The sequence below is a fragment of the Tinamus guttatus genome, unplaced genomic scaffold (genome assembly GCF_059628265.1).
Source record: "Tinamus guttatus ecotype Peru unplaced genomic scaffold, ASM5962826v1 Tinamus_guttatus_pri_ptg000336l, whole genome shotgun sequence".
Classification (NCBI taxonomy): Eukaryota; Metazoa; Chordata; class Aves; order Tinamiformes; family Tinamidae; genus Tinamus; species Tinamus guttatus.
Genome location: NW_028288870.1, coordinates 629,712 through 773,890, shown reverse-complemented (window position 1 = coordinate 773,890; position 144,179 = coordinate 629,712). Strand labels below are relative to the sequence as shown.

The 144,179-nt window shown below is 42.5% G+C and overlaps 3 protein-coding genes across 3 annotated transcripts in view; 1 reads left to right on the top strand and 2 right to left on the bottom strand.

Moving 5' to 3' along the window:
- Nucleotides 1–16,422: 16,422 nt before the first annotated feature.
- SMIM28 (small integral membrane protein 28) lies at nt 16,423–21,267 on the bottom strand. Its single transcript, XM_088529674.1, has 2 exons — nt 21,157–21,267; nt 16,423–16,848 (listed from the first exon to the last, which is right to left on the bottom strand). Exons 1-2 carry the CDS (start codon nt 21,265–21,267, stop codon nt 16,423–16,425), a joined length of 537 nt encoding a protein of 178 aa, XP_088385800.1.
- Nucleotides 21,268–39,858: 18,591 nt separating this feature from the next.
- ARFGEF3 (ARFGEF family member 3) lies at nt 39,859–109,488 on the bottom strand. Its single transcript, XM_088529676.1, has 35 exons — nt 109,383–109,488; nt 106,180–106,379; nt 103,410–103,541; nt 89,463–89,531; nt 87,317–87,448; nt 86,282–86,404; nt 84,698–84,740; nt 83,613–83,691; nt 79,605–79,709; nt 77,481–77,805; nt 76,030–76,142; nt 74,513–75,423; nt 70,757–70,840; nt 69,425–69,591; nt 68,013–68,178; nt 65,738–65,845; nt 65,261–65,476; nt 64,895–65,005; nt 63,391–63,541; nt 62,467–62,781; nt 60,880–61,013; nt 59,239–59,384; nt 58,496–58,675; nt 57,778–57,922; nt 56,489–56,611; nt 54,413–54,516; nt 53,060–53,204; nt 51,775–51,903; nt 51,050–51,226; nt 50,448–50,562; nt 49,758–49,860; nt 48,963–49,094; nt 47,128–47,258; nt 42,551–43,784; nt 39,859–41,691 (listed from the first exon to the last, which is right to left on the bottom strand). The coding sequence occupies exons 1-35, from the start codon at nt 109,486–109,488 to the stop codon at nt 41,500–41,502; spliced, it is 6,846 nt and encodes a 2,281-aa protein (XP_088385802.1). The 3' UTR covers nt 39,859–41,499.
- A 32,537-nt stretch (nt 109,489–142,025) lies between these two features.
- The window catches only part of LOC104571139 (p53 apoptosis effector related to PMP-22), a 9,048-nt gene continuing 6,894 nt past the window's right edge, over nt 142,026–144,179 (top strand). The window contains exon 1 of the mRNA XM_010218250.2: nt 142,026–142,249. Within this exon, the coding sequence (XP_010216552.1) occupies nt 142,039–142,249 (211 nt within the window). The 5' untranslated portion in view covers nt 142,026–142,038. The remainder of the gene's footprint in view (nt 142,250–144,179) is intronic.

Genomic DNA, 144,179 nt, shown 5'->3' with positions numbered 1-144,179 from the left:
AAGCATAAATTTTCATCTAAGTTTTTTAGTTTCAGAGTTCAGCTCTGCTTTATTATTTTTTGAACTCAATGTAAAAGAAGGGAGAATATTGTATTTATATTAAATTGCTGTATTACTACTGGAGACGTTTGCTGCATAACTTGAGGGTATTTAATAGCACCATTTTGTATAAACAATCTGTGTTATTTTCCTTTAAATACATTCTGAGTAAGAAACTTGGATATATATATATTCAGCTTTTAGTCTACAAACTAATGGACCAAAGTCAGTATCAAGACTCTGGCAGCTTTTACAGAGAAATAAGACACAGATTTCTCCCTAAGCTTTTGAAAGCCTCTTTAGTGAGAGGAGATCTGCATAGTTCCCAGATTTCTCACTATGTAAGCAAGGGCTTGTATTGGTATCATTAATTTATTTCATGGTTGTTAGTATTTTCTTCTTTGAAAGGAGTATGGTTGCTTTTTCACATCATGGTTATTTTACAACTCATAAAACACAGCTATTAGAAGACTTCAATATTTAGTAAGCTTTAGTAATAAAATTCAAAAAAAATAAAAATGCATATAAACATCTTGTGTGATGAAGTACAAGGACATTGTCTAGATTTTCAGAAAAAAAAAAAGATATCTGATTTCATGTAAAACTTAGAAATGAATTTCATAGAGCCTTAGGGCATAGAAACAGGGAGGAAACTGAAACACTGAAAGTTCTGCAGGAACTTAAGGAAAAATGTATTAGCAGGGAGGGTGACAGAGCACTGGAACAGGCTGCCCAGACAGGTTGTGGAGTCTCCTTCTCTGGAGATCTTCAAAACCCGCTTGGATGCAGTCCTGTGCCACGTGCTCTAGGTGACCCTGCATGTGCAGGGGGTTGGACTAGATGATCTCTAGAGGTCCCTTCCAACCTTAAGCATTCTATGACTGTATGACCCAGAGAAGATGCCTAATACATTAGCTGCTCCAACTAGGATCCTTCAGCACTCCTGTTGGTTGACTAACCTCTTAAAATGTCCAGAGATGGCAATGCCAGTGCCTCGCTTCTCTGACTCACTAGGATTTTTTTTCCGACTTTTGTTGCAGTTTATGTTTACCAGCCTTTGTCCAGATTGCTGTAGGCATGAAGGGTGTTTATTTCATTCTGTATATATACCTTTTATATATTCAGAAACCAAATATGTCTTTTCTAAGTCATCTTGTCTTAATTCCATTGCCTTTCTTTTAGGTAGTGTGCTCTAAAAGCTCACAATTCAGATCAGTGCATTGATTTTTTTTTTCCTGCTGAATACTTACTGAAGTGAAAGTGCTGTGTTGCTGGACATGGGTTCATTTCTGACCGTTAGTTCTTTGGCTGCATGTGAAAATTGTTGGCCTTGGGGACTACTAATAAAAACATTATTGCCAGCACATTACAACATACTATATCATTGCAGGCTCAGGCGATCAGACAATGTAGGTTAATTGCACTATGGTGGCATAAGAAATGTTGACTTTTTTGTTATTGTTGTTGTTAGCTGACCTTCTCTTTGCAGTGAAGCAGCAGGCCAAGGTGATTTTAGACTAAAATCCACCAAGGAAAAATAAAATGCAAGACTAGCACGTTGCAATTGGGTGATGGACACCAATTCTTAATGAATACAGAGTAGCCTATCAGAAAAAAAAAAGGCAAAAAAGAATAAATATAAATACAGAGGTTATTCTTGTTCATTTGAATTTGAACAAATATCTTTTGTAAATTGTATGCAGTCATGCAAACAAACAAATTATCCATGGCTCTCTTTGAGAGTTATCCTATAAATATCACAGGAGAGACAACTGTTCATAGAATGCTTAAGGTTGGAAGGGACCTCTAGTGAACTACCCTGCACACGCAGGGTCACCAAGAGCACGTGGGAAAAGGACTGCGTCCAAGTGAGTTTTGGAGGTCTCCAGAGAAGGAGACTCCATAACCCCTCTTGGCAACATGTTCCAGCACTGTGTCACCCTCACTGTTATTTTTTTTTTCCTTGAGTTACTGTGGAACTTTTGATGCTTCCCTCTAGTTCTATCAGTGGCCACCACTGAAAAGAGGCCAGCACCATCCTCCTCGCTGCCTCCCTTGAGGTACTTATAGACACTGATCAGATCCCCTCTCAGCCTTCTCTTCTTCATGCTGAACAGGCCCAGCTCCCTCAGCCTCTCCTCACAGGGCAGATGTTCCAGGCCCCTGATCATCCTTGTGGCCCTGCGCTGGACTTTCTCCAGCAGCTCCACATCCCTCTTGTACTGTGGAGCCCAGAACTGGACACAATACTCCAGATGTGGCCTTCCCAGGGCTGAGTAGAGGGGCAGGGTCATCTCCCTCGACCTGCTGGAGACACTCTTAACGCACCCCAGGATCCCATTGGCCTTCTTGGCCACGAGGGCACACTGCTGCCTCATGGTCAACTTGTCATCCACCATGACACCCAGGTCCCTCTCTGCAGAGGTGCTCTCCGGAAAGTCAGTCCCCAGCCTGTACTGGTGTCTGGGGTTATTCCTACCCAGGCGCAGAACCTTGCACTTGGCCTTGTTGAATTTCATAAGATTTCTCACTGCCCAGTTATCCAGTCTGTCCAGGTCCCTTTGGATGGCAGCGCAGCCCTCTGGGGTATCAGATGCTCCTCTCAGTTTAGTATCATCAGCAAACTTGCTGAGGGAGCACTCCATCCCTTCATCTAGGTCATTGATGAATAAATTGAACAGGACTGGACTGAGGACAGACCCCTGGGGGACACCGCTAACCACAGGCCTCCAACTAGACTCTGCGCCACTGATCACCACCCTTCTTTGTATTTGTGAAGAGAATAGCAGTTCTTGACTAGTTCAAGAAATAAATCAACGAAAAGAGTGCTCCTTTTAGCCCTTGCTTCTGCAGGCTGATTCTGGCACGGTATGTTCCTGCTGCAAGGTGGCCTGAAATGGTCTCGACTCTCACCTGGGAGCCTGAGACTCTCACTGCAAGCGCAGCCCACAGCAGCAAAGGGCCTACACAAAAGCCTGCTGTGGGTGACACAGCATGAACTGGCAGCGGCGTCCGCCCCACCAGCTACCCTCCCACAGTGCCCCGTGCAGAAATCCCCAAGGAGACTCCTCGTGTAGGACATCATCTTGAGGTGACTGTACATAGTGGTTCTGTACATAGGCTTACTCCTGCCTGCTGCGAGCAGGACCACCATGCCCGAGCCGCATAGAGGTGCCGCCGCACCACACTGACAGCACAAGCGCCCATTTTGTGCTTCCCCCAGTGCTTTAGCTGCCTCAGCTGAGGCCGCTGGAGGCTTCTGCTCCCCTTACATAAAGCCAAAGACAAACCAAAGACAAAGGTAAAGCCTTGGTGGATTCATGTTAACTGATTTGAATATTCTTGCTTCTCTTGAGGATCATTCCCTCTTATCATGCAGATGAAGCCAGAAGTGGCCAACGGAGTTTTCTCTAGCTCCTCTCCACTGTCCTGTTTCTGGCCTAAGCCCCTCCGCCTTGACTGCTGTCCTTTCCCATTTGTCCTGTTTGTTGAATTCCCCTTCAAAGTGGGGAGTTGAAGCCATGTCACATTCCTTCACTTGGGAAGGCTAACAGATTTGGAAATGTTCCAGAGACGATAAGTAGCTAAAAGTAATATCAAACTGCTTTTCAGCAATGGCTGTTCAGAAAGAGAAAGCATTTTGGCGACTTCCTTGGTTCTAGTTTTACCCACCACCAAAAGGAAGAAAAAAAACAAAACAAAAAACAAGCAAACAAAACGAAAAATCATACCCTGGGCTTACAGTTCTTTGGCTACTCCTTGTTTCTGGCATGTTGCATATTCACTATATGTTTTTGTCTGAAAAAAGTCTCATTTACAATGTAATTCAAGAGTGCCTTTCCAGAGATCCAAATGCTGTCAGCACGATCACCAGGCAGGAGGTCCTCAGAGCCAGCCCTGTCCTTCCAGAGCTGCTGGGAAGGCAGCATGAGCACCAGCAGCTTCCCCAAAGTGCTTACACGGTTCCTGCCCTCCATGTACAGAAAAAGGCCCTGGAGAAAGGCCACACCATCCGGCCTTCTCTTTTGCAAACCATGGGGAAACGCTAAGACCAACCCAAAGCCGGGTGTCTGGAGGCACATGGCATTTGCAAGAGGCAGCTCTCGCAAAGCTGACAGCTCTCTTCCCACAGCAAAATGAAAGGCAGTTCTCCAGCCAAACTGTGCAGGCAAAGAGATGCCATGAGGACAAGGCACTACCTGTGGAGGAGCAGCAAAGGCTGCATTTCAGGTGGCCTGATGACGTACAGCCTGCCAGGCGGACAAGAGCAGTGCTAGAAGGCCACGCTCCTATGAAGAGGCTACGAAATGCTGTCTGATCACTTAGAAGCACTCTGGGTTCCAGTTTTCAAGAGCTAAGCCATCTCCTCATTTGTAAAGGAAAAACGGCATCAATAGAAAAGCAAGAACTTGGCAACATCCTCCTAACTCTGTAATAAGGTCTGGAAGGACCATGGGCTTGTGCATGGAGGAAGCGGGACTGCATTGCTTAGCACTTGAGCCCCTATATAAGGATCTGTGCAGCCTGAAAGCAGCAGCCAGGATACCTTTCTTTCACTCCCATGGAGCTTCACTGCAAAAAGCAGTTTTTGACGCGGCACTTGGACTGCTCCTGGTCTCTCTCGCAAACACTCGGCACAACATGCTTCATCCCTACACATATGCGCCTCTACGGGCACAGCAGCTCCCTTGGGGTGGGCTGACATCTCTGTGCAGCAGCTGAGGGGACTGAGCAGCAGGGCAGCCGCAGTCGCTGTTGGGAGAGCCTGCAGGCTGCATTTGGGGAAGAAATGAGTGGAGACGCAGCCCCGGAGAACAGCAGCTCCCGGTGGGTGTGCAGAGAAGTTCCCACGTGGTGCTGCTGCCCCAGCGGTGGCTTCCTAGGAGAGGGGCACTGCGGCCTCAGCGGAGGGTGTTTCCTGGCTGCAGCTCTTGCCAGGACCCCAAGGGCCAGAGCAGGAGAGGAGCTGGCCTGAGAAGAGCAGTGCCTGGGAGAAGGAGCATGCGGGCAGGCTGCAACCAGACAGCTCGTGCCCTCGGGCGGCGAGCAGGGTCCCCTGCTCCCAAGGAAGCCGCGGGAGAGGGTCTTCTTGTGAAAACCTGCTGTATGTTTTCTTTTTATTTACATGGCAGAAGTGCTTTTCTTGCAGACACTTGGGACGCAAGTCAGGCTCTCCAGTGCTCAGGAGTAGCCCTGGCTTAGAGCAAACACACTGCAAGGGACCAACTTCCTCCAGCTTTGGGAAGCTCTCCAGAGCAACACATGGAAGAGCCCCTGGATTGGATCCTGGCCCCACCAGCCGCCCTGCCACAGCTCCCCATGGGAATCTAGAAATGCAGGGCAGCCGAAGGGGCTCCACTTTCTGCCCACAGCCCCTAGACTGTGGCCCCCGGAGCTGCTCCCAGCCCAGCCAACACATCACCATGTGTCCTGGCGGCTCCCGATGTGACCCCAGCCACGGGCGCCCGTCCCTCAGTTCAGTGCTGTGCCAGCGTGGGGAGACACAGGCTCCTGGCTTCTTGGCACTTCTTGGCCCCGAACACTGGTGGTTTCACCAGTTTTCTCGAGCCTGCCCGAGTCATAATGTGGCAGGAGGGCTGCCTGCAGCCCCGCTCCTGACCTGCCATGGGCCACGTGGCACGAGAGCTGTTGGGCCCCACCGCCGTGGAGCCACTGCAGGTCACGCAGGAGCCCCCAGCTCCAGCTCAGCGACCGTGTGTGGGTGATGCGGCACCGGTGGGCAAAGCCCGGCCACCTCTTCCTCTTCCCGCAGGCCATCGCTGTGTTCAGCCTCAAGTAGGAGCAGCAGGCCCGGCTGTACCAGCACCTCTGCCTCCCGCCCAGGGCCCTGGGGCGCACAGCCCAAGCAGGCATCGCTACTTGGCAGCGCGCTCTGACTTCTGGGGCTCCCAGGGACACAGGTGGCTCCTTTCCCCTGCTCAGGCTAACAGGGACACCCCCAGGCTCTGGCCCCCACCACCGCTCTATCCTGGGGGCTGCTCTGGCAGCCCCAGCACAGCCACCTCCAAGGCAGCCCCTGCTCTTGCTCCCGGCAGGTGCCGTGCAGCCTTCTGGCTCCAGCACCTGGTGCTGCTGAGCCAGCTCCGGGTGCTGTGCGGGGAGGATGAGGCACCCAGTGAGCTCCGCGGGAGGAGGTCGAGAAGGAGGGAGGAGCACGAGGAGTGGGACGAGGACGTGTCCTTCAGCCTCTCCCGGCCCAACACCCTTGTCCTCGTATGGCCTGGCGGCGTGACCTCGGTCACCTTCTGGTGAGTGCTGGGGCCATCCCGTGCGAACAAGGCAGAGCCTTTGCGGAAGGGAGGGAAGGAGCGAGGCAGCCTCCTCTCCAGGACGAAGGGCAGAGCTCGGCCACAGGCTCTTACCACCAGTCCCGGTGAGCCCAGGGTGCCTCGCATGCCCTCCTTGCTCTGCGAGCAAGCCCGGGTCTTTGCAGCCAAGCGCAGGCACTTGCTCGCGGGGAGAGGGCTGTGCAGGAAGGGGCCCCGTGGCAGGAGGAGGCAGCACCGGGCAGCCTCTGCCCCCTGCACGGGCCCGGGTCTCTGCTCAGCACAGGGACCCGGCTGGGGGGCGCAGAGCAGGGGGCTTTGGGGCATGGCAGCCCTTGGGAGCGGTGCCCGCACGCCAGCTGTGCGTGGGGCTGCATGTGTCCCAAGGGGGAGCGGCGGCAGGGCCTGAGGCTGCTTCTCCTGTGCTCTGCAGGTCACGGGAGGTGAAGGAGCGCTGGCTGCAGGCCATGCTCAGGTGAGCCCTGCCAGGGGACGCAGCTGCCTGTGGGCAGCACCAGGGCTGGGGGTGCTGGGGGGCTCCCGCTGGAGCTGCCCCCAGAAATGGGGCCATGGGCTGGGAGAAAGGGACAGCCAGCACGGAGCCAAGTCCCTGCGCAGAGCCCAGGGCCTGGGAATGGGCTCCAAGGAGCTGGGCTGTTGGCAGGGAAGGAGCGGGGAGAGCTGGGATTCACAGAGCTCTCCTTTGTGCCCACTGTGCCCAGCCGAGGAGATGAGGGGTCCAGGGTGACGCGCCTGCCCTCCCTGCACTGCCTCATGGAGGCCATCCGCTCCTCACGTGCTGTAAGTGCGGCCAGGCTTTGTGGCCAGCCCAGAGAGCCCCCTCCCTGCAGAGAGCCCCGGCAGCAGCTGCTCACGCTGCCTCTCTGCTCTCTTGCCCAGGGGCTGCCTATAGAGACCATGCAGACCCTGGTCTTGGCGGACATAAGCGGAGGTTCCTTCCACGCTGACCCTAGTCGCCTCCTGGTGTCAGGGAGTGAGGGAAGGAAGGAGTGAGGGAGGGAGGTGTTGTCACAGGCTTGGGGTGGCTCTGCGGGGTGCAGAGGTTTGGAGTCGTTCTTGGAGGAAAACGGCCACCTGATGAACCAGCCATACGATATGTTGGAGTGGTGCAGAACAAAAGGTTATGTGGAACCTGTGACCTAAGGAAAGATCGACGGAGCCTGACGACAACCAATCACAAGAAAGGCTCTAGATCAGATGAGATGGGAGTGCACGTGCGCGGGAAAAGAACTAGTATATAAGGGATGGCTTTGTTTCAATAAACTGTTTTTTTCGGGTTGATTCACGTTGGATTGTTCAGAGTCCACGGGTTTTTCTCCCCTCAGATGGCAATCCTGACGTGATACATGGCATGGAGCTTCAAACTGAAGAGGTGCGTGGGGAACCCCGAAGGAGAGGCCCAGCTGGAGGACAGCTCAGCGGGACTGAGACCAGGACGGGTCGGGGATGGCCCGGGGACAAAGAAGAAGGAACGTTGCAATGGGACACCCTGTGAGGTGAGCAGCTGGGGCAGGAGATGGGTCAAGGAATCACAAAAGAAGAAGATGCAATTGTTAAACTTCTCCTGCATATACTCTCTAAGAGAGGGATTAAGTACGATGAGCTTATGCTCCGGAACTTAAAAATTTGGTGTCGAGAAAATGGATTCCCGCTGAACTAGAAAATGCTTTTGAAGTTGAAGCATGGGAAAAGGTCGGAGAAAAACTGTGGGACAGAGTAAGCAGTGGTAGTAAAGAAGCAGAAAACTTAGATACCGCTTGGAGGTTGGTGCTATCAACCTTGCAAAGTTTAAAAGCAGAAAGATCTGCGGCTGCTGGGGTGTTTGCTGCCCTGAGACCTTCGTCAGGGTCAGCAGCATATGCGGCTCATATTAACAGTATTCGAACAACCTCCTGTCCCATCCCCTGTATCACCATTAGCACCCCCAATGGAGGAGCAGCTAGGGATGGGGGAGGGGAAGATGGAGGTTGGTGAGCCCTGGCCATTGTCTCTGCCTTCGGGAGAAGAAGCTCCTGGAAGAACTGTAGGAGCCAAAAGTGCAAAGGATCAACTGCCACATCAGCAGCCTGATAGCAGCAGGACAACGGTTTATCCACCCCTTGCACCGTGGGGACGTGCAGAGTGGGCGGTGGGAGGAGAACAAAAGACGGGGTCGAGGAGACGATGGGGGGAGTGGAGGAGGCGGATTTGAAGGATATGATGCAAAGAAACACTGGAAAGGAATTATTCGAAATGCAACAGTAGAAGGGGAATTCCTTCCTAATGCTTATCTGGTAGTTTTGGGGGGGGGTCAAAATCAGCCAAATCAGTGGGTGCCCCTGTCATGGGATCTGATTAAGGAAGCTCATAAGTCGGTACAACAATATGGTTTACATGGGCCTTTTACACAAGCTATACTTAATAACATATTTATGGGGCATTTGCTAACACCTCATGATATCAGACGGTTGGCTTCTGTTCTGCCGGGTCCTATGCAGCAAGTGCTATGGCGCACTCAGTGGCAGGATGCAGCTGCAGCTGCCGCTCTCTCTAATTTGGAAAGAGACGAAGGAGACCCGCTGCGCCTAGTCTCAACAGACATGCTCACTGGGGGAGGTCAGTGGGCTGATGCACAACGCCAAGCTCAATTAAATGTAGAGGTTTTGCGCTTATCGGCGACTGTGGTGTGAGAGGCGCTCAGGACCCTTCCTGAAGATGGTAAGCCGACACCACTGTATACTTCGGTCAAGCAGGGGGCCATGGAATCCTATATGCAGTTTTTAGATCGCCTTTGTGATGTGTTAGAACGAACCCCATTAATGGATGAGGTGCGGGAAGCCCTGCTAATGTCTTTGGCAATAGAAAATGCTAATCTGGCTTGCAAATGAGTTTTACAGGCCCTGCCCAAAGACGCTAGTGTCGTACAAATGATGGATGCATGTGTGCAAATAGGATCGGCTGAGGAACCTGCTGGCTATCTAACCTCCACTTTTGCAGCTGGGGTCAAGCTGTTGGTCCAACAAGGAAAGGATGATCACATTCCACAATGCTTCAAATGTGGGAAGCTGGGATATATCAAGGTACAATGCCGAGCTGGTCAAGGGAGTAAGGGGAAGAGCGCGGGTAAGCAGAATAGTAAAGAGGGTTTTTTTCTGGGATGTGTGATCGTTGCGGTAAATTTGGGCACCAAGCCGCAGATTGCTGATCACAGTTCCACAAAAATGGGACCCCTTTGGGAAATGGAGGGATGAGCGTGATGGGACTGCGCGCCATGACACAAGCACGGTCCCAGGCTGCCTGGATGATGTCGCTGCCGCCACCACAGGCAGTGCTGGAGTGGATGTCACTACAGCAATAGAAACAACTCTGACTGACACACAGGTACCATGTGTCCCAACTAACACGAAAGGTCCCGTAGGGCATGGTTTAAGCGCTTTGCTACTGGGGCCGTCATCTGCCACCCGTAAAGATCTTTTTGTGTTACCCGGTGTAATTGATGCAGACTTTACAGGGATCGTTTCCTTGATGGTCTGGATTCCAAACCCTCCTGTTGTTGTGCCTGCAGGAGCCGAAATTGGGCAGCTTGTACCATTCAGAGCTGCTGTAGCCTTTGTGAAAAGTGTTGCTGGAAGGGGCAAGCAGATTTGGTTCCACTGGTGCAGCAGAAGTATTTTTGACCATGGAAATTGGGAAAAAAACCCATGGAACAGGTAACACTAAAAGAATCTGGAGGGCTGCAGTCTCACGAGGTAAACACGTTGATCGACACCGGTGCAGACGTTACTATTATCAGTCAAGGGGTATGGCCAGACACATGGCCGCTAGAGGCCAATGGGGGCTGGAGGTACCAAATCTACTAGGTTAAGCAGGCACTTGATTCACTGTGCTGTAAAAGATGGAAGTATTTGTACCATTCGTCCATATGTGATGATTGCACCTATTTCTTTATTAGGACGCGATGCATTAAGCCAGTTGGGAGCGCGGCTAGTTACTGGTAGTGAGGTTTTTTGAATGCGGCCATTGGTGATGGGCGACCAATCCTGAGGCTGTCATTGAAAACAGAAGATCCTGTTTGGGTTGATCAAAGGCCGCTGTCAGCAGAAAAGATCGCCCATCTCGAAACTCTCGTACAGGAGCAGCTGGAAAAAGGCCACATCGAACCATCGGTCCCTGGAATACCCCACTGTTTACCATTCCAAAAACATCGCCTGAGTGGCGGTTGTTACATGACCTCAGGAAAATTAACGAAGTCATGGCCGACATGGGTCTGTCATGGTTAGACAATTTCTTAGGTGGATGGGAACTTGGGCATGGTTACAATCGTTAATTAGAGGTGCGGGGATGGTGTTGTTGATTTTGTATTGTATTCTGTTAATTGTGTCTTGCTTGTTGAATGTGTGTTTAAAATGATCGAAAAAGCCTTAAGGAAGGTTTGGCTGGTTCAAGAACAAAAAGGGGGAATTGTGGAGTCATTCTTGGAGGAAAATGGCCGCCTGATGAACCAGCCATACGAGACGTGGCACAGAACAAAAGGTTGGAACCTGCGACCTAAGGGAAGATCGACGGAGCCTGACGACAACCAATCAGAAGAAAGGTTCTAGCCAATCAGATGAGGTGGGAGTGTGTGTGCGGGAAAGGAACTGGTATATAAGGGATGGCTTTGTTTCAATAAAACCGCTTTTTCAGGTTGATTCACATTGGATCGTTCTGAGCCCATGGTTTTTCTCTCCTCACAGAGGGGCCCCGTGGGCACTGTGCACAGGAGCCATCACGCTGGCTGCGGCTGCAGCAGAGGCCTTGGCAGGAGCAGCGCTGTGGGGCACAGAGGCGCTGGCCCATGCCAGGGGCCTCCTCCAGGAGCCGCTGTCTGAGCAGCTCTGCCCTTTCCCTGGAGCCGCTCGCGCACGGGGGCCCTGCTGCTGCTGAGGGCACCTCTGCAAGCTGCGCATGTTTCTTGCAGCCCGGGGCCAAGCAGTACCGTGTCTGGGTCCCAGACAACCTTGATGGGGAACTTGGCTCCTTGACAGATGAGTTTGCAAAGGACTGTGTGTGCAGCTGCCCTGTGTCCTAGGAGGTGCTTGGGAGCTGTGCTCTCCATGTCCTTTGTACCCTAGCCTAGTGGCCATTTGCCATGAGGTGAGCCAGCTAAAAGCTCCTGGTGTAGACCCTGCCTTCTAAAGGCTGCTGAGGGAAATGTACTCCAGGAGTTGTTGCCCCAAAAGCGCCACAGATGCCAGTGAGCGCTTGGGAGCCAGCCTTATCATGGGTGAAAGGTGGGGCCTGCTTTCAGTTGCCTTGGAGCTTTGGTGTTTTTTTCCTTCAGAGAAGTCACTTTCCTGCCCATTCCTTGTTTCTGGAGCTCCCTAGAGAAGCATCGGGCTTCAAAATGTGCACTTGAAGTCAAACAGCATGCAACCTGTAGCTTTTCCTTTGCAGAGCTGCCCTCAGTAGAGCTCAGCAAGGCAGTTGAGAAGCAAGGGAAGAGGCAGGAGAGGGAACCTCTGGTGAGATCACCTGCTCTCCTCAGAGAGGGGAGCAGCTGGGGGGGATGCGGCCACGCAAGCAGGACCAGGAGAGGTGAGGGGCAATGTACGGTCCGCAGGAGGAGCCCGAAGCTGCCCCGCTCATCGGGCAGCCCTTGGCTGTGCTTGTGCTTCCTGCCAGGGCTGGCCAGGGCCCCCCAGCTGCACAGCTCAGCACTGCTTGGAGCACAAGTGCTTTGCTGCTCCTCCTGTCCCACTGAACCATTTAGAGGGATCGTGACCAAGGGCCATTTGTCTCTCTTTCCATGTCCACCACGCTCAGCAGCTTGACGTTGTTGCAGAGGTCAAGCAATTGCTCAAGCTGCTGGTAGGTAAGATTCTGGAGTAGTCATTCTTGGAGCTGGAGGAGAAGCTGGTGTACCAGTGGGAACAGCAGTGTGTCTGCACAGGCTGGTACAGCAAGGAGCTCGCTGAGCGCCTGCAGGAGCAGGAGAGGTGCTCCCAAGAACAGAAGGTGGGAACGACTAAGAGATGCAGGAGCCTGGGTGATGCTGGTGGTGGGAGAAGAGTATTGGCAGCAGGGAAAGGCACCCGTGGAAGAAGGGGACTTTGCCCCAGAGGCTCCTGTCAGCTTGGGCTGCCCAACCTCAGCTCACCCCTTGCTCCCCCATGGGCTTCTCTGCGAGAATAAGAAGGCTCTGTGCCACGAGCTGGGCATGGTGAGAGGCAGAGAAGGGCCTAGGTTGCCTGCTCACCACATTGCAGCTTTACACAACTCCAGTGCAAAGAAAGGTCGCTGAAAGGAAGGTGTTTCACTCTAGTCCTGTGGGTTTTGCTCCCACAGAGCTGGAATTCAGGCTGGCTTTCCAACACTTGTACCCAGGAAGGGCTCTAGCTGAAGGAGAGGCCCTAAATGCTGGCAGCTCCCTATCCCCGTTCCCTTCCATCTCTGCTGCCTGGGGCTCACGCTGGGATCATTCTTCAGGTTCTGCAGAAAAGGAGCAAGAGGTGAGGGCCCAACTGTCCGATAGGCAGCGTTGTCTTGGCAGGAACGTTGCGCACACCAGTGCGGCAGGAATGGGGCAGGAGCCCACAGAAAAGTACAGCTGAGCAGCATCAGGCTGATGCCACCTTCTCAGTCTTGAGCAGCCCCCGTGAGCACAGGGACGTGCATGACCCGGCAGAGACTGGTTAGTACTGGGGGTGTTTTGAACTGTGTGACCTGACGAATAGGGCAGGAAAAAGATCCAGGTAAAAGTCACCTTCCAGGGTCTAACGTTATCAGTGAGCACAAAGAGCAAGGACTGGGGACAATGTGGGTAAGTGGGAATGCTTTGGTCAGAGGCGAGGAGGCCTTTGGGCAGATCGGAGGCCAGGCCTGCTTTCAGTGAAGAGCAGGAGTTGGTGTGAGCCACAGCTGCTCAGGATGTTCTCCTCTGCATCCCTGCTGCTGTGTGCCTCCCTGAAGCCTGCCCTTGGATGGCAGCAAAGGGAAAGCAGCTCCCACCATCCTGACCTTCCTGGCTACTAAAAGTTCCCTGTTTCTCCTTGTCTTTCTCTTCTCCCATTCCTGCAGATATGGAGGCAGCATTCCTGCCCTGGCAGACAGTGGAAGTGCAGGAGGCCTGGGGAGGACAGTGCTGGTCTGCACTGTAACCATCTGAGAGCAGCTCCCTGCTCCTGGTGGTCATCCCAATAAAACAGTCACTCTCTTTGTCTACCCGTTCCATTGTTTCCTTCCTGCAGCACCTCCTGTGCCTTGTGCTGGGCAGCTGCTGCGCTCCTTCCTGCGGCTTCCCCTGGTGCCCAAGCCCCTGTGCTGGCATTGAGCAGGAGCTCCAGCTGCAGCAGCCCTGTGTCTGCCCCAGCAGCCTCTGCCAGGTGGTGCCTGAGTCCCCAGCGGATGCAGTGCTGTGTGTGCGGCGGTTCCCGCAAGGGCAGCTGCGCTGTGCTTCAGAGCCAGGGCACTGGCACTTGTCCTCACAGCGAGGGCCGCCGTCCGCAGCGCTCAGCACCCACCTTCTGCCAGACGTCCGCATCTGCTTCCTCGTGACCCCATGCTAGATGAGCTGGCTGCCTCTCCTGGTCGCTCCTCAAAGCCTGCGACTGAAGCACCTGAGATGTCTGAAAGCCACTGAGTGCGGAAGCCACAACATGATGAGGATGCATGCGTGTCCACCTCGGTGGTACTCGCTGAAATCACTACTGAAATTCCCATCACACTTTTCAATCCAATGATTTTCCTCTTGCTGGAGTTTCATTACAGTTACAAGTGTGTTTGTGCGTTCATTCCCTTTGTATCTATAATTCTGTTTAGCTGTAATGATGAATTTCCTAAGTTCAGGTATCCTTTGGACAAGAGCTAGCTACGGCCTATGTGTTAGCAGGCACGCTCAAAAACAACTTCATGTAGAACTTTTTTGCGGATAGGTGTGGAGTTTCTTTTGCTTCAAGTCAAAAAGTGCTGTGTTCATCCAACTGCTGAATAAACACCCCAGTGGGCGTGCTAAAATAAGATGTATTCTTGATGTGACCATACATAGTGTTCCTGTTAAATCCCTTTCCTCTTCACTGCTGCACTGAGCACAACGCCTGAGAAGCACAGAGGTGCCGCACGCACCACGCTGACGCATGAGCGCCCATTTTGCGCTTCCCCTGGCCCGTCGGCTGCCCCAGCTGAGGCTGCTGGAGGCTTCCTCTGTCCTTACACAAAGACAAACCAAAGCCTTCCAAAAGCTTTGGAAATCTTGCAGAGACGATTAAGTAGGCAAAAGTGGCACCAAACAGATTTTCATCAACTGCTTTTCAGAAAGAGACAGTGGTTTGGTGGATTCATTGGTTCCAGTGTTTCACACCACCAAAAAACAAACAAAAATCTATCACACCATATGCAGGGAGTCCCTGGCCTACTCCTTCCCGCATGCTGCTCTGTCACTATAGGTTTCTGCCCTAAAGAACTCCAGTTTACCACATTCTTTAAGGCAGATTAGCCCCTGAAGGCCAGCACTGCCTTTCAGGAGATTTTAGCGGGCCTTCCTGCCGATTGCCACCAGATGTCAGTGCCAACGCTGGAGCGAGCCGCACCTCCCCGCAGGGATGGGCAGCTCGCACAGCCATTCGTGTGTACGGCTCCTGCCGGGGCTGCAGTGCGCTCACAGCACCCGCAGCCGCATGGAGCTCGTCCAGCCCTTTCGCGCGCTGCTCCTGCTTACGAGGGCCGGGCCAGCACCTCCTCAGCTGGCACCGGGACCCGCTCCGGGGCCAGCCTCTGCCAGGCCCTCGCAGCCGTGGGAGCAGCTGTGGAGCCAGCGTCGGACTCGCCGGCAGCGCCTGAGGAGGAATGAAAAGAGGAGCCCTTCTGCACGCTTGGCTCAAAACATTCAGAACAAAGATGCAAGGTAGAATTCCCCACAACACGTCCTGACTAATGGGGAGCGGCTGTGCTGGAAGCAGAGCCTTGGGCCCAGCCTCTGCAGAGCTTCATGGGGCTCTCGGCTGCTGCCACACAGAGACCAGCTGCTGCCATGGCCTTGCCGTGAGGGACTGGGAAGGGTGTGAAGAGGCAGCCACAGCTCCTCCCGTGGGAAGGAAGACGAAAAAAGCTGCTGTGCCGGCTCTCCCCCTTTCCCCAGAGACCTGAAGGGCTCCTCAGGGAAGCCAAGGTGTCCTTCCCAAAGCTCTTGCAGTTCAGAGCTACCTACCCCAGGGCTTTCCGTAGGTACAAAGAAGTGCTCCTCATGCTGCTCGCACCACACACAGATGAATTCCTCCAGCCACATACAGCCTCAGGTTTGCTTCCAATCCCCGCTTTCTGGCTGAGCCACTGCAAAGGCACCAGACATGACTGGCAAATGCCACCCTCGCTGCCACATGGACCTGGGTAGTTGTGGGGCAGCTTTTGAGTGGAAGAACTCAAAAGAGCACCTCTATGCCCCAGTGTGGCAACATCCTTTGTGTTTGCTATGCTCAATGCAACTCATGGGGTCCATTTCACTGCAGGACATTTTTATTTAGCATGTCTTCCTCCAACCTCTTTTATTTAATTATCGTTAAATGACTGACCATGAACACCTGCCCTGACAGCATGGACTGAAGCATCTACCTTTCAACCACACATTATGTCCCAACTAATGGGGAGCAGTTTTGAAAGGAAGCAGAGCTTTCAGCTGAGCTTCTGGAAAACTTCACAGGGCTCTGATTTGCTGATACAGAGGGGACAAAACGCCATCCTCACCTCCCCACCAGGACTTGGGAAGGGCCTGACAAGATCCACACATCCATGTTCACACATCCAGTGTGTGAACAATGAAGGGAAGCCTGGAGGAATTGCAGATGGACCAACTCAGGTGCCCTTTCATTTAATCCTTGTCTGATTAACTTGAACACCCATGTTACCAGTCGGGCACCAATTTGATCAATTTGATTTAATATTGTGTGCATATGTTTGCTATAACTTGAAAACAGAGCATTTTAGAACGAGGTGAAGAGACTCATTCCCTGTTCTTCCAGTTTTCTTTCTTAATTAACTGGCTTTGCCTCATTTGGAATCTTTTTGCTAACTTTAAAGGCCAGAGCCGTTCAATGTCTGTGCCTGGAGGGGCTGCATGCTTCAGCTAAGGTGCTTCCATCGGAAGTTTATTTACTGCTGCTGGACTGCAATGGCTTGCTTCATAGGGAGGCACTGGAGAGAGCTCCGGAGGGAGCTCAGTGTGAGTCTCTTCCATGGAAGTCTTCATGGTGGCCTCCTCATAAGATGGAGGCAAACACACGGTGAGGAACGAGGCCTCAGGGAGCAGAGTGGAGTAGTGGAAGCTCTGCTCAGTGTTCCAGGGCAGTGCTGAAAGGAAATTGGACACATCGTGCTCAGGCAAGGCCTCGGGAAGGTCAATGCTGAAGATCTGCCCCTGACGGGTGGAGCGCTGGCAACGGCGGTACAGGAAGAGCAGCAGGAATGCCAAGAAAAGCATCATGGTGGCAGGCAATATGATGCACAGGAATGGTTCTATGTCTTCTTTGGTTGAACTTATCTGTTGTCTGCTCTGTAATTAAATCAAACAGGTAGTATATCACACTCCTCCTCTTATAAAGAGGGGAAAAAATACATCTCCCGGTCCCTCCAATATGACCTAATAACTCCTGCATTTCCCTGTGCTTTTCTGTCTTTGCTTTAGTGGTCCTCAAGTAATACATTTTACAGGATAGTGTATTGCCAAACCCTATCTGTTAGACCATAAAATAGTATACTTTGACTGCCAAGGACAAGAGAAATGAGAAGTCACAAGGGAAAGTGAGTTTTTAAGTAAGATGTGGTTTGTCAGCATAGCCTGAATTGGGACTTGCTCTTGATACTGCTCTGCAAGCTAAACACGAATCTTATATCCTTTTTAAAACTATGGAAAAATAGCTTCATAGCAGCTGTGACTGTTCTGAATTTAAATCTTCTGCATAATATAGCACAGAAGACCCCTGTTCCAAGGTTTGTGAATTATGCTGTAGTATTAGCAGAAGTTATAAACCTGACTTTTAAAATAAGGTCTGTGCTATTCTATTAGCTTCGTGCAAATATTAATATACTATATTTCACATTTGATTCTATCTCTAGCTTCTAACAACTGGTCTCATTAAAAGTTTAGTCTAGAGAAGGGGAAAAAAAGTCCTAAAATTATCATTCACTACATAAGTATTTGAAGGCAGTAGTCAAATTGTTTTTTTTTTACATTTTTATGGTCAGACTAGATAGATGAATTGATCAGAGTTCTGTAATCATGAGTGAGGGTGAATTTTCAAACTAAGAGAAATCTAATGGTTCTTTTCTCAGACTCTTTAGAAGCATGAATACAAATGAATTGCTTTCAGTAATGGCTTTGTAAAAGAGTAGTTCAAATGTAGTTCAAATGCCATCTTCTTAGCCCATGAAAACTTCCTCTGCTTGTTCTCATCCTGTTAAACAAAAGTCACACATACATTATGTTACCCCTCCACATTTAGTAGTAATAGTACTAAATTATTATTCTGTGGTTGTGCCCAAATGGACGAAAGTAAATAGGTTTTGATATTTTCCAACAAAACTAACAGTGTAGGGGAACTTTCTACTCTTCTTTCTGAAGCAGACCCACAATGGGTCTGAGACGAAAACCATTAAAGTAATTTTAAAATAACTTGAAGCTATTGCGGATTAGACATTTTTCTCCTCAGCTGTCTTTTGCCACAGAAAAGCATACCAAAGATCTATCTCATTTTAGCCATCATTTGTTACTAAAGAGTTTTTGGCAGTAGAGTCTATTGTCTTACTTGGCCATTAAATGAGTGTCAGGAAGCAACAGAGAGAGGAGAAAAAGTTAGTCTATTACTGTCATGAAGCCATTAAGTTGTTTAAAAATAAAGGGACTTTCTTTTAAAAGTTTCATATTAATACTTCCTATTTTAAATTATAATATGCTTTATCTTATAAGGTGAATAGAACACGAGGAATAATGAGAAAAAACATACTGTATTATGTTTATTCATCATGTATTTTGAGATTGGTACTACTATCTTATTAAGGATTTATAATTAATATTTAAAGAGCTAAGCTTATATTAGAAAGAATTAGTCATGATCAGTGAAAAACACACCATGAGAAAAACACAAGTGGGATTATGATTCTCTGCAAAATATTAAAACATGAAGCAGGTAGAATTGCAAACTCATGTCTGGTAAGTGTTTGTGTATGCTGATATGTGAGACTAAGGACCAGTTCTTCTGAGTCTGTGTCTTAAGTGTGCACATCTCTTTAAACACAGCTAATGTGTTTAAAAGCTACCTTTCCTGATTTGGTGATATCTGTAGGCTAATTAAGGTAAGATTTGAATTGATTTTTTTTTTTATAAACTAGACTATTAACATTGCCCTACAGTTGCCCAGAGCTAGAAGCATAAATCACAGTAAGCTGCATATTCATTTTATTATTGCACCCTGCCAAACATTTTTCATAGTCTGATTTTACACTGAGCTGTAGCTCAAGAAGTATTTACTGCAGCTGATGAATTTCTAGTAGATATATCTGAATAGGTATCAAAAAAAAGTATTGGGAGACAATTGAGCAGTACAAGTCACAATTTTTCTGATATATTTTGTGTGCCTTTCACACAAGAGGCTACTGAGAGGTGTTGCAAAGATCTTCATAAATATTTGGATAATATTATGCTCACAAAAAGAGATTCGCCCAAAATAGAAATAATTTTAATAAAATCAAACAGATAACATTTAAAAATCTCTTCTGAAGTTCTAAAAAATAAGGAAGAAACAGTTGGTCAACATGTAGGCATGCAGCTAACAAAAAATAGCTGCTGGGACTGAAAAATAAAAGAAGCTCAATCTTTGGTAATTAAAAAGAAGGTGTAAGCAAATAAACAAGTTCTCTACTGCTTAACATCTGGAAGTTTCCAAACAAAGCACATTAAGTGACATACTTAGGGACTCATTTGGTAGCTTTCTTCCCCAGTTTGTTTCCAATACTGCTGTTTCACTTCAGGTGAGCATGTTCTTCCTGTGTTATCATGGCTAGCTACTGTACATTTAATGCTTCTTCCAGCAAGGAACCAGCTACAGATTGTATTGTTTCTCATAATGAGAGAAAGGAAGGAAAACTGCATGGAATAAAACTGATTGTGTTTGCAAGTACTCTATTTTCTCAGGACTGATTTTTAGTAGCACATTGTGGCCATGGCAAGAACATCCTGATGTACTTATTCCCTTTCTTTCAGTTTGTATCTTTGTATGTATTGAAGCAATGGCTCAGTTTTTCAAAACTGTGAGCCCAAAAGGGAAGTAGTAAAGCCTTTCACTAGTGATTTCCCCATGTCTTTCCACTGGGCATGTACAGTTTGTAGCTTACAGATTACATGACCCATATCAGTTTAGATGAGCTTTTATTCTTGCCAATTGATAAATGAAATGCAGAAAGCAGATGAATTGTGTGACATTTCCATAACAAGGAATTGAATGGTTTTAGAGCTGAACTCTTTATATCAGCAAAAGAAATCAAATACCTGGTTTAGAAGGGAATGACCTGGTAAGGGAAAATGTGTGTTTAAAGGAAGCTTTTGTATAAGCATGGAAAGTTGAATGTTTACTTGGTTCACTTGAATTTGCAGCGAAGTGAGTGTTTTATTGGTTCTAGCATTTGTGTTGTTAATGATTTGCTAGGTTATTTAGAATTTTATAGAACATTTTTTTGTGAATATATACCATATTTACACTCATGTTTTTCAATATGGCTTTTGAAGTCGAAGTAAGAAACAAGTTATTTCTGAAATACTTTAAGGATACTTGAAACAAAGTCCGAATTGAGAATGAATGGGTTGGGATCTGTCTACATATGCTTTTCTAAATTTCATCCTGCTTCTTAAAAGCCAATTCATTATTGCACTTAAAAAGTAACAACGTACAGCTATGTTGGCAGATAGGAAAATATTCTGATGTGTATTTATATATAACACACAATTTTAAAGTAATCCTAGCTTTGCATTTTCATAATAAATAACTGTATTGAATAAAATACCTTTTAAAATGTGATTCTGATGATGCTGTAGCTGTGCATTTCTATGTGTCAGACAAAACCATTTTCAAGGGATGAAGACATTGCTGTTGGAACTCTGGCAACGTTACTCATAAGGTAGAATTAGTTAAAATTGTAGAGACATCTTAAAACTATGTTTTCTTTTGTTCTACCCTCCCGCCCCCCGTATATTTGATATCTCAGCCAACTAGCCATTAGCATTTGCTAATAATACTCCATTTGGACTTTTACTAGACTTTTCCTTTAGGTGCGCCTTACGTTGTAATCTGTCCTCAGAGGCACCCTTGCTCTGCACCCCGGCAGGACAGAAGAGCAGGCTGTGTTTTCATCTCGGAGGGCTCTTCCCTTCCCCCACTTGCCTGCGTGTGATCCTCCCTCCGAGAAGTAATCAGTGGAGAGCTTAGAGACCGGAGTTCACTGCTGACTGCCACTGACTCCTAACATCTGCAGAAAGGCTTCGCGGGACCAGATCCAAAACATAAACATGTTTTTGGGAAAAAAAAAATCAAGGAATAGCAGATGCATTATGCTTAAAAGAAATAATTAAAGTTTACTACCTGCTGCTTCATCCAGATTTGCCTTCTAGTGTTTTCCTGTCGTCACAAATGTGTTTGAAACAGCCTAACAGCAACAAATGCCCTGGTTCTATGAACCTTACTGCTTTGCTACATCTCACTACCCATGTTTTCACTTTGTCCTTACTCACTGAGCCATTATACAAACATTTGCTCACGCATACACACACAAAGCCGAAGGACACGACATGAAGACAAGGCAAGGTACCGACCTGAAGCTCTGTTTCCAGAAGTGGCCCAGTGGGTTCGCTGGTTAACCAGTCGTAGTTTCCCCTGTCAGCATGCCCAAATTTTCTCCAGTTGCTGCCTAGGAGCCACCTCATGCTTTCATTCACCTGCTCTTCTGCCGTCGTGCCTCCACCTTGCTTCACTGCTTGCAACTGTGTCCCCGCCTTCCAGCCTTGACCCAGCTGGGCTGCTCTCAGCTAATGATCATTTGTAAATTGTATTCCGTTTATAGTGTAAGGAAAGGAAAAAATAAGTCAGACAGTCCCCTCTCCCCCACCATCAGGAGAGCAAGCAAAGAGATGTCCGATCCTCTCCCCGCGTCCCCTCGGTCTCTGTGGATTTGCTTCCGTGGCCTACATTGCCCGCAAAGCCGGCATCAGGTATCAGGGAGCCCAGCTCGGATAGCGCTCTGATTGGAGAGTTCCCTGCATTAGGATTATTAAAAGGGGAATTTGCATGTGAATCTGAGACCACATGGTCATGACTCCATGTGGATAAATAACGTTCTATATTTAGATATCTAATAAACACTTTTCCAACAAAATAATAATAATAATAATAAATCTCCAATGTCCAGACTGGAAGTTCCCTTCTCAGATATACATAACACAAGGAGGAATCAGCAGTCCAGGCAGATTTTTCTTTTCCATTGCTGGAATATACAGTAAATAGTGAAATGGGGTTTCTGGGTAGAGAGGCAAGGATGTAAGGCTAAATGCTATGCTGAATTATTTACAAGTATTTGAATGTAGATGATAATGATAAATGCAGAGAGAGATTGCTGTCAGAAGAGCTTTGGTCACTGAGAGTATAAGACTGCTTTCAATAATTTGTTGTTGTTGATTTTATTAAATCTGTATTGTTTACTGCCCTGTAGGATACATGTTGTTAGACGGAAACTTCTGCAAGTGAGATCCTTTTGTTATGTCTTTTTTAAAAATATTTATTTAACCTATGTCGGTTAAACGTTTGATGCGGAAAAACTGGAGGTGACTTTTTTTTCTTTACTCTGAGTGGGGGGAGAGGCTATTGATAATATTCAGTTGAACTGTAATGTACTTTGCATGGTTCATGGTTTCTTAAGGTTGCCCTGATCAAGCAAAAACTCTTTTTTTTTTTTTCTGTAGTGATAATACAAAATTGGGTGTCAGGATTCCTATATTTTATTTCTTGTTTGGATTTATTTTCTTCCACTTTTTTTCAAAGTAGAAAGGAAGGAACTCACTGCTCTTCAGAAATTGCTGGGATAATTCAGAGCAGAGTGAATACTTAAAACTTCAAAAAAGACAATAGGAAGCGTCAATGCTTGATATTTCTGACAAATGTGTATTCTGAACAAGAGTTTATTTCAGAAGGCAGGGTCTGATCCCTGCAAATTCACATGCATGATGGATTTAACCTATAGATGAACCTGGAAATCATTTGGAAAGGAAAATGGTTTGATAAACCTAGCCTAATCTGCAGCTGGAGTGGTGATGGAGATGGCTGTTGAACAAAGGGTTGGTCTTGGTGCTCAAGCAACTGCGTCGCTCCTTCGGGAACTAGATTCTGTTCTCGCTTCTGCTGAAGATTTCTTGTGTGATCCTTGAAATGTCACCTCAGCCAGGCTTCCCCACGACGGTGGAAAGATTGCTCCTTTTCTAGGTGCCACACTTGTAATCTTAGCAAGCACTCGTGGCTGCAGCCAGCGTCAGGGGGAGTTACGGTTGGTATCACGATGTTACTCTCCTGAGAAGCTGGGTCCTAAGTGGGACTTAGCAGGTTGCACCAAAATAATAAAAGACTTGTGACATGATCTCCTTATATCTCACCACCTTGTGTAGAAACAGGATTGACAATCATTTTCCCTAGCTGTGGTGCCAAGCAGGACCAGCAGGAAGATTACTGAGAGCACTAGGGATAGTCTTCCTCTCCCAGTAGCCTCATACTCATTTGATTTACTGTCATTGTATAGAAGGTCTGCTTTCATGCAAAACAGAAGCAGTCCCACTTTCAGCAGAATTTGTGATGAAAAAATTGTTGCAAACTTCTAGTAACTTCGTGGGCGTAAAATGTTACTTCTCACAAATGGATCATAAATATGGTCCTGCTTGGCCATGCTTTGGAGTGGAAGGTAAAACAAATATTGCTGAATACAAGCCCTGTGGACAAATTTCAGATTGCCACTTTGAAGTGTTGGGGATATAGGACTTTGGAGGTCTTCAGGCATGGATAGAACAACAAACTTATTCCCTGATTTTACTCTTTCAAGTGGTTGAACTATTGAGTCATTTTGATTGGCCCTGTCAAGTAGTCTAGAAAGTGTAGCCGTCATGGACTAACATAGCCAAGTTGAACAAAATTTGCTAAAGCTTTATGAAACAATGAAAACATTATGCTTACAATTATTAGGCAATGTTGGTAATCTCACTTCTAATGTTCCAATGGGGGAGCAGAGGGGGACTTTCTTAGGAAGGCTAGCAATGTAGAAAATAAACATCTTCATAGTTCTCTCAAACCATCCGTCATAAATAATTAACATTTCTGATCTGCTGAGATGTTAGAAAACTAGCACAGTAATCTAATGCTGTATTGGCACTGATATTATTAGGGAACAGAATATCTGGAATGCCCGAAGTGCCTTTGAAATTTTTTGCTACTTTCTTCTGTGGTTTCTTCTGCTTTCCACAGTCAATAGCAAATCTCATTTTTAAGTACATCTCCGGGCAAAGGTGTTTTCAAAGGGCAAACTTGAATAGTGCAATTTTTATGCGATTGCATTTATATATATGTAAAATCCATTTACAATTAATATATATTATGCAATATTATATATAAGAATACAAAATATATATTTAAATAATAATAGAATGCAATTACAAATATTGGTGAATAAGGTGTTGCCAGTGTAAACTGTACTGTGTTATTCAGTGTAGATTTATCAGCTGAAGATATCAGGGAGAGCCTTCCTAGTGTCTATACTCAGCTGATGTGTACTTCAGGCAGCAGCAATGTTTCCCCTTTTGCATTTCTTTGCTCTTGTATAATTAACTAAATTGTGTTTATATATATGATTATATTAATATATTAATCAAATAATATACTAAATCGTATGGACTTGATTGATCTTTTAGTATTTATTTTTAACTATATTGAGATTTAGCCTTTTTTGAAGTAGCATTGTCTGTTTCTCAAACTTTTTTTGAAGAAGGAACTCCCGTAGAGCAAATCTCTCCTCCTAACCAGAACTGAAAACGCTTTCACTTCAAGAGATACACATAAATCGACACGACTCTGCCGCACACCAAGGCAGCTCCCTCTGCAAGCCGGTCAGCAGCATTTCTTGCAGAGCTCAGCATCCGCACGGCCTGCGGAAACGCGGAGACAGGCAGACCCAGCAGCAGATGCTTCCAAGCAGCAAGCTCGTGTTACCCCCAGGGGCACGGGCACAGCGCTGGCAGCGCGAGCGGGAGGAGGCATTTCCGAGATATCGATTCGATGCTGCAGACAAGTAGCTGCAAGCCGAACATTTACAGAGGGCACCTATGACACCAGTGAGCTCATCTCACTCCCAGATCTGCAGAATATTCCTTAATGCCTTGCCAGTGTAATGGTCTTTGAAAAACTCCATGGCTATGGCTGGCTTCTGGTGACTGGCTGCTTCTCTGTCTGACAATAATGTCTGCAGGTTTTGTAGGTTTTCTACTCTTTTTTTTTAAAAAAAAAAAAGATGTCTATACCATTCTGTCACAGCAATGTAACCCAAGTTAAACCATTAAAAACAAGGCTGAAGCATTGCTCTTTTTCATTAAAGAAAAACATATTCTAGGCCTAGGAGATGTACTCTCAGTATAACATCTAATGCAACTGTAAAATCTGCCTATTTTAACTGTGAACTGTGGGTACATTGCAAGCTGTAATATTTGTAGCATCTTCACTTTTGCAATGTTTCAGGAATTAGAGCACATCTGTTTATTATCTCTCATATTACAGAGTGACACATGCTTTTCTTTCTCTCTTTTATCCATACTTTATTTCTTTTGCTGGTGTCTTCCAGTACTGTATGCTAATATTTGAAAATATATTTTTAAGGAGAATATACAAATATCTAGTTAGCTTTCAGCTAAGCTCTTTTAAGCAAGCTTTTGAGATTAGTTTGTATTGAAGCAAACACTACTCATTCTTGTAACATGGTATTGTTCACTGTGTCTTGTATGTTCTGATTGCTGACTTTGTGTAATGTTGGTAGTGGCCTTAAGTGATTTGCAAATTCTTGTGCTGTGTTAATTTAGTAAGTAAGTTAAGAACTGTTGAATTAATAAATTACAGTGAAAACATCTACAAAACTTAGGTTGTTCAGACTTCAATCTCTCTTGCACCATGTTTGAAAGATTAAAAAAAAATGAAACAAAACCACAGCAACACAAAATCTTAGAGAGTTCACTGCTGAATTCTCTTCTTTCCCAACCAGGAGGGTTTGGGAAGTGCCATGAAAGGCAATCATCCTGTCAGTTCCCTTACCCAAATATCTCATTAGTTGCAAGTATCTTTCATGAATATTGGTGAAGTTCTTGTTTCTTGCTCTGCAGCTGCCTTCTGCATTTTTTTCCCTTTGATGTATAACAGGGCATTTTTTTTTTCCGGTTGAATCTCACTTTTTTCTTTTTTTTTATCACTGGTATTTTGATAGTCTTTTAGTTCACTGATTTTTTTTCCTGTTCGTTCTCAGGTGCTTGCATCTGACTTCTGTCCTACATGCAGATTTAGTTCATATGCTTCATACTTCTTTGCCAATATTGCTAGTGACTGTGTCTGAGAAAACAGCATCTAACAGTATCTATTGGGTGATTCTGCTAAAACAATTCAGCTCAGCCAACTGCTGTCAGTGATGTTGTGATTTTTGCTTTGCCACTAATGACTGAGTTACAATCCATTTAACAATTCAGTGTTCAAAAATATATTATTTTCTGATGGACTATTGTGAACCTTGTACAAAATACTTTGATATTGTATCTAAATATAATGTTTTCTGCTTTGTTTCAGTATTCGCTGCTTACACAGTAAATGTGACACAAAACACAATTATATTCTCTTAGCATGATTTGGTCAAAATCCTTTACTGTCAAAAATCTGTCACATCTAGATGCCGAATGAGTTTCTGATATTGTTTGCTAGTAACAATCAACATTAAATGCTTAAAGCCATTATAGCCAAGAGAACCCTATTTGAGAGGGGAATCCCCTGTGTCCTCTTCTGTTTACTAAAACTAGCTCAGTTCTTAACCAGGTTGGAAAAATTGCTGCAAGTGACTTAAAGTTTTATTTTTGCCATTGCTTTAGGGCTGGTGCAGCTATGGAGCAGCGGAACTGTAAATAGTTAAATCCCCTACAGAATTAATGAAGTGGGGATATCCATGTTGTTGCCTTTAACAACAAATCTGAGAGTCTTTACTTGTGTTTGTTAAAATGGATGAAACATTTGAAAGCCTGAGGAATGCAGCTTTTGAAATATATTTCCTTCATATGTAATAATAATAAGAAGAATCAGTGAATTGCTAATTAATTGCTGTAACCTAAAAGAAACGTAGTATTTTGGCTTGCAGGTTGCAGTTGCCCCTGTGTGCAAGGAATAGTCATACGACAAACCTGACTGAAAATGATGCTGGGGGTCCTCAAGTTCCTAGAATGATCTCTTCAGAAGCGAGAGAGAAACCATGAGGAGAAAAGTGCAGGATACTGGAGGATAAACTCAGGTAATAAAGGTTGCCCTGTTTTCATCATCTGGCCTGTAACAGAGAGGCAGTTTTTCTTGCTTTTCCTTAACCCTTACTCCTACTGGTTTGGTAGCTTCCCAGAGCTACAAAACACATCCACGTCTCACCTGGGGCTGTAAATCAGAAGACCCTGGTCCAGTTTTGTGCTCAGTTGTGTGTCCTTCCTGCAGGAAGGACAAGGAAAGGCCCTCCCTCAGGAAGGAGGAAATGACTCTGATCATGCACTTCTGAGTCCAAATGAAGCTATCATCTGAATTGAAATGTGCATTATTTAACAGAGCTTTTGCTGAGAAGCCACAGGCAATTTTATGCCATTTTAATTTAGCTGAACTGAACCATTACTTTGCTTGAAATAATATATATTTTGTATACCATCTCAGTTCATGTTTCACATTTTGAGGTGATAGTCATAGCTTCAGATGAGTGTAAAGGTTCCTGTGTAGAATTTTTAGAAAAAAATGTGCTGCCTCCCTCATCTGTAAAAGAAAGTTTGCTATACGAGTGATGTACATGAAGAAAATCTTGTGAACAATAAGGCCCTGGATCTGCAGAGACGTCAAGAGCCTTGTTTTCTCAAGCCAACTTGTTAATAGTTCATACTGTCAGCAAAATAGCAGCCAAGTTTGGATTCAAGGATATGATCCATATTGCTCAAATATAGGTGAGACAGCCTTTCATGCTCAAAGTGTGCACACAGCTTTGTTGGCTGGTGACATATGTTGACTTGAAAGTTACCTGAAGGGAGAAAAAGAGAAGGGATCCCCTTCTTCCCACCAGCCAACTGGGAAGAGAAAGAAGGGGTTTCACAAATAAACAGATAGACGTCTTCCTTGAGGTGTCCTCTTAGGGCAGCAAGTACCCCTGACACTACCAAGGGAAAGGTGAAGAGATCTTACTATGGAGCTATAGACTAAAGGTGAAAGGTGCTGAGAGAGAAGAAAAAAAGAGTGACATAAACATCAAAGGCAGAAGTTTTCTGTGAGAAGTCTGACATAACAGACATAAAAATGTTTCAGAGTCGGTCAGTGCAAGGCCATGAGGACAGAAGCACTTGGGCCATCAAGGTAGAGGCATTGACTCAACCTCCTCGATATGGATAGATGAAAAGTTAGAGCTGCAAGTGAAAAAAAGGACTGCAGAACTGAAAGTGGGAAGCCCTCAGAACTGAAGAAGTTACGAAATGATGAAACATCATTAAGAGAAAAAAGAGTAGATAAAAAAGGCAAATTTAGGTGTGAGGTTTTTAAAAATGACAGGCTTAAGCAATTCCTTGCTGTCAGTTGGGTGTGGCATTGGAAACAGGACGATGAGTGTAATGTATAGTCTGGGTGATGATCTGAGAGCAACTGCAGGAGAGTTGCAAATATTTGGAGAATGTAAACTGTTGAAATTTATTCTGTGCGGACCATGTGGCAACTAAGAGGCTCGGTTTCAGCCTAGGAAATTTAGGTTGCAAACCAGGAATGTTTCTGAGCCGTAATGAGTTACATGATGTCTCCTGGGGAAACTGCCAGTGAGGTGGGGGCTCGTGAAAATTGGTGGGACAAAACTAGTAAATATGTTGTAGAGCAAGTTCTCCTGTGGGCCTCAGGTAGATGGAGTGGGTGATCTGAAAAGTTCTTTGGCCTTTCCTACGCACAGTCTGCCAAGCCCTTAATCCAGAAGGTTGACATCATTGTGTGAAAGGGCATTGAGAAACCAACAGCTGCAGGGACCTTGTCCTGGATATTGCAGGAGTGAGAAGAACTGGCTTTATTTCACCTTGCCATTGAGTCTGCATGTGTTTTTTCAGTGGTGCTACACAAAATTTTGTTCCTGCGTGGAGCTCTATGGGAACAGATTTGTGCAGTGGGGAAGGTTTGGGTCCAGGCTGATTATATGTGGATTTGCTTTTTAGAGGATAATTAAATTTTGCCTGGGGCAGTGTTGTACAAACAGAGTCAGCTGTGAACAGACCAGCTTAGGCAGTTATTTGATTTGATTTCTGGTACAAGGTTGGGATCCTCTCATCTAATTTCCAGGGATAGCCGCAGTCTTTCAAGGTCGAGTCACTTGGTGCATTACGGCAGGAGGAACTCGGTGTCCACTGCGGGGTATCGATGATGTGCTGATTTTGAAGGCTCAGGAATAAGCATTATGTGGTCTAAAAGAAACACTAAAAGCTGAGCAATGTAGTCTGGCACTCAGTGTGCCCTGCTCTGTCCCCTTCTTTCCTACTCTTTTTAGCAGCCACTACAGATCTGTCCTATCCGCTAGGACAGCACAGCAGGGAGGGTTGGGAGATCTCTTTCCTGTGCCGATAGCCCTGCCACCCTCTGAAGGACACCTAATGTTGGTCATCCTTCTTGTGCTACCCTCAGTAGAGTTCTGACTAAAAAGTTCTGGGGCAAGCTGTTACACAGCAGGCCCTTGCCACTGGTCTGGCTGCTCCTGTTGTCCCAAAATGTAAGAGGAGATTTGACTGAGAACTTTTAAGAAAAAAAAAAATTGTAAACTGGATTTAAACCTTCACCTTCCTTTTTTATGGTTGGCTTTGCAAACTAATAGTTTTTATCCTCTTGGGCTTGGGGCTAGTCATGAGAGCCTATAATTGAGATCTTCAATTATTTAGTGTCCCTTTGAAAGAAAAGGTAATGTATGCAAGAGAGATGTAGGATCCACTCTGATGAACATCCCTGCAGCTGGGACTGTAAATGAATTTTGGAGCACACAAACTTTCTTGCTCTTACAGTACAACCTTTGCAATTCTACCCACAGGCTGATTCCCCTGTTTTCCCAAGGGCAGATGAATTGCTTTGTTGGTTTGAAACACTTACCTGCAAAAGAGCCTTGTCACCTTCCTCTCTATGTGAGGTAGTGCAGTACAAAACAATTTTTCATTTTCCCATTATGTTTGACATTCTTGTTACTCAAGCATGAAGATTTGTCCATTTCTGACCTCCTGAGAACATTACACGTTTAATTTTCAATATAGCATCCTATTCAATTTTATTTTGATCTGTTGAGTTTCTGGGACAAAGGAGAACTTTACTGGAAGAACAAAGCAATGTGCTAGGGATGTAATATCGCATTTGAAAGCGTAATAAAGAAAAATAATGAAGAAATGCCATGCAGGGGGGATTAAATTTAATAAAATAATGTTAAGACATTTTGTTAGATTGTGCTAAGAATGAGGGTGATGAGAGACATCCTGAAAAGTGGTCCTGCTAACTAGACCAAGCAAAAATAAACAGTTTGGGCATTCTTCCTTAGAGATGGAAAACTAAGTATTGTCTCTGCTTTATGGTTGCAGATCTCCTGGCAAATATTGTATAGACAAAAGGGCAAATTATAAAAGCATCTAGATTTATTACTACAGATTTCTATCAGGACTCAAAGGTGTTTAAGCAACCACATTAATGTTTTTTCAGTATAAGATTAGGACGAAATTGTCCTAATGTCCTAAAAAAAAATAAGGATGTGATAATTTCGTCCTCATATTTAACTTGATTTGATTTATTGGGAACTCTGTTCTATTTTGAAATCTGCATGCTGAATGCACTATTCTAGGACACTGTATCCCGCCTTCACTGAAGAGTTCAACTTGTGTTTGTTTACAGTGTTACTGGATGTAAGAGGTTTATCCTGATGCTGGCTTCTTTGCCAAAAGCTCAGAAATTAGAGATCACTCTGGGTTTCACGTGGTCTAGCTGAACGGGAGCCTGGTTCTAGTTTTCACTTGCACTTCTATAATAGCCTCACCCAGTGGTCCCAAAGGAGGTCTTCCCTGTGTGTAATATGTGAATAAAGCAGCATCTACCTGGAGAGAGCATGCTTGTGGCGAGACTGGGGAAAGCATTTCCTGTCATTGCCATGGTGGTGCTTTTCCTTCCTTCCTTCCTTCCTTCCTTCCTTCCTTCCTTCCTTCCTTCCTTCCTTCCTTCCTTCCTTCCTTCCTTCCTTCCTTCCTTCCTTCCTTCCTTCCTTCCTTCCTTCCTTCCTTCCTTCCTTCCTTCCTTCCTTCCTTCCTTCCTTCCTTCCTTCCTTCCTTCCTTCCTTCCTTCCTTCCTTCCTCCCTCCCTCCCTCCCTCCCTCCCTCCCTCCCTCCCTCCCTCCCTCCCTTCCTTCCTTCCTTCCTTCCTTCCTTCCTTCCTTCCTTCCTTCCTTCCTTCCTTCCTTCCTTCCTTCCTTCCTTCCTTCCTTCCTTCCTTCCTTCCTTCCTTCCTTCCTTTCCTTCCTTTTTCTTTCTCACTATTATGTAGGCAATTCTGTATCTGGTTAGGCTGCTCAGACTCTAGCCTATCGCTATCCTTTTTCTTGAGGTTATAATTCACCCGCTCCTTTGTTACCTCTATCAATTTCAGATGATTATCTCCGAAAAGTATTGTGGTTTAAAAGGGAAGAGTATCCGTCAAATTAGGGAGCTTTGGATTCCCATCAAGGGGGTTCAGGACATCAAAATGATTAGTTTGCCTTGCTCTTATCCCTCCTATTAACTGTTGTGGGTTTTTTTTTTTTTTTAAGTTGCTGTTCCGCCCTCCCCCCACTGGCCAAATCATCCCATAGCTCTGCAGCCTTGGGAGGAGCCTGGGGCTAGAGGACGATTCGTAACCGCTTCGGGTCTTTCTGAGGTCAGTGACAAATTTCTGGTTTGCTGAGTTTGTTTTCATCCCGTGTGTAAACCGGTAGCAGTGATACTCAAGCACTGGTGAGGCACAGTGAACTATGGAGATGAGACTTGTGCTGCTCACGTTCCCGGCCTAGGCCAGAGAGCTTTCGCTTGAGATCCAGAGGGGATGCAGAGGGTTGTAGACTTCTGTCCTGCTCAGGCTGGGGAAGGCTCAAGGTTTTGACTCTCGTTTGCTTTACTCAGCTGCCCCTTTACGGTGAGAGGATGGACTAACAGGCATCTTCACACTCAAGACTGCTGGGCACTTTGTCAGCACCTTGTCCAAAGGATAGAGGGTCTGGCTTGGTATCAGCGTAGCTTTTAACTTTAAGTTGACCACAGATGAGTACAGTACAACTAGTGGCAAACCTACATCATACTATATCTTCAGGTTCAAAATCCTATTCATTATAAATGAATTAATAGCACGGAAGGAGTTTAGGGTAATTTGATCTTCATACATCCATCTTTGACAGTTCTGCCAACAGTTGTAATAGCAAAGGAGAGCTTTACTGAAGCTGTTCACAGAATCGTGTGGGTCTGTGTGGTTTGGTAGTTATTTTTTCTCCTTTGAATCTCCTGAATGACTGATTTTTGGCAGACCGTAGAGGGAGTTGAGTGACCTGGGCTTCCTAGATGTGATCACCGTCTTCTGATAGTGTGTTTGGTAACAACTTCTATGGGAAGTTTTCATCATTGATCAATTAACAGAAAACATTGTGTTATGCATCCACAAAGGAATGTAGTATTTGGAGTCTCATGAAGTCTGAAGTTTTGTATCATCTCCCTCATATTCAATGATTGTTCTGAAGGGAGACACCCTTGAAACACCTTTGGTGGCAGGTGATGGCACCTATTTACTTTGGTAAGTGTTCTTAGTGAAACCAACAAACAGAAAAGTAGTGTGAATGTCCTCTGGGTACCTAAAATGAAATTTGATCACCACTTCCATCCTGTGTGCTTCTTCCTCTCACACTAGTGGCAGGAGAAGGCTACATGGGCTAGCCTGACTCTGTTAAACAGCTGGGACCTTGTGCATGTAATGGATTGTTACTAAAAAGAGTCTATTTTTCTGTATTTACCTGGTTGCTGTTTCACACTAATCAGTGAAGCTTAGGAGGAAATGAAAATCTTGCTAATGGGATCTGAATGAGAGTTGTAGAGCAGCAGCAGGTGGTTTCCTGCAATGGAAGCAGATTTGACCACTGGGATTTAACACTCTCTGTTTTGCCAGAAGCGCTATAAGATTATTAAAGCATCACAGCCTCATTTAGTTGCTTTGTAATTTGCTCTAATACATTTCTCTTAACCTTTGTGCTGATGAGGCTGTTGTATAACACGCTGAAGGCCAGACCTTGTGTTGCTTCAGTGCTTAAAAGATTTGCTGGGGTTAATATGATCATGGCAACAGTGAAGATGTTGACTGTTTCCATGGAATGTTGACGTTTTGCCCAACAGGAGAGCTGATTGATCCAACTGGATTTCACTGGCACTAAAGCAGAGTACTTAAGCTTGTGAGTGGAATTTCAGAGTTCAATCCCTAAACTTTTCAGTTATTTAGGTGACTGAAAGTAGGTGCCTTCCCTGCCATGGCATTTTCAAAGAAGCACAATCTCCAATGAAGACAAAGACGTATGTATTTTGCTTATTTGGGGAGGGGAAAGAAAAGCTTCACATGTTTAGATGTGCCTGAAATTCTGCATACTGTCTGTTTGCACCTTTAGTCTTCTCTGTAGCTTAATATGCCCATCTTCCCTTCTCCCTGTCAAAGAAGGCCCAAACTCAAGTCTGAGGTGGTACAGGGCTCATGCTTTCAAATACTTTATTTCTGCTTCCACTGAAAAAAAAAAAAAAAAAGAGCAGTGCAAGTGGCTAAATCCACAGGTCACCTGTGAAAACTGCAGTCCGTGCTGGTATGCAACAAGTACTGCAGACCTCAGTCATGTTCCTTTGCTTCCTCAATAGCTGTGAAATAATTGTCTTTAGACAAAACAAAAGCAAGATTTATTTTGCGTTTGCTTCTTTATTCTACAACACAAGCAACATAAATAGTTTATAATGTTTTGTTTTAAAATATTTCCATTTCAGAATTCAGTCTGAATAAAATATACACAAAATACAATTTGCAAGCCAGCTTACAGGAACTGCCTGAACAAGGGACACCTAAGAACCAAACAAAGCTAGCAGCACAAAAAAACGCAGCAGGTATGGGAAGATGTTTCTTTAAATAGGCAGAAAGAGGGAGGGAGGAAATGAATAAAACTGGGGAACTGCTAAACATGAAATCTGTAGAAGGTAAACCCAGTGTATGAACTCTCTCGATAAAGGTCATTCACAGTCTTTCTTAAACACATTAGTGGATCCTCCTGAATATACAGCTATAGAGATGAAGTCCTGGGAAAAAAAATGCTTTGTAATAAGATGCTTCTTTTGACAGCCTCATCATGGGAATATTGAAAATTTGATTTTGATTGGTCTTTGGCAAAATGGAGTGTCCACTCCCTTTGGCTCTTTTTTTTTTTTTTTTTAACTTTTCCCTTCATCCAGAACTGAAAACTGAGTCAGGGCCCAAACAAGCATCATATATTACAGCATCATAAATAGTGACTGAATGGGGGGGAGGTAACGAGGAGAGCTGAGGAAAGGTGCTCGCTGCTGTCACTGCCCTGCCAGCTGCTCCAGCAAACCCTGCGGGGATGATGGGGATGGCGGCTGTGGTGCAGCGTGCTCGGCCCTTCCTGGCTGCGCTCCCTTTGGTATCCAATGCTGCTCGGGCCTTGAGCGACTACAGAGGAGCTACCTGCCCCTTGCTGAACTCGGGTGGCCGTGCCCCGGCACTGGGCCCGCTCCCTCCCGCCCAGGTGGCTCCCCGTGGAAGCGCGGCCTTGCTGTGGAAGCGCGGCCTTGCCTCTTGCTGGCACCACAGCCCAGGCCGACCACACGTGAGAGGAGGAACGTGGGCCCTCGAGCTGCAGGGCGTTCAAATGAAACTCACCGAGGTGCAAAACAGCTTTGGATGAGGGGGACCTCGCGGCAAAAGAGGTTGAAATAGATCCTACTGTCGTGTTTCTTAACAAAAGGTGCTCTCTGTAAATTCAATCCTGAGAATCAATGTGGCAGTGGAAAGCAAGAAACCTCAACTTGAAAATTTGCCTAAAATAAAGAGCATTTGAGGAATCTGGCCCCAAAACGAACTCATTATTGCACTAATCCAGGATCACACAGTGTAGCTCCACTGATATCTACAGAATTAGGGCATTGCCTCTTCCCTTTGCTTTTAGCTCTTAATTTGGACCTTGAGGATTAAGTGAAAGGAACAATGAGTATTTCTGCAGTATTTTTATTTTCTTTTTAAATAACCAGCTCCACCATGTTTGGCCAAAGCTGCTTGTTTAGCATGATAAGATACAGTGAGGTTAAAGTGTATCTTCTGAGTGGGGGTTAGTATTAAAAAACAGAAAGAGGAGCTATGACTTGCTCCTTGCAGCTGTACAACTTGCCGGAGTCGCAGGTGCGCTGCTGGTGAGGGCTGCTAACGGAGCCTTATGTTGTGGCCCTACAGAAGTGCTGTTTAAACAAGGGAGATTCAGAGAAGAGGGATCTCTAGCTGCCAGATGTTATCTACATTGCATAAAATCTAACATTTGTGCTTCTGTGCTATGGTAACTTGGTCCTTTTATACTAAACAAGAAGACAAACTACTATTGCAAAAAAAAAACGATGCATGATTTCTTCAAACTATTGTGGAATGAACAGAAATGGAAATAAACAAAAAAACTACCTGTATTTTCTGTCACATGGCACAGTCAGCACTACACATAGCTCTTCCCAGGAATGACTGTGTGTTTTACCAGCATAATGATTAAATGGTTTGCTTAAGCATAATCTTATCATGGCCACATGAAAATAAGGACTAGGGAAGAAAGGAATTTTCTTTTTAATTAAAAAAAAAAACACTGAGTAAGAGCATTTCTAGAATGCATCACTACAGGGAGAAACAACTAAACCACATGGTAAATTTTGGAAGAAGTCTTTATACAGATGACCTAGGTAGAAATATAAATCACTTTGGCCTGCTATTTTCAACCTCCTACACGTTAAGACTGATCCTGCACAAAAGTGAAGGTTCTAGTTTCAGGATACTGGGATGCACAGGAATAAGTGCTGGTTAAAGACTTTCAAGGGAGAGGTGGGTAGCAGGACAGCAACAGAGAGGGTGACATCAGAGCTCTATAGGACTCCCCTCTTCCTGAGAATCTGTGAACCTGTATGCAGAGATCAAAGGATTCAAGGACTGTGTTTGGAGTATTAACCATAACTCGCATTGATTTCAACAGGCTTTGGCACTCTGAACATGGGCCTAAGTTGCAGAGAGAGATCCAAACTGCAGGTAGCACGTGCAGCTGGATGTCGCTCCTTGCTGGCTTCTTGGTTATTCAATTGCATACGGATCCTGCACTGTGCTTCCCGGTGGAGGTACCAACACAGAGATGCTACTGTATCAGGTGCAGATGGAGATTAGGGCTGCGGAAATGCATGTCATCTACAGCTGTGCTAATCTCCTTAGCAGGTGAGGACTTTCCAGTGAATTTTATGGGAAGGTTTAAGTTTTTAACCTTGACATGAAATTGTATTGCGAGTCAGCTCTATTCCAGAGAGCATGAATTTTTTAGCTGTGATGAGACACAGATTAAATGTGTCCCCTGTGTTTGCAGTTTTACAAAGAAAAAAAATGACAAATGTAGATCTTTTCCTAAATTTTTTTTCAGTATATTGAAATAAGATAATTATGCTAAAATGAGTGTTTATCTCTGGAAGTGTTGTATCTGTGTCTTAGTAATTTAGAAAAGTATACACATTCACCAAACGATCGTGGTGATAGTTCTAAGGCTGCTGCTCATAAAACACTCCTGTTGTGAAGTTACCAGAACTATATTAACCCTTGCTGATGCATGATAAACATATTCCTCATGTAGAAACCCCTGCGAACATGCAGAGTGCTCAGTGTGACACTGACCGCAGGCACAGGAATCTATATACGAACACATCAATCTTTTCATCTATCTGCATATCATTGCACTACAAAATAACATGCACACTTATATGCTGTACAAACGTACATGTATATATGCTTCCTCTCCCCCTCGCTCTCTCTTTTTTTTTTTTAGCTTTAAATATTTTTATGGTAAAGAGCTATTTTATAACAGTAAGGATATGGGACTGTGGCCTATATCAATTTTCTGTCAGTGGCTGTCAGAAACATTTTTAAAAAGCATCTCTTTCTGTAGTAATCCTCTACCTGTAATGGCCTGATAGAGGCAGTATGAAATAGTCCAAGGACAGCACAGCAGAAATGCAGGCCTGTTACCTGAGTTTAATTCCTGATGGCCACTTTTTTAAGGCCACTTTTTTTAAAAGCACTTAAAGCTTTAATGGGTACTTGTACATTTCTGATATCGGTTTATCATACCTAGGAATAGTCGCTTTCAAATTTGTCTGTTCAAATTTCGTTTGTATAAGTCAGCTTCTGTTAATGTGCATACTATTAGTTTAGATGGGCTTATAGCCAAAGAGTCTAAATTATCATATCACATTATAGGAATTGTTATACAATTATCAGTTTTAATCATCTGTTTAAGTTGTATTCTCTAATTTTAAAATCAGCAGACATTAAAACAAAGCTCAAATGATCATTTGATTTATTATGCCAGTTTTGTGGTATCTTATAAGCCCTATAAATAAGGCTAGTATCTATCTGGCTAGTATCCTTACTCCTTATGCTCACCTGATATTAACTAGACAAATCAAACTACAAATCAAACTATTCTGAAATGTTAGAGTAAAAAGCCGCACTTGTTATTTCAAATTTGATCCCCTAGCTAAAAAGGGCAGAAGAGAGGAAGAGGGATTTCAATTCCTCTATTTAAACAAAATGAATAAATTTAAAAACTGAAAAGATAAAAATCTACAAACAAAAATTCAGTTAATAAATAATGCCCAAGAGCGCTGTGTCAGTCCACCTTGGACTTAAAACACTGCATGTGCAATTTACAGAGTCCTTAAGGATGAGAGACACAGCACAGGAACAGTCCCTTTCTGAAGACAGGACATTTCAAACACTTTAAAACTTACTGCCAAGTTATTTAGAAAGACTTGTGGAATCAGCAGAACGGGAACTGACAGAATCAGTAAACTCCCTGTTTTCTGGCCAGTTACATAAAAACCAAAACCAACTCACACAGAAGTGTGTGTGACTCAGAAACAGAGGTGTGAATAAAGAGGGACTGTAGCTATTAACCACAGTGAAGAGCCAGGGAACGCTCAGTCTATATTGCATAGTCTGTGCTTCTCAAGGCTCAACTTTTTGGATTCAATAGTAGAGCTGTTAATTTGCTGCTGGTGCCTCGTGTGTTATGTTAAACTGAGGCTGTTACGTAAGGATGTGGGAAGGCCTTACTTGTGTGGGGGCAAGGCCTACATTCACAGAATCACAGAATGGTTGCGGTTGGAAGGGACCTCTAGAGATCATCTAGTCCAACCCCCCTGCTCCAGCAGGGACACCTAGAGCACATGGCACAGGGTGGCATCCAGGCGGGTTTGGAAGATCTCCAGAGAAGGAGACTCCACCACCTCTCTGGGCAGCCTGTTCCAGGGCTCTGTCACCCTCACAGGAAAGTTCTTCCTCACACAGAGGTGGAACTTCCTGTGTTTCAACTTGTACCCATGACCCCTTGTCCTGTCACGGGCCACCACCGAGAAGAGTTTGGCCCCATCCTCCCTACATTCTCCCCTCAAGTGTTTGTACACATTGCTCAGATCTCCTCTCAGTCTTCTCTAGGCTAAATAGGCCCAGCCTTCTGCTAGGGCCTGAGGTTCTGCCCCGTCACGATCAGGGTGCGCACGGACACCACCAGTGTGCGGAACTGGAGAGTCCCTTCTGTGGCTGGGACACAGGTTGGCACAAGCACCCTCTCCTGGGGTGCTCTGAGCAGTCTCCTTCTCTGGACTGAAAACTTGTGTGTGACACCTGAGCACAGTATGTTGGCAGCCTTTAGCCAAGCAGCCCAACATATGGATGAAACACTGCACAGGCCTGAGGAGGTGACTTCACGCATTTAGTATTTACCTGTTTGGGGCTCTCTGATGTCCACGGTTAAACTATGGAAGATGATTGAGAATATGAGTAAGTCCATGTGTTTTTAATTACAGAAGTCTATCAGACACAATTTTGTACATCAGATTAATGGGTCATGAAGTGGCCATGGCCTGCCCTCCCCATCTGCTTCCCATTTTACATGTAAAGAAAAGAAAGAGTAACATGTAGTAAACTGCTCTAAGTTCTAAAAAGCATTTTCTCTTTTTCTTTCCTTTTACATGAAATTTCTATAATTACTCAGTTACACTTCTCTGGGTTAGAGATATTAATGAATACAGTCACTGAGGGTGACAACGGGCACTTAGTGGAGGGTGGTGAGAGTTAAAATACGGGCAAGAATAATATAGCAGATTTACTCCTGGTCAATTCCAGCGTAGGGGTTGTGGCATAAAAAGTGCAAAGGAAACAATATTTTGGATAAAGAAGGTGACTAAGCAAGTAGCATGTCATATCCATGTGCATTTGAGTATCACCTCTTCTAGAGCTTTTCTTTGTGTAACACTTTTGTATTGTAACTGTAATATACAGCCAAAGTGTTTCCTAGGCACAAAGCCTTCTTCTGTAATCTGACTGATTTTATTGGCATTGCTGTGAATTTTTACTTCTCCAGTATAAATCAAGGATTTACTTTTAAGTTTTAGATAAACACAGTCAGCATCTGAATTTCATCAATGCATGTATCATGAAATACAGCAGAGTAGGATGTTTTGCATATAGTTTGGTTATTTTGATTCCTATTATTGCTCCTACCTAATCTACTGCTTTAAAAGCAGTTCTATACATATGCCCAATAAAAATTTTCAGAACAAAAATATAATAATCCATTTACTTTGCTAAAGATGATCAAGAAAGACACAGCATCAGAAATCGAACCACACCACCAGTCTCCCATATACCAAGGATTAATCTCACTCATTCCTAAGGAATGAGCAAGTTTGTCAGGGAAAATTTATAATTGGTACAATTGTTAAATTACTCATTTAAAAAGTTGAAATTGGTGATAAGAAAAAAGGTGTTTTTTAAGGAACAATTTGGCAATAGGAAGATTTGAAAGACAAGGAAACTGTGTGATTGATGCACAGAAAGTTGTAAGGCAAAATACTCTTTGCACTAGTCTAGCAGTTAGCAACTGGGGAGTCAGAGATGGATGGAAGAGGCAGAAATCTGAGCTGACTCTTAGTGGACACATCAGCAAAGATGATGGCTGTTCAGTGGATCCTCTTGGACTGACTTTCTCTCTTTCTCCAGTTTAAGATCCTAAAAACAGTTAGTTGTGCCAACTCCAGGCCTGAAATAATGAGATGCTATTTCTGAGGATGCTTTGGAGCAGGAACTGAAGCTGTATATTTAGTTGGTGTGCACATTTTAAAAAGCTTTGGGAGAACATCATTAAGGGATCACCCAAGATTAAAATTAATTAGTGAATTGTCTAGTAGGAGAGTATGAGATGGAATAACCTTGGGGCTGTGACACAATTTTTGTGGCAAAGTAACCTTCACTCTATTTAGTGGGATTAGTGTCCTCTACATATCTGATGATATTGGTCAATCTTTCCCCTTCTGCTCCTCACATTTAAAAGCAGAGTGTCTACCAGCAAACTACAGCAGCCCTGATCCAAGTGCTGTACAGAGAGAGTTAGACCTATAGGAGGATCTGGCTCTATTTATAGCAATGGACCAGAACTTGGAGAGAAACTCAGAGGAAAGATACCTTCTTCTCAGATTGGTTTCCATCTTGGTTCTGCTCATTGTGGAGTGATGTGACATGTTGGTGATGAGGCTACAGAAGCTCTACATGGGCAAAAGTACATGTTTCCAGTAAAAGCACAAACCAACTTAGTCATAGTGCTGCTTGAACTGGAATACTTAATTTCCCTTCTGTTTAGTTGGATGATGAATATAGGCACATGGCCTGGCTGCAGCTTTGCTTACTGTTGTGCCTTTCCCTCAGCTTCACAGGGAACAGTAAAACAAAACATCCCTGTTGCTCTCAGGTGGAATTATATACACATGGAAAGATGATCAGCTGTAAGTGTAGCTGAACAGGCAGCTAGGGTAGTGCTGTAGAGAGGAAAGCTTGATACTGCCACTTTTCTTCAAGCAGTATTCCCTAAGAGCATTAAAAGGGTGAATAGCCTGTGCTTGGTTCACCAGTTTTGGGCCTGGGATATTTCATTAGTAGCTCACTAGCCAACCTGTGTGTGACTAGACTTCAAAGCCTTTTCTTAGAGCAGAATAAATTTCCACCTTCTCCAGGAAGCAAGGCATATACCTATTATAGTAATCTTTATTTGGATTTCCTCTCTCATGCTGATTTCCAAGGGGAAAAATTTACCCTAAGCAAGTGTAATGTTTTTTTTACTTCTATTAGAGCCTCATCTTTTTCTTACCTTTTACATAGGTCTGACATCCAGATAACAGTTGAATCCACAGCTAAGTGCAAATGTGAAATTTCACCTGCAGTTAATGAGACTCCCACTATTACAAATTTGAATTGAAACAAAGGCTATTAAACTGTTCCTTCAGGAACCAGCCCACATTACTTGGAGTTTCTGGGTTCTGCAGCTATCCCAAAACCCCTGAACACACTCCTGCTTTGCCTTCTGTGCTAGCGCGAGTGACAGACACAGTCTCATGTGGAAAGAGGATATACACTGACAAGCTCACTGTTTCATAATTTATCACCAACAACTAGGCAATTAATGAACCCCAAATACTTCCTTGCTGTATACCTTTGATGTCTTCTTCCCTTTGGAGCAGAGCACAGCTAATTTAAATGATGATATCGTAAACCCGGCCCACTCTTCCCAGCCATTCCCGCACGGCCTGGCGCACGCGGATATCTGTCACGTGGCAGGTGAGCTGACTGATACAGGGGAACACTGCTGGCTGCAGAGCTGTGAACGTCTGGTCTGGCAGGGCCTGAATCTGGTTGAGAACTGTCAGCACCATGTTGGTCCATGCCTAAATAAAGGTAAGATATTAAGATATTTTGTTGTTACAGCTTCAGGACAGAGTAATCACAGAATGGTAGAGGTTGGAAGGGACCTCTAGAGATCATCTAGTCCAACCCCCCTGCTCCAGCAGGGACACCCAGAGCACGTGGCACAGGGTGGCATCCAGGCGGGTTTGGAAGATCTCCAGAGAAGGAGACTCCACAACCTCTCTGGGCAGCCTGTTCCAGGGCTCTGCCACCCTCACAGGAAAGAAGTTCTCCCTCATAGTAATGATGGCATATTCACTGTATTTCTACTGCATCTTTCCAGTTCCTATTCAGTACTTCAAATCACTGTCTGACTTTACATTGCAGGTATCATGCTCATGTGCCTCTGCCTATTGCTTATCCTACAGTAAACAAAGATTGTTCACTTGGGCATTCAAGTATCAAGTCTGTTTAGCAACAGATTCAATATTTCTCTAAAGCATGAACAGGAAACTTAAATACAAGAACACTGTGACAAGCACACTCATGTTTTCAAAAGTCTTTAAGTGGGATTAAGCCATTAATGCTCAGCAATCAGTGTCCCTGCAGGGGACACTGTTACTTCTTAGAAACATAGTTCTTAGAAAAATGCAGCTTTGGCTCCAGTCACTGAGGCACTCGTCGAAGCTGTACTGGTATGTGCCTCATAACACTTTCCTGAAGGCTGTTTTTCAATACAACAGACTTCTGCTTTTATCAGTGCTAACTTCTGGTAATATTCACTCTTATTGTGAGGGAAATATTTTAACAAAGAGATTATAATCATTCTAATAAAAGAAGCAGAAAAACATCTACAAGTCGCTTTTAAGTTATTACTACCATTGTACAAGTGTGTCCTACCTGTATCTGGGCCTCGGCATCTCGAGTAGATATATTCAGGGAGCTGACGGTGGATCCTGAGCGTGGTCGCTTCTCTTGTCGCAGGACCTCTGGGCCGGCACTGAAGGAATGCCTCATTTGACCCTGGTCTAGAAGATATTGTGGTCGCTGGAGTATGGGTGACTCTTGTCCTCTTGAGCCCAGGAGCTCCCCTTTCTTTTCCACTTTCACCTCTTTGGGGAAGGATGTCATGGCCTGTTGCTGCTTTCTTTTCTTGTATTCTGTCATGAGCTTGGAGATGGTTTTGTCAGTCGCAATGGTGTAGATCTTGTTGCCGGCACTTTCCCACCATTCTTTTTTCCTGGTTTGTTCTTTCTTCTCTGGTTTAGGACTGCTTAGGGGTGGGGGTAGCAGCAGCATTTCTCCACTCCCTGCTCTGGGTGCCAGGGTGTCTCCCAGTTGGTCCCTGATTTGACTCCTGTCATCTTCGGAGGGCGTGTCCTTCCCAGACTGCCCTCCTGTTGATGGCGTGGAGGCTTCTGAGTGGAAGGATGGTAAAATGAAGAAAGGATCACCTTTGAACATGGGAGGCTCCTCTACGTTATTCTCAAGATCTAGATGCATCTGGATGTAGTTGTTGCACAGTTCCATGCAGAGCTTATGAAGCCGCTTGATTAGCCAGCCCCAGTCCGCGTTGCTGACAGGTTGTACACTCAGAGATGGTATTCGAGCTCTCCACTGTCTCTTCTCCTTCCCTCGGGGAGGACTAACTTGGGCAGTTTCTTCAAAAATGTCTTCATCTTCTGAAGAACATTGCTGTGAGGAGTCTGTGCTTCTCTCATCATCTTCAAACAGGATCTTCTTCACTTGTTCTGCAGTGATGTTCTCCTGGTTTGTCAGGATTGCACAAACCAAAGCATGGAAGTAGATGTTGAAGCTCATTGCTGACTGGCGATACAAGTTTGCAGCTCCACTAATGCCTGATACTTTTTTCAGCAAACACTTCAGCCCAGGTCTGGTGTCAAACTCTCTGGCTGTTCGATACGAGTCCAGCAGTAAGTCAAAGATGACAGCCAAGTTTTGCATGGAGATGTACCTGAGAAAACCTGCCAACTTGTTTTCTGGTACTTGTATTGTCATTTTCTCCTCCAAGTGCATGGGGCCTTTCACAAATTCTTCCAGTAAGATGTCATATAAATTCTGGAGCAGTACTTGATGGGACAGCAAGCTCACTACTATTGTCCTGAAAGGAATACTTGATAAACAAAGCATGGGAAGGAAAAAAAAAAAAGTTGTGACTTTACAAGAAATATAAAAATACTTAATATTTTGCTACCTTGCATGTCAGATTCTAAATGAAAGGCCCATTTTTTCCAGCCTTGTTAAAAAAAAAAAAAGAAAAGAAAAAAAAAAGAGGAAGACAAAGTCCTTGAGCTACTCCTTCGAATACTTCCCTGTGTGGAAAGACACTTCTGTGAGTTAAGAAAAGATAACACTCCACAGCAAGCACACTAATGAAACTTGAGCAGAGGAATTATGAAAACCAAATTCTTTAATAATTCCATTTCTTTCCTCCAGAGATGTCAAACATGGAAGGATTAAATATTCCCTTTCAGTTTCACGGCAGATGCCTGCACTCTCAATACCTCTGACTGCTGTAACTGAGAAATTTGTTAACACACAAGTTATTCAGCACTCCTGCCATCAATACCTGACTGTATTTTCTTTTTTTGCCGCTGCTAAACTTCGTCTTTGTTCAAACATCCCTGAAACTTCTCCAGTGTCTTTTCAGCAAACCTTAGCTTTTCAACTGAGGCCTAAGCTGATGTACCACATGGGTTCCATTTTCAGTAACATCAGCGGCATCTTTTAAAAGTAAGATAAAAAATGCCAATGAACCCACCAAGTAAAACCCATGTACAAAAACACCAGCAATGCAGCAGAGCATGTGAAGAAGCTGAAGTCTTGCTGAAGGTGTATTTCGTTGTCTTTCAAGACCTGCGCTTGAAAAACAAAATCCTAGTGAGGAAATACTTATTTCAAACACTGCTTCTCCCATGTGATATTAGTTCTGCTCTTGTTAAGAGGCGTCTTAGGAATTACCCTATATCTCACTGACTTCTGATTTGTATAGAGGACCCAGGAATGTCAGATTCCCCAAGCCAAGTTTTTAAAGCAATTCACTACTAAGTCATATGAACAGTCTTATAGGCGGGGAGGCTAGGAAGGAGTGGAGTGGATTGTTATTACAGCAAGACATTGGTATCTCATGGATTAAAAATTACGAACTGTGAAACTTATCTCTAAAAAAATAATAAAATTACACATAGTAACACTTATTTTGATTCTAGGGAACAATGACAATTCTCTTGAAAATCAATTTTGAGATTGCAATATTGATATTTACTAAAAATATATATATCCAGAAGAAAAGATATTTTAAACTAAGAATTTTGACTTATTATTCAGTTATTTCGCTAACTGAATTCTAAAACCATACATATGAGCCCAAAGTCCTGAACCTATCTACACCAGTTCACTTACCATGACACTAGCTAATGGTGCCAATACATAAGTAAAATGTATAGTCTTTTTAGCTGACAATGGTAAAAAATGGATGATTAATACATATGTTGGAGCTCTTTACTGGGGATGTCTGATACAAAAATCATTAGAGGCTGTGACTCAGAAAATCACTTAAGAGCGTGTATAAAGTTAACTGTGTGCTTGCATTGATTTTAAGAAACTAATCCTGTTCTAAAAGCAGGATCACAGTGAGAGAGATTTGCTTTCCTTATAATAGCTACACAGGCAATTTACAAAACCAGTTTAAAGTACTGCTCAATTTCAAAAGAAACTAGCACGGAACAAGCAAGGAATCAGTACTAGCATCACTTATTTTAACAAGCAAGGTGAAAACGCATGATGCTAGTGCTGGATAAGGATAGATATTTTGCCAGTTGTTTGAAAACATGATGATGTTGTAAAACAAGAAAAGGCTCCCTTACCCCAGCTTCCTGTGAAACGATGCAGCATTAAGGAAACAAAAGCAAAAAGGGAAAAGTGAAACGCCACTAACGTTAAAGCAAATCCTTGAAAGGCCACAGTTACTAGCGTGCAAGCCTGACATGCAGTGCTGCACCGCCACAGCAAATAATACAAGACTAAACAGTTGCACAGTCAAATTTTGAGCCCTGCTTCCGTAAAGCATGAATGTTGCTGGGGAAACATTTCCCTAACAGCAATTGTACTTTTACTCAGTTGTTTAGAAAAAAGGGCAAGAACAGCACTGTGAAAGCATTCAGAGTTTCTCTAAATCGCAAGCATGCTTTTTAAAATTGTTTAAAGAAAAACGTGACCCACACTACCTTTACAAATGCAACCTGTTTGACAAACTCCATGGCCTATGTGCCATGGAGGGGAGTACTCCAGTCTTTTGCTTTGCAATCATTGTAACAGAGAAGATCTGTGGACCTTTAGAACAGAGCAGATTTTTTCCCCCAAGAAAGAAAGGGTGACACTGGGACCCCAGCCCTTCCTAGCCCTTGCTGAGGAGTCCCAAAAGACAACACAGAACCCGCTCTTGGGGAACGTTCTGCACAGCTCTCTAAGAAGGGAGACTTCTTGCATTGTCTTTCTTGGTGTCCATGCAAAAAAGACCGTGAAAATTCTGGCTCCTTCTAGCATGCAATAATTAACTTTGAATGAGGAGACCTAAAGTGGTACAGAATCAGGTTTGGTTTCTAATAAAAGATCAATATTCATTGCATATCTTGCAATATAAAAACAAGCCCTGAATAAAGAACACCATTTTTTTTTGGTTCTGTTCATGTTACAGTAGCTGGTCAAACAACCAAGTGTAAGCAGAAAAAAATACCCTTTGACAGAATCAGACACAAGCGTCATGCAAACACATGCGTTTCTGAAGTGGTAACATAAAGAATTTCCATAAAAATAAATAACATCAAGCAAAAAAAATTTCCCTAGGTCAGTACCTTAAAGATTGTGTAGCTTGGATATGGCCTCTTCAATTTATATTGCTCCAGTTTACCTTTGAATTTTTCCTACCTTCTTAGTAATACTGAATTTAAAATACTGTTACTGAAGCAGACATTATTTCATTTGACAGATATCATTCAAAACATGAGTTTTTCCAAAGCTTTCTTTGTACTATACTTCCTTAAAGAAAAGAATATCAGTATTGGAAAGATTTTCCTGATATTTCCTATGAATGAAATGTTTTCTTAATTTCAGCTGTATTTCCGTTACTCAAAGGTTTTGTGTGACCCTAGGTATCCTTCAGGTATTTGTCCACATTATGAACCATGGCACAGATAAATCTGTAAAAGTAACCTGCTTACAATGGGAATAGCTATTGAAAATGCCTCTTCACCAGGATCTTGGGAACTCCTGAACAGCAGATAATAGGTAAACTGATGTCTCACATGTCACAATTTTATTTGATCTATATGTTTCATTTATACAGTGAATCCTTTGCAAAGGCATGATTTGCCATACTCTGTTCACATCTCTGTTAGCCTGACAGAATTTTTATTTTGCTTTTAACTACACAGTATTTTCCTGGGAAGATATTATACCTTCTCTGAGTATGTCCATTTGGTTTCTTATCTGGCGGCAGGTCAATGATGAGCACACAAGATTGGGCATGTTCAAACCCTTCCTTGTTGCTAGGAGTCTTTGGGGAGCACTGGGTTTCCAACATGAACACCTGGAAAACAATAGCACAGAGAACAATCAGGTTAGCTCTTGCACCGAATGCTAAGAAGGGCCCAACAACAGGATTTCTGTGGAAGATCTCCTGCTATAATGGCTTATTTTGCAGTGCTAGAGGTATTTAAGGTATCTCCAGACCAACCTTGCCAGGAGCATTCTGCTTTGGTAAACAGCCTCAGAGCTTTGGACTATCTCCAGACACCCAAAGGAATACAGTGGGAAGGACAGATATCTCTTTCTTTGAACTCGTGTAAGTTATAATGCTGAATGTCAAAACGAGCTTTCTGCCAACTTTATGCTACTATCTGAAAATATCTTGTATAGTGGAGTCAAGGAGCTGTTTGTGTAGTTTTCCTGTTCTACCTAAGAAAGCTTGGTTGTTGGAAGAATTATTTTCATCCAGAAAAAGAGAGCAGATACCAAACTTGCAAATGTTTGAGAGGCAAATGTGGACACAACTCTTTGTTGCTACAGCTATTTTTCTTAGTAGTTCTGTCAAATCCCCACTGAGAAGGATTCCATTGAGGTGCTCACAAATCCTGGATTGTCTCTCTGGAATTTTTAAGCAGCATCACAGTATGATTAATCAAGTCAGAAACTGATACCAAACATCTACAAGCTCTTTTAATCCAACCACTTTACCATGCTGAAATGGTCACACAGTATTCACAGTCTCCAGGTATGCTGGAGTCATCAGACTTGCTTCGCCTCAGGGACTTTATTTTATATAACCACTTTCACAAACTGACCAACCTTCATTGCAGTTAATAGCACAGTGCCAAAAGAACCCTGAGAAAGTCATGTCAGGGCTTGTTTTGCTGAGTCAGTGCTCAGTTTTATATCAGTTGTTTTATGTCAAGATTACACCTAAATATATAAATAAAGTTTCTCTATACATTTTTTCCCTTCTCTGCCACCTATACACAATATTTACTGAAAGTTATATTACCCCTAAAATCTTGCTTTCATAGGCCAAGCAAACCTAACTCTAGTTTCCTAGCAATCTCTGTTCTAATGCATTTGATGTCCTTCAGATTTACCTTTCCTGAACAGAGAAATCAGAAATGTATGATATTCTAGATTAGGACTCCCAGTGACAGATACTTGCCTTTATTAGAAATATCTCTGCTGATATATGTTGGTGTTGTCTGTTTCTTTTTAAGCTTTATTGCCCAGGGGGCTTATAATCAGCCCAATCAGGTAACATATTCATCTTTGCCCCTAATTAGTAGGCATAATTCCTACTTTACAGGGTGGTGCTTTTAAGGATTTTTTTTTTTTAGTTTATTACTTTTTCTTCCTACTGTCAAAAAAAAAAAAAAGTAAGTAGAAAAGTTAGCCTGGTGATGAGGAAGTCTGATTAATGTTGTACATAGGGTTTGTGAAGAAAGCTGTGGCAAAGATGTACAAGTGTTGCCTTAAGGAACACTTGCCAGAGGAAAAGGTTTTTTTTTAAAAAAAGAACAACAAGAAAGCACTATTTCGTATTGAACTTCACAGTCCTCCACAGGGAAGTGGCATGGGAGAGGTTTTCTTAGCTGCCGCTAACAATGCTCCTGTGGAAGGACACTTTCTTCAGCCCCCTTCTCTGCTATTCCCCAGAACTTTCACACGGAGAAGCTTCAGTTCGTTTAGCTCCTCGTCAGCCGCGCCACGGAGGAGGCGGCGGCTCTGGCCTCCCCCGTGAAGCACTCAGTACCTGTTGGGCCATGGCTCTGATCCTCCAGTACTCCGCTTCGGCGCTTGGCGAGAGGCAGGGGGCTGCCACCTTCACTTCACAGGCATCTCCACTGAAGCTTTCAGCACCACTGTGGAAATAGCCCAGCAGGTTCTACAGAGAGACACAACACCAGACTTTCACTGTGCATTAAATGAAGTCAGCAACTGCAGAGCTGTCCATCCTGCTCACATGTGTTACACGATGCAGAGTGATCAGTCTCGTTATCATCAGCCTGCCTCCTGCTCTTTAGCATTTGATGAAAATGCATTACAACTTCTTATGCAATCTGGCCTATGAGGAATTAACAGGATTTTTTATTGCAAGAAAGATAAGAGTCTTATTGTAAGTCTTACCATAACTCCTATGATAAGAGTTGAGAAATAATCTATACAGAATATGCAGCAACATGATCAAGCAAGCAAATGATGGTCTTCTGTTGACCTTTAGTTAGTCCAGAGGTAGAACTTGATTAAAAGGTAAATTGTCACCTATTTAACCCTCCTGATTTCATATTGACAGGACAATTTGAAAAATTCTCTGCTGTCAGTGAGTGTGTCTGCATATGTTCAGAAAAACAGATTTCAGTCTCTGTTGTTGATGCAACACCTTTCATTGTAAGTGGACTCACAAAATAATAAAAACTACCACATGTTCTTTAGGCTCCTTTTCCCTGCTGTGTACACCACCACATCCCCCCCAAAAAGCATTTTGCCAAATGTTAGTGATTCTAATCAGTGTGATTACGTTTTGAATCTCAGCAGAGAGGTAACTTACCTTTACTGGCTCTAGAGTAGCAGAGAACGCATCCTGCAAGGCACAACATGCAAGCCTCCACATCTCTTCTGTAAAAACAGGTCCTGCTGTCACTAACACATACCTGCAAGCAAGGATACAGAAAAACATTACCACATTCAAGAAAGAGATAGACAGTTCTCATTTGTAATGAGAGAAAGTTGAAAACAGAAGAGGCCACTCAAAAGGTATCTCCAGTCTCCTCAGATTTGCCAGTTATTACCCCAATCTCATTTTTTAAAAAATATACTGTATTTTTTGACAGATTTTTTTCTTTTTCTCTGAGGAGAATCCAACATTGAAGATGTATAATGTAGTACTTAACTTTGACTGTGATTAATAACAACCTGAAGGCTCTGAAGGGGATTTATTACAACTAAACACCTATGAATTCTAACAGCTCTAAGGATTGCTTATTTACTAATTGTATACAGGCAATGTTTAATTTTTTTTTTTATGGCAAGAGAACACAGAGTTCTTAGAATTGCAGCTTCTGGGACTCACAGAAAAGAACAAGAAAAGGCTGATAAAACCAAAACTCAGCATTAAAATATCAAGAGGCAGATATATTGCAGAATTCTTTTGAGATATTAGCCAACTTAGTAACTCTTCAAAGATTTGAGACATAAAGCCATTTTATTTGACATACTAACAAAGTAAAGAGATTGTTACCTGATACAAGAGCAGCCAACTCTGGATATTATTTCTGTTGGTTCTGCTACACAGGCCACCAGCAACTTGAAAAGATCTTTTAACATAGTATTGATCATATTTTCATAACCGATATCTATAAGGGAAAGACAAGGACCATTTTTAACATCATTGGATTTCCATTATTATCTGGAGACAAACAACTTTGCTACATTTATTGCTACTCAGAGACTTTGCTAAAACAACTCTTGTTAAGCAACTATGACTATGGTTCAGTTCTGAAATCTACATCAAATTGAAACAGGAACAGTCATTTCAAGGTTAACATTATAAAATGCACTTAAATGATACTAGAGACATTCCACTAGTTCCTGTTTCTGACTACTCTAGTTCTTTATCATCAAAGTCCTAACAACATTCTTCTGGAAAGTACAATATAAAGAAACAGAATGGATTAAAAAACATCCACAGGTCCATTCCAAGTTACATTTTTTCCCATGATTTTAAACCCCTCTAAGCCTGATAAAAATAAAAAGCACCAAATGAAAACACATCTCCTCAGACAGCTATTCAATAACATGCTACTGATGACTGTCATTAGCAGGGACAGTGAGATGACATACCCGAGTGTATGAAACTCTGGATGTGCTCCACGACCAGCTCACAGGAAAGGCCAATGGCATGCTTGAAATTAGCGGATGCCACATCCCAGTAAGAATGGTCACCATGACTGCGGTGCAGCCAAAGGGACATCGTAGGAAGAAGAAGATGAACAACTGCATAAATGCCAAATCCGGGGCCTTCAAGCAAACAAATTAAAAAAAGAAACCACAGTGAAGGTTGCATACCTTGGCCCATAAAGTTTACATGCAAAGTGATTTTCATAAACTGTTCTAGGCTTGAGGACACAGGTTATGTGATGCTAAGAGAGCAGGTTTTGAGATTCTATTTGCAGGATGAGTGGGGAAGAGCAGTTTTGGGTTACTTAATTATGAGCTAGTATATGAACATTTATCCAACTGTTCATCTGCTGCGCTGCCCAAGGAGACTACAAGACTTTATCATTTTCTTTTTGGATTTTCTGGATTACACACAAACATTTTATGTGGCTAAGGTACTGATAGAGGACTGCACATCTTTATTTGTGCCTATAGGACTTCAACATACAAGATATCTTCTGTCCACATAAAAGAATGGGCTAACTGTAACCACACAGGACACTCGTTTCTTTTTGAGGATATGCCTGTGCAGCTCCAGCATGGCAATACAGTTTACAGAAATGATTTTGGATTCTAGGAGAGTTGGCCAGAGCTCTGCTAGCTCACATTTTATCAAGTCTTTTCATTACCAGGTGTCTTGGCAACATCCCTCAGCAATTCAAAGAGCAGATCCAGAGTGGGGGGCTGATGCTGGCGGGGACAGTTGGATATAGCAGTTGTTAATTCTTCCAGCAGAATAATCCAGACATTGATAAGGCCTACAAGAAAGAAAACAAAGATTCAAAGGCACAAGTGACAATACTGCATTGACCAGAGATGGGAGCTTGCCCTTATAAAACGAGTAAAGCTAAGAAGATAACTGATTAAAGATCATGAGTACTTATTCTTAATTCATTCTCACTCATTTTTGCTGCGTAATGGTGGAGAGCGATACTAGTTTTTGAAAGGATGGTCTCCTTTTCTCTCTCTTAAGTTGCATGTCATCCTCTCCTTCCACATACACCTTTTTGTGATCTCTTTTCTCTTTCTTCTTTTTCCGGTCACATCAGTTCTGTCTTTTAAATATGTTAATCTCTCTCTCTTTTTTTTTAAATAGGCACATTTCACATCTCACTACTAGTTTTGCAAATTTTGTCCAGAATGGTTTGTACCAGCTGCTTTGCTCATGCTCTTAGACAGTTTTTGCACTGCTTGGCTCTCTCTATGCTAGTTCTGGGTCCATCAAAGGCCTGTTCACTCCACACGCTATATATGCTGCGCAAATAATTAGGAGAGAAGTACTGCTTGTTTTTCTGGGGATTGTAGTAGTTTTGATGGTCTTTGGAAATACACCACCATTTAGTCCAATAAACTCAAGAACAGTTTCAATTTAGAAACTTTCTTAAGCAAACATTCAACATTGTGCTAATCAACACTGTTCTTTCTGTTACATACACACCTGCCCATACCAAACTTAAAAGTTTTTCATTCCTATTAATGCTGCCATGGTCCAGAAAATATTTTTGGACCAAAATACATGCTGTTTGTGTTATGAAAGTCAGGATAATTAAAATATTATTACCTTTTTCCCAAAAGAAGGGCTGCATTTTTATCACATATGAGGTACATCTTTTTAACATAAAGGAGGTGAAATTACCAGAACACACATGCTCATATACTAACGTGTTTGTTTAAAGTTAGGCTGCAAACACTGCAACTGCTGCTGAGACAGGAAACACCTTACTGCACCTAGCTTCCAAGCTGTGTATATTTGTAGACAACACAGAGAAAATAAACACTGAAAAGTTTTCCCCTCTTTCCTTGCTTTCAGTAATTGTCAAAATTTACAGCAATGCGTGGAAGAAGCAATGAATTCCTCATTAATTCCTCTGTGTCATCCTGTGTAGTCACAGTTGCTGCTCTGAGGGCACTTACCAGTGTCGTCATCGAAGTCAGACAGGATGCACTCAATGCCATCCTCGCTGCTGGCTGACTGCTCCTGCGCTCTGCGGGGCAAGTTAGCCAGCCGGCCACTGAGGAACATGGGTTTCAAGGGCATTTTATAGATTTTGGCTAACAACTGAAAAAAAAAAGAGTAAAAATATGGGGAAAGTGTGCAAAGGCTGTAACATCCTGCATGGATATGTAAAACAAAATAAGGACTATGAAAACAGTATTGCAGTCCTCATAAATAACATATTTTGGGAAAGGAGCAGTGATCTCTGTTATTTGGGAAAGATAAATACTATTTAGTGCTCACATTTGTGAGCTAAGAGCCACGTGTTTGCAATATACAGACAAGTTTTCCTTTTATGTCATCTCTTTTCTTCTTCTACAGATAAATTAAAACACATATCAAAATAAAGAATGGCTTCTTTTAAAAAGGAGAAAATGTTCTCTTCCACTGGGTTTGTAAGGACAAGGAAGCATAATGTACTATACAGAAAGTTTGCACAGAATATATGTCACATATTCCCTAGAAGTTTAAAGTGAGGATAGCAAGTACTATGTTAAGTCTTCCATTTATTTTGCTGACTGGTGCTGCCTCGTTCTTTTCTTCTTTCCCACTCTGGATACCACCTGTTATCTCTGTTCAAGATACTGTGTCTTTTCTGCTATGGGAACATCCTTTGTTATGCATTTGTATAGCACCTGGAAAAAAACATGGCCTGGATGCAACACAAAGACCTTCAGGGACTACAGAAAAATAAAAAATGTTATGATATCGGGCAGACAAAAAAAGTCCTAATAACCCTGGATAATAATCTGTGTTGCAAGCATGGAGATTACAGGAAACATGCCAGCAATTGTTAGAGATTTGCCCTGGGCTTCAGACATGTTTTTGTGGTACAGATAAGCTTCTGCTTTGTTTCAGAGGGTGTAACCCATTACTCCCCTTAAAAAAAAAAAAAAAAAAGAGAGAATTCTCAAACCCTTTTTTCTTTCCAGAATTCCCAGCACTGTTTACAGCAACTGTTTGAGAATTAATTTAAGTTTGAATGTACAAATATCAGGTTTTGAACATTCACCTTGTTTATGGTCTGCTTTTGTCACATGCTCCTCAGGTCTGAGTGCTTTTATCTCCTGAGTTTTCCTACTGTTAGCTTGCTTGCAGAGTATGACGCTCTCTCAGACTGCCACTCTCCATCTGGCAGTGCAGAATCTTACCATTAAGCTTACTGCATGTTTGCTGCATTCAAACAAACTATCCAACCCTCAGTGCAAAACCTGAAGGTCAGCACTGTTTTCTAGGTCATGTTAGTAGCTACGTGGTATCAGCCAGCATACCTGAGAACATCTCCTGAGGTAATCAAGGGCGGGAAGGCACAGTTCTGTAGACGCGGATCCTGATCCTGACACACAGTCACCCATCTCCTTACAATCTGCTTCCCCTGTGGAGGGGGAAGGCAGCATCAGGAGGGACAGAAGAAAAGAAACAGCCACTGAATTAATATCTCTTTTTCATTCAGTTATGCCCTAATATCTGAAAAGAGAGATCAGAAAACATCCTTTGTCTGATCTTATTAGACAGTAACTAGATGACGCTCCTACAAATGATACATTAATATGAGTCACAGGTTATAGCCAGACTTTTATATTCATTTGCACTCCACTACCCTGGAAATTTATTCTAACAACAGAAGTGCTTCCTTCTACTCCTTAAAATGTATGTCTTTATACTACAAAATCTCCTTTTGCTGTTTTTAATCCAGACTTGGATCCATTTTGAGGATGGATCAGTTGTCCACTAGAAGATATGCTCTCAGGATTTAATGTGTCAGCACCATAGTTACGTCTAACCCCGTGGCATTGGCAAACTCATACTTTCAGGTCAGCTTCAGCAAGCATATTAAATTAGAGGAACAGCTCCAAGACCTCCTGTTGCACAGCTCCTCCCTGATAACTCCATTCATTCCGGTATTTTCTGCTCCGGCACAATCTGCTTTCCTCCCCTCTCAGGGAATGTTTTGCCCAGCCCATAATTCTTGGCTCATTCCCATTTATCCATGTTTAACCACATACTTCCAATTTAGTGCCAAATCTGAAGCTTTACTAACTGCCTGCATGCATTAAGATTTTACTGCCTCAATAATCTACTCCTCTCTCAAGAAACACAAGATTAATGCGATCTGCTTCTACTAAATCCCACTTCTCTCGCTCCATTTCTTTGTATTTTCCATGCCCTTAATCATTCCCTCCATAATGTATTTTAGCCTTCTCTATTATTGTCATAGTACATTTGCTATATTTCAGGACTAAAACCCTACATTTAGCACAAAAACATCCTTGCTGTTGGACCTGTAACTCGCAAAGGAGACAGATTTATCTTATGAAAATCAGAAACTTAAACAAGTACAAGATAGGCTTATAAGACATGACTTCCCTCTTCTGGTTCTGCACATGTGATGTCATTTCTTTCATAAATAGTAATAATTACAATTCTGGTTTGTCATCACAAGTTGGATTCTGCCCCTGTTAAAATTAATGGTGAAATAATGTACTCTGACAGGATTAAAGGTAATCATCAGATGCCATCCCAGTTAGCTACTTCATTTAAATCAAAGAAAGTTGCTTGCAAATCTAAATACCTCTGTGCATCTGCAGCCTGAGCTGTAATAATACACACACAAGGGAAAAAAAAAGTTGAATTTTACTGCCCATTATTTTTTTTTTCGATTTACAAAAACTGTGCCATTAATTTTCTCCTTAAGAAAAAGTGTCACATTGTAATGATCAAGGAAGGCAAGAGAATGTGCACATGGGGCAGAATAACCAAACAGTGCTCAGTGTTCACTTTGTTCTGGAGTCTGGTGAAACACTACAATTCCTTTGCAGGGTCACGTTGACTGACACTCCTCATCTTGACTTCCTTCAACAAGACAATGGAAAGCTTGATCGTGGGGATAGACGGTTGTTATCTCCATTGCTCCTGATGTCACTAACGGTTCAGAAGGTTTGGACACCGCCTGCACCAACACTACAGCTCCTCAGAGCAGGAAGGAAACATGCAGCTTCGATCACTGAATGCAAAACAGTCAATGCTCTGTTGCAAACAAACCATGCTGCTACTGCACGACTCAATAACTGCAATATAATCAAGTCTTGGTGCAAGTAACACAAAATGAAAAAGATATTTAATAATGAGATGAATCTTTGCTGATACGGAAACTTGAAAACTTGATAGCATTAAAAGTGTTCCTGAAATAATCCCTTGACTTTGACTGTTTAAAACATTCTGGGCTCAATGCCTTCACAGTCTCTCCTCCCTACCGTGCTCTGTACTATGTAGCAGGATTCTGTTGCAGAATCAAATTTGACATACCATGCCTTAATAGAATAAAAGGAAAAATAAAACATAGTTACCCAGTCCTTTGACAAACTTCATAAGGCACATAATGTAACTGGTGGCAGCATTGGCAAAGACCTGGATGCTGTCTGTATTTAGAAATGCTTCAAAGACATCGAACACTGGAGCCTGCCGTTTCCCTGTAGAAATAACAAGGTGAAAACTTGTCTCTCTTCCCAGCAAGCATGGTTTTCCCACACTTTCTTAACAATTCAACAGAATCTGTGGAACCTCTTCTATTCTGAGCAACAAGAGACAGAAATGTTCTAATGATCTCAGCAGCAAGGCCTAATGTGCTTTCTCTCTTAGCTCCTGAAGGAATTCACGTCGCCCTCACAGGAAGTGCATATGACAGCCTGACTTCTCTGCCTGATACTATGCAAAGTATCAGCTTGCCACTACCCAAATGCCAGCAGCAGCCTTGGGCTCTTGAACTCGGGTCAGTAGCTCTAACACCTCTGGTAAGGTTTTTGATTTAGTTCTTGAGGTCTGGTCAGCAATATGACAGCAATCTCACGGCAAACCCCGACTCTTCTGTTAATGTGGCAAAATAGCCTTATTTTCTGAAGTAGATTATCAGTATTTAAAGCTGTACACACTTGCGTTTTGCCACCAAACACGAGATTTGATAGACAAACTTTTAAGGGGCAATCCTTATCTCTCATACATGTCTTCAAACATCAAAAAATAAAAGTTATACAGAGCAAATGAACAACCACACAAACAACCATCTCTGTCTCAGAAAGATGTAGAATTGTTCATATGGCAAACAGAATTCGTAGGAACAATAGCAATTTGAGTCCTTGTGATGAAGGGCCTGGATGGGTACCTGCCTGAACTATCACACTAATTCACCTTAATGCATAAGAGCAGTATGTTTCATATAATTAGAATATATACAGCACAGTCCATATCAAAAGTGGCAGCCATATGCAGCATGTTTTGTCTTCTGCAGCAGGGGAGTGCTGATGGACCAGCGAACCGCACTGCTCATGCACTACTGTTCTGCTCAAAAATACTCAAATAAGTTTGAGAGATTTCTGTCTCATTCCACTCATCTGCAAGGATCTATAGGACAAAATGCCAGAACATTACCTCTGCTTCCCCCTGACTCCAGCCTATAAACGATGTACTTCAGTACAGTCCTAGAATGTTGTAGCGCCACTACAAAGTTATGAGTTGTACTATCTTAGAGCATTTGTTCAGGCAGGGCAAATAAAATGCATTGAATTCTTTTTTTATATCCCCAGAAATGAGACTGGGAAACAAATGCATATATGAAACAGACAATGCAGTAAGTCCTTACCCATGGAGTATTCTCCTACAAGGTACTCTTTAACCTCTGACTTGCTACTGCTGTGCACCGTTTCCAGGGCGCTGAACAGGGGTCTCCATCCAGACTGGATCTGAGTAGAACACATTTCCACCAACTCTCCTATAGAGGTGACCACCTAATGACAACACAAGAGAGTTCAATCTGTTTTATCTGGAATTTTTATTTTTTATTTTATTTTTTTGCATAGTTAACAGAATAGCTTTATTAAATTACTTTCAAGAGCAAGTCTAAGGAAGAGCAGGTAAATGACAAGGTACAAAATTCTGAAAACATGATGCTTCCACAAGTGTCTATTATCAGTTCTCTGAATGTATGGTTCTAATGTCTGGTGCATTAAAACTTAACAAACAGAAATAATCTGGTAGGTAAAAATATCACTTTGGGGTACATTTCTGATGAAAGACCCAACAAGAGAGCAGGGTCACTTACATATTAATCAGACAACCCACATAACAGAAAATCCACCAGGTTTCACTGCACTGGAACAAGTGCCCATGCTGTTTTGCAGTAGACACAGATAACGTTTTCCACAACCCTTGTTGCTGGCTTAGGTAGGAAAAGGCCTCCTGATTTCTTGAGGATGATTAAGAGGAACCATTTGAAGGGAACTAATGAAACACTCAAGTGGTTAAGTACACTCTGGAGATCACCCTGCTTATGGTAGCCACCCTAAGGAGTGCTGACTTGCCTGGTCTTGGACATCCTCATCACACAGCTCCAGCTGCATGATGCGCTCAAAGGGACGGAACAGCGCCTCATTGAAGTGGAAATGGGAAGGTTCGTTCCAGTCTGTCAGCACTTCCGTGAGGATGTCATGGATGAAGGAGACAGCCTTCCGAGACACATGCCTCTCCTTGTGACAGGCAGCCTGCATGGAAATGGGAAACATTACCAAATTTGCTTTTTATTTGCCTTTTTTGCAGAACTGAAAAGTGATGCGTATCTATTTGTTCTGAAGAGCTACTTACAAGAAACACCAGTGCATGTGGATATAAAGTTATCCTGTTTTGAGCAGCTATGCAGATTATGCTGAATTCAGTCCTTTCCATGATGTTACTCCTCAAAAGTCACCATCTTCCCAATCATGCTGGTTTGGGCAGGAGTGGGAGGGGGTCGGGGAATAAAGTCTGTTACCTTCTATCAGAAAACTTGCTGCACAGACACAGAACTTCTTGATTGGGAAAGTGGATAGATGGGGGAGTTACTTGTATCGTGGCAGAATAGTTTCAGTGATTTAAAGGTGCAATTCTCAGTGGCAGTACCACAATCTGAGTCACTGTGCACAGTGTATGCAATATCTTAACAGGAGACAGCTCGCACCAAATCTGACTGTGGAAGGCTGACACGTACTTCAGGAGTTATCAAGCCTTCTGCAGTCATTTCAGCCTCCCTATCTCTTACCCACACTCTCATTTTCTCCCCACCTCCTACCTCTACAAGGTGAGGTGCAACCAGACTCCAGCAGCGCATGAGGTGGAGCAACGGGCGTGATTTACTCCGGACAATCCTGAGCATGGCATCACCGAGTCGGAACAAGTGAAGTGCACTTCTCCTGTCCTGCGTAGATTTTACTTCACCTACAAAGAAGTGAAAGAAAATTCATGGTAGTTAAGCAACATCGGCAACTTCATCTCTACATGTCTACATTGCAATTTAAATCAGGTTAGAAATTATTGGTACTAAGTCAGGAAGAAAACAGTGTAAGACAGTCTGTGCTTTTGGAGGTAAAAGAACAACAGATGGCTCCAATTTTTACAAAAAACTCATTAAATGAAATTAATTTTAAGAGAACCATTTTTCAAGCATTCTTAAGACAAAAAGCTTGGCGAAACTAACACATTATAATTCAATTATGATATCCAGCATAGACAAGTGCAGACAAGTTAAGCAAAGAGATAATTCACACTGAAAATCAGAGGTAGCTGCAAAAACCTTTGGTGACATCTACAGGAATGAATATAAATTGCAGATTGTTTAACTTTGGTCTGCCCTGTATTTTCTAGAAAGAAAAAGAATGAGACGCAGAAAATTTGTGTAAATAATCTTCTGCTCCCCACCCAGTAATATTCTTAATTTCCCATTGGAAAGGATTCACCTTCCTTTGCTTTTATAACATTTGGAATTCCATTTTACTGTCTCATTTAAAATGTACTTTTGCTTTTATTTCTGATGAAACACCTAGCCAGACCATACTAATTTTAAAATAAAAATATTTTTACAATTATTTGCCTAGACAAATTTTAATATCACTATTGCTAACCACTGTTGATTGACTATTATAAACAAAGAATATGAAGTGATGAATGTTGAGACCTAGAGACACAGTCAACAAGGTGAAAGAGGTAACAAACTGAAGTGTCGCACTGAGGAAATGACGGGGTGAAATCCACTGAATTGGAGACATACACCAGATAAAATTCACCTCTGTTACCTCTGCATCAAACTTGCGCAGTTGATATAACAGTTAAAGGCAAAGTTCAAATTCCAGTGGAATATCTTCCTTTGGATCTGGTCCTTCTGCTCTATTTGAGACTGTCATGAAAACTATTCCATGGGCTTTTTATTACACAGGATATATTCCACCTTGCTGAGGAAGAGCATGCAGGAGAGATGCCACTATTTTATTTTACACTCTTCAGTTGTATGCTTTGTTTGCTACTGCTCATTCAGTGAGCACTTCTGAGGTTTCTTCCACTTTTCAAAAGCCTAAACTAAATTCTGCTATCTTAGGTCTACATTCAACCTGAGTTTCCTTACTAGATCAGGCTCCAAAATGAAGCTGTAATTAAATATCTGTGGATAACAAACACCTCCAAAGTCCAAGAACCAAGTAAATACCCATTCATGAGATTCATGACATGTATGGACATGGTTCTTGTCCAAAAAAATGAGACAGTGTTTTCTAAACACTTCGAAATTTTCCTACAGAGAAATCTTATTAGATTAAATGTCTTTTACTGATATCCTTGAGATTTTCATTGGAAAAAAAAAAAACTATGAATGCAGAACAAATTCTCTAAGCAATACAGTTGCATATGAAACAGAACACTGTATCAGATACAGGTGATTTACCTGGCATTGCTAGGGAGTAATCAACTGTATCCGTGACTGAATGGAAAAGCTGAGATTGAGAAGCCTTCTTGAGCTGGTACAGGAAGCCTGCCAGGGCCATCAAGTTTAACTTCTCAGTAGCATCTTCAAACAGCCTGTAAGCAAAACAGCAGAGTCTAATTGAAAAATTCATGATATGGTAGCTTAAATATGTATGTAGGAGGAGAAGCCTTAGCTGTATACAGCTGATAGGTCTTGCCTTTGGCAACAAACTGGTTTACTGAGGACTTTTTCATTTATACAGTGATATAAAAACTCTTTGATCCAACAGCTTTATTTGGAGAGCGAGAAGCAGTGTTCAATGACCAACCAGAACCCTTAGAAGACTCAAAAGCAGCACCAAACCTAAAAGTTACTTTTTCAATGAATTACCCCCTCAGATTTATAGCTCCTTAATGCCACAAGCAGATCATGAACCTGTAATTCAAAAACCTATGAGGACATGCCCAGTCCTCATGATATAGGGCATCATGGCTTCACTGACCTTCACTGACAGCTGTTCGCCCGATCTGAAGTTTGAGCAAAATTAAATTTACTTGTACAATTAACTTAAATCTTAGACCTTAAGTTTTTTCAGCTAAAATGCTATCTAGAAATATTTCAAAAGAGGTGTTATTTTCAGCTGCTTTGAGGCCTTAAAATGTAGGAATGAAGATCTATATCCTTAAAGCAGTAAATTCATGCTTATGTAATGGGTAGATTTCCACAGAGGCCATGATGAAATTTTACATGATGTAGTCACAAGCTGACACAATTAAAACTTTCTGGCATTCTCATACATGAACAACTTTCTACTGCCATGAGGTGATGGAGTGCTAAGAAAGTTCATACTGAAGTATGGACTACATCTACGTTGTATCAAGCTCTTACAAGCACAGTCAGTATGCATTACTGTATACAGTCAGTATACATTACTTTTCCTACTAAATTCTATTTATAAATCCCTCCTATGGGCAGAGCACAATATGTCAGCTTGAGAAAAAAGGTATTAGAAGGATGCAAAACCAAGATGTTTTCAAAAGTAACCTGGACTGCCAAATAAATAGCACAAATAGTGAGAAAGTTTATGACACATCACTGCAGACTGTGCTGCAGGGCCATTCAATGCAGCCAGTGACTGTGCCTGGTAGCCCTTCCTCCCCCAGAAACCTAGGGACAGGCTGATAGCAGCTGCTTTCTAACTGACACTGCCCTTGTCACTCAGTCCCCTCCTGTCAGGACATGACAGCAGTCATGCCTGCCTTAATGAGCAAACACAACAATTAAATTATGTTAATTTATGTGTGCACATCATTTAGCTGGTATATGCATGGTTGTGCATAGATGCAAACAGCCTAGAGCTTCCCAAAAGTGGGGCAGACACTGCAGAGGTGCAGAAAAACACCTATTTTAGGAACCACTGGCTGTATCGTACATATAGCTCTCTTTTAAACTCAGATGAAGCGAGTAGCTGAAACAGCCATAAAGATCAAGCCCCAGTGCACAGGAGAAGGGTCCATTAGAGGTTTTGGGAACAGGAAGGCTGGTTCCTGACAGTACTGCTCCTACCTGTCGGCTTGTGTGGAAAGCGTGAGAACAGCCTTGGCAGCGCTGGTCCCACACAGCAGGCTGCCTCCACGGAAGTCGAAAGCTTTGCCCTTGCTGCCCTCCTTGAGGAGTTCCTGGATGGAAAGGGGCTGAATGACAGGATTGCTGCTAAGGGTGGTCTCCTGCTCGGGGGTCAGCTCCCGAGGGGAGTCCCCAGGCTGGGAGTCGACGTGCAGGCCGCTGGGGCCCTGCTGGGCCTGCGTGATGGTCAGAGCGGGCTGGGAGGCGCCGTCGCTGAAGTGCGTGTGCTCCAGGGTGCTGATGTACTCGCATACCCTGGGGAACAGCAAGGGAAACAAGACATTAAACAACAACAACTACCACCCTCCTTCTCCCCTGAATCACAGGGCTTGCTTAAGAAATGCCTCGGTCTGTAATCCACAATCAGGGACAAGACAGAAGAACAGTGTAAGTAAAACTCTCAGCAACTCTCAGCTACTTCAAATTTCCATCACTGTAAGAAGCCAGGTTACAAGGATTCACAGACACCAATTTCTACATCTGAACCAGATACAATACCCAAGACATTTTTTCTCAGACTGCAGAACAGATGATCTCTGACTTTCAGACTGCATACAAATAATCTGTGGTCTTACATCTCTCAGCCTCCACTGCAAAAACTTGGGCACCAGCCCAGCGGCCTGAAAAGCCCTTGTAGGTTCCTGGTTCTGCCGCAGTCCTACGGTAACTTTGAGCTTTGATTTTGTCTCTGAACAGTGGTGGAAAACAGCATTATTTTTTCTCTTAGGGATACTGACAGTTTATTTACTCTGTTACGTTTTATACAGCTTGCCCCCAGACTAGATTAAAGGCCTTAGCCTCAGCCTGCCCCTGCCAGGCCACAGGAAACACATTTGGTTTCTGCTTGAGAAGAACTGCCAGTACCTGAACACATGAGGCCAGCAGTCCTGATTGTGGCTCCCCATCTCCAGGCCCACGTTGAGGACTGCATCCATACACAGCACATGAGCGGTGTGTAGGCAGACTCCCTGTACTTTCCCCATCTGCTCCAGTTTCTGCTCCACTTTCTGTTTCACTGCAACATGCAAAATAAAGAGAACATTACCTTCTCCAGCTTTTAAACAAGCATTTGATGGCAGCAAAGGTGTACATCTGAAAGACAGACATAAAGGAATGGGGATTTTAATTAAAAAACAAACAAAAAAACACTCAATCTCCCATTTCTTCCTCATATAGTGTTTGAAAAAATAAAAATCTCTTCTGCTTAATTACATTACATTAAAAAAAACACCATGTCAGATTGGCCCACAACCCCACAGATTCACATCTTGTTGCCTACAGAACAGACGCAGCATTCCTGTGATATTACAAGCTTATCTCTGCAGCTGACTAGATTTTTTTTTTCCACACAAAGTCTTCTTTGCTAATAGAAAAAGGCTTTGTGGATTTCATATCTATTTCAATAAGAAAGAAAATCTTCAAAAAACTTTTGATAATAGATACTCTTGTCAAAGCAAAACTAATCCTGATCTTAGCTTACAAGCATTTGAACATCATTTTTTTTCATGAGAATCTCTGAAAAGATTCGTTTTCATGCTGTGTTAGAATGGAAACAAATTCTGAAGCTTTGCAAGCTTTCATAAAACAGAACTGTTGCCTTCTGGCCAGCACGACGACTGTCTCTGCCTCAGTGTGGCTTGGCCAACTTTCTTCAGTCACATGTAGCAGAATGGTCAAAAGGCAGCTTATGCTTAGGCCTGTTCGGCTTTATTTACTGGAGTCTCTAAAGTACCATGGAGGGCCACTTGTGAAACACTATCTTTTTTATGGGTTTCTTGCTATTAGAAACCAGATGCTATCAGCCTCATTCTCCATACATCTCCAACTAGCCATCAGAGATGGCAACAGACTTTAATGACTTCCACAGGGTTCAATGCAGAACTTTCTGCTTGATATACAGGTAACTTTTTTTTTTTTTTTTTTTGTAAATTCCAGCTTCATTTAGCACAATTCGGAAGAAGTTTTAAGTATCTGTCAAAGGCAAAGGATGCATACACAAGCCATGAATAGAGACAGAAGCTTAGTTTACAATATTGTCACACAACATGTATTTTAAAAAAGTGTTGTTTCTCTGATGCAGTCTGGTTGCATTAGCATCATGAGGCTTAAAAGAATGCACATTTTGAAAATGCAGTTGGCCTTATCTGTTGTCCAACTGGTTTCAGTTCCAAATAGAATATAACTACAGTGTGGACAAAGTTAAGAACTGAGGACAGCAGGACCTGTCCTGAAGCCTCTACAAATACACCACATACGCCCACAAGGGAGTGATGCACAGAAGTGACTTTTCCCTCCTTCACATGCGTGTAGTTAGACACCTTCCAGTTGGCACGATGAGGTAAGGCAGACCATTTAACCACCTAATTACCTTGAGTTATAGCATCACTAGGCTCTTGGACTTCTTTTTCCTCTTTCTCTTCTTGGACACAGGAGGCAGCAGCCATTTGGGCAAGGGCAGATGCACAGTTGGCAGCAACCCCTGTGAAGCAGCAACATAACCACTGTTCAAGCTGCATTTCCTCCCCAACCCCATGCAATCTCAGCAACAGCTGGTGTCAAGTGAAAGATGGCTGGGGGTATCTATGCTGTGGGGTAGGTGAGCTCCATGGAAAGTCCTGCCATCCTAGTCCCTTGATCACTCAAGACCAGTGTTTTGTTTCTTTCCTGAAGTCTCTCAAGGAAAGTTGCCGTAATATCTTATGAGCCTTCCACTATATCCCATGTGCAGCAATACCTAGAGCACAGCTCAGCCGGGCTGCTTTCCTCAGTCCATCCAGGCTCACACAGATGGAGTCCTTCTCCTTCTGGTTCTGCTCCTTGGCTCCTTCTGCTCCCAGGATGAACGCCAGGCCCTTGGAGCTGCCTGCCATGCGGCCAGTCAGCGGTGTGGACAAGGTGTCAATCATGTTTTTCCAACAGCCAATTAAAAGATATCGGGCAAAAGCAATTCCTAGGATGAGAAATATGTTACTACTTTGGGAGAATGACATAACCACAACTTTATCATCAGTGTTAAAAAAAAGAGACCTATTGGTCCTCTGCATGCTGGACCATCCATTTCACACATAGGATGCACTGACATGTTTCCTTCAACCCTTTAAACCCCTTAAAAACCCTTGGGTTCTAAACCTCAGTCTATCTGAATACATTTATGGTCTGTAACAACTCACTGCAGTTAGATATACTTGTGCTATTCATACAATCTTCATACCTGCAACAACAGAATCATCTGTTTTCTGGTTTTGGGAAAGAGGGGATTGTGCTGAAGCAGATGCCATCAATTGGCCACCGATTGCACTGCTTCCCAAGCCATCAATGTCTGCCAAAACAAAAACAAAACAAAACAAAAATCCAGACTACTATTCAACACACAGACAGCATAAGGGAAGTGTTTCTTACGGCTCTTTGTTTGAGCAAATCCTAGTGCTCCTTACTCTCTGGTACACTTTTTAGTTATCTTTTCTGGCAGCCTTGTGAAACCTCGATACAGACATGAACTGTGGCATCATATATATGCTTTGTCCACTTTAACCAACCTTTTCTCCAAAAGGGGTAATAGCCCATTCCAAGCACCCTTGAACTTATGGTCAGCAGAACTCTTTGCAAAGATTTCCTGGTGTTTTCCAAGACCATGACTTCCTGCACCTTTGAGTTTCCGGGTTCCTGAGTACAGTCTGTCATATCTTGCCAAATCCTGTAACCGGATGTTCCCACATCTCAGTCTGAGACTCCCAGATGCAACAATATCTTATGTCCAAATTGCATGTTTTTAGTAAGCCTATGTGAGTTTAACCTAAATAAAAGAAATGCAACCTCTTCCCCAACACAACAAAAGATCCACATAAGAATATTTTACTGCTAAGACCTAACTAGCCATAGCTTTTCATGGACATTTTCATGTTGGCAGCATCTGGTTAGTTTCCACAGCTACTTTCTAAAAGCTGCCAGTCTCTCTCTTCTCTCCATACTTCAGAGCTGTTCTTTTTCCAAAGTTTTTCTCTCAGCTTTCCAAGCATACCTGATTTAATAACCTCATTGTAATCATACAGTATACAACATTCAGGCAGATAGAGCATTTTGAATCAATGCAATACCCCAGGCATCCATCTGCCTTTCATCAGATCCCAGCTGATCTTCCCTCAAAGGAGGATAAGGATTGTTTCAAAACATTTCTGAGGGATGCTTCACGCTTTCAGCTTCTCACTAGCACCATTTGGCATATCCCTGGCATAGCACAAATCTGAACACAGGGGAGTCCAATCAGTGGAAAGTTTCTGGGATCAGCCTCCACTGTTTATATTTTGTACTGCACCACAGACAGTGAATTGGTTTTGCTATGACAGTCAGAAAGTACCATCTCAACCACTGTTACTAACAGATACCACATTTGCCAGAATCAGCTGTAGCGGAGAGAATTAAATGATGGTTAGGTTCAGGGACCAAAAGCATCTCCTGCCAGACCCCAGAGAAGAAAAAAAAAAAAAAAAAAACTTTGATTTTTTTTATCCCACAACTCCTTTGCCAATAGTTTCATAGCAAGTATTCACCTAAAAGAAACATCTACCAAACTGAAAAAGAAGAAAAAAAATCTACTCCATATTATATCAAATATATATCAAGTATATACATCAAAAATATATCAAGTATTTTTTTCCCTGTTGCAACGTTATGTTATAGGCACACTTCTCAAATGCCAATTTGAAACAGAAGCCAAAGCTTTGTTTTATTTATTTCAGACAATTTGCTGATCAACACAGCACTGTGAGCCTTACCGATCTATGCTAAACCATACTTTTCAAAAGAATACACTATTTAAATGAAGAATTTTATCTGATGTCCTGGAACGCATTTCCCTCTTCAAAATATGCTCCCCAACAAACATGTGGTGACAAGAAAAGGAGGAAGGAAAACCTGCTTCTAGAAGCCAACCACATATTGGCCAGTTTTCTTCCAAGAAGGAGGTAGAGATGTGACCAAAATATTTAAAATTCCCCTTCACACACACATATTAATCTAACCTTGGCAGCTTTTAAAAATTGCATCTTTCTGAGAGACAGAAGCACTGCTGAGGGCATGTCGTGAAACTGAAAAGCTGCAGACATCATCTTCATTTTGTGCAAAGTGAAATAGTTCAGCTGAGTTCAGTGAGTCACTTAACATATAGATGACTGGAGAGAGAAGTGCTGGCCTGGCAGCAATGCATTTCAGCTGTAGCCATTATGCATTCCCTAAACATCAGGGTCCTACATTACAGATTATTTAAAACACAGTGTATCTAAAGGCAACCGAAATTTGCAATTTTAAAGATAGGTTTTTAGGAGCAGAAGTAACTGAATGCATCCAAAAGCATCAAAGAGGGTACATTTGCATGAGTTGCATGATGACATGCTTTTCTGGAGTCAGTGGAGTCAGGCAGAAAGTTATCACAGTTTATTTCTGACACATGCATTCAGGAGTTAGCCTTGCCACAACAACATGGTGCTCACCAGTCAGCATGGTTATAAGCGGAAGGCTGTGCTCTTCAGGGCTTCCCCAGTATCCAGCTTCCCCCAGCATGTTTCTTTCCAGTACCTGGTGGTACAGTTCTTCAACCCAGGTCTGCGAAAACACCATCAACACTCCGCTGGACTGAACCTGCTTCATGAACTCCTTCTGCAGAGAAGCATACAAGCTAAATATTAGAAGATGGTAAGTCCTACAGCATGAGCCTCAACCAGCATATCCACTCCTGAACCTAAAGGAGCACAACAGTGCAAATGAAGCTGTGCAAGAACAAGATTTAGCTGAGGACCACAATGCCTCTATAATGTGGAGAAGGACATGAACAAAGGAGCTTTCCCTTCTCTTTTCACAGCTCATGCAAGATGCTGATTTTAATGGCAGTTTTTGTAGAGTGACAATGGGACTTGCTGAGCTCTGTTTCTAGAAGCTGGAAGTAGGATCTCAGCTCCAGTTAAAAAAAAAAATGTGGTAGCAACTGTTTCTTGTTTGGCAATGAAACCCTGCGCACAGAATGCTCACCGTGGTTGAACTGGGGTCCAGTGAAATATCTGAACTATTTTCAAGAACAGCTAGTTTACGCTTAGATCTGTTGTCCACAGTGCCATCCCTATAGAAGATTTTGAGTTATAGATTTGCTCTTATAACTAGTAAAGAGCATGCTGGAACTAAAGATTATGTTTAAAAAAATGGTTTTTGTTCTGCTAGGAAATGAATTCTTTTATATGAGAAATCCAGCATTGATGATACATTTTAACAGACATTTTTGTTACGTTTTTGATATTTTTGTTCCATGGTTTATCATCCTTTTATTTCTAGGAAAATCAAAATTATTCATCTTGAACAGCCTGTTTGAGGGCCCAGCTTCAATTTTTGTAACTCCTTCTGATTAAAAATAATAATAATAAAAGCCCAAGAAATAGAGAAATCCTAGGTGCTATAAAATTTATCAATTCATATGACTAAATCCTACTTATTTTTCATTCATATTCTGCTCAAACTTCTCATGTTTTCATCTGCATAAAGACAAACCAATTAATTTGTCACTGTGCTTCCAAGCGGTTGCAAGATGAAAGTATATTGCTCTGGTAACATGTGCCCTTCTAGCATCAACTGATGCTAAGGAAAATTTGTTCTGAAGATGCAATACCCATGCTGAATGACTGCTACCTTTCTGATAATCAGTAAACAGCATTCATTCCTCCCTGAGCTACAGGGGAGCTACGTAATTCAGATGAATGACATTTATTATGCAAGATTCATAAGCGGCCTGGAGAATATTTCATTTGCAATTATTATTTCTCCACTCAGAAAGAAGCATAAAGGACAGTTATCTATGGGCTCTTTTATGTGAAAGGAAGCAACACATTTTTAAGTTTTCCTGTATTTTCTGACTCACCAGCAACACAGGGGCTTGGGTAGGTTTCTTCCTGTAGTAATCCGAGTTGGACAATTTTAGGTTGAGCAGCAGAGTGTAATGGGACACCATGTAGAGACTGTCTGCATTCATCAGAGTCTGGAAGCTGAAATTTGGGTTTCCCTCAAATCCCGGAGAGTGCATCATACCTAACAAAAACACAGTGTGAGCTTTCACATTTTATATACATATTGCCCGAAAAAACCAACCAAACAAAAAAAATCAGAAACTAACCCTAGCATTTCAGCAGCAACAGATTGCTAATTTCAAGTGACTCTATTAAGTGTATTGGAATAGGGAGCAGAAAAATAGTCCACCTAGAATGCAAGGCAGGATGAACACTCCATCCACAGTCCAGCAAAGCAACATGATTAATTTTAAATACACATGGAGTTGCAGGATTCAGCGGGATGACTGCCAGGCTTAAAGCAAAGGGCAGGATGCATCTGTGGTGCTAACTGGGAAGCTGAGAATAGACAGTAGCAAAGACTGTGCACTTGTGTGAAGCAGAGCACGCAGCGCACCACATGGTGCTAAAGAGGGACACAGGCCTTTTAACCTCCCAGTAAAAGTGCTGCAGTTGAGTGAATTGCTGGATGGGGACCGGAGTGCTCAGCACCTTGCAGGATCGGGATCTGGCCACCATTAGGTGATGGCCCGGAGCCATGTGGATCAATTTGGGGCGAACTGGCTGGAACTTTTTACAAGATCAAGCCCTGTTTAGTTCAAGCAAGACCTGCTTTGCAGCTATGCTGAGCACTCGCAGCTCTGGCACACCCGTGTTACCATGGGCAAGTGCTCAGGACTCCTAAAAACACTGCTCGTAGGAGGCGACCCGTTACGGCCATGCCCAGGGGCTTGATCCCTTCTTCCCAGGCAGACTGAACTGCATATACAGCTCCCCTCGAGTTAGCTGACCTACTGGTGGAAACAGATAAATCAAGTAGGAGCAATGTTGAATCCCTGCAAATTTGAGCCATAAAACAAAGAAAAACCCAGAAATGTCTGAAAACTCCATGACCTACAGTATTTCAAGGGTTGCCACATCAATTGTGAAATAAATTTATAGGACATCAATTAAGAAAGATTAAGGAGTAGGATTTATCCTAGAGAAATATTTGAAAAAAACAGCTTTTTTTTTTTACATGATAAAGTAAAGCTGTGTCAATTGCCAACTGCTAAAGTGGTTTCTTGTGAATATATTCCTCCCACCATAACGCTCACGCCTGTTCTTAGACAAAATACAGCAAACCATTAACATTTAAAAAATAAAAAGCCACGCACATTAAAAAAAAACACAAATGTTTTTCTTGCCTCGTGAGGGTTTGCAAGCTCTGTGCTGCTGCCTTCTCGGACTGTCCACTGACGTCACTTTGGGGGCGTGGATAAGGTGAATAACTGTTTGAGGGCGGATTTAGAGAGAGAGTAACTGTTCCAGGGCGGGCTACGAGACGCGGAACCGTTCAAGGGGGCTGCCCGCGTGGAGAGGGCTGCCCACACTCTGTATCCACACGGATTTCCATCTGTCTGTGGCAGATCTTTCTCTTTTTTGTGGTGGCGAATGTTAGCAGAAGTTCTCTGCCTCGCTTTCAAACCTTAACTGTGTGTTTAAATGTAAGCCTGCGAGCAGGTCAAGTGGCTCCATCACTGAAGATGTCACAACATTTTGCTGGATGGAGCCCATGCGATCAAGAATATCTGGTATCTATAGCATTCTGATTTGAGGCCTGATATCTCTTAAGTACGTACGTCAGGAACCAGAATGGGCCTGAGGGATAATAAAACAGGCCAGAATGGTATTTAAGATATGTGGACCAATTGCTTAAAAAAAAAAGTACTTAATTTTGCATTGAAAATTTTTTCCTTAAAAAATGCAACATCCTGTACAACACTACTACAATTAAAAAGGGAGTTTTATAATAGCATGTAAAAGTGGTTTCATACGAATAAGCAAACTGAGCATATACTTGAACACCCAGAGGCTTTTGGAAAAATCTAGTCCCTAATTTCCTCTAAAATATGGGGAAAAATAATTCCTCCAAGTACATTTGACAGACACTCAGTGCTCAAAAAGCAGAAGAGTAGCTGACTTGTAAACTTACATTAATGCTTAACAACATAAAAGCCTTGCCACCAAAGGCTATGGAGAAAAAAATTGAGAGAGGCACCAAAAATCTTTGCTATGATTATTCACGGAATGGTGGCAACTCTTAGATTAACTCCTTGGTACTGTAATTCACAAGAACAGCTGTGCCTGGACCAAGTGAATACTGGTTACTAACTTTAATTATAAAAATCTGCCAACTGTGACGAAAAATAAGGTTAGCACACTGTTTTAATTGAGATAACATTTAAATCGGCAAGGTTGAGGGAAGTCTATGTAAATTGAAAACAGCGTTTGGTACTAATCAAGATAAATTTGAGAATTTTTAGAAAAATCAACAATTAGTAGATGAAACATCACAGTGTCACTAAGCTTTTTTTTTCTTCTTTTTGAAATCTAGCAACAAGTAAGGAAAAATCTCGTGAGGGAAAAAAAATTAGTTAGGATTTTTTTTAAAGAAACTAACTGCAAAATCTTTTTTCCCCTGTTTTTCTAGTTTGCTGACTTTGCTTTGCCTTTTTTTTTCTCTCCAAATTTCATCTGAGAACCGTGCTGATATTCTTGTGCCAGGGCCTCGAATTCCTGTCTCCTTTCACTGTTTTTCAATCCTATGAATATATAATAGTGTTACAACACTGTAGAAGGACCTAGGTGGTAGGAAAGACTGTGAAATTGTATGCTAATGCATTCCCCCCCAAAATGCAAGGAAAAATGTCAAAACGAAGCAGTTATATAAAGAATCTCAGCAGAAAAATACTGTTTTTGTGTGGGCTCATCTCTTGTTTCTTTTTCAAGTTGGCCCTTAACTGATATTCATATTTCCAAATACATTTTTTCAGGAATGATGCATGAACAGATGTTACAGACACTAGGGGTAGGCCCAGTTCCTTTAACACAGTTGCCTAATTTGTGTCCAGAGTTTTTGATGCACAGCTGAAGTAATGCTCCCTACACAACAAACCGGCATCTCAGAAGGTCTCCCGGGGAAGTTCCTTCTCTCAGATCCATGTATTTGTACCTCATCAGCTGTCTCGGACACAACCCTCTCTCACCTATCTCACCTATGCAGGAACACAAGTTCTTACCTCAGGAGGACTCATGGCCTTTTGCTTAAGATCTGAGGTACAAATTAAGGGACTGTTTTAGCTGAACTGGTTCCCATCGCAGGTGCTTAGTTGAAACACAAATTGCCCAGGTCTTGTGAGGGTAGAAAATCACATCTCTGTAAGAGCCATATCTCTATGAAAATGTCAGGACACATCTTCCTGATAATTACAGTAAATTGCTGTCATATTTTTGCATTATTTCTTACTGATTGATATAATCTAAAAATATTTAATCTAATCAGACTGGAAACATAACGTATGACCAAGTACAGAGTTAACCATAGAAGAAATGGCTTTCTTAAGAATGTGAAGGTTTCTCCTCAACTCAGCAGTTCAAGTCCAAGTCTGTGCACCTTTTTGAGAGACCTGAAATCAGAAATTATGGGCCTGTGGAGAAATCAAGTGATACCCTTCCATCTTGCTCACTGTATTAGTCATATTTAATTATCAGAGCAGCCCCTTTTAGCCTGCAGATCTAGATGTTCAACACTTTAAAACACGCTAAGGAGATGTGACAGGCAAAAGGCTAAGAAAAAAAGGAGCAGCATGTTTGTATATGAGGGAACAGGCATACAAAAATTACAGCTAGGATTCTAGTCTTTTCCTACAACCTCAAGATCATTCTTTCTTTTTCAGGAAAAAAGAAATCCTCTGTGAGAGGTAGGATGCTTTTGAGCACCTAATTTAGGAATGAAATTAACATTAATATCCCTTTTAAGATATCTACTTTTTGTGATATAAAAAGGCCACTATGTTTCTTAAGAACTCCTTCTAACATCTTCCCGAATTAGGGTTTCTTTGGACAGTATTTAAACTACAAATATCAGAAGAATCAGCTAATTTGTGTGATGTTAGTAAGACATTCATCCAGCTTCTTATCTAAATTATGCTATATGATGGCAGGAGGCATCCCTTCGGACTCTGTGTGAGCTTAATGTGTGTGATGAGAGAGCACAAATGAATGAAGCAATGAAAAGGAGTGATGGGAAAGGCAATTGTGGGGAATTAAGTTAAGAAACAGAGAAATATATTTCAATGAGCATTTTCACCTTTGACATTGTCAGGAAAACAAAGCCCTTCTATAAATATAAATACATATATACTTGCACACATTTCAGATATATGCTCTCAGCAGGACAAACAATCCTTGAATTGGCTCTTTTTTTTTTTCCTCCTGTTGTTCAGTTGACCAAGTCAAGATCACAGAGTTTCTGACCCTGAGAGAACTGCAAGTATTCAATCTCTTAAAAATGCAGATCTGTTAACTACTTTTCACTTAGTCTCAGTTTTGAACTTGTGATTTCCTGTCATGATAGTTGGCAGTATAGAAATGGATGAAAAGGAGGGGGAGTCCCTTGTCTTTTCCCATCTTTTCAAGAATTTATGGATACTGTTTTTTGGTTTTTTTTTTTTTTTTGTTACCTTTGCAAGGCTTGGCATCGCTAATAGTAAAGTACAAAGCTACCTGAATATCTTTTAAAACAGTAATGCCAACCTCTCCCCAGTCTTCATTCTAGGAGGTAACCCCAACCTCTCCTTAATGACAGGACATGTAAGACATCTCAAAACATCTTCACAAATCTGCGAAGAGTTACCTCACTATAGAAAATTTGTCCTCTTTCTCCATTAGATATGTCTCCAAGGACATAATCCAGAGTCTATCAGAGTTAGTGGACTGACATGCCCTTGCATCAGGACCTGCATGATTTGTTTTTGTTACTTCAACTAAAACAAAATGGGCTCTTTAGAGCACACACCTCCTTATCCTGAGAGTGTGAGAATTGGCTCCTACAAGAGAGGCTGTGTACAGTGCTGTTACAGTGTGCATTTTGGTTAGACAGTAAATATCTGCGTGCAAACCTGAGCAGAAGGTTGAAGAGAAGCTCTGCAGTGCTTCATCCACCTCCTCTATGCTGGGGAGAGCTATAAGCCGAGGAAGAAGAGCTTCAAGTGACTGAACAAACAGCCGTGCGCTGTGCTGATCCGCTTCCTGGTTCTTCAGCAGTTTCAGGGAAAGAGCAGCAGTACGTAAGGTCCTGTGACCTGGACAGTCCCGTGGTGTCTGCTCCTCATCTGCCAAGGAGCAATTGTCAGAGCCTATATCTGAGACATCTGACCTGCCAGAGTCTTTCTCTGCTGCCATGGAATATTGGTCACATGAATCAAACTCAGTCCTAGAGAGGTCCTGGTCATCTACACTGAAATTGCTTTCACTGTATCTGGATCCAAAGGATCGGGTCTTGCAGTCAACTGATAAAAAGTTTGTTATGTCCGGAAAGACTACGGTGTGGCTTCTCTGGACAACGTCCGGCTGGTCAATGGTTTCTGACTCTGCTTCCCTGTAATGAATCTCTTTGCTTTCATGTACAGCTGGAGATGGCAACGAGTTTTTTTGACTTTCCAGATTGTCCTCTGGAGTTGTCTGTCCCATATCCCCCTCTAAAGTGGTCTGACCGGTGTCTGTGGTAACACTAATGCTGATATCGGGACTCTTCTCATTTCCTGATTCCCAGGCAGGATGTTCTGAGGACAGAATGCGTCTCTGCCACCTGAAGTCAGCATCGTTGATCTCCATAGAGTCCCTGCTTGTCTCAGTTCCATCCTTCAATTCTTCCAGGCGCTGGAGTAGCAGCTGAATCTGCTCCTCACTAAGACCCCTCCCTTGGCTTAGCTCATCTAACGCTCCAAGCAAGGCAAAGACACAGGACACTGAAGCATAACATGCTTCAATCCCACCTTTGATACAAGCTTCTGTCATCCCATCCATGATGCTGCAATTAAAACAGTTTATTCTAAGTTATGAAGTCTCTTCCAACAGCGAGCCCATGCAACTATCATGGGCCAACAACACCCCTCCACAACCAAGAGAAAAAAACACAGAAGAGAAATTATCCAGTAAGAGAACTCTTGAGAAAAACAACTAGAATAAGAACAAAGGATTACACTTCCCTTGTGGATATAATCTGTAAGGGGAGTGTCAGCCAGGAAAACACAGCATATACCACATCCCCCTCTACAGACAAGCACTTGTGCTGCAAAAAACAGCAATTCTGAAGCCAAAGTTAAAGCCATCTGTGTCCCAAAAACTACTTTACTTATTATATCCAAAATTTTTAAGAACTAAAAATACTATTTACCCACTCTGTCAATGTTTAAGTTCAGGAGTAGCTCCTTTGACTTAATCCTGGACATATATCTCCAAGTAAGTTACCTGGTTGCAAGGCTACCTGGTCTTGAAAGCAAGAATTTGCAGCTGCAACACATATTTAACCAGGTAGATACCCTGTTTCTTAATTTGCTTATGGTTCTGAAGGTACAGCTGTTTAAGCATCAGATTAACACTGGTTAAAGTGAGAAAAGGTTAAAGCAAAGCGTACAGTTTGAGAAGATCCAGATGGGATTTCCTTTTAGAGATTGACCTCTTCCTGGATTCTGGCTCAGAAGAGCAGGGCCCTGCCAAATCACAAAGCCTCCGAGGACTTCCAAGTATCTGAGAGAAAAGGAAACAGAAGTTACTGGAGAGTGATCTAAGCATTGTTCAAACACATTAAATGAGTCATAGGTTTATCAAGTCCTGAAACCTGAGGTACTAGCGTGGTAAATCCTTACAGGAAGGGAAACCAGTGCACTAATGATCTTTGCAATACATTAGAGCTACCTTACCTCTTTTAATATCAGAAAGGCAGACTGAAAAAAAAATCCTGTACACACAACATAAATTATATGCAGAACGTTCTTCACTTTCTCCAACATTTTTGACTGAAATGTGTGTCAGCTGATCCTACATGCAAAACAGTTTAGTACCTGAATATAAGGAAAGTATCTTGCATTGCACTATATACCAAAAGAGGCTGTCAAGTTACTTAGCTAAAATTGGACATACAGATGCAAAGCGATTCCTTCCAACTCGGCCTCCTAGATGACAAGTCCCCTTAATGCCCATCAGGAGAAAGAAGAGGGTTAAGGAGCCAAAGGAGGCAACAGATATATCCTGCAGGTAACAATCTTAGCCTGAGCTTTGCTTAACACTTACACTGTTACAAAGGTTATCATCTTGCTACATGGCTCTATGTTCAGCAGCAACCCTGTGGGGGCTGTGTGCTCTTAAGAGAAACCTCCAGACACACAACAACCTGTGCATCGCATGATAAAGTCCCCCGCAGGAGACGCCTGTTCCTACGCGCAGCGTAAGCTGCCTTGTGTTATCCAGCATGACAAGGAAGCTGCACACGTGATTTGGAAGTCCCCACAACGCCAGCTTCTGCTCAGGGAAGTCCCACAGCTCTAGCACTGGGACTGGGCGAGAGGCCAGAACAGACTGGGCTTGGCTGCTCAGGACACTGGCATCTTGTGGCTATTCTAATAAGCCTAAAGGAAACTGTATTTCAAAAATCTGGCAGACAATCAAAGTATATACTGAAGTTAATGTCCAGAATATTACACTGTGAAGATGAGTAACTCCTTCTAGCAAGAGCAGGGAGTAGGGAAATATGCCAAAGAAGCTGAGAAATGAATCACTATATATTATATGTCACCCAAAAAATCAGTCATGACTCAGTGTTAAGATCTGCTCCATGCAGTACCACTAACGAACAGTAAGAGAGTTGCCATAGCAGCCAGCAAGACAGAGGAAAATAGAGTCGTTATGACATTGTAAAACTATTTGCCAGAGGGGCTTTGACCCAACGGCTGTGTTCAGAAAAGGGGAACTTTTCTGAAACATCCCTAGCGCTGAAGCACAGAAATTGCTATGTGCATCTCAGCAACATTTACTGTTAAGTGAACATTTTGCTTTACTTGCCTGGACTTGCACCTGCAATTATCCTACCTCTTTCATTATCTTGATGGCTTCTACTCGGTGCTGAGGTGGCGGATAAAGCAGTATCCGGTGATAGAGAGATTGCAGCACAGGCTTCATGGACTCCACTGACCCCACCAACCGAACCAGTTCTGCTGCGATGTAATATATGGTCCGCGCAACGGGCCCGCTAAGGGCAGGTGCTGTGGACGAACACCCGGAACCCCGGCCATGATCAGAGACCCCAGAAGAAGGGGAATCAGCCTCAAGAGAAATGCTGCTGTGGGCAGAAGTAATAGTTTTGTCGTGGATTGGATTTCCCAGGATTACTACTAGGGCTGGACACAGTTGCTTCCTGAGGAAAAAAAGGAAAAGGAGCAGATGGTAACTGGAAAAAAACATCTCACAAGAACAGTCTGAAAATGGCCTGCAGTTATCTCCCAAGCATCAGCATACTAGTATGTATGGGAATACTTAGGGATGCTTTTTAAACATGGCAGCATGGATGCTTGCATATCTGTGCCCTCTACTCTGCAGGGCTGCATGTCTGCTTCTTTCATCGGCTGCAACCTATCACAAAAGAGAAACTCCATGTCACTATTGCCAGATGTTTCTTCTTCTGCTAGCTTGAGAGTTTTTTTTTAAAAAAAAGGCCAAATAAAAGACAATCTATACTGACTAGAAGGCCTAATGCTCCATCATGCAACTGCATACGGTTTTAGTAAGCACTCTTGGTCAGGAGCCCCAATTTTGCTGGCTTTCAAGAACATAATTAAAGCCCTTGACAGTAACTCATGGTCTGCAGTAACTCTTCATATGTCTCTGTGCACTAAACATATTCAAGCTAAATGATTCCACTCCAGCAGGTCAACCCTCCTCCTCACCAGTATGCTGGAAACAGAGCCAAAACCAACTCAGCACTTTGCTCCGTTCACTGTTATTTTATCTTTGCCGTCCTCACCTGTCATCTTATGTTAGCCCATAAAATTCTAATTTAAAAAGCCAAGTGCTGCATGGTAGTGCAATCCCAACTTGGATCTTCACCCACATATCTCAGACTTTCAGCTGACACCTAGTGCACACACCCAAAGACAGGTAATGCCTCAGCAGAAAAAGCAACACATCCTTATAGGCACCTCTTATTTTCTCAAGATTTTCATGTCAATCCAGAATTTTCACTGCTTCTCTTAAAGTGCTCGCCAAAACAGCTAGGCATCCTGAAGTCACTGTGAGCGAGATAGTTTCTAATCTGACATCACATAATGATTTAGTCTGCTTTTTCCCAGTCAGGCACATTTGGAAACATGTGAATTCACTCCTTAAGACAGGCACCTGGTTACACTGAAAAACCCGGTGCTTATCAGAACAGACATAAACACAGGTTGCAGGAACACATTCCCCACACATTTTAGTCCAAAAGCAAAGTGCATCTGACTCAACTATAGAGAGCACATAGTCACAAAACCACAGAGATAACGGACTGCAAGGAGCTGTATGATGAATCTGCTTTTGCTTTATGAGCCAGCTATCCAAAAAAGCTACAAAAAAAAAAAAAAGCTTCAAAAGAAAAACATTATTGCAAGCAGAATGAGGGATAAGGATTATTTCAGTTGCTCTGAGGTGATGGCAACTGAAGTCAAGAGGTAGAAGCAAATACTAGGGTAAAGTTCTTCTGGTGAAGACTTAAAAAAAAAAGAGTATTTCTTGACAGTGTGAAAGCATGTAGCATGAGCCCTTATACAAATCAGGTGACATGCATTTCTGGTCTCCAGCACATCATTTTACAATAACCCAGCTTATCATCCTGTATTACTGCATTCAACCAGTAAGAATCTCAAGAACACTCCCCTAAAGTAGGCAGAATATTGGTGTGTTTAACACTACCTGCAATTTGGAGCTATCGCAGAAAGTATAAGAGACTATCCGTAAGACCCTGTTCTGACTGAACACATTAAACTACATGACAGTGATAACTTACTGTAGCATTTAACATGCCAGCTGAACACCAGGTCTAAACCAATCTTACATGAAGCATAGAATGAATTGTTAGCAGGTAGATTGCGAGTTCCCCTCGTGTTGGTGATTTATTACAGCTTTGTTTGTATTGGAAACAGAGGAAGCCCTGACTCCTCCTGTCACTTGGGAGGTACTCACCATATGAGATCAGTGAATCCTTTGTGCTGGTGCATGGCGGGAGAAGAGCTATTTAACATGGAGAGGATGCACTCCAAGTAAAGAAGCTGAAGTTGTCGATTGTCACTGTCAAAGAGAAAAAAGTGCTTTTCACGTCACGTTAAAAAATAAATAATCTTTGCGTCAAAGAATTACATTAGTCCTCTTGAAAATTACACAATAATTTATAATGTTGACTTATTTTGCATTTGCCTATGAATTTTCAATGGTATGATCACATGTATCATCAGGGTCACCTACAGCACGTGGCACAGGACTGCATCCAAGCGGGTTTTGAAGATCTCCAGAGAAAGAGACTCCACAACCTCTCTTGCAACCTGTTCCAGAGCGCTGTCACCCTCACTGTCAAGAAATTCTTCCTTAAGTTCATGTGGAACTTTTGATGCTTCAGTTTTTGGCCATTTCTTCTAGTTCTATCAGTGGCCACCAGTGAAAAGAGGCCAGCACCATCCTCCTCACTGCCTCCTTTGAGGTACCTATAGACACTGATCAGATCCCCTCTCAGCCTTCTCTTCTCCAGGCTGAACAGGCCCAGCTCCCTCAGCCTCTTCTCATAGGGCAGATGTTCCAGGCCCCTGATCATCCTTGTAGCCCTGCACTGGACTCTCTCCAGCAGCTCCACATCCCTCTTGTACTGTGGAGCCCAGAACTGGACACAATACTCCAGATGTGGCCTCACCAGGGCTGAGTAGAGGGGCAGGATCACCTCCCTCGACCTGCTGGAGACGCTCTTCTTAATGCAGCCCAGGATCCCATTGGCCTTCTTGGCCACGAGGGCACACTGCTGCCTCATGGTCAACTTGTCGTCCATCATGACGCCCAGGTCCCTCTCTGCAGAGCTGCTCTCCAGAAGGTCAGTCCCCAGCCTGTACTGGTGTCTGGGGTTATTCCTCCCCAGGTGCAGGACCTTGCACTTGGCCTTGTTGAATTGCATGAGGTTTTTCACCGCCCAGTTGTCCAGTCTATCCAGGTCCCTCTGGATGGCAGCGCAGCCCTCTGGGGTATCGGCTACTCCTCCCAGTTTCGTGTCATCAGCAAACTTGCTGAGGGAGCACTCTGTGCCTTCATCCAGGTCATTGATGAATAAATTGAACAGGACTGGACCAAGGACTGACTCCTGGGGGACACCACTAGCTACAGGCCTCCAACTAGACTCTGCACCGCTGATCACCACCCTCTGAGCTCTGCCATCCAGCCAATTCCTAATCCACCTCACTGTGCACTCATCTATCCCACACTTCCAGAGCTTGCCCAGGATGGTGTTGTGAGGGATGGTGTCAAAAGCCTTGGTGAAGTCAAGATTCAGGAGACTTGTTTACAGACAATGTACTGATCTTCAGAATTCGCCACAGGATTCGGGTGACAAGCCAGTGTGACATCTACCTTATGAAGGTAGCTCCCCATCCCAATAGCACTCACATTCTGTAATTCACTTCTAAAAGCTAGGATTTTTCCATTCTGTTTTGGTCCTATATGAAGGCTGAAAGATATTTGCTAATATATGATGGTAAGTAATGTAAACTGAACAGAACAGATTTATCTTAGCTGAAACTAAGGAATTATAAACCTCGACTCCCTGCCTTTTCGTCTCCTAGTGGAATTTTTTTCCGAGTAGAACAGCATCCATTTCACACAGAAAACTGCGAATACTGAGGCTCTGAAGTCAGGTTGCTAATTCTGAGACATATAGAGCTTAAAAGTGCTGACCTACATCTTTTTTAAAGTAGCTTTTCCTCAAAACTGTCCATACCTATCCAAAATGAGAGGCACACATTCCAGGTACAATTGCCTTATTTTCTGAGAGCTTGAGTTCTTTAGTTCTTAATGTATATTATCAACTGGTTGCTGCTGATCCCTGCATAAGGATGCGCAGGGCATCCTGCACTCATAGATTGTTTTGATCCCACTTACCACTGCACAATTTTCCTGCAGATAAGAAATTCATGTTTCATGGACTAGTAAGATGCACTCCTCCATACCTTCATGTGGCTGTCCTGCTCAAACCACTACCATTGCAAATTCTACAATCACCAAGAATCCTGCAGCCCTGAGACAAAACGCATCTCCCTGCACTCGTCCTCATCACTCATAGCTGTGCCTCCCGCAAAACAAAATTCCAAAAAGCCTGAAATTCAGAAGAGGGAGTTAAAGTAACCTTCACACTAACAGATCAGAACAGGCAGTATAACATATCAAAACCTCACTTCGCTGACCCAGAGCGGTTAATGGAATAAATGTTCTTCCTTCCTTCCTTTGGAAACTCATGGAGTTAAATTCTTCAGTAAGCCATGTTAATTAAATTGATTTTCTTCAGATTGAATTAGAATCCTTAATTATGTTTTGGTGTTAATTACAGACCCAAACAATCTAGGTGCATAATTACAAGCATGAAATAAACCACGCTTTTTGAGCATTTTCAAGTCTTATAGACTTCTTGTTGTGCTTTACCTACTGCATATTTCAATCTGCTCTAATTCAGTACAGTTTCGTGGGGAACTGGGATTGCAGATGATTCTTAAAGTTGTTGAAGTGTTTTTGAGAGATCCTGTCAGGTAGTTTAGTTTTGGTATTTCATATCTAGTAATTCAAAATGGTCATCAAAATGGTTTTAGGGACAATACTTATCAGATGATGGCTGTTTACAGAGTCATACACAGGCAAAATTTCAGCTTTACACAAAGAACAAAAGTTTCATCTTTTTTCCCCACTTGCCTTTTTTAGTCATATGCTTTTTTCAGATCTTTTACTGTTACTCCATAACTTTGTACGCGCTCCCAAAAATATTCCCTTGGAAGACTTAAAACATGGTTTCTTATTCCAAAACGTTATTAATCTTAATGAATTCAGATATTGATTAAGCAATGCTCTAATTAGGGACACTCATGGAAGAAAAATCTACCAGGGAATCACACACCCTGATGCAAGGGAAATATTCAGCTCTGGTAGTTCTTAGGACTAATGTAATGTGTGTTCCGTATTTCTCTCCTTTTCCTGAATCCACGATAGGCTGCTGACAAAGACATCCCCAAGTCTGTCATGGCTCTGTCACACAGGCTACTATCACAGATGTACTGATGGCCCAACCAAAGAGACAATCTTCTGCTATAAACAAAACAGTTTCAGACCATCTCTTTCATTACCATTCACATGATGCTATTATTGTCAGTTGCAAAAAGTAAGTTTTATCTTAATTTCCTGATACAGAAAAAACCTTGTCAAGGAAGAATTTGGTTTTTTTACCTAAAAACCTTCATTTTTTTCTAGCTTGCTAAGTTTATACTTTTGAAACAATATTTTATGCTCTCTGCCGATTAGGGTTATTTCTGTTTCATTTCTTAATAGACCATTAGTGGAGCTATGCAAAACATCACTACTGTTAAGAGTATTGGCCAAAAAGAGACTGTAGTATTCTGATGCAATTTAGCACCCTATTACCACATATAATAATGGCAATTTAAAAGTTAGTCTCATACATTTGCAAGTAATTAGAATATATGATATTTGTAAATTTAAGCAATGCTTTGGTAATTCAAATTATTTCAGTCTGATAAACACCGCCCTTCTAAGAAGGACATATTAATTCATCCTACATATTAAGCATTTCTATTAATTTTTCCCACGACTCTTCCAATTATTCTTCCTTCTACAGTGTTGGCTTTCTTGACACCTAGCACAACTGCTTTTTCAAGTATTTTGCAGCTGTATGGAAGTTTCTTACAGATTAGGGTCACTGATTTACTGGAGGCTCCTTAAAGTTAAACAGTGCAAAGAAAAAGTAATTTTGTTTTTCATCGTAAGTGGGCATTAAATTGATGCATCATTAACAATTGCTTTCTCTGATAAGCAATTTCTTCGATACAAGGACAGTTTTGCTCTATCATCCCAGAACCAGAACAGTACAATCACATATGTCAGTGAAATTCCCAATCTCCAAATGACAAATTCAAATTATAAACTGAAATAACTCACTTTATGACAGCCTGGAGCTTCTCACAGAGCACAGTGAGGACAGATACAACGTCATCACTAAGAGACTCGGCTGAAGTACCTCCAAAAGATAAAAGATCAGTGGCATTACACATGTGTAGCTGAATTACACCCCGAAGTTACCATGTGAACTTTCAGAATTCCTCTTGCCCCAGTGATCTGTGCACAGATCCGTTCTTATCCGTTCTTATCCGCTCTTAATGACAAGGAGGGGCTACAAAAATTCACATATGCAGCAGAAAATTTCTAGACTGGAAAGTCATTTCTGCACAATTAAGAAACAGAAAAAGCTCGGACTGCGTACATGCATTTACAGAAGGTTATCTGAAATGGGATTCAGCTAAGGAGTGGGTGGGAAAGAGAGACCGGCTCCAGCACTTGTGTGGCAGCTGCAGGCTCCGTCGCTGGCCCTGCAGTTCCTCCCTGACACGGGTTCTGATGGCCGTCCAGGCCCTGCTCTTAAAAGGGAAAGTTTGTGTACTTCAAAGATCTTAGGCCCCATCCCCACAAGCGCTCCTGCAGAAATCTGATGAGAAAATCAAAAGCTGGGATTATTGTTAACTATTAGGCAAGGCAGCAGAAGTTAAGGCAGAATGGAAGAAGCAAGAACATCTCCTGTAAAACAATAGTGTGAGCAGCATGAACATAGTGCTGCACTTCAAAAATCTGTTATATAAATTGCATCTCTGATCTAAAGCAAAATGACACAGTCATCTCCAGACTCCATATCCTGTACTATGAATCTGCTTTAATTTTATGAATTAAATCTACTTCATTAAAACTTTGTCCAGGGCACTGAAACTCCCTCCATATAGGTGGAGCACCTTGAAATTATCACCTATTCCTATGCTGGGTGCAATGCTATTAATGTGGTTCAGGGAAGACACAACCAGGAATTAACAAACAGGGCTGTCTCAGTTCTTACCACAGATACTATCAAGCTATGGAGAAGGTTAGAAAAGATGAAGATGCAATTCCTGCTACCTCAGCAGCAGCACCTGATGTAAGGAATATGAAGAATAAAAAAAATGGATTAGGAGGAGTCACTAAAAAAATGGTACAGATACCTTGACTCTTGAATTTCTGCAGGGCATCATGGTTTTCAATTGTCTGTTAAAGAAATACAGATGTGGTATAATCAGTGCAAGTAGTAGAAAAATAGTGTAAAAACAAAGCTCAAAGAACAAAGATTTCTTCCTCAATAAATTAATATTCTTCTTTTGTTGTTGTTTTGTTTTTTTTTTAAGTGAGGTTTCTGCATTTTTTTTTCAAAAATACTAAGATCTGTTCTAAACAGTCATTTAGATTGGAGGCAATTGCTTCTCAGCAGACTAGGATCCTCAGGTCGTTAAGGGAATCACATACCTGAGTGAAGTCAATAACAACTTGCACGCAAGAGGCATGCAGGTCTTACTGAAAGTTGGAAGAATTGAAGTCTTAGTGCTTAGAAACTGGAGTCATCCCAGTATGTGCTGTTTATCACATCATCATGAACATTACACAGCCAACACAATTAATGGCAGTGAGGAAATGGAAATGACCTCTTAGACCAGTTAGTTCAGCTGTAAATGAACAGCCTCTTCTGATCAGTGCACAGAGCCACAAAAAACCCAGCTGAATTCCCTTCTTTAGCACCAATGACACACTAAATTAAATGCAGCTCCTATATACTCCCATCTACTTGGCAGATTAAGAACAGTACGAACAAAACTCATTTTTAGACCCAAAGTGAAATGTAAAAACTGCCAGTTCCTTATTTCTAGGTGTTTTACCTAGTAAAACAAGCTACTTGACACAAAGAGAGGATGAGCATGCGTAAATGTATGAATTCTGTTTTGTAGTTGTTCATACAAATAAAAAAATACTGCTATATTAAATAACATGAAATTGAAGTGGTCCTCTTAACTCAAAACAGATATAAAGAAAAAAAATCTGCATAACTGCAATCTTGAAAACTCCTAACAAATAACAAGCCTTCTTCAAAACCATACTTTGATAATATGATAATATGTGAAGCAACATATAAAACCAAATACAAGAAGCAAAAGTCATTTCACATTTGCTGAAGCATTTACAATTTCACTGACGTGTTGAGACTTACACCACAAATAACTCTCATGGATTTTAATAATGCAACAAAGGCAATAAACAAAATTTATTTTTGCTAATAACTAAGCAGACAAAGCATTCCATGGACTAAGTTGCTTCATTTGCTTAAATTATCTTCTAAAAAACCTCAAACAAATTCAATTACACTTTCAATGTTTTTATGTTTTTGGTTTATGTAAATATTTATCATGCAAAACATTTTGGCAAAAGGCATTCAGTAAGCCTCAGGAACGAGCAAACAAAATAAAGAAAGGCAAAAAAAAAAAGGTCGAGGCAGTCTGACATCAAACAAAGCCTCTTTTGTTTGGAGAAGGAGAAAAAAGTATCAGCCTGGTTGACAACTTGTGAGCTGTGTTTTTGATAGACTGTTCTGAAGCAGGCATTGAGTCAGAGCCCAAAAAAAGCTTTTAAACAGGATTAATTGTGGAAGTCTCAAATAAAAGCCATCGGCACAACAAGCCACTACAATACGCTGCATTTAGAGAAACAAGAAGGTACACAGTGGTGTGTGTGGAACCACTTGTTGATGCCAGAAGGCTCACCATATTTTCTTGCTTTTGCCGTAACTGTAAAGTCAAGTCACTCAACATTTGGCTGAGGGTTGCCCGCACAGCGGTGTTAATGCTCCGCTGGTGACAGCTAGATATATACGTCTCAATGCAAACCTGATGAGGAAACAAGATAGCAATATACAGATATAAGCTATAACTTACCAGTAACACATTTTAGGAGGGTACCAAAGTCTCTTTTACACAGACAGTCAGCCTTCCCTACTGCTTATCAGTGTTTTATTAGCACATAAAAATTTTTCAGTGATGTGGATAACTGAGCGAGTAGTATCTAGAAGCAGCACTCAGTTCGTCAGTTAGTCTGTAAGTCTCACAGCTGCTGAAAGCGTAAGGCAAAAGTGAGGCATGCACAGGGCTCTAAGTTGTTTCCAACTCCTACTGAGAGGAAACAAGGTTAGTCCATTGCCTGAGAGAGGGGCTGGGGATTCAAGGCTATGGAGTTGAAGACGGACTTGCTGCTGGCACACTTCTGTCTTTATTGGAGCAGAGTGAGAAAAAGAAGATTCTTTTGAACTCTTTATTTTGGGACAGTACCAAGGGTCAGAATCTACAGTGTGGCATCTTCCTGTTGCCCTTTTTCAAGATTTTAACCCCTCAATTAAGTATGGAATTTTATTTATCTTGAGACTAATCAATTAGTGTGTATGATTTTAGAAGGTAAAAGAAGACCCTTAGCAAGTGTTCATATCTATCACTTATCACCTGAAATCTAGTGGACAGAGAATCCTGAAGCTCAGGGACCTTCACCTCATGCCTGGCAGTGTCAAACCGCTCCAGTGCTGCAGAATCCGCTGCAAAGGCTGCCTGATCTTCTTTGGCGCTCTAAGTTTCTTTCCAGAGTTACTTAATTAATTGACAAAATATTCTTAGAGGCAGGCTGACTTTCTGGAAAGAGCATGGTTGATACCTCCTTTTTCTCTCCCCTTCCCATGCCCACTAGTAAGCACCAGTACTGTCCACTTGAGCTCCGATCTCACAGAAGGCCTGTGTTCAGAAACACCAAGGTACCTTTTGAAAAGCCATTGATGAAGAAGCAGCGGTAAAAATACGGGAGCACAGGACCCCGGAGAGGTGTGCAATGGACATTTTGATCATTTCATGCATTCGGGGACTTCCAGCTCTATGGCATGCAAAACACAACTAAGAGCAAAACACAGAAGGGTTAGAAAGTGCAATACGAAGAAGTCAAACACAACAGACTGCCAAGAAGTAGATGGGAAAAACAAATATACAAAGAAAAATAAACAACAGTCAGTGCACAAATCACACTTTCTTAGAGGGGTCCAGACAAGGGTAAGAAGTTGCAAACAGCAAGATTTACTCTCTTTCAATACTAGTAATATTCAAGCCACTAAATACAGTACTCTTCATATTGCGTACTTCATTAACATGAGGCCAAAATATTCAGAAAGATTTGGGGTACCATTAATTTGTATCCAAAACCTTAGAATGTGCAAATCACCCAGACTGTAGCGGTATCTGTCAGGCAGTGTCCTCAGAGAGGCAGTGCTGCCAAAATGCAGGCAGCAGCTTTCTCACTCTGCAGTGCCTTCAGTTTGCTGCCTTGGGCAGGCTAGAGGAAGCACATGGCTTGCTTGGAAAGAAACGCCAAGTACTAACCACACAGCAGCTAGTGAGCTCCTCCCTGACAGTCAAGAAAGTGCTGGACTTGGAAATCACTTTCTGTTCCCTCCTGCTTATGTGTGGCAGAATTCAAATGCAAAGGAGAAATAAGTGCAATTGTTAAAAGCTTCTGCCTTATCTAAAAACTGGCCAGAATGTACCTGGGAAGCAGGTATGTGGCCTAGTGGAATTTGCAAAACAGGAGAACCTAGGCATTCAATAAAGCAGAATTAGTTATTCCAATTTCTTGAAGGAAAGAAAAGCTAATTTATTTTATTGATACATCTTGTCATTATTACTATACCTGCACTGGGGCTCTTGCTCCTTTTAAAAAGATAGGGCAACCTATCATTGCACTAACTGATACTATTCTACTAGGAAAGATTTTCAAGAGCAAGACTGGCCTTCTGGGCATCAAAGTGCTGCAACTAGCAACAGTAGGATTTAACTCCTACTATGAAATAAAACTGCCATTCTTAAGTGAATAGCCTCACACAGCACAAGAGAAAAAAACGTTCTCAGTGAAGGATATCTGAGGTGAGTGCTACTTTTTATCCTACATTCTTTACATACAAGCCTTTCATGTTCCATTCCTGCCTTTTAACAACATTTTTTTTGCATTCAATTAGGACAGTAGTCAACTAGCTTTTTTAGATTTCCTTTTATCCCTCTACCCTGTTTGTGGCTTGCAATGGCACAATGCAAGTTCTACTTTATTTTAAATTTAGAAAATACTGTAACTTCACGGCAAAATTAGCTATATACACATTGTTTTTAAAAGAACACATGTTGAGGGTAGAGGAATGCTGTGCAAAAGGTCAACAGAACTTTTATACAGCCTTTCCATTACTCCACAGACATTAGTTCTTCACTATGATAACAATAACATCTTACATCTGGATAAACAACCCAGTAACACACTGTACTGAAGATTTCACCTTTCTACAAATACTCATTTAGTAGACATGCCTTTAGCAGGTACATTTTTCTATACCAAAATTTCATTTAAAATCTAATTCAGACTAAAATCTAAGAGTAAAAGAGTCGTTAATGGCACCAGGACAACATCCTATATCTAGAGGTGGAATAAATTATTTCTTTGGAAGCAATAGGAAACAGATACATGTTAATAAGGCATATTTTGGCCTATGCAGTTCTCTTGACAAAATGTTAGTTTTAGCATTGCACCTGGCAAGGAATCAGCATAGTGCTGTGTTACAAAGAAAGAACCCCAAGAGGACATTTGTCAAATGTGAAAGGCAGAGTAAATAAACATGAAGAGCAGCAAGCATGCAACACTACAGCATGCAACTGGCATTCAGTTTCCAAGCGTGCCTTCCAACGCAAGCCATCAGCCCTGCCCAATTTACAGCTGTTTCATCACTCTAGACATGAGTAGCAAGGCAATATCAGTCCTCGGAGAAACAACTGCGACTTGGACTAGCTCAATGCCAGTATATGCATGGAAGACACACTCTAGCTAGGGGGACACATCAAGTAACTCAAGCAATGTTAGGACGGAAGCACTCACCTCAGCAATCTTCAACACTGAACTCCCGTTCAGCTCAAATGTGGAGGTATATGTTATACAGAGCAAAACCTTGAACCAAAAGAGAGGGAGAAAAGACAAAAAAAAATAAATTCTATCTATTATTGCATCAACTTATTTTCCTATCCATGTGCTTTAGCCACAGCTGCTTCTGTTCTTACAGCAGGCATTGGTGACTTTCTAGCATCATATGTTCCTGGGATGGAGGAGATGGCACAGTTAAGGATAGAATTGCTTCTTCCTGAAAAGTTGTAGCTGTTAGCCCCAGAAGAGCCACCCAGTTGATTATTTATTGCTCGCTCTTACATCTGGCCAAGAAAAGAAAGGCCAGAAATCAATTCTAGACACGGATTTGACAGTCGAAATGAGTTCACGTTTTATCCATGGGCTTTGCACAGTTCATAATCAGTCCTTCCATCTCTTTTTATGAGCCTAATAAATGAAGGAAGAAAAAATGCTTACATTCAAATTATTACTCACATGACAGGCACATACATATTGCGTGAAACTAATCATTATTCTCTTCTCAAAATGGACTGAATTTTTTAGCCTAGGATGTTTCTAGCGTTTTACAGTCATTTAATAAAGAGCATTTGGAACAGGCTGCCCAGAGAGGTTGTGGAGTCTCCTTCTCTGGAGATCTTCCAAACCCGCTTGGATGCAGTCCTGTGCCACGTGCTCTAGGTGACCCTGCATGTGCAGGGGGGTTGGACTAGATGACCTCTAGAGGTCCCTTCTAACCTTAAGCATTCTGTGATTCTATGATTCTATTCTATGATTCTATGATCTAAAAGATACTTCATTAAACCCAACCACGAAGGAAGGTTTGACATGTCTTGAACACAGCAGTGGGAGTGAGAACTAAAAGCCCTGCCCAGTGTTTTCCTTTGAAGAGAAGGGGTATGAGGATATGCTGTGATCTAGGCGGAGGAGAGTGAGCAGGGCAGTGTGGCGACTGATGCAGGGGGGCAACAGTGCCCGAGCCTGGAGATTTCTCCCTCCAGCACCATGATCCCCTTTCTAAGTCCTCCAGTCCCATAGAAGACACAGTCTGAACAACCGTCCCCTCCGCTTCTAAGAATAAAATTCTCCCCGTCTTGGAACTTATGCTTTCTCTGAAATAGCCTGAATTTCTCAGGATAAGTGTAGCAGGAAAACATCAGTCACACCACTAATAATGTATAGGTACCTACAGCTTCCTCAGACTCCAAACCTCCCGTTCTCTGCTTCACAAGGAAATCTGAGGCAGCAGCTTACTTAGTACACTCACTGCTAATCTTATTTGACTGATTCTTATTTATTAGAGGCTATTCAGTGGTAGTAGGTTCTAATATTATGGGAAGGTTCCTTGATGGCTACTTATGCATGACAGCCTGGGTAATTTCCTTGGCCTAGAAATGAAAACAAATAAACAAATTTGTCCAATCAGAACATGCAAGTAAACAAACGAACAAAAGGCCAAGGGACATATGTTTGGGAAGATATTGGCAACAGGTCTCTAGACTTGTTCTGACTTTTTATTGCGTTCTGTAGTTTGCACATTACAGTGAAATGGTAAAAAATTATAATGCAACAACTTGAAGCAGCAGACTGGATCATCACATCTCACCTGCAAGCTGCATCTTCTTACCTGGTAGTGATCATTTCTAAAACTCTATTAGAGCCTTCATGAGAGGAAAAAGAAAAGTTGATTTGAGGGTTAAGAGAAACAGGCAATTCTCGGGTATTCGCTACTTGCTCTTACAGTACAGATGAAAGACCCTGCCCATAGAAGAACGTGTCACTTTTATGGAAAACATTTATATGCTTCTCCAGTATTTTGACAGTCGGTCAGAAAAGTTTCTATGAATCAAAATGCACTGCATTTTTATAAATATTTTTCTCATGCACCCATAAGGGCACTACAGAAGTGCGTGTCATATTTTATTTCGAGTTTTTATGGTTATTTTATTTAAAAAAAGGAACAAACCAAAGCAAACCAAAAAACTTTTTTTTTTTTGTCTGGACCATGATCCTACTCTTCAGGAAGATGAAAATGATTTTGGTATAAAAGATATTCCCAGACAACCATTATTTTATGACATCTTTAAATTGTCGTCAATGGAATCTTAGCTCTTTGTAAACAGAAGCAGAGTAATTTGGATAAATGCTAAAGGTAATGAGAACAGAAAAGGGCTACTGCTCTGTACTGTACAGAAGAGTACAGGCTGCTCTTTTAAAGAACAACAGTCCTGGACTATAATCCAATTTTTAGCAATTAGCACTAGAGTAAAGTAAAGTTTCTGAGTTTCATCATACTTTCTCTGTGAAATGAGCAAAACAGATTTTCTCATCTCAAAATGTTACGGAGTCTGTCTCTCTGTTATGAGAAAAGATACAAGTCCTTGAGCAGTAACTCTTGAAACCAGCGGAGAAGGAAATCCTTTTCTCCTTATAATTGATTAAGTGTGTTACAGTTTGTGTTTCTTGATATAAACTCTGCAACTTTTTCTCTGAAATTCTAAATGCTGGGATATGGATGAATGCCAACAAAGAAGAAAAATGACATCTCTTCTCTTGCCCGTAGAAAGAATCCTACAGAACAGCCGGGAAGTAAACAGACAACTATAAAAAGCTCAATAATGTCTTTGGTTCCTAAGTACATAAGAAGGTTTTTTTTTTTTTTTTTTTTTAACCTACTGCTCAGTCCACACCTGCAAAATTAAAAACTAAAACTTAAAAAATAATTTTTAAAAAATTAAAAATGAAAATTGAGCAGTTTTACTTAGCAATGAGTGAATTCTAAGCTATCGGCCAGCCTTTCATCCAAGTATTGGGCCTGGCTGCTAGAGTTGACTGCTCCTATACTTTGTTGACATTACTAACAGCTGTGAGAGCTCTGCGCCTGGCTAAAAGAAAAATGTATGTAAGGAAATTCTCTGATTTGTATTCTACTTACGCTGTTGTGTAAAATGCACGCATATCATGCAACTCATGTACCTGGAGACAGATAACTCTGCCACCTCCCACTGATGAATATTGTGCTGTCCTGCTAAAAGACGAGATGGACAGCCAGGCTTATGATTAACCTGATTTGGCAGTTTGCTCATCCTGATTTTCTTCACTGGGCAACACTCGTTTGCTTCATGTGACTTTCTGTTCTCTTATATAATCCCTGCTTTATATAGCTTGTTAACGCTTAAACTTTTCCATAGATCAAAAATTTGAGGCTGCTTACTATGGCACAGGGGAGTAGCACAGCAATATAGGCATTCTTATAAACTCTTGCTTTCAAAGTGACAACCCCCATCTACTTTCTTCCACACTTTGAAAGTGAATAAATAAATCCCATCCCTTTATGCTCTAGTTCCACATAACATACATGGTTGTCTAGTTACGCATAACACACACATCTCTTCTGTCACATGTACCAATAACCTGTTTGTAACAGGTGAATGACAGAGGAGTCTTGTATCATGTACAAGACAAAGGCAATAAGGAAATGACAGTAAAAAAAAAAATCTTACTTTAAATGATAGGGAATTTTGGCAAAAAGACCGCCAAGTTCTGACCCCTACTGTTTATAGAAGAGGAGAGCAGGGAACCTGCTAGCTACAAAAAGGACATATGCTCTGACCTGACTGCATCCATCTCAGAGAAGGGTAAGTCTCCCTTCACCAATCACTTCTAAGACCAAAAAGATGGTCTTTGAGCAGCGTTCAAGACTGCTCTCAGATGTGATTTTCATCACCGCTGCTGCAGGCTTCATTTACAGTTTTGGTCATGTTCCAGACATTTTAAGTCCTGTGTCTCCACATTAATATAGAACAAGCAAGGAGACAATAGCCTGCTCTCTGTCTCCTTTTTGAGATTACCAGATGAAAGGTGAGATAGAAAACCAACTTAATAGTTTAGAACTACTAGAAAATACACTGAGTCTCTAGACGGTACAATTCGTAGGCTGCTTAAGTACAGAGTAGCTCAGGCAGTCTGTGCTGGGGCTACGGGGTGATACTTTTTTGGTAACCACTTGCAAGAAAAAAATTACCAAGCAATTCTGAGTAGCAGCTTTGGTACAAAACACAACTGAAAAACACCCTTTCCCATGTGTTACTGTGATGATATCTTTGTTGGTATGACAGTAGAGATCACTTCAAAGTCATACAACTTACAAGATGCTTTAATTGGCTTGTGCTATTTTGTAATTGTATGGATGGTTTCTATAAATGAAAACATTTATTTTTGTTACTGGTGAAACCTGGTTGATCACAGAATAAAAAAAGGACAGTTTTAACTCCTGGAGTCCTAGGATACCACTAGTAGAATAAGAATACATGCAAGCACAGATATTCTTTTTTCTTTTATTCACAGTGAAAACCATGTCTATGTTTTTGATAATATTCTGTAAGTCAATTGCCATCAAATGACGGCACAGTATTTGAACTTCAACTACAATGCCTAGCCCATAATTTAAAAAGACTCTGTTAAAGTAGGAACCTTTCTAGGATATGAGAGTGCTAAGTGTTGTCAGGCAAGTGCTTAATACTTACTTGAAGGAAAAGGCCATTCACACCTTGAAGAGCTTATGGTAGGGTTACATCATACGAACATGGTATTTAAGAAAGTAACTATACCCCCAAACTGAGAAGGGGTGAAAAGATATGGCTTTTGGAAGCAATTGCAATCTATCATCACCTGAGAATGCTTCAGCACTTCAATGCATTCAAAGGCCCAAGTCCAACATCCATAGGTTACTGGCACCCTGCACCTAGGCTGGCACTCAAAGTCCCTTTGGCAAAATCCTCCTAGTGGGGATGCATGCAGTCACTTCAGTCCCACGAGTGCTTAGTGACTTATTTAACTGGTGGGCGAGTACACTTGTGTAGGATGCGTGCGCAGATGAGCCCTCCCAGATTCCGCCCCCATTCCCAAGAAAAATAGAAAACACAGCCAGAAGTGACAGCAGAACTAACCTTTTTCTCATTCAATTCAACATTTAAAGCAAACACTCAGTGTTTCTGCAAAATAATTTGATCAGGAGATGTCCTCATAGTTAGCAGAATACCTAGAAACCTGGTCATACTGCATCCCTTGGCCTCAAAGGAAATCAAGGACAAAGGTCTCAAAGGAAATCAAGGACAAAATAAATGAATTCATTAATTAACTTAGATATATTGTGTCACTGTATATCCCTGTAGTTAACACAGCAAGTTTCACTTATGATTCCCATGAATCAGTGAACCCAAAAAGGTCTTGCTATCACAGGCAACTGGAGCTCAGCGTTATGAATCACCAGAGCTTCAAACAGCAGAATCATATCGGCTACAGCAGAAACTCGCAAATTATCAGTGGTGACGTGCTGAATGTTCCCATCAAATCACACTCAGTAATTCACCAGACTGAAACAGAACTGCAGCTGAACACTATTTATGGGGGTATGAAACCAAGCGAAACTTCTGCTTATGTAGCACAGTTGGAGGAAGGAAATAAATGATTTAAGGCAACTGCTTAACAGGTATTTAACATATCTGCTCAATGGCTCTGTCAGTAACTTTTGTCTTTAGAATTATAATATATAAAAGCAGGGAAGATTAAAAAAAAAAAAAGCTGACCAGCAAAACTGGGATCAAGTTTTTCATCCCACAGATTACAGCATATTTTGGCATATCACATTACTCTATGAATTAGAAGACAAGTAAACTTTAAGCAGTACAACACCAAAATAGAAGAAACACAGAACTCCAAACAAATAAACAGACAACATAAAATTAAGTATAAGAAACATTAGGGCGCTAATACTCCTTTCCTTGTTAAGGAAGAATAACATTTTAAAGACAGAGTCAAATAGATTGGGCATGAACTAAGGTGCTATTCGGCTTGCTCAGGGCGCTTGGTGGAGCCTAAAACTGGAACACTGTGTGTTACCGTGTGTGAGGTAAAAAAAGGAAAACACAGAGAAGAACACAGAGAAATTGGTTATGAGAGCAATAACACCCCACAGTAAGAAAAATACAGAAAGAAACTTTAAGTGGAGAATCGTTAAAAAGCCAGCAAACCTCAAAACACAAATCTACCAAATCGATGTATAAAAGAAAAAAAAATGTTTTGTTTAAGGCAACCATTTCAAATACAGGTGAGCATAAACGACTGTTTTTTCCTCATTGTTTCCATGGCACAAATTATGCTGGTTTAATAAAGCAATAGGATAACAGAGAAGAAAATAAATTATAAGAGAGGGGAAAGGCCAAGTAAAGGGGGAAATTAGTGCCCACCCATTCACAGTGACTAATGCAGCCTGTGTGTGTGCATGACATGAATGTTGCTATTTTTCTGGCACATACTGAAGCTTTCCCTTCTCTATTAGATTAGTTTGTTCAATCACTCAGCAAATTATACCAGGATCCCTAAGCGTTGCTCAGGTAACGAAAAGAAACGTATCAAAGCCCCTGCTTCTCAGTGGCAGCCCCCTCCCTTTGAACTCCCTTCTCAAATGAAAATGAAATCACACGCGTCCACCGCCAAAGCGATCAGAAAGGAAGAGGACACACGCGTGTAAGCAGACATGGAGTGGACATGGAAACAGGAGCTGGCGTTTTCCATCAGCCTCCCTCCAACAGACCTTTCGTCCCCAAGGGAGGTAAAACGCCCCATTTGTCCCCATGGTTCCAGCCCTCCAAATCCATCCCCCCGAGCTCCCTTCAGCCTGCTCCACCCCTCTGCAGCACCTATGGGCATCTCGCTGAGAAAAGGGAGCCTGGATGCTGGAAGGATGTCCAAGCCGGCTGTTTCAGGCAGTTTCCATGTTCATTCTTCTGTGCCCATTAGGGAGGTAGCTCAGATGTTTCCCCTAGGACTGCATATTTTGATATGATAGCCAGGTACCTAAGAAACAGGCCCTGTAATACCAAACTTCCTTGCAGTATTTCCTTTCAAATACATAGACTAAGTCTTAGTTAGGTGAACCAGATATATACCACAGTGCTAACGGATTTAGGAAAGGATGCCCTTATCTTGAAGCACACAAGGTGACTTGGTCCACTGGAATTAATCTGGTTAAAGCTACGTGCACATAGAAAATGGCTTGGTCGCCATTTGAAGGCAGCTAGTTCCATTTAAAAACTAGCAAAAACAGAGTAGAGGAAACTCAAAAGTCTGGACCTGTAGTTGTAATTAAACCTGCTAAGAGGTCAAGCTGAGGAATCATTAAGGATTATAGATAGCATTCCTAGGAAGGTCTGATCTCAGAAAAGAGTGCTAGTTGCATTACATTGCGCAAATCTTTCCAGACTCTCCGCTTTGACAGTGCACATTCATCTGTGAATTGCAGGCTGGTTAGAAATCATTTATTACTTATTGCAGATGATAGCAGGCACCATCATTACAAGGTACAATGAATACATCTGGGTGAAACTTTCATCTATAAATTCTACTATTAAATGTTTGCCATTAGTATCAATTTTAAACCAATTCTGCAGTAAAGCATGCAAATAAGGCTAAATATTGATTTTTATATATTATTTTAAATGGTTCTTTCTCTGTTCAGAAAGAGAACACTTTGGCAAAACTTAGCAATAAAGAATTGCACTACAGGGAAAATGAATAAACTACTCTTTCATAACAGATCTTCAGTGTGAAATGGATTATTCTTCTTCCCTGAGTAAAAGTGGCCCATTTGTCTATATTCTATTTAAATCTGTAATTGAGAAATGGTTTTGTTTTGGTCTTTTCCTTAAAAAATATTATTTATATATTGAGATGAAAATGTGATTATTCAAAAATATATATTAATTGAAATACATATACTGAGAACAGGTATCAGTTATTGAGTTGCTGATACTCATCTCGGTAATCAGGACTTTCTCGCAGCTCCTCTCTTCTCTGTGTCTGCTTGCTGGGTACATTTTTACCATTGTACTAATGAATTCTTACTGCTGATGGGCAGTGAAATCTCTCTTTTTACTCCTGTAATAAAACTGTTATATATGCAATATCTCAAAGAGATATTCATAGAGAACAACATAGCTTACAAATACATTTAAATCCAAATTGTTTAAATCCAACCTCCTCTTAATTTTTATTTTACAGTTCAAGGCAAAGCAGAGCAGTTGCAAATGACATCCTATCAAGCCTAAGCAAGTTGTAGGTGTTAAGAAGAGATACATCATAAACACTAACCTTAAAAACAATGGGAAGATGCATACTTGCAGGACTTTATTATTCTGATCACCTCATTTATCAATATATACGAAGGCACAGAATTTAGTCTTCCATAGAGGCTGACATTTTGCAGGTGTATTGTGTCAAAATTTCAGATCAAGTAGTTTATTTTTTTCAAATATACAATCTAATTGCTTCCAGTCAAAGAGGACATAACAAAAACAAAAAACTAGTCCCCGAAACCCTCAAGTCTTGAAAAACAGTATTTTAAAAAATACTGTTTCTATGTTTGTTATATACGTGCTCTATGGGGGTCCCTGTTGCAGCAGGGTGCTTGGACTAGATGATCTTTAGGGGTCCCTTCCAACCTCAACCATTCTGTGATTCTGTGATAATAATTAAGAAAAAGTTAATCTTCTTATTTACCAGTGAAAAAGTTCCTTCCAAGTTTGCTGAAAAAGCTAACAGTAAGTTTTGCTCCACTGCGCAAACACAATTCACCGCAGTCCAGCATTTGCATTAGACCAGGACTCCCTTCCTGTATCTGCAACCACATGGTTGTATTTAACTAAAAGTAAGTCAGCTGTGATGGTTAAAACAATAAAACAAAACAAACAACTCACAGCACCTAAGGAAAAAAAAGGAAAAAGAAAAAAAAAGAACAACCCCAAACTTCTTCCTACTTCTTATGCATCTTCAATAGGGATCTTTTCAAGGGTTAATTTGACTGCTCAGTCAGGGCCCTGTCAATGAAATTAGTCATTACAGGTAAAAGATTAAGTAAAAGGCAGTATAAGATGGCTCTTGTAACTCAAAGTTTCACACAGTATTTTTTTAGAGCATTATGGTAGCAACTTTTGAACAGTTATGAATAGTAGACCTAAAGACAGCGATCTCATAGGCAGAGTTATTGGCTCCATTCTTCTTGTTGTTGCAAAAGCCAATTTTTACCACAGTGCTTTATTTCATATTTCCTTTCTTAGAAGGAAATAGCTAGAATGAAAACCAAAAATCGTAGAAAAGATGGCATGGCATTACTGCTAGAGAGTTCCTAAATGCTGTGCTAATGGATCCGCAAAGAGATGCAGAAAAAAAGATTGTCTGAACATACCAGATTTATTAAGATGCCATTAAGCTTCATTCACAGATAAATGGAGTTTTGGCTGACTCCTCACTGAAAGCCCACAGAACAGAACAGGAAAATTTATGCCCATCTGCAAGCAGCACACCTAATCTCCTAACAAACCCCCATTGCAATCTGTGGGAATAAACTAACCTTTCCCAAAGAGAACAGCTGGTCACCATGGGCAACAAGTAAATACAGGGATTATTAGACTCTTTTCTTTCTCAGATCACTTTGGAAGAATATCTTTTTGTTCCAGACAAGACTCAAATCTGTTTCAAAAAACAGCATAGTACAGTAGCCACAAATACCATGAAATAAATCTCAGAATCCACAAGAAAAAAAGGTAGGAAGTCCTGCTGACAGAACTGCCACACATACTCCTATTACAATATTATGATTATTTTTTATCATAAATTAAAATAGTAAAATAAACTAAAAATTAAAAAGCTCACCAAATAGGACAACTTGGTTTCCTTCAGAAATGGTCATTGTTCTTATTTTGCTTGGAAATACCTGTATTTAACTTCAAGTTTCCTCTTCATTTTATCAGTGATGCATTTCCGTTTCTGTGAATCTAATTTCCTAATGAATTTCTTGGAAAATCTAGGCACATATTGATCATGCTCTGAATTACGTGGCATGGTTTTGTCCATAATTAAAAAGAACAAAAGGATACAGGAGAAAGGCAAATTGCAAATGCTAATCATGCCTTTCCAAGGGCTGGTTTACTGTCAATGACACTCGCATTCATTACAGCGCATCCAGGTTACCCGAAGAGCTGATTTCCCAGTGAGGACTCATCTACTAATTTAAGATTGCTCATTAAATTCATTTTTTTCTTTGTGTTACTTGAGAATAAAGATACCACAGATAAAAAGACAGAGAGAGGTACTGCATTATTAAGAAGGTTGTCAATTTATAAATGAAAATCATCATAATGTTGCTAAGAAGAAAAGAAAGGAAAGAAAAATCCTTGAAATTTTGTATTCTTTCCACCCTGCTCACTTCGTTCATATTTGGTTTCACTTGTTTTGGCGCTAGAGTTAAGTTCAAAGCTCAATTCTAGCTCCTCCAGGAAAGACAGGCAGGGTTACAGTTTAGCAATAGCCAAAATCAAAGGGAGAAAAATAAATTGTCTGGCAGTAGATAAGCTTCCTTTTCCACTTCTAATCTGACCATAACTGATAGTGCTTTTGTCAAAACTGTATGTGCTTCTGCAAGCAAAGAAGTCTGATTACAAGAAGCGAAAAAAACTCCAGTCATCTTAAAAGAGTCTGAAGCAAAAATTTAAAAGTAGTCAGATCAGAAGCAAAATAAAATAAAATAAAAGTAAAAAGAAAACCCAAAACAAAACTAAACCCATAATGATTATCCTCAGCTACTGAAGAGCTTGTCCAGTCCCCCATCTGCTTCAGGCTATTAATCTGTTTGCTCTTCTAGTGCAAAGAGCAACAAAAAAGTCCCTATGCTACAGCACATACGCAAGATACACACTTTGAAAAACTTTTTGGATAAGATTCAGTTTTAATTTGTTTCCAGGTCATACACACAGAAAAAACACTTTCCACTCCTGGGACAGTCACATTGTACGACTGTGAGGACTTAATTTAAATGCTGAATGAGACCCTCCACCCCTTACTTTTTCTATAAATATGTAGCTGTATAAATAGAGCACTGGGTCATTTTGGTGCATCACTGATAAAATATGGGATTTGATCAGTGATCAGTAAATCATTTCCTTCTCAATTTAAATGGATATTGTGATGTAAGTGCACAAATAAAAGTATTTAGATTACTCCATTTGAAGCTGCAATTAAGCCACTGATGTATTACAGGGAGACCAACAAATCACGGAATGACTATGTGATTTTCCATTCCCTTGATGCAGCCAGCTGAGCATAAAAGCACAAACTGATATTGCATATTTTAAAAGGCTTTTCAGTGTGATAACAAGGTATCATGGTAACAGCAAGGTAAAAGCTAAGGTGGCCTTGCATCAGGTACACTGCTCCCTTTTCTTGCAGTTGCTGGATTATCTGATTCTCAGTATCCTTTTACATGAGTAAAAGCATCCAAGTTACCCCAGTTTAGTCCCCACTGTAAAAATACTAACAAATCTCTGTCATGAAATGTATTAGAGGTATAGAGAACACACCAATGGCACTGAGATGTCTTGAGGAAATACTAAAATACTAACATACAAGTTTGAATGTAAAATTTATTAAAGAAAAGACACTGGAGTATATATGTGGAAATCAAATGCAGCTAGTACACTTGTGTTCATGGGGTGCTGCTCAGTCATATTACAGAGAATTCATAGTTTCTTTTTTTCCCTCTCCTTTCTCATTGGAAAGACCAGTCTCTGCCTGAGCACCCATTAGCTGTTGACATAAGAATTACCCAGTTCTTTGTAGTACTGACATCATGGGGTCTCTTGCAGAGAGATAAGCAAGGACTTCAGCATATCACTTCTCCAGAAGTATAACAGATATGCGATAAAAATATACACAATAAAAATAATACACTTTGCATAACTAAAATCTATTGTGGAACTACGATGGAACCTGTTTTGATAACTGCATTCCTAACACGTGGAAGACTGGCGCAACTCTGCAGCAGCACCATCGCTGACCCACTTTCACACAGACTTGCTAACACTCAGAAATGTCCAATATCTGTACAGAATAAAGAGGTATTTAACCTCCTCTGGGTAGAATATCCCAACCTAGTTCATAATCACATGCTGCCTTGAGGCCACACTTTCGCAGATACAGGGAAATAAATGTGTTGCTGTGCTGCTTGAAATCCCCCCAGAGGCCTTAACACGGCTCAGCCAGACCTAACTTACCCGCAACATTTTCAAACGTTGCAATTGCATGTGTAACCTTCTGGTTGCAATGGAAAAAGATCCCAGCTTGAAGCAGTTTTTAGGCAAGGTTCAGATTTAATGCCTCTTGAGTTTTAACTGCTCTGTTTATGATACATTTTGGCCCTCCAACCAGTTTCATATACTCAAAACAAAATATAAGTTTTTGTATGTTCTCGGAATATGAAGGTAGAGCCTGACTTCTATCCTAAGCCAAATTTTGCCATTCTTTTAAGTAGATTCTTAAAAAAGCATTCCTAAATAGAAATTTCACTCAAGCTTTGACGACAAGAATGTCCCCCTTTACATTTTATTCTAAATTAGAGTTGAATTAAACATATTTTAAAAAATAGTATTAAAAAAATCTAGTATAAGTCAAATTTTAGGTTTTAGTTTCACTTTTATGCGTTTTTAATTCCTGCATATCCAAGCAACTCAAGATAAGATATTAATTAATATCCTGGTCAAACACAGTGTCTTCTCAGACAGTGTCAGGGAGAAAATATTACAAATTCAAGTCATAATTTTGAAGAAATCTAGCACACACAGAATCTGATCTAGAATACTTGGGAGGATGAAAAAAACTAACAAGGAATTCCTCTGAAATTCCACTGAATATTGCGTGCAGTTCTGGGCTCTCCAGTACAAGAGGGATGTGGACCTTCTAGAGAGGGTCCAGTGTAGAGCTACGAGGCATCTATCATATGAGGAAACACTGAGCTGGGCCTGTTAAGGCTACAGAAGATTGACAGGGGATCTTAACTTGTGCAAATACCTGAGGGGAGAATGTAGAGAGGATGGGGCCAAACTCTTCTCGGTGGTGGCCAGCGATAGGACAAGGGATAATGGATGCAAATCGAAACACAGGAAGTTGCACCTCCATTTGAGGAAGAACTTCTTTCCTGTGAGGGTGACAGAGCCCTGGAACAGGCTGCCCAGAGAGGTTGTGGAGTCTCCTTCTCTGGAGATCTTCCAAACCCGCTTGGATGCCACCCTGTGCCACGTGCTCTAGGTGACCCTGCTTGAGCAGGGGGGTTGGTCTAGATGATCTCTAGAGGTCCCTTCCATCCTCTACCACTTTGAGAGTCTGTGAATGTTCTGGTACAAAACGTATGCTCCACCCAACAAGTGTCAGCATCAGAGCAAAAACTCTTTATTTGGCTTTGAGCCAAAAATCAGGAAACAAACCTCTGAACAATGGAGAATGGTTTCAAAGTGGTCATCAAGACGAGGATGCCAGGCATAAGAAAGAATTTCTGAACTATGCAGTTGGAAACAAAGGACATTCAAGTATGTAGGCCAAAAACATAGTGCTAGGTATAGCGAACATGGAGAAGCAGACAAACACCACTAGTTTTGTTTCAAATGAGTTTCCACCAGTGATCAGTTACAGCACAACACACCCTTGAGTACAAAGTTGACACCCAAACATCTTTAAGGTAAGGCACATAATTTAAGTTGGTATAACCCTGTTCAGGAGTGCTCATGCCCAATACCTAAATGAACTTCTTAACCTGTGAGTTACTCATCTACCTGCTCCAGCAAAGTGTTTTGTCCTATTTCAGTTTGCTAAAACTGGCAGCACCAGGGTACTGACACTCTGCATAACTATGCCCTGTTTAACCTGAGAAAATACAAGCCAAGTGGCAACAAAAACAACCGACATCTGTCAACAGGAAGAGGAGAATCAAATACTGCTCTAAGATGAAGATTTCTAAGGCAACTGCTAATTTGTTTGCAAAACCCCAGCAATTCACCAAGCAACCTGTGTTGCAAGCACTGACGTGGGTGAAACACTAACCTTCATCACTTCAACCTGCAGGTCTTCGTTGAGCGAGGGAGTCACTTTGACGGCATTCAGCATCTGATTTAGCAGCTGCTTCTCGTCGGAGTCTGTTTCCACGGACACAAACCTCTCGTCAGACAGCAGCTTCTGCAGAGGCAGTGGAAAGGGACTGGCTGAGACGCAGCACAGTGAGGCACAGGCAGTTTTAAAATACCACTCGTATTTGCTAGCACACTGGCTTGGTGCTGGTAGGAATTTCAGATTGATCCATTAATATAAAATAAGAAATTACAGAAAAATATGGGGAATGCATGCCCTGCTAAAGAGCTAAAATCTTCTCCTTTCCCATGCCAACCTCTCATTTATTCCAGTATCTATGGCAGTCTTTGGAAACTGATGCAAGAGACCTCAAACTACTCCAAAAAACAGCCTCAGCAAAACCTCCAATTATTTTTGAGGTATGTGCCTGGGTAAATCCCAAAACCTCAGGCTATGTTCCTCAAGCTAGTGTTAGCAGCCACACTGCCTGGCAGGTACCTGGCAGTGGCATTTTTGATCGCTGGCAGGATGCAGTCCTGTGTCACTCAGAAGCTGACTGCTCGTGGCCGCCATCAAGTCCTCCAAAGGATAAGCACTGTGACTGAGTGACTGGAACAAGGACTGCAAACATATCTGGGGGGCGCCAGGGGTGGGCCTAATACACACTGCTTCTATAGCCACACTCATAGGAGCTCCACGGCTGCACCAGGACCACAGGATCACTGGCAGTCATCCTGCAGCATACACATACACCCAAGTCTTTTTTTCCAGCTCCAGGCATATTAGAGACTCCCACTACAGAATAAAATCATCTTGTCTTGGTTACCAGCAAGCTGACCTTCGCTGCCCCAGTTTTACCACTCAGGACTTGGAGCAGTCCACCCTGCATATTCTGCAACATTTTGCACTGAGGACACTTTTCAGCTTTCAGCCTGCTGCATGTTTCATCAGCTCATTCTTACTTCATACTTACGTTTTAAAGAATTTCTCCCATCGCACCATCTGAAATGTTTTATCAGCACCCAGTCTGATGATATTTAATTCACTCTACACGGAAAAAGTGTTATTCTATATAAGAGAACCTCTTTAGTCTGGTATGACCTATTTTTGCTAAATCCAAGTTACATCTCTTCTCACTTTTGCCTTTTATCCTATTTTTAACCTATCCCCAGAGCATCAGTAGGTCTTTTTGTTGTTGTTTTGTATTTTTTTTTAATTCTCCATAAAACCTCGCAGATCCTAAACATCACTGAAGGACTCTACTGTTGCCTGGCTTTCTTTTTTATGCTTCTAAATAGCAGGTAATGCAGCTTTGCAACTCCAGTTCTTAAAGATTCAAGCATATGCATAGTGAACTAGAAGAGCAAAAGGGTATCTTGACTTATCTTGACTGAGTGTTCCCAAGGAAGTCACACTAGGGTGGACAGCGGTTGACTCATGGGTCCTCCACTGCACTTGGCTGATAGTCAATTTAAAATATTGTTCTAGTGCTTTAGCATTGGTGCAAAGGCAGGAATGTGTTTCAAGTCCCACTGGCCTGCTGTTACTTCTACTTAAAACAAACATACAAAACAAAAAAACACGCACCAGAGTCTTCACACTCCACCATACTCTTCATGGCAGCTTTTATGTCTACAGTTGAGCTCTGAGCTAATGACCAAAGGCGTCAGAAATACCAGTTCTTCCATTTCAGATTTCCAATCCATTTACTCCCCATGCCAAAGCCACGATGACTCATGTATCGCAAGGCCCTGGCATCATGGCTGTTTTGGGGCAGAAGCACACATGTGGAAGCCACATTTTTCCCCCTTAGCTAAAGCCTCCTAGCACTGTCTCTTCCTCAGTGCCCCAGGATCGGGCGCTCATTCTAACCAAATGCCTGACATCTCATGTGCTGGGTTAAGTGAATCTGAACGAGGCTTATGGCCTTATGTTCCCTAAAAACTCATACCTTCCTTTTAGAGAGACATTTCTTTCTGGAAATGAGAAAATTGCCAAAAATTATAGAAAAAAGTTTTTATTTTTGGTATATAATGAACACGCCAGCAGCCTATTACCCTTTTCATAAGTAACATCCCCCTAAAGACAGGTATTTACCAATACATATTTATTTGCCCCATTAAAAGAAAAGTAAATGTTCTTATATTTTTCTACTGTCAAGTTCTTCACTCTGTGTTTTGCATGGCTGCTTTCTCCTGCAATTTCATAAGCTTTCTCATCAGATAGTGCTCCTACTTTTTCCTGTATAAAAGAGAAAAAAAAAAAACACCCAAAACACATCCTGGAAAGCACTCACAGTTGCACAGTGCCGCTCCCAGACCTTCTGTAAGTCATCATCCTAACACTGCAGCCCTCCCATCTAACCAAAGGAATTAGCAAGATTTCACTGAGTTTAGTTTCTAGGAAATTTAGCAGTCACAAGGCTTACTAAGTGAGATATAGTCACCATCATGAGCACAGGGCCACATGACAGTGAGCACCTCTGCACTTCCATCACTATGTGTAAATCCAGGACTCCGCCTGTTTTCAGAACATTTTTCGTTTCTGCAGAATCACCAGCCTTTCCTTATGCTGTAAATCCTGAACAGTACCACAAAAATGCAGACACTACCGTTAGGTCTACAAGCGAGGGCTAGAGGTTTTTTTCTGCAGTATTTTTCAGAAGAAAAGTCTGGATTTCCTTTACACATCAAAGGTTTCCCCATTCCATCTGCTACCTCGTAGCATAGCCGTGCTCAAGCCGTACCTGCATCCCTGCTAGAGCCTGCTGGGCCAGTTTCATGCTCTTGGATTCCAGAGCCAGTTGGAGAGGAAGGAGACACTTCTCCCTGAAGAAAGATGGAGGGAAAAAAAACGAGTGAGAGAGAGATGGCACTAAAATCAGCACCCACATGATTAAAGTTCCAGAAAAGACTGTATCACATTTAGGAAGATCATGCTTGCATACTTTAATCAAGGAAAATTTTATAACTCAAAGACATACTTTTTCCCTCTTAAGAAAACTGGTATAATTCTTCATGCTTTATTTTTAAGAATGGCTTTTTAATTAAGGAAGGTTTTCCCAAAATACTTGTCCAATGATTAACACTGTGCTGTGCACACACAGCACAATGACAGGCTCTGTACATCACTGGTGGTTCTTCAGCTCAGTGCGGTAAGCCCTGTACTTCAGTCATCCTTCTTCTGTTTGATATTCAGGCTGCCAGAGAAGTGGTTACCTACTCAGTTTTCTGTCGGCCAAGATTTGCTCTACAGCCTCTTCTGCAATATAGTCTGTCCTATCATGTCAGCTGCCTCCAGGGTATATTTGCCAGACAAAGGCAAATGTATCCTAACAGATATGGTTTCTAGCTGAATTAGCATGTTCTAGCACTATGACATAGTTGTACTTTGGTCAGAGCATAACATTACGTTTTTGCATGTTAGAATTGAGAATTTTTAGATGCAGCGCTCAGGCCCAGAATTTCTTCTTTGTTGCTCCTGCTTGGCAGGATACTCCTTCCTGGTCACAGATACTCAGCCCAGGCCCAGCTGCAGTCTCCTAGGGTGTCATCTATGTGTGCTACTCATGCTGGGCTTCCAGTGCCTGCTGGATTCACTCTGTTATTCCATCAGGCTAGTTATGAGGTTAGCACATCTATTAATGCTAAAAAAGTGAACGGTAAGCATTTTGATTGTGGCGTGAGAACGGAGTTACATAAATCGCATAAGACAGCACCAAGTATCATCACATGTTGCACTGAGTTCTCCTGTTAGTCGTCACAGAGACACAAAGGGCTGAGACAATAGCCAAGAATGTAGCCTAGCTAGTGGGATCCCACATGAACGTCACTTCAAAACATTAACTTTGCTAACACTTTAGGCAGTAAATAACTTTGTTAAGTAGTAACTAAATTATTACTACCTGAAATTATTTTTGGGACAGGAGTTTTCAGCACATCCCTACCTGTGCTCACAACATCAACCTTCTCTATCATTTTCCTTTGCAGCTCCCTTTTTGTCCCAGACTCTGCCCTAATCCTCCTATCTGACTCTACACACGACTTCTTCCTGGTCACAGGAAGACATGACATGTCACAGCAGGAACAGTACCAAGTGCTGGCATGTTAAAGAGGCCCAGTTATTTAGACCCTGCTCAACCCCTGCTCCTGCCCCACGCCTGGCCCCAGCGCGCTGCCCTGCTCAACTCCTGCCCCACGCCTGGCCCCGTGCGCCACCCGCCAGCCCTGCGCACGCGCTGCCACCGCCACAGGAGGCCGAGCTGCTGCTCGAGGTATCTCCCAAAACGCAGAGCGAAAGGGACAAGCAGGAGGATGGAAATTAGAACAGATTCAATTAGCTGAACTTCCCAGCCTCGCTCAAGATGTTTAACTGAAAACCTAATTGAGGCTGCTGCTGCCGCCTCTGCTCCCACTGCATTCTCCGAGTAAACGAGTTGCCATTGTGTCATTTCCTGTCCCTGTTACACACAGGCAATTACATTTTTATCACCTCCACGCTACAGCTATAAAGCGCCTGCGGAGACCCTCAGTGTTTGAGGGGCTGGAGCCTCTGCCACGCTGCAGTTCAGACCTGCGTTTAGACACATCACCCGAGAGGCGGCCTGAGCACGCAGAACAACAGGGCAAAAGGTCCTTACACAGAACGCGAGAGGACAATGTGAATTAACAGTTTGTCATTATTAAAGGCTACTACTTTTAACAATTGTGTTCTATAAGGCTGCACAGGAGATACTGTAGATCAGAATTTGGCCTTGAAATACATTTAAAGAAGGGACTGAGGTTTCCGATTATACCCATGTCCTGAGATCTCATTGCCTGCTCCCCGGCTGCACTTCTGCACCGCCAAGCGGCCACCCAGGTCCTGTGCTCTCTCCTGTGGGGTTGCACACATCAGTCACATTTTACATCTATGCAGCATTCAGAATAGGGTAGCGTACACTGATATTTCAAAATCTGCATAAGAGTGTTTTCCCCATACCTTCCTGCAGAGAAACATGTTGGCCTTCATTTCCATATATTCATGTGTGTGCATACAGAGACGTACAGTTTTAGGCACAAAAATCATCATAACCCTGAAAGAGATGAGCTGGGTACGACATGGAGGCATCACTAAAGGACAGGAGCACCTTTTACTTGGAGGAGGGGAAGCGTCCAAAAGATTCAGGATAGGGGTCCTGGACATAGACAGATGGAAACAAGCAATGGAAATGGAAGCTAGAGGGAAGAGAGAAGTTGAGAGGGTGTAAAGAAGGAACGCTGGGGAAGAAAAAGGATGTGCCCACATACAGGTGGTTTACCTATGCTGAAATCCACACTACTTTCTGCAAAACACTGCATCTGTCCAACCAGCAGTGCTATCAAAAAGAACCCAGTTTGAAAAAATAACAATTAAGAAAAAAAAAAGGGGGGATCAATAACAGAGCTTGGCTGTTGTGTTCTTTCCCTAACAGAGACTGAAAAAAAAAGGATCACCCTGTATTTGCTGCTTTGTAGCGGACATAAGGCTACCTGCACAAAGGTCAGAGTCTCTGATGAGAGTCTCTGCAGAACAAAGATTTGGATGAAGGAGTTACAACACGAACACAGGAAGGGCTTGTAGAAACGCAAAACAGCGTTCCTAATCACAGTGTTCCTATTCCAAACTGGCATAGCATTGCTGCACTGAAAAAATTAGCACAAGATGCTGGCAGCCCCATTCCTTCGAAATGGAAAATAAAAAACCACCCTTCACCCCAAATGATGCAGACCGATTAAAAAAACATGATTTAATAATAGATAAACATATATGCACACACATACAGAGGCATAAGGTCACTAACAGCAACCATTTACACTCACAGGAACGTTTTTTATCAGAGAAAAGAGCATCTGATAAGCGTGGACCTTGTTATGCGCAAAACCGGATAAGCGGCGAAAGCCAAGAACAACGATTCAGCCCCATTCCTACTGAGGCCATCTGGAGTTTTGTCACTAGACCTCCGTGGCACCTGGAACGAATCACAAGCCGCTTCCCCTGGGTCGATCAGCAAGGCCAGCGTTACAACCAAGGGCATAATTCCGGACCAGCATTTTCAGGAGCACAGGCTGGCCTTCCTGAGCCACCCTGCTCCACTGTTTCAGTTCTGCCAATGTAAGTCTTGAGAATGCAAACAGCTTTTATGTCGAGCATGCTGGATTACGACGTCCTTCCTGATGGTCTGTTCTGGGCACGGCTCGTCTGCCGACCGCCTTCCCCTCGGCCTGTCACAAGGGACGCCGCGACGGGCCAGCCAAAACACACTGCCAGAAACACCAGGACAGGCCAGACGACTCCGTACCTAAGAGATCGTGAAAACCTTTACATCCTTGTTGTAGTGGGAAAAGCCTTTAGTGAGAAGAGAATAATGGCCCATTAGTTCAATCTCTTGATGAAAATTGCAATGAGGATAGGAAACTGCACAATCTTAATTCTTCCTTGTTAGTGCCTAGAACACGACCTCGTTGCCACCTTCACCCCCGCCATCCTGCCGAGGGAAATGGGCACTACCACGAACACTCGTCACTGCCGCCTCCCTTCGTGCAGACGGCACAGCTGAATTAGCTTTCAGAAACAGGATTAAAAGGATATTAAAAATAATGCATCTCTCTGCACTGAAAATTACACAGAAGGAAAAATCTGAACCTCAGGGCTTTATCAACATACAGTTTGCATTCCATAGCATAATCCATAGCCTGCAGAACAGAAAGAATTTGATTCACAGCTATTGCCATTTTCTGATAAGCTGTTTGTAAGGTGGGAAAACAGTCATAGTGAGAGCCTGACATTTTTCAGTCAAAACAACACTGACAGTTGTGCAGAGCTTCTCAGCCTTGGCTGTTCGAAAGGAACAAACCATCAGGCATGTAACTCCATTAGACTCACTTATTCAAGCAGAAAATTTGGCCCACCATGAGGAGACAGATACTAAAGATGAACTCTCAACATTCTGGATATGCGCCCAGCTGCTCCCACTAAATAAACTCAACAGAAGCTAACACTGCTCCTACCCAAAGGGGAAGGTTTAATCTGTGTAAAACAAATTCTGACAGTGTAAATATGAACACATGTGTGTATAAAGGGAGAAATATCCATAGCACTTCTTTTCCTATGATAGCTTAGGAAATGCTGAAAAACTCCATTAACAGCTTTATGACTGAAAAATCAAAGTACAGAAAATGGAGGAGGAAGGGGAAAGAAACACAGTGTTTTTCAAGCATCAACTCTTCATGAAGAAAGGAGATGTTTTTAATCTTTGATCACATTCTAAATAAGTGAATAATTTTGTCTAGAGCTTAATTATCAATCTCCTACTTATCAAGAGCATTACAGTCTAGCTCCAATGGAAGTGTGTGGTACTTGCAGCATAAGAACATAAAGCAAGTTCTTGAGCTTCTGCAATGCATGAGGTCATGCTCTGGGTGTCCCTGCTGGAGCAGGGGGGGTGGACTGGATGATCTCTAGAGGTCCCTTCCAACCTCAACCATTCTCTGAGTCGGAGGTCAGATCAGAGGACTCCAACAAACCACCTCCTTCCAGCACAAAAATTTGTGTCTCCGTGCAAGTAAGAGTCTGCAGATAGCACATAAAGAACTCCTACAGCAACGGGACAAAAGACAAGAGCTGAAGCCTTCCAGGAAAAACTTTCCTTTTAAAAAGGAAAAACAGGTTTACAGCACATTATCTTTATGATGATAATCTTTGTGCGATGATCATGGGACAACCTCTGTGTTAGGGCACTACAAGAAATAATGCACGACTTTCAAACAAACTAAATGAAAACAACACAACAGTTGCAGCCCTCCTGTTGTACAGGACTCAATATAAATTCGGACTAGCTTGAAGAGGGTCAGGATTTTGCCCCAGTGCTCACCGAAGGGTCCCATCACTTGGGAGCATGATTCCCCTGCCAAGAGCTATGCCTCTCTTAGCCAGTTGTAGTTTTACTAAAAGGTTTGTGACTTTTGATTGAAGCAGTTTCATTTTTCTTCCTCATCACTTGCAGTTTCTTCTCTTTTTATCTCATTCCTTTCCACCTTGTACACTCCAAAATTCTCTTTACTTTTACCCACTTATCTAGATATGTGGAGGGTTCTTTCACCTGACAGGAGGTTTAACTCTCCTCATCTTTCCACACCTGATTTTCTCTTTCACCTCTGCCACTGATGTCACCTCTCCCCTGGAGCTCTCCCTGTGTTTCTCTCCTCCAGCTCAGTATTTCCTTTCTTCTTCCTTCTTGCTTCATATGTTTCCTCTTCTTTTGAATTCTTCTGCTTTACAAACCAAGGCACAGAGTAACAACATCATCCAACACTGAAATGCATCTGCCTCTGGTGGAAAGCATATGTTTAAAATTTCCTAGAAGGAAATTTTAAGACAGTGTGGGCAGGGAGAGAAGAATAACATCTAAATGTAACTTCACAGCTAGAACTTTAACAACTAGTCAACCTGAAATTTTGTTGAATGGCATGGCAATGAATGATCAGTTGGTATTAAAAATGTGGCAGTGGCATTTCTACTCCTCTGTGATTTAGATAACTTCCAAGAGAAAGGGACCTGCCATAACAGCAGAACTCTACTCACTGGAAAGGCAAACTTGAACTGCTCCATCTCCAATCCATGCCTAAGCAGTGGGGGCAACAGAATCCATGCAGGCTATTGTAAGCTATTGTAACTAATCAACTCGGAAGGGTCTCTTAGCTAGAGAATGCTGCGAAGGTCATTTGTTTCCCCACTATGCTTTCTAATATCTATTCAATACAAATCCAGTTTCCAGGTAGTAGCCTGATGTTAAGATTAAAAAAACAAAACAAAAACCCACCCACACAACAACAAAAAAGCACACACACAAAGCCCCCGAACATAAGCACACTATGTACTCTGGCTTCAGAGGAGAGGAAGAGAGATAACAGAAAGCTACTAAACAATATTAAAGTGGATAAGCTCAAAGTAATAACCAGGATGTTTTCGGTCTCCAAAGCTTTAGTGCAAGTCTCCAAAATACGTAACCATCACCCTCCCTAAAACATCCACCCCAGTATTGGTTTTCTAAGCACAACTACAACGGTCTCTTGATAACTGTGCTCTGAAAGGAAACTGGTAACACATATAAACCCCAGAAGGTTTTCATTATAAAGCAATCTGTATCCTTTGATCTTTTGGGTGACTTTATTGCTTATCGTTTGTAACTATTCAGTGGTCCCAGTGATAAAACAAACAAAAAAGCAAAGCAGCAACATACGAGGTTTATCTGAAGCCTGACATGAAGATGAGGTGAGGTTCGAAGTACCCATCCTTAGTGTAGACAATATGGCCTTAGGTAGAGCACATATTGAACATGCTAATCTTTGAAAGCCTACTCGGTGCTAACTGAGAGCAATGCTTTTATTTAGGGCTATTCCATGAAACCTCTCCTGTTTCCAGTCCTGAGCCTGTAAGGGAAGTTGAAAATTTTTGAGTACCCTCAGAACAATGAATAAAGCACCTCAGTAGAGCTAAGCTTCCTGATAGGAAAGGCTGCCTAAGGCTTAGAGAAACACAGGTAGATGAGACACGGGTGAGAGAGAAACAAGGCACAAATGTACTATAGCACAGACATCTTTCATCCATTATAGCTAGATGGCCTGGAATCAGAGGACGACTTGATACAGAAACAGGAGAGGATGAGGTATTTCTGGTTACTACTAGCTATGCCTAAATGCTAATGCTGCAATCTGCAATTACATTCAACTCCCAAAGCAGAGCAATCTTAAATCCTCACAGACCTAAGGGATGCTTGTTAAAAATACCTCCACATTTGCAGTGCACTGTGCATTTTATACTAGCTGCTCTTTAGTACCCTCTGTTTCTTAAACAAGCATTCAAACAAGCCAGACACGTAGCATATTTCCTGCTGCTTTGTTGCCTTTTACACAATGTAAATAAAAATGATGATAAGACAGTTTCATTACTCCCACCCACCTCTTCATTTTTTAAACAAAGAAACGCCACGACTTGCACAGAATTGCACAAAGACCACAACAGATCCAAGCAGCATTTAATAGGCAAACAGTTCACACAGTTTCAGTGCCACTTTTCTTCTTGAATCCGCTTGCTTCCCCGCCTGCCCATATTTCATTCTCTAAGGCAATCATCAGTAGCCTCCTGGCTTTCTCATTTTCTTCTCCTTTGCAGTCATAAGAGTGCTCAGATATATAAGCCAAATACTCACTGCTGATACTCCATTATCATCCTTTCTGGGGGTCAGTATTTCAGTTGCATTTGTTGCTAGAAACTAGACAAATACTCAAAAATCTGCATGTCTCTCTAACCTTTTATTGGTGATATTCCTAAACTGCATGAATGACAGTCCTTCAGGTAACATATAGGGCCAGTCACATATCTCAGATAAAACACACAGGTGTTTTAGACATCAGACAGTGCTGAACTGCCTTGCTTGCCACCGATCCCCAACCCGAGCAAACCTGAGCACCAGCAATACAATATGGGAATCACGACCAGGGCAGCTGCCACTCAAGGACGCCAAGCGGGCCACCTAGGTGCCCCCAAAGCCTGGATGCAGCCTGTGCACCGACAGCACAGCACACACTACGCCACCAGCAGCCAGGCTCAGGGGGAGAGCACAGAGCGCGTAATACCACGTGGCTGCAGCAGCAAGAACAGGAAGCAAACCGTTCTAGCAGTGACTTCTCAAGGCGTGGAGGGGAGGGTGTGCTCCAAACACCTCCAGAAAAGCTCGGATACAGACATTCCTTCCTCCCTGTTCCTTGCTTTTGGTGCAGGGCAACCGCTCCTTCCATGAAGCTCTTCTGAACAATAGAAATTTTAGACTACTGCTGTCTATGGCTTTACAATATTCCACAGTGGCACCAGACTGCAGTGACGTGGGGGGTGAGAACAGGATGGCACTGCGACACAAACGGGAGAAACAGAACTGGAAAGAACCTGGTGAATTATATCAACCGTGGTGTTTTACTGGGTGTGATTCAGCGCGCTCAGTACTGCTTCTCAACAACAAATGGGTGCACAACTTTATTACATTGTCTCATTTCATAAAATTCACACCTGTTTGGCTTTCACTTTTGAAGCCCTCTTCATCTTGGAACAGGTTTCCAAAACAAAATCTACTTCTGTGTTTGTCACTACAGACCTGGCAATAAAGAAATCAAATTAAAATAGAGAAATCTTTAAGAAAATACAGGATATTTTGTTGAGAAGGCAAACTGCTAAAACAAAACCTTCTAGCCAAATGAGGGGAAAAAAAAAAGAAGAAAAGAAATGAAGTAATTTTTTCAGGTCCCTTATGTCTCAAACTCTTTATTACAAGCAGGTGAAATAAAGCATGCTATCAGTAAAACCCTGTTTTCCTATTTTGTTTATCTATTATTGCCAACAGCCGCTGCTCTGGTGAGCCTACCTTAGCACGCCCAGCCATCTGCTTTCACTGCGCTATAATTCAAGCAGTTGTCCTCAGTGAGACTAGGACCCCCACACCTCCTCTTAGGAGCAGCGTATCTGTAATCTCATGATTAGAAATGGGGATTAAGACCTTCAATTTCCCAATTCTAATCCCCCAAAATACCGGCTAGTTTTGAGAAGCCAATATGAAGCACCAGAGGCATGTCAGCTTCTGTAGGGAGCCACATCCATAACGTGCTGCTGACAGAAACAAGGCTTGCCAATGCCCAGCACCTCTGGAAGCTACCAAACCTGACGGGTACCTTTGAAAACTGGGCCTGTGCCTCTATTTTGTTTCAATTACTTTCTACAGCTTTTAAATACAGAGATATGCAGCATACAGACTTGCTGCAGAGATAACCAAGCATTGGGAAAGTGTTTCAGGTTCTTCCTTGAAGAAAGGACACAAACTGAGTTAGTTATTAGGCCAACATGATTCACCCAGCAACGTATCTCGGTAAAGTCCACAAGTGAAACTGTAGGCCAATGAGAACAGCAATTCATACCATGGAAAATCCTGCCTCTGTATCATTTTCTGCACTCAATCATATTTCTCTAAGAGTAAACAGACAACAGACACAAACTCCACAGAACAGTTCAAAGTCATGTCTGCAGTGATGTTTCTACTACACTGACAGAGGGACAAAAAGATATTTTCCCATTCTTCTGGTCTCAGGAAAACAAGTGTGATGATAGGCTAATAAAAGACCTGGTAATTGAAGGAAATGTCTCAGAGCTGTGAGGAAGTCCCTTGAGGATTATGAAAACTATTTCCCAACAAAGAATACCACGGACATGATAAGAAATTCTGTATATAAGAAACCAGGTTCCAGCGAGGGAGAGCAACACCAACACTAACAGCTAAACCACCAAGGAGCCACAGCCCCTCTCAAAAGTCCCACCCAGCTCCTCCTTGGAGGACAGCTCCATGCTGACAGAAAGCTGCTAAGTTTTACACAACCTGAAGGCAGCTTAGTTACATAGAGCATTCCAACAAAAACTTGCAAAACCAAATCTTTTCGAGGTGGTGTATGACTGGCAAATGTTGTCTAGCCTCCTATTTTAGTGTCTATTATACTATCCTCATTCTCTTATTTGCTTGTATATGCTCAGTTACCTCTCATAGATCATGTTTCAGCTTCTAAAAAAAAAAAAATCACATTGGACCAATTGGCCAGGAATCAGCCAAAAAAAGGCTGTCTCTGTAAATGATTGGCATTACATTGAACTTCATCTTGAAATTACTGTGGCCCAACTTAGTAGCAAACAAGAGCCAGCACCACTGCTCACTGGCAGACTCCATCGAGCTCTCTTCAGCTATTTTCCATTTGATCAACTCACCAATCCAAACATCAGCCCAGCATCTCCTTTTACCTAATTCATTATTTATAAGGCATCCATCCAGTCTCTTGAAGCACTTGGCTTATATTTAATTTTCACAACATCTGCTCATCAGAGATGCAGACACCACCTCACTGTGCTGGCGGCAGTGACCCGGGTGGGTGATGCGAAGTTCCTCGCCCAAGACTTCCGCGGCAGCCTGTGACAAAGCCTTGAACTGACTTACAGCCATTCCCATCTTTGGTCACTTTAATCTTCTTTACTATTTAGCACCATAGCTCGATACTCCAGTCACAGAGTTAAAGCACACTTATAGTCCCACCTCAAGGCAGAGCTGGCAGGACCCTGTGGGGAAACCCACATTTGCTGGAGAGATCCGTATTTCTCTAATAAGCAAGACCCCCTACCAGAATTAATATTCAAGGTCATTAACTGTCATTGGGATTCATAAGTTCAATTAACATAAAAGGAAGCTGAACAGCAAAATAGCCCCATTTCAGCTCTCTGAAGATATACCCAACTGTTTGCTATTAAACTAATTAAAGGAGAACATTACAGCCTGAATGCCCAATCACTGCTGGCGCTTGGGGCAAAAGTATCTCAGGTGCTTCCCAAATAAAGCGGGCATCTGCCATCTAAAGTGCTACCAGACACACGCTGGCAGCAGCTATCATATGAATGCTACAGCTGAACCCCACAACTGCACAGGCTTCAGGAAACCCTCTCTCCTCGCCTGCCATGTGCTCAGAAATAGAGGCATAATGTAAGAGAAGAAGGTACGGATAGGTCAAGAGCAAACTAGAATATAGTAATAATCTAATCCAACAGTATTTTGATGCAACACACGAAAAATAAATTAAGAAAAAAAAATAAACTAGTCATAGTCTGATGGAAATAGAAATACCTTGTCCTCCCTGTTCTTACACCAGGATCTTAAAAGAAAGCGTTATGCTCCTGCTCATCTACAACGATGGCTTCAAAAGCAGCAGATGGCCTAAAAGCAGTGGGTCAGCACAGGCAGTAAGCAGCTGGCACCTCTTCCTTTCCAGGAGCAGACACCAGTCTTCAGCTCCAGAAGGAAAAGAAGGGCTTACACACGGGCACGGCTGTCTGCCGCACGGCACGGGCCGCAGCGTCCCTTGCTAGGGGAAGGCAGGGGCTGACTCCTGAAGGAACAGAAACCACGTGGACACACAGGTGGGATTCTTATGAGACCTGCTATTTCTGAACTGAGCCAGTACCCCTCCCAACTGGATGTGACAGCTCATGAATCTCTCTGCCCCCACATTCTTCTGCAGCATAAATATGCCCTAGATTGTGAACTTGCCAAAATACAAAGCAGAGAAGCGCTGAACTATTTTCCTTGTACTCAATATATTCTAAGGACACACCAAAATTTCCAAGTGAACAAACTAGAGCATCTTTCTTGCACACACAATATTCAAAATACTCATTTAGCTGCTGCTCTTGGAGGAGATGATTGCACAAATATATTTTTTCCACTGCACTGTTTGACATACTGCCTTTAACTCTATCAATATGTTGTCATTTCATGTCTGAGCTGGACTAGTATCCCTTGCTAATGTCTCACTTCGAAGGGGAGCAGCAGCCAGGGCCTGGGCTCTGTGAAGGCAGATGATGCAATCTGCTGCTGATGAGATGAAAGCAGAAAAGGGGCATGTTCAGGATCTCTCTGCTCTGCCCCTGTCTCAGGCTGGTTTTGCTCATTGCACTCACATTGTTTCTTTTACAACATCAGGAACCAACTCTCACTGGGTTGCTCTTGAACAAACACCAAGGCAGGGCGGGCTCTCTTCAGCTTGGCATTGATACGCCATGTAGGTGAACTCCAGGCCAAGATGTGGCTCCATTTATTAGCAGAGAATGAGCAGAAACCTTAGAGTAAAGCTGACTGGTGAAAGTCACATCTCCTAGGCTCTGCTCATCTGAGATTCAGCCTGGCTGCCTTAACACCTCCACAAGGATCCCACAACCAAAGCTTTCATTCAGCTCTCATGCACCCTTCATTTTGTAAAAGCACAGTAACAGCGCATCGTTACTGACAAGCCTAACCTTACAGTTCACCTTAGCTGCATCTGTCAAACTATTAGCTTTATATCGAGCTAATTTGATTTACTGTGGAAGATGCCAACTCAAGAAATGCAATATTAATAACACGGGGAGAAAAGGAGGACATATCTTTAAAGAGACAGTAGTCAGAAAAGGTAGAAATGTGCTAACAGCTAGTTCACTACTTCATATGGAATGAGAAGAGTGTTTAAAGGCAAACAAAGAGATTGTACACTGTATTAAAGATGAAGGCTGATAAAGGGAAAGACAGAGAGTGCAGTTTTCTGCAATCACAGTGCAAAGCAAGCATAATCTAATTCTAATGGAGCTACTGGGAATTACCCAAGCAGCTGTTCTCAGCTGCTCGAGCTGGGCTGGAAACGCGTGTGTCTGGGGCTGGTCATGTCATGCCATTCCCTACTGACACGAGCTCCCTTGTGGGCTGTAACCGACGGGAGCCGAGCGCAGCAACGAAACTGCTTTTATTCTCTTCATACTTGGTGGCTGCTCTGGAGTGACAAGATCTCAGGTTCCCTAATTTTCCTTGCACAAAGTTGCACCAAGCATATCCAAGAGGAACAATGGAGAGAAAGGAGGTGGTAAAATTGCTCTCAGAAAAGAATACAGCACCCCAGCAGCGGAGAAAAAAAAAAGATTGCTTCCATCAGCAGCTATCTGGGAAGACTACAGGTCTGGATAAATTTGTAGCATTGCTCTGTAAGTTCTCTGATAGCCACAATGACCTCTGACTTGGACACTTTTGAATAAGAAGTACCTCTGTACCCAGTAGGGCTCAACCAGTTTCTTCCATGATTTGTTAAGTTGCTTTTTGAATCCATGCAAACCACACCACTCTCTAGCAAGAGAAGTCTATATATTTAGAATCTTAACTGTGAGCTGTGCAAATTAGTATCTTCTTGTTTAGAACTTTGCAGGCACCAGTCTCTTTTGATGTTTTCTAGAGCTTCCATCAGAAGGGACAGTGAATAATTTTACCTATTTACTTTCTCCAGAGCAATCAGAAATTCCAAAACAAGATCTTAAGTAGCTTGGGGCTATTAAATGGGGGCAGTGTCATCTTCTATTTTACAGATGGCCAAATGGAGGCAAAAAGAGTAACAAGGCTTACTTGTTAATAATCCAACAGGCTAAAACTTTATTTCTCCACATATATGATGAGATACCTTACCGTTTCTAAAATATTTATTTCCAGTAAAAAAGAGCTGATCTACATTTAAAGGTAAATATACACACTGAGACAACTAGGAAGCATCAACTGTTACGTTTTGAAGGCTGTAATTCAGAAGGCCATAAAACAAACTTCCTTTCTAACCAAATATCAGCATTATACTCCTGTCTACATTTATGCCATTCTTTATATTTAATTAAGGGATGGACTAAGGACACATCACCAAATCACCCATTTACAAACAGTGCATACATAGGTATATATGTGCATAAAAACTAATGAAAACATATATATTCCGCTCCTTTTCCTGTCTGCCTCACTTGTGGGTCAAATTGTGAATTTGATTTTACAAACACAGCTCTACAGGACTCAAGTCACCACACATTCTTACCTTAGCTGATACGGAGGTATCTTGGTAGCAGCATCAGGAGAATCCAGGGTTTCTGTATGAGCAAAGGAAACAAGAAGGCCTTTCAAGCTCAGCCACAGTAATTCACCTGCCTACAGGCTCTGCACCAGCGATCCCAAAGCTGACGTGCCAGGCAGCCGAGAGCACGCCAGTCCCCGCCGCTCCAAGGAGCACCAGGAGCCCCTCACGCTCCGGAGCGGCACGGCGCGGCTCGGTGCGGAGCGGCACGGCTCGGCACGGCACGGCGCGGCTCGGCGGCACACGGTGCGGAGCGGCACGGCTCGGCACGGCGCGGCGCGGCTCGGTTCGGCTCGGCGGCACACGATGCGGAGCGGCACGGCTCGGCTCGGCACGGCACGGCGCGGCGCGGCTCGGCGGCACACGGTGCGGAGCGGCACGGCTCGGCACGGCACGGCGCGGCTCGGTTCGGCTCGGCGGCACACGGTGCGGAGCGGCACGGCTCGGCACGGCACGGCGCGGCGCGGCTCGGCTCGGCGGCACACGGTGCGGAGCGGCACGGCTCGGCACGGCACGGCGCGGCTCGGTTCGGCTCGGCGGCACACGGTGCGGAGCGGCGCGGCGCTCTCTCCGCGCGCGGAAGGGCCCGCAGGTACAGGGCGATCCACAGAGCGTCAAACTGACAAGCCAGAAACGCGACAGCAACAGGTATTAGCTACAACAGACTGTGCTGTAACCTTGTAAGAAGGCGTACGGACTCCAAAAATTTCCTGCTGCCCGCGAGAACCCAGGCGATTTTAAGTGTCACAGGAATCTTGGCGTAAACGAAGGCTCCTGCTCAGTGCCACCCCGGGAGCCGGTGCCAGGAGCACCTCGAGCAGCGAGATCCGGCCGTCGCTGCCAACGGGGGGGTGCCTCGATTCGCCTAAGCTGGTGTTCAATTAGAAATACACGCACTCTTTTTTTTTTTTCTTTTTTGTTTTTACCAATTATTAATTCCATTATGCAGCAATGCTCGAAGAGCTCATGGAATGATTCTCTCTCTATATATATATACATATACATATATATATATATACACACACACACACATATATATATATATATACCGAGCAGACCCCGCAGCAGAAGCGTGCGGCGAAGGGACCACAACGGCAGCGAGACCCCGCGTTCACCCGGGCGGTCTGGGGAGCCCCCGGGGCCGCTCCGCGCAGGAGGAGCCGCAGCCGGCGGGACGAGGCCCCGGGGCCGCCGCCGCAGCCCGCAGCGCCCCGGCGAGTCCCGCGCGCCGCCGGCGCTCACCGATGGCCCCGGCGCAGCTCTCCTTGATGGCGCGGTGCTTGCTGCCCGACGCCTCCTTGTGCAGCTTCCGCAGGATTTCTTCCATGTTGCCCGCCCGGGGGCCCCCCCGCAGGGCGGCAGAGCGGGGCCGGCGCTGCCGCCGAGCCTACGCGGGGACGGCGCGGAGCTGCCCGCGGCCGCCGCGCCGCCGCCGCTGATGATTCACGCTCCGCTCCATGGCGGGGCCACGTCAGTTGTTGCCGCGGCTCGGTCCCACCTCCTCCTCCTCCTCCTCCTCCTCCTCGCGCGCCGCCGCCGCCCCGGGCCGGCCCCTGTGGCGCAGCGAGGCCGGGGGGCCCCGCCCGCCGCCGCCGGGAGCCCCGCGGGAGCCGCGGGCGCGAGGGCGGCCCCGGGCGCGGCGGGCAGCGGCGCGGGGCGGTCGCCATGGCGACTGCGGCCTGGGCGCCCCGCGGCCCCCCCGGGCGCGGTGCGGCGGCCCTGGGCGCCCCCGCGGGGCTGCGCGGGCCCCTGGCGCCCCGGGGGCCTGCGCCTGCCGCCGCAGCGGCGGGGCTGCCCCCTCCTCGGAGCTGCTCGTTGGGAAGCGCGCTTCGCCCTCCGTGCAGCCGCACAGCGCCAGCCGGAGAGGCCGTGATCCCGGAGCTGCCTTGGCTTCCCACAGCCCACCCTGATGCTTCCCCATGCTGTCGCGTCCACAGAGGCTCCTGCCTCCTTGTGTTTGTTGCTTCCTTGCTTATCTCCAGCTACCTTTTGTAGCTTTTTGTTGCTGCATCAGTTAATGTTAATGGCTGTACTAATGCCGTTGTATAGAGTATATGTTATCTCTGGAAAGATAAGGGAGGACAGACAGGGTAGGACCAGAAAGGCAGCAGATAAGAAAGGCAGCCCAGGTAGCAGCTGATTCAGAGGCAATGCCGGTAGCGTGAGCTGGGAGGGGACCTGTGCGGGGAGGGGACAGACTGAGTTTTGGCCCTGCTGAATCAGCCCCAGCGTTCCCTGTAGGATCTGGAACTTTCAAAGGCAGTTCCCTTGTCCAAATACTTAAAAGGGCTGATTTTTTTGTGTGTTTCGGAAACATAATTCATAATCTAAACCTGTGTTTTAAAGCTGGAGTTTAAAACTCCTCTCTGACAACAACAATTTGGCACGATGGAGGAATGACCTGGAGATAGATGGGAAATGTCTAGACTCACAGTAACATGAATTAAAGCAAATCCCAAAGTTTCTTATCTCTATCATGCCCATTCCGCTTTCTTTGGGATGAAGGGCTAGTGGCAGTAGTTAGAAACAGTATATTGGGCCAGAGGATCAGTGCGCTGTGATACTGTAAGCCAAGGCTCAAACTGCAGTGATGATGGATTATTCTCAGCCTGTCCATTTCCTTTTTATTCTCTGATATACTCAGTGGAACAAGCACCAGGAACAATTTCAGTCTTCTCTGGTCTTTTCATGATTTTCCTGGGAGGGCAAGCAACAACAGAGACCCGTTAATCCAGAAACTTACAGGCAGTAGACTTACTTAGTGATAGAAGCTACCTAGGGCATGTCTCAGCTGATGGCTTGCACCCCCTCAAGCCTCGTCCATCTGGAAGTTTGAAGGATGCTATGCAGGCCTTGTGTCTGCAGGATACGGTGAATATATGTCTGCTAACTTACAGTGGCAGATGTGCATGGTGTTTCTGTGGCTCTCAGCTGACAGTGCTACTGATCTCCTGCCGCTTATGTCCCCAAATGCATCCACAGCTCTGAACACTGGCCAACTCTGTGTGCAAGCAAAGCCAAGTTACTCGAGGAACCCAATTCTCCGTGTAGGCTGGTAAAGAGAGTTACAAAGCAGTATATGTTGGTCTTCAGGGATCTGCTTGCTATGGCTTTGCCCCTTTCAGTATCCAGGCAAGGCTATACAGTACCAGCTCAAATGCCTTCCCATGGTCGTATCCTCCACCCACATGCCTCTCCTGTCAATGTAGTCCTTAAGATGCCAAGAAAGAAACAAACATGCAATGGAGAACTATGAGAAAGAGGCACGTTACACTGTGAAGTAATCGTGTTTATTTACTGTTTGTCATTACTGTTAATGTATTACCTGTGTTCTGTCCAGTGTGTATAACAATGTGCTGGGCCAAGATCTCATTGTACTTTGTTGACACTGGACAACGTATGGGAGAGATGGGCTTACAATCTAAATGGAAAATATTATGAAATGTGACAGGGAAGAATGCCTGGTTCCAGGATTCAAATGGATGCAGAGCCGGTTGCTTTTCCTCAGGAGCCTTTCCTGTAAGTGAACTCACCAGATTTCAAAAGCAACCTGGACTCAGCCTCAGAAAGCTCTCTGCATTTTTGACTCCTCTTATGCAGGACAAACTGCTCAAAAAACATGAATGAAAGGGGCCATACCTGGGACATGGACTCAGCAGCACACTTTCTGACACCTAATACTAAAGCCCCTTCCATTCCTCTCCCAGGAGGCAGCAAGACTTTGCAAAGTAGGATCTTTGTGGGGTCTGTTTGCAGTTTTGATTTTCTAGATTGTAATCACATCATTGATGATAGGGTGGCATCTGTCATTTTTTGCTTGATTACCTGGTAAGTTACTATCTATCTGGATGCTCAGCGGTGTTGTTCCTGCTCAGGTGCTGCTCTCCACACCCTCCACAGCATGACCTTGCTAAACAAAGGCAAAAGAGCACAAAGCTCAGGGATAAAGAATGGTGCTGAGAGCAGGGATTGCAGGCTTGGGGAGAAAAATCCTCTGGGACAGGAGCTGCAAGTGTAACCAGCATATACTCAGCACAGTCTCTTCCACATAACCTTAGTTCTTTTGCTCTATAAAGAACACTTGAAGCAAAAGTAAGTTCACAACATCCATGCCAGGGTAGAAACCCTCTGGCCATGCTGGGACATATTTTCTGCAAAGCCAAAGAGAGATGAAAAGCAAAAATCTCCTTAGCTGTCTCAAATTTACTATAATATTTTTATCACCTCGAAGAATTGCAAGGACAATCAAAGAGGGTATCAGGATCACAGAGCAGCTGCTCTGGGTCAGAGCCCAATAACTTACTTCTGACAAAGGTTGCTTGGGTATTCTTAAAGATAGAGAGTGTATAATGCCTCTTCTTCTGGTAAGTTCTCCCAGTTTCTATTAATATGCAGGCTCAATATTTCCTGAGCCAGCAGTTTATCTTTGGATATTCAGTAATACCTGGTAGATTTTTCTTCCATTAATTTGTCTTATTCCTTTTGAACCGTTTTGTAATATTGACATCCACAACCATCCTGTGGGAGGAATTTCCACAGGTTAGTTACTCACACACTGTGAGAAGCTCCGCACAAGCATTCCCCGTTCCCATATGTGATTCAGTGCATGTTCAGCACATCTTCCCTTGGCTGGCTTTATTCCAGTCTAGAAATGACCAGTCTTTTTAACTTTTCTTCATATGTGATCTTGGGTCATTCTGGGTGCCCTTCTGTGCACCATTTGCAGTTCATTTCTACCTGACAGTTTGGAAAGAAGAATGAAATAGGCAGCACAAAGATTTGAGCTCTGGAAGCTCTCTTTGATCAGACTCTACTGTGAAGGCTTAAAGGGGAAGGGAAATTAGAAGTAACTAAGGATTTGGACTTAATATCACAAAAATTCCAAGTTGGCCAGAAAGTTAAACTTAGAGGACTTGTATTCTCACTTGTTTCCCTGTAATGACTGGGCACATGAGAACTCATAAACAACAAAGCTGCACAGCTTTCAAAGCCTGTCTTTGACTACCTTTGGGAGAGGGTGAATGATGATAAAAGGCTTGACCTCCCTTCTCCCAGTGGAATCTTTTAGTCTGCTTCAAAAATTAAGATCAACGGAGAACAAAAGAGTTGGGATGTCTGCTTCCCTCTAAAGATGCAGTTGCCTTTTTTTATACAGTTGGTTTCCTTTGTGTGATTTTATTATTGGCGTCTTTCTCACACAGATTTACCTCATTCATATGATCTTTGCTACATAGATATAAAGGAATATAATGAAATCACAGGGTTTATTTCTGCTCTAGGCCACATATCCAGAGGATTCTAATAGACTTAATTTGTGCAAAGATAGTTAAAAATTTGAACAGTAGTAATGCTGTTAGTTTCAAGGGTTGAATGCAAAAGTAAGGACTGTACCATCTGACCCTGATAAACTAGGAATACTAAGAGCAGGCAGAACCGAACTGTCTGAAGCTGAGTCCAGAAAGAGACTGAAAAGAGAACCTCTCATATTGCTGTATAAAATGTAGGTTGATCAAAGTTACAAATTATACGTAATTTGCAGGGCCATATACCGCTTTGGAATCTATTGTGGCCTTTGACTGAGAAGATGATGTCTCTCATTATAAAGAGACAAGGACATTGTGGCATCTGTAGCTGTCAGATACTAGTAAAGCAGTCAAGAAAAGGTCAGCAAGTCCTAACTAAATGCATCTCTGCCATTCAGGAAATGCAGTGTGATTTACATATCCTGCTTGGTGTTAAGCATATAAATAAATGGGTTGAAATACTAGAAATATTTCCAGAAAAGCTGAAATTGTGTTAGGTTTCAACCCAATATGTTCTGCTTAAAACAGATTTTCATAACAGTCTTTCAGATTTTAGTGCATGATTCCTCTGTGACAGATGCCCAAATTTGTTAAGTAGAGTGAAAAGTACTCAGAAATACAAGGAGACAGGTAACTGGGTGTTTATTTAGTAGTGTTGATTTGCAGATCAACAGTAGTGCTGATCTGTCTGATATGCCAGACATATTAATTTGAAATGACTCTCCTAGCTTAAAGGGAATACTGTCAATTTTACAGTGCAAGTGACAAAATTAAAATCCAAGCCTCTTTTTTATGCATTCATATAATATTCATAAATAATGATTAAACATCAGAAAATTTACTTTTTTCCTTCTCTGTGTCACACCTGGAATTCTTTGACACATGGTTCAACTCAGATAACAAGCGGTGCTTGTTTTGCCAATGTAAAAGACAAACTTAGAAGCCTTCAGAGAGAAAATGTTCTGAATTAAGAGATCAAGTTAGCTCCAGAACACAAGTGGGTTTGTATATAGTCTGTCTTTACTTCATAATAGCAAGCAGAATCTAATTCCAAGAAAGGCAAGACCCGAATTCTTAAAGTTCTTCCAAAGCACCTCTGTGATCTTGTCGAGGCACTACTTCTCATTATCTCAAATGTAAGGTGTAGTCAATGCTTCTAACACGAGTTAGGAGATGATCAATTGAATATTTATTTACCTCACCATCCCACTGAGCACAGGACTGAATTCCTGAATTTGGCAACCTAAATCTGCAAATTAACAGCAAAGCCTCATTGTTTGCTGAACTATGATAAGGTCCCATGCTTGGAGCATGCTTCTCCAAAACAGCACTGCTATGAAGTGACCGGTGAACCTGCACATTGAGTGATGCCCTGTTATATTCCACTACTCGTATTTATCTACGTTAAATCAATGCTCAGATTATTATTGGCACATCCCTTCTGGAGAAGCAGTCAGGGATGATATAGCATTCAGCTTCCAACTTGCTAAGAGAACACAGTAATTGCCTTTAAGTCATAGTCTGAAAATCCAATGCTAAGTGGGTATTGAACCACACTAAAGCTCTTATTACAGCAATAGGAATTCACTATAATCATCTTTCTGCCAAGCACACAGCTTTGGAGGGTAGAAGGGGAGCACTAATATTTAAACGTGTATTTTTAAAGGCCTCATCTGGGAGTTGTTCTCATTTTAAATGGGAAACCTATCAGAAAGACACAGTGTTTCCCAATAACTATTTTGAAAAGAAAAATCAAAAAAAAAACCACCTCAGTGCTGCAGAGTTCTGTGTTTGAATTCCACTAGCTTCCATATGAAATATACTTGGTCTATAAATGAAAAAAATGTCTAGGGGAAAGGCTGTCAAAATCAAGGCTGCAGATTCATTTGGTTTCTAAAAGTCTAAGCAGATTTCTTGCTATCTGTGGGTTTCTCTACAAGCCCATTTTTTCTCCTGGACCTGTAAAAGATTGGGAGGTAGTAATAATAAGAAATCAGACCCACTGGACTGAAAAGGATTTTTCTTTTTTTTAAATGTAAAATTTAAACAGAAATGTATGTTTAGACATGGACAATATTTGAGGTTTGTCTTGATCTTCTGGATTAATAACACCATGATTTCCTGACAGGTAGTTTACAAGAGATGATGGCTCTGCCCTCTTTTAGCAGACCTGTTCTAGCATTTAGTTAGCATCTACACACAAAAGCACTAATATTAAAAGGATATTGAGATTCACCTTCTGCATACATGTTATAATAAAGCCAAGATACTCATGCAATCTCTTGCGTCCACAGAGTCCCAGCCTCCCAGTTCAATCGACCTGGTTCTAACCCAGGTCCCCTGCGCTTCTCTCTTTCTGCAAATTCCCTCAGCTACTTGGATCATCCTCCTGTCCCAGACCTCTTGCAATACTCCCTGTTGTACTGATAGCACTGGTCTTTCTTGCCCCTTGCCAATGCTTAACCACAGCCCTTCTTCCTGTACCTTTCTTCTTAAAAAAAAGAGAGGCTATCCCTTCAGAGATCTTCTTGAGTGTTAGATGGCATATTCCTGCATGCGAGACAGTTCTGCTTCCAGTGAGACTGCAATAGCTTGGGCTGAGTTAGGTCTCCTTTTAGCACATGAGCTGGACGTTGCACACCTAAGCACACACCTAAGCTGGATGTCATTAAGCTACGTGGATGTCATAGCACAAGGACAAATACAACACAGGCACAGCACAAGTGCAGGAAAAGTTATACCCAGTCCTTTACAGTATCATACATTATCATACAGTTATAAAGACACTCTTCAGGGCTAGCCGATAAAATTCAGTAGCCCAGCTGATCATATGCGGACTGATTTCCTGACATTTAGCCAGATTTGGACACGTTTTAGAGATACAGCAAAAAGCATAACCTTGATACACAGTCCATTGATACACTGTTTTTTAGTTCTCCACACCAGTAAGCAGGGACAGGGCAGCCTCTCAAAGGTTATCAGCCTATATAAACAATGGGAAAACATAATCTTCTCTCTTTTGTCTGAAAACAGTGACATTAATCTGATTGAAATGTAAAGCAATCACCCTTGCTCCCTTCCAGATGGAAAATGTCAGTTCCAGTTAATGTTTGGCAAAGAAGAGAAAATGGGACTGTATTGTGGCAGTTGCCAGGTAATCTTAAGACAGTTCCACCTATAATGCCAGCCAACCTTATAAATTGCAAGTATACCGTAGATATAATCATTATTTTATACAGTCACAACATCGCATTAGTGATCAAAATATTGTTCTTTTTATTTACTCTGTCTTTTCTGATTTGTGTGAGAAATTTAAACATTATCTTATGAGACACTCAGTCCCTCACTTGAATGTTTTATTAATTCAGCTACAAATTAGTCCAACAGCTGTCCACGTCAAAGGTAGGTTTGATCTTCATAGTGCAGAAGAGCAGACCGTCATCAACACATGAATGTAGATATCAGAATAAGAATTAGATATCAGAATAAAATATCAGAATAAGAGAACAAGTCATGTTGCTTAAGCATATATAAATACATATTATATGAAATATAAATCATTTTTTTCTGCTTATTCACATTCAGCCTGGTACAAAATGTTGTGAATTCATTACCCTCTATTGGCCAGTGAGCCCAGGCACACCTCTCTGCACCAAAGCCCAGTCACTGCTATAGGATTTCTCTTTGGCAGTGGAAATGAGTTCCGTAGTTATCACAACCCTCTCCAGTAATGTGAGTTAACATATCTCACTGATTTCATGCAGTTGCTAGATCCTGCAAGGTATGCGTGTTCCCTGTGCAAGGAGGGCAGCAATATTCCTGTACTCTCTGCAGCTGTTTTCAAAGATTACCACCATAAAGAGAGGGCAGCCACTGAATGTGTTTGCAAGACTGCTGATGTATGTTTTGTATGTGCCCTGTCATCAATCAATATGCAGCTCTGAGAAAGACATTCAAGGCATGTCACAGAACTGTGTCATGAGCCATAAATTCCTTGGATACTGTGAGCTGACACACGTCCAGACAGAAAATGGTCAAGTAGTTACAACATCATAAGAGGTAGGCATGTATTTGCTATGCTGAAGCATATCTAAACCATGTTTTAAAGTCTCTAAGTTTCATAATCTGGTCAAAGTCTTTTAATTCTAATATTTTATTAATGAATTTGAAGAGAAATACAAGCAATAGATATACTTTTTATTAATCATTAAATGAATGATCTTTTCCCATTCTCATGATTCTACAGGAATTTATGGATGAATATGTATTCATCTTTATTTGAATATAATAAATTTTATTTGTCACAGATGAACACAACATATTAGATTTATAATTTTATTTCTTAAGGGAAAATCCTTAAATGGGCACTGCAAGTGATTCATGGCATATTTTATGGGTGGTTCATGTCTTTGTCTTCATGCTTAACAGTGCAATGAGAATACCTTTCTACGGGCTGCATGTCGATATGAGGATTTATCACAGAATACAAAATGTAAGCTTCCTACGGATGATGCGTTTTATTGACACCTCTGCATACTGAATCTCATCACTCTCTTTCCACAAAGACACTCCTAATTATTTGCCCCATCAATCTATTCACATCAATGTTTTCTGAAGGTTATTCTCTAGCAGTGTAGCTGCATAGGTTTCCTAAATCCTAAAAAGGCCAGAAACTCACAATTTTCACCTTTTTTTTTTCTTTTTGAACATAACCCTTGGATGTATTTTTGATGAGTGTCTTCTGTGCTTCTCACCCATCTCATAGCCTTGTTGTACTGTTCAACTACCTACAAATGCCATTTATCACCTTATATATCCTTCCACTATGGGCATTATCCCTTAAATAATTCCCACTCCAAGGTCTTGCTGCTTGAGCAGCAAACAATATAGAGGATACTTAAAGATGCTCTCTACATAAAGCTCACATAATTTTATACAAGTAGAGTTGAAGCCTCTTGTGGAGTCGGGTTTGCTTAAATAAAAACTCCAGCTCAGCTGAAAATGTACTTTGTCATTTGTGAACAGTTTTCCTCATGATTTGTGTCTGAATCATGAGAAAGAACATCTTCAGTGCAAGCTGCATGGTTGGAAGAGCATATATAGGCAGTTAAATCACTTTTATCTCCTTGATGGTGTTGTGATTTTTTTTTCTTGCATTTCCAATCAGGGAGCTGAGCAGATGGCAAAGGCTTAGCTTAATGTAACATGTCCATAAAATAAAAAAAACTGTAAGTGAGCCTTCTCTCCAGCAGTTTATTCCACTTTCAGAAGGGTTCTTCTTCCACTGGGACGAACCTCAAACAATTATGACTTTAGGAAGAAACAAGTACTCCCGTGAGCAGCAAAACTTATGGTCCTGTGGTTCTCTCTGAGTTCAACTATAGAGCTTCTCTCCGAGGGGAAAAAGGTGCTACTTTGGGATTCTCCTCCACAAAGCAATGTGTTCTGAAAAAATTTGTAGAAATTTCTCATTTTTGCTGCTTCTGCTCTTCAGTCATTTAAAATTTTGGGGAGGAAGAAGAGAGTGGCATGCAGTTGGCAAAGTCATAAGAAGCATCACCACTGCACGTGTTCATGACTTGACAACAGTCATGGAAGTGCAGTCTCATTAAGTTCTTCTCATCAAAACAAAACAAAAAAAGAAAAAAAAAGAAAAAAAAACCCTTGAACTTGGATTTTTGTTCCCATGAGACTCAAGCGAATTCTTGAATATCCTCTGAAATTATAACTAAGGACTAGGACATAGATCTGTTTATTCCTGTTAGAGCACCATCTGCTGCTGGAGTGTGCCAACCCTCTATAAATAGGTACTAAAGACAGGCCCTGCCCCAAAACAATAATTATCCAAACAGAAAGCACAGGTTAGCCAGACTTTAATTTTTGCTTGTTTCTTAAATAAAGAAATGATGACATGGACTAATTAAATGACTTGCCCAAGGCCACGTGCAAGGTCTGAGGCAGAGCTGTGAACAGAAAACTGTTCTCTTGAGTTCAACTGTTTGACGCATTAACCACAGTTCAACCTTCCTTTTCAGAGTGCTACCATGTAGTAACATATTATTCAAACTTGATGACAAGCCTGAATAATTCTTATTCTTACAAAAGAAGGAGTGGCAGTTGGCAAAAGGTCATTATGGCACTGGCCAGCAAAGAGTATACTGCCTCTGCCATGCATTGTAGTATATGCTTTATTTTTAAATGCTCCCTTAGAGAACTACAGATAAGAATACAAAACAGGCTGAAATCTGACACATGCCTATAATTTATAATAGTCATTATATTTTTGGGACTGCCATCTCTTGGCAAGGTAAGCCCTTTTATTTATGGGCACGGGCTGCTCATGATTTGCATGCTAATGCATTCACATCTGCAAAGCCTATAAATTACCTCTAGCTTATTATGGTGATGCCATTGTCCTACTTGCCAGTATGTAATCTGGGCCCAAACGTTTCAGATGTTCAAAGAATAACAGCCTGAGGGAAGAGCTTGTGACATGAACACACACACAGAGGAGTAGGTATTTTTTTTTTTTTTTAAAAAAAGAACATTAAATGACTGGAAGAGATGAAAACTGCTAAGTGTTTCAGAAAGATGAGTACAAAAGCCTAAAACCTACATTTCAGTGTGCAAAGACATGAGTTCAGCCAAAAGAATCAATGTATAGCAGCTTTTTAATGGGCTCCCAATAAAAGTATCTTAACACAATGTTAAATCACTTGGCTGTCAAACTGATTGTGTTCTGATGCTACATACATGAACAGCTGTATTATTATATCTCTGATTGTGCCTAGAAATCTCATTCTCAGGCAGACATTGACTTTTTTTTTTTTTTTTGGAGGGCCTTATAAAGGCAATCTCTACTCTTAAGGAACTCCAGATTTTAGGCTTGTTGGCATAAAGAACAAGCTGGCAAACAACAATAAAGATGGCAAAAATCCGGAGTGGTGTGGAGGCCCAAAAGAGACAGGAAGCTGGTCCAGGGGTGCCAATGCCTCCTATTGTAACTAACTTCATATAAGTCAACTGGACAGTTCGAGACCAGTTGCTCCCTGAGCGAGTGCTGCTGCTCAAGTTCAGCTGCTCAAGCCTCTGCAGATTCAGCTTTGCCTTTACAAGCATGTGAACTATTCTGGTGAAGGACACTCTCCACTGATCTCAGATACACTTCTCTACACTCTTGCACCTTCCTTTTGGTTATCTTTAACTGTGCTGAGATATAGGCATGCCAATCCTTAAATAGAGAAAAATTAAATATTTGCAGATAAACCCCAACCCTACCTACATCATAGGAAAGATCTGAACAAGGGTTCAGAGACTGAGCATCCGTCAGCAAGCTCTCTCCCACTGCCCAGGCTTGCCTGTGCTTTAACCTACTCCTTGCATCACGTAGGCTTTTCATCTCTTCATCCCAGATCTCCACCCACTCTTCCCTGGCTGTAGCACCCCCTGAAACCTCTCTTCTTTTCTGATCTACCACGGGACATAAATGACTGTGAGGGGAAGGCCTGAATCAGGGTAGCCTAGGCTGAGGCTTCAGCATGGAAGGCTCCAGGTCAGCTAACACATGTGGTATTGGATTCAGGACTCAGATTCAGGATCTCTTGCATGCAAGATATGCAATAATATCTTTATTGAATTCTGGTTGATAATAATAGCTTATTATTTATCTGTTAGCTTGAAAATCTTTTGTCAGTGTAGGTGGGAGAAGAGCAGCAAAGCAGGTCTCTGCATGAGTCATAGCCCAGAAGCGGCTCTGCTGAGAATACAGCTCACACTGCTTTGCAGCACGGCCCAGGGGATAAGCATCAGCGTTGCTGTCATCCTCACGTTGCCAGTCTCATATTACCATGAATGACTATGGTACATTCAAATGGAGTGGTTGGTAGGGACTTCTCCTTTTAATTTGCTTGCACTTACCTTTTTCACACTCTCTTAAAACACAGGAATTATAGCATAAAGGAAAAGGATTACTTGTTTAAAACAAGATGTACAGAAAAAAAAAATTCTGATTTCAAGGTTTTGACATCAATTCTGTCCCGCTGTACTTGTTGATCTTGCAAAGGATTGCACAAGGTGAGATACAACTGTGAGGCCAAGGCAGGGTTTATATATCCATTCTTCTTATCCCCATACTTGAGTGAGCAGTGCACGTGCAAGGCAGAGCTCTGCCACTTCCCATAATCCTGCAAATAGCCGGTAACTAGCAGGTCTATCTTTCAAATATAGGGCAGTCCCGCTGAAATCTGTGAAACCCTCCTAGCTCAGAGTCAGACATGGCAGAACCGGGCAATGTCTAATCATATGTTTAAAGGCAAAATTCTTGGACATTCTATAAACTTAGCTCCTTATAGCTGAGCCTGCAATGAACTTCGCATGGAGACAGGCCCCGGAGTAGCTACGGTTGGAGCAGAGCTTGGTGCTTGGCACAAAGAAGCTGCAGAAAGCTTTGTGGCTGCTGGGTTGCTGGATGTGCTGGGCATTTTGTGCTGCATTTTCCAGAAGGAGCAAGTGGCCCGGATTTGCCCTTGCAGGCTTGCTCTGTGCACGGGCACCAGATTTTGCCTGCAGGACTTCGCTGCTCTGCAGCAAGCAGGCCAGCAGACTGAGTAGCTGAAAGAGTTTCCAGTATTTAAGGAGTCTGTCAATGCTTCTCATGCCCATGGGGTTTCTTCATTTCCCAGCAGTACTCTGGGAAGTACACTGAAAAATGCAGTCCAGATATGGTACCGAAAAACACAGCATAACGTCTACATAGATCCTATTTCTAATTACGTTTATTTTATATACAGTAGTGCAATCCCCTTTAAAATGATAGGTATATAAAAAATGATCTCAGTAGCATTTTTGCTTAGACTGGGTACGGTGAAACCTCATTTTCTCTACCTTCAGCCTATTGTGCTTTTCCTTCAACTTTTCCTGATCCTGTATTTTGGAACTAATTCCTTTGTGCTTTGCACAGCAGAAATCCAAGGAATTGCTCCTTCAAAAATGATAGTAAGCAAAAGCATGCAAAGGCTAAATATAGGCATATTGTACAGACTATTTAAAAACATACATTTTCCTATGTGTGTATCTCACACTTTCCGTCTTTGCCATATGTTCTTTCTCTCATCAATTTGCCTTTTAGATTGTTCTCTAACACTTGCCTGTTTTCTTGCCTCTGCAACAGAAGGGAGGTTGATCTTTCATTTGTTCCACAAATATTCCTTATTGTCCCAGGTTTTATTACCCATCTGTTATTGTGTGATCAACTGAAGTCTCTTGTGGTCTCACTTTCCCAACTGATCACAATGTACCACAGGTTCTATTTCAATTTACTTACCATCTACCATATGACATATAAAATAGAAAGACAGTCCCCAGTCTACCCTTCTTCTCTTTTGGTGTAAGCCGAGATCTCCAGTGCTTACTTGTTATCAGTGACATCATTTAAACTAAATCCCTCATTTCTACTCTTTTCTACACAGACTTGATGCTTCCATCGCAGTGCTTACTACTGTAAAGAACAAAAGCATTTGCAGAATGTCCTCTCCAACACTTGGAAGACATAGGTAGATACTACCCTCATGATCTAAAGTTACTTCTCTATATCATCCCTACTAATATGGATTTTTTTCCCCAAGCCATCAGTTTTCTCCTTTCTGCCTTTTCTTTCCTGTCTCAGCCTTTTTCTATTATTCCCAACACTATTTCTCTTAGTTGTGTGTATGTGTGTAATTGAATTATTTTTCTCCCACTTTTTAAGCATCTATAGACACTGTTTTCTGGAAAGTCATCTTCCTGTACTCAGCTACTTCTATTTCTATCAAAGCAAGCTGTTCAAGACAGAGATACCTTTTAAGGTAGAGTACTGTTTTTGAAAAGGGGTTAACCTTGTCAGTGTGATCAGGCTGCTTTGAAGAAAGGTAAGTCTTCTGCTGCAGAACAAATATCTCTTGTCTGTCCAGTGCTATAAGAGAGGAAGCCAGCATTGTTTGTAACTATTGTGTTTAACAAGAACATATTTTTAACAAGGAAAATTTCAATGCCAGAGAAGACCTCCAGAATATTGTGATGCCTCATTTAGGCATTTACTTTAAATCCCATCTTTTTTGAAATTAGGCCTTAGTAGACTGAATTATTGGATGAGTCCTTTATAAATAGATCCTACAATGTGGAGCTGTGCAATGAAACATACGTTGCCTAGTTTTGGACATACACACAAAGACTGAACTGATCCCAGAAACTCCTGCTACCACTGCTAGGAACTAAGACATCATTTAACAAGATCTTCCTGTGCAGAGATGAAAGGGAACAAGAAAAAGAAGGAGGAGTTGAGACAGGAAATATGGATTAATGCAAAGAAATGCCAATATCAGTGGAGAAGAAAGCTTCTGTAAATGCATCAAGACATTTTTTTTTTCTCTCAGGATACTTGAATTATTTTTTTTTCTAGATTTGATTATTTCTTTCCTTGAAAATACCAAGTAAATGATATATTCTTAAAATATCAGTGTTAAGAATTGAGAGCAAGACAGCAGTTTCCATAGCCCTAAGTAAATTCATATCCACAAATGCACAAACTCCTACTGGAAAGCATAAAGGCTGTAGGGTCTATCTTATGCCTGTCTCTCATGTTAAGTCTTTAGCCATGAGCTGAATACATGGACTGGATGACTCTCCAACATCAAGAGGAAGAAAAACAGACATTTCTATGCATGTCATCCTAAGGCAGAGGTCTAAAATAGCTGAGTAACCTAATACTCAAGTACTAGGTTCTAGGTCTGCAATTTCAAGAGGAATTAGACACTTAAATATCTCATTGCTCAGCAGTAGAATTAAGGATGACTGTCTTTATGCTCATGGCCAAACTAAAAGGGCTCCACCAAGCCAAATGAAACTGCTTGGAGGCTCCATGTCACCAGCCTGAAGAGGCTGGGAAGTGATAAACCCCCTTACTCAGAGAAGATTTTGGCATCAGCTCGAGGCTGGCCTCCAATTCTCTCCCAGCTCAGCAGCATATTAAGGTGCTTTCTGCCCTCTGGTGGTACCATCTCACCGACCTTCTTGAATCTTCCTGTGGGATGGAAAAGCCATCACAACAGTACTGACAGCTATGAATTATTTTGCTGATCCCCAGAAGCCTGAAATGTAAGCTCAGATTCCTTCTGCTTGGATATCATGTAAATATCATACACAGAGCATTTATGCATCATGTGTTCTCTCAAAAAGTGTATAATCACAGGGGAAACCTTTAGTTCCACTAAAACAGTTTCAGATATGAATCCAAAAGTCAGAATGGCATGAAAAAATATCAGGGCCCATATAGATCAGGATGAGTTGCAATATTTGTATTTTAAGCTTTTTGTCTAATATTGCACAAATATGATATTGTTCAAAAGACGTTATCTCAACTTATTCAAAGCAAACACATAATTCAGAATATATATAAGCAAGCTGCTCTGCAAGAACTGGTCAGCCTCTCTTGTTCCTGTAGGTGAACAGAAGTTAGCATAAATCAAGCAAACAACAATAATAACAAAACAAAAACAACACAAAATCAGACAACCTCCCTTGCTCCCCCCAAAACGACAGTAACCAAAAACCCCAAGACCTTGTACATAGCAATGCACTGTAACCTTGGGTATTCTTGGTGGGCATTTTCAAAAAGAAATGTCAGCAATTCTAGGATATAATGTTCACCTGCTGCAACAGTTTTCTTGCAGAAAACTGTTTCAGTGTTAGCTAGGAAATCACTAGCACTTTATTAATCCTGTTTAGCATAACACATAGAGATGGTGGTTTTGTGTCCTTGGACTTCTGGACAAAAGCAAAATTAATATGGAGTTAGAGGTAATATGGAGTTCAAGGATGATACAGTTATCTGTTTGATCCTTTCTTACATCTTGAAAACGTAATTGAGTGGAAGAGGTTAGGGGAGGAAAAGTTGCAGCCATCAGTCTGTAGCCACTGTAGATTTCTATTTTAATAGACACGAAAGCTGCTGCAAAGCTGTCCAGGAAAAAAAAAATCCTTCTTCACATCCAGATAATGGCAACTTTTTAGAACGATGTGGAAATTGAAATTTGATCTCAAAGGACTGTTGGAGTGGTTGGTGGGGGTTATACCAAGCACGTCCTATTCCTATCCTGTTTTTATATTGCATGACTACCTTGTTTTGGTAATGCTCATTAGTGTATAAATAAAGATGTTATGGCTGTGATGCATCAAGAGAGATTAAGTAAAATTAGGGCACTTTGACATGGAGGAAAGTAAGGACAAGACGCTGTCAACACCCATGAATTACAAATAATTGGATTTTACAACAGGTATTCAGACTGCAGACATTGCTTTTCCTAAATAATTTAGTTGAGAAGTAAACATGCTAGAGAAATACATTCAGATAAAATGGAAAATGAAGATAAAACTCCCTTCTGATGGAACATTTTCCCCCTGCTGATCCTTGACCTTAGGCAGGGCTGACAGCAGTACGTGCTGGTGAGAGGCAAGTGAGAGTCCCCACAGATGGCAGGGGAAAGGCAACAAACCCACAGGGGACCCCAGCGCCCTCAGGTGGAGGGATTTTCTCTGGGGGACCAGGAGAACAACGCTCGGTGCTTGGCCCACCCAGCACTCGTGACACCGTGACAAAGCCAGGTTTCTTTGATAGCTTGGTAAATGATTATATGCAGTGGTAAATGATTTACTGAATGTACTCCGCTATTACTAGAGAGGCATATATTTTGTTATGCTGTGAAGAAAAAAAAAGATGTAAAACCTAAAAGTTTATCTGACTATTTACATAATAAATAATTAAAGGTAGTGGTAGTAAAAGCTATTTACAATTCCATTCAAAGCAAAATAATAATTTGGGAAAAAGGGTTAGATTTGATTCAGAATATCCATATAAATTGTGGTGGGAGCATTTTTCATAGCTCAGTACAGCAAACATCCAGTTTATTTCATTATATATTTGGGCATCTTTTTTTTTTCCCATGATCATATCACTATGTTTTCCCATGCATGTATCTTTGCTGTCCCACAGAAGTGACTCCTGCCATCTGTTATCTCTGCATATGCTTGGCCACACAACCTGGAGGTGAGAAAAGCTACATATGCTATTGGAGCTGTCTATTTTGCTACAGGAGCCACCAGATTATTAGTTGGATAGGTTTTCTCACTACTAGATCAAAGCAACACCAGACCTGAAGGCAGATGACTTCATTGACTGTGTTGTGGGCCCCCGAGCACAGAAAAACTGAAATCTTTAGCATATCGGCTTTAGATAGATTTCTCAGTAGACTTTCCTTTTCCTTGTATGCCAACTACATAGCATGCTGGAAATTCCTTTGCACATTGAGTGAAATTTCCAGAAGTAATATTCAGAAATGCAAAATTCAAGGGGAACGTTCATCTTAAGCTATTGCCATTCTGTAAATGCTCAGTGTTGTGCTTAATTGCAAATATTATTAACATACAGATGGTAGCACTGCTCAGGGCAAGAAGTGGAGCATGAGGTAAGTGACCAGGAGGACTGCCCTCTGGTCTCCCGCGACAAGCCAGATGCTTAAAAGCAAAGGAGAACACTGTGTTTCTCTCTTCATGGAGTTACTGGAGAGAAGCTGGGTAGGTCAAGACAGCTGCTAGTGCAAGAGGTGATCTCGGAAGGGTCTGGTTCAACACAACACAGTGGGGACTTGCTGCCCAAAGCACCTCAATGCACTTCTTGACATGCTCCTCCAAACACAAGTCCTGGGAACTAAGGTACCTCAGGCACATGGAGAAATCAATGCATACAACTAATATAAATGGTAGCCAGCTCTATGCTCTTTTCAGAACTGGGGAAATTTCCTAACTTTCAACCTTGTAGCAAAGCTAGCAGTTTCTGCCAAGTGATGTACTTTTACTCTATTTCTTGAAAAAAAATGAAATTCAACTCTCTTTTCTGAGAGCTTCTTTTGCTAAAAAATAACTTTTGTATCTTCCCCTGAAGTGACTTTAATGCTGACAGTGAGATTGCAAGAAAATCACCTGTCAGCACTGAACAAATAAAGTCCTGCTGCAGTGACAAAAAAATGATGATAATGATGGTGCCAAATTCTGCCCTTACCTCTTGTCTATGCAAAAATGATGTGCTTAAGAATTATGCATGCCAACAATTCAAGCAAACTTTATTTAAAGCTGTATTTTTCTGTGAATTTGAGTTGAAATCTGAATGATAGGTATGACCAAAAGGAATGAACGTGGAAGATTCTTCTGGGGGCAAAGTGGTAGCAATGATTTAGATGGATTTGAGAGGGGTGAAGTTGTGGTAGTGCAAACTGCAAGAACAATACAAAAGGAGGTAAGATCGGAATCAATATTATAAGGGAACTGTGGCAAGAACTGAAGGGTGGATGAGCAGTTACGAATAAAAGACGTTTATATATATGTGTGTGTATGCATGTGCATATATATATATATATGAAAGTATATATATTTGTGTGTGTATGCATACATATTTGTGTATCTGTGTTACCAAGCAGTAAATTGATGTCTTGTCATAATGCAACTTACAATATAATAATAAGCAGGCCATTTGCTCTCCAGCTAGGTGACCTCAAGTAAGATTGTATCTTAAAACTAACCCTTTGTTATTTGTATATCTCTGAGCTTACCAGCAAAAGTCCTCGAGAGACTGTGTGGTAAGTGGTGCCTCGACAGTGTGTAAACACAAGAATTCTTAAAAGCAACAGCTTAGGAATACATTTTTTCAGTTTTAAACTCTTCTAAATTCACCTTTTCTTAGAAAAGCCACACGCTATGCAACAAATATGCAAATAATATTTTAAGGCTACTTTGTAATATAAATTATATCATCATTATTGATAAAATTGTTACTTCTCACTCTTCCATTTTTCACTCACATTGGTATTAACAAGTACAAAATACTTTTTAGATAAGTATACAAACTTTCTAGATTTTCCTGGTGAGACCTCTGAAAATAATGAGATGATCAGTAAAACTTCTCATAGTTTGGGGTAACCTCCCTAAAATATTTGCCACTTGCTTCTGATGACATCACTTTGTTCTGTTTTTAGCATCATAACTCATTCCCTGGCATTTGCCAACAACATTATTCAAATCAAGTTCACCATCCCTCCCCACAAGACACTTCCCTGAGTGTTTCTTGAGGAACTGATGTTGGGCATATTTTGACCTGTACAAAAATCTCACTTGGTGTAGTCCAGCAAAAAAAACCCCATACTTTCTCTTTCCCCTTCAAAATTATGCAATTCGCCCTACCCAGCTTTTAATCCCTCTAAATTGGCATGAGAATGTCAAGAATTTTGTTCAAGTGCTGAGTTAAATCTTCCTGGCCACGTTCTCCCGTAAAGCAGGGATCCAGCCTGTGCCTATGATGTTTGATGAGTTTGGCGCTGTGTGATGGGATGACATGATAGGACGTGCATAGATCTTGTTATGGAGAGGTGTTCCTCCCGTGGCCAAAATACTGGGTGTACATTCATGTCATTTGTCAGGGAAGCCTTCAGTTTGGTCATCTCCAGGGTGCATTTTCCAATATGGGATAGGGGAAGTCAGGACATGTGAATCCTGGGCAAAATTTCTGTACTGTGTCTGGCTAGTCTGGTTTTAAGTCTGGCAATGACTGCAATGTGCTTTTAGGAAACAAACCCTGGAAATGCTGAACTTGTCAGACATGTGACAATTAAAATGAGATGACTTCCTTGTTAAGAATGTCATATTCCCATCCTCAAACAACAGCTTTTTCTTTTGTTTTATCCTTCTCATTTGCATTAAATTGTTCAAAAACTGGGCAAAAAGTTGACCATTTTAACTGGAAAGCAACATGTCATCAGATTTCAGTGCACGAAGTGACTTGTCATCAGTTTTAGGTGAATCTGATTTGTTTTTATCTGCTTTTGAGAGGAAAAAAAATGAAGTCAAACGCCAAGGAAGAGGGCAGGGCTTGTGAAACATCATAAGAAACTATATTTTTTTGCTGTGCTTAGTTATCGTTGCCAGCGAGGAATCCACAGAGATACAAGAATGACGGGCTAATTCCTGGGACTTGTTGAGTCAGGTATAACATAAACGATCCACCATGTAACACAGGTAATAGGCGGGCAAAGAAGCATTTGGAGGCTGAAACAATGCCTATGAATACTGAAAACTTCAGAAGAAAAGCAGAATCTCTTTGAATGTGCCCCTTGCTCAAATGCAGCCCCTTGTTCAAATGCAGCTCTATGTATTTTAGCACAGCAACTTTCCGATCAAGTACTTCACTCAGTCTGCTCCCCTGCTGCACCCGTTTGACGTGTCCATCCCTGAGGACTAAAATATCACAGGTGCTTTTGTGTTTCCATATGCCAGGCTTGCCAGGCGAGGCTGGGATGGCGTCGCGCACTGGGAGTTTTCCAGAGGGGAGGCTGCAAGCGGGCGGCGAATTTCAGTGGCCGCACCAGGCAGCAAGGAGTTAACACAGAATTAGGGAGTGTAACTGGACGGCTTGTTTGGCAACCCGGGAGAAGGGGCAGAGTGCGGAGTGGGGCCCAGCCCTGCCGCAGGGGCAGAGTGCGGAGTGGGGCCCGGCCCTGCCGCTTGCTCTCCGCCAGCTCCACAGGTTGCTGCTGCTGCCGCCCTGAGTCACAGGAATGTGGGTGGGACGCCCTCCTGCCGCCGCCCGGATTAAAGAGCAGCCCGGGCGCACACCCGCAGCCCGTATGCGCCTTGCCGGAGCAGCCTCCGCACGCCGGTGGGTCGGGAGAGCTCGGCCTCGCTGGTCCGGCCGCTGCGGGAGCGCCGCGGCAGCCGCGCAGGATGGTGGTGTGCAGCCTGGCCTGCTGGCGCTGCAGGTGGCTCCTGCCCCTGCTGCTCGGCCTGGCCATCATCATGGGCATCATCGCGCTGGCCGGACGCGGCTGGCTGGAGTCTGAGTCGGCGCCCTACGTGCACCAAGCGTCGCTGTGGGAGAGCTGCACGCGGGGCGAGCAGGACCTCAACTGGAGCTGCGAGTCCCTCATGGACTACGGTGAGTGAAGGGCCGGACGCCTCCACGGCACCCTGGATGGGAAAGCGGTGCCCTAGGCGCACATCGGCGATACGGACGTCCCCCGCTTCCTTCTGCTGCTCGATGGGACCAGGGTAGCTCCACAGAACCGGGAGCGGGTTTGTTTCGGAGCTGAAAGCAGCAGAGAAAATCTGCCCTCACACTGCTTGGGAGCAATTTCTTGTGCAGTAGTGAGCGGCCAGTCCTTCTCCTTAAAAGAAAGTTATCTTGCACAAACAAAAAGTGAGCTGCCTGGCCACAAATCCTTGGCTCTCCAGCTTGCTTCCTATCAACACACCAGCCGGCTGCAGCCCTGTGACCGAGAAACGTTCACGTAGGGCTGCCTTGCTGAGCCAGCCTTGCTGAGCCAGCATCGCTGGGCCAGCCTCAGAGGCGGCAACACAGACGAGGGCTCCTTCGGCAAAGCCACCCTGGCAGAGCCGCAAAATTTCCTTCCCTCTGTCCCTGCGGTGGGACAGAGGTCCTGAGCCCCCCGCAGCGAGGGAGACGCCGTGCGTACGGCTGTGCTGCAGGCGGCCTAAATCTGAGCCTAGTCGTCGTGCCTCTGCTTTAGCTTGCTTAGCTGCATTTGTGCCTGGTGCTCCTGGGTCTGTTTGTGCTTTTGGGAGCACTTTTCATTTTGTTTTGTTTCTTCACTATGACACGCTGACTGATTGCATCTGCTTTTTGGTTTTTTTTTTTTTTTTTTTTTTTGCTAAAACATGCTGATTGCATTTGCTTTTCCCTAAAACAGAACCCTTAAGGCTAAATAAAAAGAGCTGCCTTTCGAGCCTGAGCTAGGGCGCTTTGGGAGGTGAAGCTGGAGAATAAAAAGGGAAAGTTTTGGCCTGTCACAGATCTGGCAGGGAGAACTTCCCCGCCGCGTGTCCCTCGCCAGCTGAGCCTGGTGGCCTTCCAGAAGCTCTTCACTGCAACACTCATGTGTGAGCTAAAAACTTGCCAGAGCATATAATATTATAATATATAATCATATAATATATATTACAATTATATTATTATACTTAAACATTGCCAGAGCAGTTGCTTTATTTGTCGGCCTGAAAATGACTGCAGGTTTTACCGTAAGCGAAGGAAAACAGGCTGTTGTGACAAATTAACTCTCTACCCCCTTGCACAGTGAAGAAAAGAAAGATGGCAGAGTTGCTGAAATCTGCTTTCTTCTGTAGGGACGCTGCTTTTCATGCCCCTGTGTCCTGATGGTTGTGTGCTGCACTTCAGTCCTGGGCAGTCTGGGGCAGAAGCACCTTTCTGCTCTTTCTCTCTAGCTAACAAGGTGTCAGAGAAGAAAAGTATCTTTTACTTATAGTTTATTTTAAGCAGCTTGACTTTGCTGCTTCTGTAATTTTGATGAAATGCATGCCACCTTCTACTTAAGTACTATTTACATCTAGAGGCAGGATGTAACATATGAATTCAGGTTTATTTCCTTTTTTTTATGTTAATGAAATTAAACTTAAAATAAGCATGGGCATTTACAAGGGAAGAAATACCTAGCAGGCATTTGCAGTACTACTGCAGGAAAATAAAAGTTAATTAGCTGAGATGCATAACTTGTGTTTTGCATAAAGTAAGTCCTATACACCAACCATCCTGCACTGCTCCTGACAAAACTTCAGAGTGATTCCCATTAATAGAAATTTTCTTTTAGCTGTGTTTCTTAATTGAGCTGTGGCATACATACTAAAGCGAAAAAGAGAAAAAGCAGTTGAGACACTTATTTTAAATGGTGAAGAAGGGGCAGGATCAGGTACATACGGATTTGCAAGTAGGAATGTCTCCTAAACCAAATTGCTTCTTAATGCACAAATACAACGCCACAGGAGAGGGAAGAAGCAGAAAAGCAAAAAGAGGAGTAGGACATAATTTGGTAGGGAGGCGGGGAAAGATACTT

What these genes read in the sequence shown, in the direction of transcription:
- ARFGEF3 (XM_088529676.1), bottom strand. Translation starts at nt 109,488, where the DNA reads ATGCCCTTGGTTGTAACGCTGGCCTTGCTGATCGACCCAGGGGAAGCG. An exon ending in GCTTATAACCATGCTGACTG is followed by an intron (nt 65,846 to 68,012) that starts GTGAGCACCATG and finishes TTGTTTTGGCAG; the next exon opens with ACATTGATGGCTTGGGAAGC. An exon ending in GGATGTTGCCAAGACACCTG is followed by an intron (nt 51,227 to 51,774) that starts GTAATGAAAAGA and finishes GTTTGCTTGAAG; the next exon opens with GCCCCGGATTTGGCATTTAT.
- SMIM28 (XM_088529674.1), bottom strand. Translation starts at nt 21,267, where the DNA reads ATGAGGTGGCTCCTAGGCAGCAACTGGAGAAAATTTGGGCATGCTGAC. An exon ending in TTCTGGAAACAGAGCTTCAG is followed by an intron (nt 16,849 to 21,156) that starts GTCGGTACCTTG and finishes ATTTAATTACAG; the next exon opens with AGCAGACAACAGATAAGTTC.